The 144,179-nt window shown below is 46.1% G+C and overlaps 2 protein-coding genes across 3 annotated transcripts; one reads left to right on the top strand and one right to left on the bottom strand.

The window, feature by feature from the left end:
• The first annotated feature begins 48,381 nt into the window (after positions 1 to 48,381).
• Positions 48,382 to 74,980, top strand: serinc1 (serine incorporator 1). The gene is made up of 10 exons (XM_038799710.1): positions 48,382 to 48,535; positions 55,567 to 55,728; positions 57,442 to 57,629; positions 61,207 to 61,286; positions 64,011 to 64,148; positions 64,503 to 64,672; positions 67,166 to 67,256; positions 69,904 to 70,045; positions 71,256 to 71,486; positions 73,564 to 74,980. Exons 1-10 carry the CDS (start codon positions 48,497 to 48,499, stop codon positions 73,700 to 73,702), a joined length of 1,380 nt encoding a protein of 459 aa, XP_038655638.1. The 5' UTR covers positions 48,382 to 48,496; the 3' UTR covers positions 73,703 to 74,980.
• Positions 74,981 to 75,525: 545 nt separating this feature from the next.
• On the bottom strand, positions 75,526 to 114,419 carry hsf2 (heat shock transcription factor 2). 2 transcript variants are annotated; one of them, XM_038799708.1, is made up of 12 exons: positions 114,220 to 114,419; positions 113,772 to 113,880; positions 105,301 to 105,428; positions 100,386 to 100,510; positions 98,821 to 98,896; positions 97,264 to 97,325; positions 95,152 to 95,233; positions 94,932 to 95,059; positions 92,491 to 92,739; positions 91,731 to 91,836; positions 85,650 to 85,719; positions 75,526 to 76,182 (listed from the first exon to the last, which is right to left on the bottom strand). In XM_038799708.1, exons 1-12 carry the CDS (start codon positions 114,337 to 114,339, stop codon positions 75,899 to 75,901), a joined length of 1,539 nt encoding a protein of 512 aa, XP_038655636.1. In that variant the 5' UTR covers positions 114,340 to 114,419; the 3' UTR covers positions 75,526 to 75,898. The 2 variants fall into 2 exon arrangements, with proteins under 2 accessions (XP_038655636.1, XP_038655637.1); XM_038799709.1 differs by lacking the exons at positions 98,821 to 98,896; positions 100,386 to 100,510 and having other exon boundaries at positions 75,899 to 76,182.
• Between the last annotated feature and the right edge of the window lie 29,760 nt (positions 114,420 to 144,179).

The following is a 144,179-nucleotide window of genomic DNA, read 5'->3' as shown; positions in this document are numbered from 1 at the left end:
CAAGAAATTGTAAGTTTTGTGTAACAATCAAGTCAGACTAATCATTGACCTATATACCCGTGAAATAAATAGTATTAATGAATCAAGAAACAGTTATATTCTGGGGTTGATTATCCAGGGCTGCTAGTCCCAAGCGAGCATCGCGATAGCTGTTGAATCGGGCATAAGGGCCAAAACGGGATTTCCCACTGGATGTCAAACCCATTATGAGTCTCCCGGCCGGGGGCACTGGCCCGGAACAGATCTCCGCCCAGAGCAGGTGGAAACATACTAACTGCTCATTTACATTAATTGGAATGTAAGTATTGGACAGAACCCTGATTCACTGGCTTCCTCAGATGCTCCCTCTTCCCCCCACCCCAGCTGGGGACCTGGCACCGTGGGCACCAAGGGGGTGGGGGGGGGATCTTTCAAGTGAGTTTGGCGCTGGGGGAGGGGGGGTGGTGTGTGGGGGGGGGGGGGGGGAGGAGGTAATTAGGCTGGGTAGGCTGGGCTGGAGGGGCTCAGATCAGGGTCATGTGACTGATTACTCTCTGTAGGTTTGAAAATCATGAAACTATTTTTCAGTATGTCAAGTTGTAGGTAAAAGCATGGTGTGTTGGAACCCCTTGATGTCTCTCCCAGTATGTCAATGTTGGGGGACATTTTCTGATACTGGAACATGTTATAAATTATAGGTGGCTCTGTAACTATATCTTTGCTCCTATATTACTTTTGAATAGTTCTGATGAGACAAAAGGTACTCATTGGCTTAGATGCCTGTTTAGAAGAGGCAATTTGTAAAAATAGATAGTGTATACACAATGCTTGTTAATATCAGAAAGGACACAAAATGGCTGTTAGCTGTTAAAGCAATACTAAAGACAAAATGGCCGAACTAGCCACTTTCCTGAAGAATAAGTTACAAACTGTGTAAATTACTTCATGAAAACCAAGCGTGGGTACTTCTAGGGAGTATCTCAACAGCTGCTGATAACAGCTTCACAGAATAAGGAATGCAATGTACCCATAATAGATCAAGGCCCCCAGCTGTAGACAGGACATATCCTTGTGTTAGTTTTGAATGACGTCTGTATGAAGTTAGGGGCAGGTAAGACAACACCCACTTTAACCATACATGTGATAACTGGGATGCTAAGAAAATTGATTGACTGCATGTAATGAATTGTGACTCAAATATAGTTGATTGATTGCATGTAAATGAGAATACAACTAATTCCGCCCCTTGAATCTGAATATTAACCCGTGTGAGCCTTAGCTCAAGTGAGAAAGAGTGCTGTCAGAAAGGCTGCGGAGCCACAGGCCTTTCTCCCAGAATTCTGATGTAATAAACTGCTTCTTTACTCATCCTCAGGCCTTTGTGTGAATATTTTCGCCTCTAACAGTCAATATCAATGATCTGTGAGATGAAGGTGAATTTGTTGCATCTGTAACCTTGAAACCCTTTGATGGCTCTCCCAGCGTGTCAAGTTCAAAAATCTGTCACATGAAAGTAAAAGTGTTCACTTCAATATGTTGGAAACCTTTGAAGTTCCTTTTTTGCAGGAATCAATTTGATTCCCCTTCAACCTTTTCTAGCCTCTGAGAATGCTGAGCAAGCTTTGAAATGGATTGTTTAATTCAATTTCAAAGCCAATTACCATTTACAAGTCTGTTGATTGACAGGTCCAAGCTATTTCAATTTGCCTTCCTAATTATCTGCTGCATCTCCAAATCAACTTTTTATGATTCATGCACAAGGGCACCCAGGTCCCTCTGAACAGCAGCGTGCTGCAATTTTTTTAACTATTTAAATAATAGTCCATTTTGCATTATTCCTACCAAAATGGATGACCTCACATTTGCCTACATTATATTCCATCTGCCATGCCCTTGCCCCCTCATTTAAATTTTCAATATCCCTCTGCAACATTCTGTGTCCTCTGCACATTTGGCTCGACCACTCATCTGAGTGTCATCTGTGGACTTTGACACATTAGACAAATCGTGTATGTAAATTATAAACAATGGCGTCCTAAAACTGATCCCTGAGGCACACCACTAGTCGCTGATTGCCAACCAGAAAAATACCCATTTATCCCCACAATTTGCTTTCTGTTAGTTAACCAATCCTCTATCCATGCAAATGCATTGCTCATAACGCTGTGCACCCTTATCTTATGCAACAGCTTTTTGTGTGCACCTTGTCAAATGCCTTCTGGAAATCCAGATACACCACATCCACCAGTTCTCCGTTATCCACCACACTCGTAATGTCCTCAAAGAATTCCAATAAATTAGTTAAACATGACCTGCCTTTTATGAACCCATGCTGTGTCTGCCCAATGGACAATTTCCATCCAGATGTCTCGCTTTTTCTTCCTTGATTAAAGATTCAAGCATTTTCCCCACTACAGAAATTAAGCTAACTGGCTTATAGTTACCCGCCTTTTGTCTACCTCCTTTTTTAAACAGTGGCATCACATTTGCTGTTTTCCAATCTTCCGGAACCGCCCCGGAGCCCAGCGAATTTCAATAAATTACCACATGCGCATTTGCTATTTCCCCCACCACCCCTTTTAGTATCCTGGGATGCATTCCATCAGGGCCAGGAGACTTGACTACCTTAAGCCTCATTAGCTTGCCCAACATTACCTCCTTAGTGATAATGATCATTTTTAGATCCTCACCTGCCATTGCCTCCTTGCCAATTATTGGCATGTCATTTGTGGGCAGCTGGGTCACTGTCTGTGTGGAGTCTGCACGTTCTCCCCGTGTCTGTGTGGGTTTCCTCCGGATGCTCTGGTTTCCTCCCACAGTCCAAAGACGTGCAGGTTAAGTGGTTTGGCCATGTTAAATTGCCCTTAGTATCCAAAACGTTTAGGAGGGGTTATTGGGTTACGGGGATAGGGTGGAAGTGAGGGCTTGAGTGGGTCGGTGCAGACTCGATGGGCCAAATGGCCTCCTTCTGCACTGTATGTTATATGTAATTCTATGTAATTTGTGTCTTCCACTTGAAGGCAGACACAAAATACCTGTTCAATGCCTCGGCCATTTCCTCATTTCCAACTATTAAATCCCACTCCTCATCCTCTAAAGGATCAATAGCCTCTCTTTTTCATTTTATATATTTGTAGAAACCTTTGCTATCTGTTTTTATATTTTGAACTAGTTTACTCTCTTAATAATCTATCTTACTTTTGTTTATAGCTTTTTTGGTGACATTCTGTTGACCTTAAAAAGACTTCCCAATCCTCTAGTTTTCCACCAATCATTGCCACTTTGTATGCATTTACTTTCAGTTTGATACCCTCCTTAATTTCCTTTGATATCCATGGCTGATTATCCCTTTTCTTACAGCCCTTTTTCACTGATATATTTTGCTGAGCAACTGTGAAAAATCGCTTTAAAAACCCTCCACTGTTCCTCAGCTATCCCACCATAAAGTTAGCCAACACCTCCATCATCCTATTGTAGACTCCTTTGTTTAAGCACAAGATACTGCGATTGGATTTTATCTTCTCATCCTCCATCTGTATTTTAAATTGAACCATACTGTGATCGCTCCTTCTGAGAGGGTCCCTAACTACGAGATTATGAATTATTTCTGTCTCATTACACAGGACCAGATCAAAGAGAGCTTGCTCCCTCATAGGTTCCATTACATACTGTTCCAGGAAACTATTGTCGATACATTCTATTAATTCCTCCTCAATGCTGCCTTGGCTGACCTGGTTTGACATCTTCTACAACTCAGCACCTTCAAAAACATTTTACAGCCAATGAAATACTTCTGAAGTGCAGCCACTATTGTCAGAAATATGGCATCCAATTTGTGTCCAGCAAGATCCCACAGACAACAATGTGATAACAACCCGATTATCTGTTTTAGTGATATGATTAAGGGACATGACATTATAGAACATTAGAAGTTACATATATTAATACATAGGGCCATGATTTTTGCAGGCAGAAAGAACATGTCCACACATTGTGCCTGTTTCAACTAACAAAATAGATGACAACCATTGTCTGGTTTATTCCCCCGGGCAATACCTTAACCAATCAGAGTTTGAATTTAGACAATGCTTGGCAGTTAACTATCAGTCATCAATTAAGTGGTGCATTCTTCATGCAATACCTCTACCATCATAGTCCATTTGCCAACCAATGAAGCATAAATTGTTATTCGCATAACATTTGGTATTTTTGCGAATGTCCAGGTGAGCACAATGGTAAAAGCTTCACTACATATCTTTTTTCAGCAATACTCAAGTTTTATAATGGGTCAATAGAATAGAATTATGTTAATGAGTGATACAGATCATGATGTAACAGTGACATTAGCAATCATGTGCTGGTGCGGAGAAGAAACCCCCTGCTCATGTGCAAGAACACGCCGGCGGTTCTGCGCATGCGCAGGACTACGGCGGCCCTTCGTCGCCGGTTGGCATGGCGCCAACCCTTCCGGCGCTGGCCTAGCCCCCAGAAGTGCGGAGGATTCCGCAACTTCCAGGAGGCCCGACGCCGGAGTGGTTTAGCCACTCTTGGCGCCAGCATTGGGCCATCCGACGAGTTGCAGGAGAATCCCGCCCAAACTTACTTGTGACTGCATTACATAGACATAGAACATATAGTGCAGAAGGAGGCCATTTGGCCCATCGAGTCTGCATCGACCCACTTAAGTTCTCACTTCCTATCCCCGTAACCCAATAACACCTCCTAAATTTTTTGGCAGCTAAGGGCAATTTATCATGGCCAATCCACCTAACCTGCACATCTTTTGACTGTGGGAGGAAACCGGAGGACCCGGAGGAAACCCACGCACACACGGGGAGAACGTGCAGAGTCCGCACAGACAGTGATCCAGCAGAAAATCGAGGGGAGCAGGGCATTGTTATTTTTATTTTTTGTGGGATCTGGGCATCGCTGGCTGGGTCAGCATTTTTTGGCCATTTCTGAGGACTTTTGAGAGTCAACCACATTGCTGTGGAGTTACACGTCGGCCAGATCGGGTAAGGATGAAAGGTTTCCTTCCCGAAAGGACATTAGTGAACCAGATGGGTTTGTACAACGATCGATAATGGTTTCATGTTCGCCACTGCTTCCCTCTTGTTGCTGGACAAGAGCCTCTGCTCTTTGATGCAAAACTGAAGATTTATTATAGACTCAAGACAACCTCACACTTGATCAAGCACTTCAATAAGTTAACCAGACTGAAATTAGGAAGCCAAATCGGCCTCTTATCTCTCAACATACTGAGACATTGGAGACATCCATTAATCTCCTGGGCCCAAATGCGGCAGCCCCATCAACTCAAAACCCTGCCAAAATGCCCAAAAGGGCTGGAAACGCTACAATGGCGATCTTGAAGTGATTACATGCAGTGCAAAGAACCAGCACAGACACCAAGCTCGTCCACCTGTGGGCACATGGGAGGACAAAACACTTTAAGCTGTTCTGTAAATTTAAAATTCTCCAAATTGAGCTGTTGATCATGTACCCCGCCCCTTTTCAATCAGAGAATCAAATGAAGGAAAGAGAAAGAACAACAGAACCTAAAGCTAGTCCCATTTTATTTTCCAGGCGCGATAATTGGCACGGAGGGACATCATCTAGCTGATGTTTTAGGATAGCAGCCAAAAAGGTGTCGATAAGCAAAGTGGATAATGGGGATCCTGCAGATATAGAATATCTGGGCTTGTGAAGGACATTTGAAAAGGTGCTGCACAAAAGGTTCATTCAAAAGGTGAGATTAGGGGTAAAACATTAGCCTGGATGGAAGGCTGGCTGACGGACAGAAGACAGAGAGTTGGGATAAACGGGTCTTTTTCTGGATGGCAAGATATAACTTCAGGTTTCGGTTCTTGGGCCCCAGTTATTTACAATCTATATAAATGACTTGGATACAGGGATAGAAGTTTCCATAGCCAAATTTAATAATAATAATAATAATCTTTATTGATGCAAGTAGGTTCATAAGCTGAGAAGACAAAGGAGCAGAATTAGGCCATTTAGCCCATCAGGTCTGCTTTACATTAACACTGCAATGAAATTACTGTGAAAAGCCCCTAGTCGGCACACTCCGGCACCTGTTCGGGTACAGAGGGAGAATTCAGAATGCCCAATTCACCTAACAAGCACGTCTTTCGGGACTTGTAGGAGGAAACCGGAGCACCCAGAGGAAACCCACGCAGCCACAGGGAGAACGTGCAGACTCCACACAGACAGTGACCCAAGCCGGGAATCAAACCTGGGACCCTAGCACTGTGAAGCAACAGTGCTAACCACTGTGCTACCGTGTGGCCCATAATTTGCAGATGACCCAAAATAGGTGGGACAGTAAGTTGCAATGAGCAAATAAGAACCTTACAAATGGATATAGATAGATTAGGGGAGTGGACCAAAATGTGGCAGATGGAGGTTAACATGGATAAGTGTGAGATCATGGGCGCGATTCTCCCATATGGGGAGAAATCGTAAGGCTGGCGTCAAATCCGGGCGGGTTTGACGCCAGCCCCCCCCCCTTCCTGACCGGGAACCGATTCTGGTCCCCGGTCGGGGCTAGCATCCCGACGCCGTAAACTCCAGCATTGCGGGCTTAACGAATTTCGTTAAGCCCGCTTGCCAGAGTTAGCGCCGGCTGACGCGTCATATGACGTCAGCCGCGCATGCGCGGATTGGAAGACTCCAACCCGCGCATACGCGGATGACGTCATCGCGTATTTGCGCGAAACCCGCGCATGCGCGGGCCGGGATGCCCCTCAGCCGCCCCGCGAATGGATACTGCGGGGCGGCGGAAGGACAAATAGTGCGCGGGCAGCGGGCCCGCTGCCCGCGATCGGTGCCCACCGATCGCGGGCCCATGGCACCCTTGGCACGGCTGTGGTACTGCCGTGCCAATCGGTGCCATGGTTATAAAAAGCGAGAGTTTACGGCCGTTTTTACGAACGGCCAGACCAGGTGTGTTTGCCGTTCGTAAAAACAGCCGTAAAGGGCTGGGAACTCGGCCCATCGATCAGCTGAGAATCGCTGCCGGCCGAAAAAAGCGGCGGCAGCGATTCGTATCGGGAGTCGGGCGTGGGGGTGGGGGAGAATAGCGGGAGGGCGTCGGAACAGCGTGGCCGTAAAATTTTACGAGCCACGCTATTCTCCGCACCGTCGGGAGTGCGGAGAATCTCGCCCCATGCATTTTGGTTGGAAAATTGGGAAGGCAACTTATTATCTAAATGGGGAGAGACTTCGGGGTCCTACGTTGCAGAGGGATCTGGGGGTCCTCATTCATGGGTCACAGAAAACGAGCCTGCGTGTACAGCAGATAATACAGAAAGCAAATGGAATGTTGGCACTTATAGCTAAAGGAATAGAGTATAAAGGTAAAGAAGTGTTGTTGCAACTATACAAGACATTTGTGAGATCACACCTAGAGTATTGGGCACAGTTTTGGTTCCCTTATTTGAGGAAAGATGCAATGGTATTTGAGGCAGATCAGAGGAGGCCCACTAGGTTGATTCCAGAGATGAGGGGTTTGTCGTATGAAGAGTGATTGAACAGTTTACTCTCTAGAGTTTAGAAGAATGAAGGGAGATCAAATTGAGGTGTACAAGATGATAAAAGGTATGGATAAAGTAGACGTGGAGCAGATACCTCTTCTTGCGGGGCATTCTAGAATGAGAGGTCTTAGGAAAAGAGGTAGCAATTTTAAAAAGAGTTGAGGAGAAACTATTTCCCCTAAAGGGTTGTGAATCTGTGGAATTCACTACCCCAGAGTGTGATGGATGCTGGGATAATGAGTACATTTAAGGAGGAATTAGACAGATTTTGAATTAATAATGGGTTGAAGGGTTATGGAGAACAGGCAGGATGGTTAAGGCCAGGATAAGATCAGCCATGATCGAATAGCAAAGCAGACTCGATGGGCTAAATGACCTAATTCTGCTCCTATGTCTTTTCAGCTTATGAACTTACGTGCTTCCATTTTCAAGAAATAATTCTCCTCTCACTGTTTCCAAAATTTAGGTGCTTCCTACATCAAAGCTGTACTGGGGAAGCATGTGGTCCTCATAAGTGACATGGATTAAGAAATACAAGTGAATGCAGTACATGTTTGGTACATTCCAGGGATTACAAAATGGGCCCCAAAGTTGTAAGTTCATTAAATCTGCATTAATGTGTGTCTGATCTTGCTGTTGCTTTGAGGCTGAAATTATGTTCAAGATTTGTGCATTCCCCAATGGGCCTGTGCTGAAAGCACAGGAGTCATGTGTTGCACACCAGCACAGATCTCATTAGTGGATTCAAGTTGAGGCTTGTCCTTGCTATCCTGAGAATTGACATTGATGTAAGACACAGGCATGCCAACCCCATCTCATCAGTCATGTGACCAACTTTTAAAAATCAAGATATTTGGTATAAATGTCATGAATGCTATTTTTTTCAAACATAAACCAATATAGATTGAGAGTTGGTTTATGAACCTTCTTAATGGCCTACTTAATCTGTAACTCTTCACAATTTTATTTTACTGGATCTGAAAATGTTTTATAGAACTTTTTTTTAAATTCTACCTGCATGTATTAGAGAAAGAGCTCTCCCACCACAGTCACTATGGGGTGGAACTGTAACCTTCTGATGGAATGAAAGATAACCTAACTGTCCCAGTTTAACACAACATAATACATTTATCTACAGCAGAGTAACTTTCCTCACTTCCAAATTAATCAAAAAATAATAACTGTAGTTAAGTGAATACAACTATATGTCTATATAATTCTAACAGGATTAGACAGGCTAGATTCAGAAAGAATGTTCCCGATGGTAGGGAAGTCCAGAACTAGGAGTCATAGTTTGAGGATAAGGGGTAAACCTTTTAGGACTGGCCACGGATTGGCCATGCTAAATTGCCCTTCGTGTCCAAAATTGCCCTTAGTGTTGGGTGGGGTTACTGGGTTATGGGAATAGGGTGGCTGTGGGGCTTGGATAGGGTGCTCTTTCAAAGAGCCGGTGCAGACTAGATGGGCCGAATGGCCTCCTTCTGCACTGTAAATTCTATGATTATATGATTCTATGACTGGGGTGAGAAGTTTTTTCACTCAAAGAGTGATGAATCTGTGGAATTCACTACCCCAGAAAGTAGTTAAGGCCAAAACGTTGCGCAATTTCAAGAAGGAATTAGATATAACTCTTGGGGCTAAATGGATTAAGGAATATTGGGGAAAGGCAGGATCAGGGTATTGAACTTGATGATCAGCCATGATCATAATGAATGGCAGAGCAGGCTCGAAGGACCGAATGGCCTCCTCCTGCTTCTATTTTCTATGTTTCTATGTTTAAATATAAATAATAACTGACAGGTAAAGATGTTCTGGTCTATTTAGCCTGCGTTACACAATTGTCATAACTCTGGTATCAGATATACACCGCCCATCCATAATATGTAAAGGTTTCAATGATCAGTTCCAATGATAAGCTTCAATCATTATTTTCATTTCTAATGTTACAATCACATGAGGAGAGGAAAGACATCCTCCCTCTTTTCCCACTCCTTGTTTTACCACAACAGTTTTTTTGTAGAGGGTATGCTTACCAATTCAGGGACTGTTTAACTGGTTACATTCTGTGATTAGGGAAGACACACACAGACTGGTTTCCTTGAGTTTTTAAAAAGAGAGTAGTGAGTTTTGACTTTTATCTGGCCTGAGTACTCCTCGATCAAAAACACTGAACGCTTGATCAAGAGACTCAAAATTGAGAAAAGAGGACCTACTGGCCCACGGAGAGCCAGACCTCTGCCTTTGCCTCCAACCCTCCGACACACCTCTGCCTGCAGTTCCCACCCCACGAAACCCTTCCCCTCAACTTTACTTCCCTGTGGGCTGGGTCAGTCTGCAAGCTTGTCGAACCAGAAGCTAATTGATGATGGCAAGGCCAGTGGTGGGCCTTCCCCTGTCTTAAGGGTAAATTTCAAAATCTTCAGTGACCATTGTGGGAGAGCAGACTTTATGCCTTTAGGTTTGAACAGTATTACAGCCAAACTTTCCACGTTCACTGGGGAAACTTGGAAAACCCTTGGAACCACCAATGTACCAGTGACATACAAAGGGCAGGAGGCCAATCTGCCCTTGGTTGTTATGGAAGGACACCCACCCAGCCTGAGGGGAAGGTGTCCTTCGAGATGTCATAAGGAAGTATGAAGACATTTTTCACAAGGAACTGGCGGGATCAAAGGCAAAAAGTCAAAATCTATATCAATTCAGACTCAACGCCCAATCTTTTCAGAGCCAGACCAGTGCCAAATGCCCTACATCAAAAGGTTGCAGCTGAGTTTAAGAGATTAGAAAAGCTGGGCATAATAAAACCGTTTAAATTCACTGAGTAGGCAGCGCCAATAGTCCCCATTCTCAAACCAAATCATTTGAAAAGAATTTGTGGGGGCTACAGCCAAACCATGAATTAGGCTGCCTAGGTTGGTATGTATTCGATTGCCCAGATCGAGGACTTCTCTGCCAAGTTGGCAGATGGCCTTACCTACTAAAAATTGGATCTTAGTCATGCATACCTGCAACTAGAATTGGATGAAGAGTCCCAGATGTTTTCCACAATAAACACCCACAAGAGCCTTCTTCAGTACACAAGACTACCTTTCGGCAACACTTCAGCATGCACTCTTTTCCAGTGTATAATGGAAAATATTCTTCAGGAAATTCCCACGGTGATGTTCTGCCTTGATGACATTCTAGTCACTGGCACCAACCCCAAAGAACACATGGCCAGCCTCGATCAAGTATTGACAAGGTTTTGGGACATTGGGATCTGCCTCAAATGCGAAAAATGTACTTACCGGGCCTCAGAAGTGATGTATCTAGGTTGCATCCCCTGATAGAAAAAGTCATGGTTATACACAAAGTCCCCACACTCAAAAATGTCAGTGAGCTCAAATCCTTCCTCAGTATGGTAAATTATTATAGAAGATTTATTTTGAATTTAGCCACAACATTGGCATCATTATGCTTCCAATAAAGAAGCATCAACAGTGGCAATGGAGAGAGCCCCAAGAGGAAGTTTTTGAGTATTGAAGCAAGCCTTACAGTCCTCGAGCTTCTTGATTCACCTGGACTCTGGAAAACCGATCGTGCTAACGTATGATGCATCCCCTTGCGGCATAGGGGCAATATTATCCCACAAGATGGGAGTTGGTTCTGAGCGTCCTGTTGCCTTTGTCTCAAGGGACCTTTCAGAAGTGGAAGGAAACTATGCCTAGATCGATAAGGAGGGTTAAGCAGTTATATAGGATGTGAAGAAATTCCACCAATATGTATGTGGTGATTTGATATACTTGCCAACCATAAGCCACTAGTGGGACTTTTAAGGGAAGAAAAGCCAATATCACCCATTGCCTCAACTAGGGTGCAATGCTGGTCTTTGCTGCTGGCACCCTACAGTTACGCTTTCCAGCACCGGCCTGGCATGCAGATTGCCAATGCAGGTGCTTTAAGTCGTATCCCCCTGCCAAAGAGTATCCTGCCACTACCAATACCCCAGGACATCGTACTGGCTTTGAACTTCCTACACACCCTGCCAGTGTTGACCAGGCACATTCGTAACTAGACTCAGAGAGATCCCATCTATCAAAAGTGAATAGAATGATACAGACCAGGTGGTGTTACCTTTGGTGCTAAATGAGTGGAGGGAGCATCCACAAATTTTAATATTAGGTCAACTTTCAAAGGTTTCCGTAGTACCCAAGCAGAGAGAGAAGGAGAAAGACATCGCTAACACTCCTGTTCTCTGCGTCACTATCTTCAGCCTTTCCTTTATGGGCTACTATCTCTTTCAAAGTGATGAGAGTTGCTTTGAAGAAGTAGTTAGGACTGAGGGTAATATGAAAAAAATCCGATGGCAGCCTTGGAGGGCTTCAGACCCTGCTCTCTTGTCGGTAGCAGATAAGTAGTCAGCAAACGGGTCTGACCTAGCCATCCTCGAACAAGTGGTTCAATCAGAGCATTCAAGAGGGAATTAGAAGGTTATTTGAAAAGAAACAATCTGCATGGTTGCAGGAGAATGAAGGAGGGTGGCATTCGATGAAATGCTCATTCACAGACACGATGTCCCGAATGGTCTCTGTCTGCACCATAAAATGCTATGATACTGAGTGTCAACAGCAGCAAATCCTGAGATATAACAGCCCTTTCATGAGATTGCGAGTGAGGCTAAAGCTGTGGAAAAACAGACACCTAGCAGTACATCGATAAACTATTTATCCTAACCTTTTGGTGACATTCATCATTGATTTTAAGCCACTTTTGCTATCTTTAGATTGAATCAATTTGTTCATAAGGCTCGTTCATATGACAGCTCATAAGGCTGTCGTAGCAGATGTTTTGCAACTGTTGTTGGTAAAGGAAGCAACAATTTCATTGTATCTTTTACCAAACCCTAAATACTCCCAAGCAACAGATGACCAAAACCAAGGAGATGTTTGTGCAGGAAACTTGGGACTCAATTTCAAATACTCATGGAGGATTGAAGCAGCCCATCACCTCATAGCCTTGTGTAGGTGAAGAAATGGGACCGAAACTCCAAAGATCCCCTCTGCCACTGGTGTTGTGATAGGGTGGATGAACACAGCATACTTTCACCATTTACTCTTCTCCTTTGCTACTATGACAACAAGGTGAAGTAACAAAGTTAAAAATGGTTCCCAAAACCATTTTTCTTGCCTACGCACATTTAAAAAAAAAACTGAAATACTCCAAAAGTGAATAATGATCCTTTCACTCACTCAACTGTCACTGTTTTTGCATCCAAAAACTCATTTTAGAGCTGGGACATATCTGAAGCTTCACAGTTCAGTCTAGTTTCCTAAACCTCAATCTTTATTCTAAATGTTGCAAATCTTGTCACTCACTTCGAGTATGGTCAATAATTGTAGGGATTTAACCTTATTACTTACAATAGGATATGACGTGACAATAAAGTCCAGTTATGGGCCAGCTTTATTAAGAGTGAGGCAGGACAAACGTATACAGAAGTGCTTGAGCTTCATACTTCACATGAAATATCCCTAGATAGAGTGCACTTCTTTTCAAGTAGTTTTCTTTTGTGCTTGCAGCTTCTTCTGTCCTGTTTCTCGCTCTTTTGTCTTCTTTCCTTTGTTCTTGTTATATGTATCAGAGAATGCAGGTGGGATCCTCCGGCCCCCAGCTGCGTGTTTCTTTCCGGCAGGAGGTGGTACACCGTTTGCTGGTGGCTGGATTCTCTGCATCTGCCACTGTCAATGGGATTTCCCATTGAAACCAACCAACGCCACCGGGAAAGCCAAGTGTGGGGTTGTGCTGGCGGTGGGGTCAGAGATTCCTACTGTCAGTGAACAGCCAGAGAATTCCAGCCATACATTCCTGTTGCTTATGTGATGTGTAGTGATGTCAGCAGAGTGTTTGCGCGGGCTTTGGGCAAATCACCATCTTGGTTGTATAAGCATCAACCTTAATAAGCCTCTCATCATGTTTTACAAGAATCCAGAGTGTAGGCACCTCCATACTTTTTCTCTTTGCGGCAACAAAGCAACATAACAGAAAAGAGAACTGGCGATGAGGATTTGAGCCAGAGAGAATTGACAATGAGTATTGAGGCAGGACTATAACTGAAAAAAAGAAGATTTTCATTGATTAACAATGAGATGGCATCGGGAGCAATGGAAGATTTTGGGGACTGGAAACACACATACACGTCGGGGGAAGTACTGCCACCAATGTGCAGGTTTCTCACATTCTTTGACAGCAACGGTGAGTAAGAAGACCGACAGTTGGGGAAGACTTGCTTGTGTTGAAGTGATTGGAGTCTGGGCTGCAAGGACCGCGGTAGTGGCAAAGCTACACGGGTTGCTGGGAAGGGGGATTTTGAAGGATGCTGACTCTGCATGGCTACTATTATTCAGGGGCAAAAGTTAAACTACAGTCAGGAAAAATGGAAAGAATTCCTAGTTGCTTGTAAAAGGGATCATTTGTGCTATATTTCCCATTAAACATCGGAAGGGAGGAAGTTTAGATCTTAGGAGCCAGGATCCAAAAATGGCTGGAAAAATGGGTGCCATGGACACATTCGATGAGGATAATGAGACATGGAATTCACATGAGGAAAGATTCAAATTGTTTCCAATAATAAATGAGATACAGGAGGACCTAAAGGTTGCGGCATTTAGGGCAGCACGGTGGCGTAGTGGCTAGCACCATACTGAGGAAAGATTTAAGCTCGCTGGCAGTTTTGGGTCAGCGTTGCCTCGTATGGCCTTGACCTTTTCTTAAAAGGGGTGCAACCCTCTGAAATCCTAGGTATATAATTTCTGAGGGCTGAAAAGGCAGACCTCTGTATCACATCATCTTTTTAATACTTCCTCAAGGGTGATCATATGTTCTTCTGGGGTAGTGTCAATGACTAGCATGTCATCTGCAGGAGATTTTCCATTGTGTTAGGAAGATAGGACAGGCTGAAGCAATGGCAGTCTAGTATACTGGAAGAGACCTTTGTGAGTATTGATTAAAGCAAACTTCTGAGACTCCTCATCCAACTCTAGTTGCAGATAGACATGGCTGAGGTCCACTTTTGAAAAGGTGAGGCCCTGCCAGCTCAGTGTAGAGGTCCTCAATTTCGAGAATCAGCAGCTTGATTTATGGTCAGCTGAGAGTCTCCACAAATCCTTAGTGATTGATCAGGCTCAAGAACAGGGACAATCGGTGTCACCCACTCTGAAAACTGGACGGCTTGATTATTCCCGGCTCTTCCAAACTCTTTGTCTCTGCTTCAGCTTTCTGATGTAATGCATATGGCACTGGTCTGGCTCTGAAGAACTTGGGCATCGAATCGGGACTAACATATATCTTGGCTTTTGCGCCCTTAATCCAGCCCAATTCCTTGTGGAAAATGTCGTCATCCCTCCTAAAGGCATTTTGGAGAATGCAGTTAGATATTTTGAAGATTTCCAGCTCGTTGAGCCTGCTCTTCTGTAACCAGTCTCTTCCCAACAGACTGGATCTATGCCCATTCATGACAACCAAAAGCAGATTGGCCTCTACCCTCTGTAGGCCATTGGGGTATTGGTTGTTCCAAAGATCTTCAAAATTTCCCCGGTATATATTGAAAGCTTGGCTGTAGTACTCTTCAAACTTAAAGACTGCGTTCCTGCACAAAGATTTAAAAAAATAAATTTAAAGTGCCCAATCTTTTTTTTCCAATTAAGGGGCAATTTAGTGAGGCCAATTCACCTACCCTACAAATCTTTGGGTTATGGGGGTAAGACGCAGGCAGACACGGGGAGAATGTGCAATCTCTGCATGGACAGTGATCCAGGGCCAGGATCGAACCTGGGTCCCCAGCGCCGTCAGGCAGCAGTGCTAACCACTGCGCCACCATGGCGCCTTTCCTACACCAAAGATTTTGGAAAGTCTGCTCACCCACTGCTGTCACCATGCCATGGTGTCAACTTCCATTTTAAGGGGTCTACCATTTATCCTTAAATTCAATTGGAGCCATCTGATTCAGTTGGACTGCATTCAACCAATATATTGCATGCTCTTCATCAGAGCTCTTTTCCACTATGTTGAGTAGTGCTATGGACTGATGTGGATGTTGTTTTTTTTGCATTGCCGCATTTTGCCTCACGCGGCAACGTGCTTGAATGTGCCCCCTTTAATTGCATGGGAAGCACACAAGATCGCTAACATGGCAGGTCTCCTTGGGATGGTTCCACCGCAATAATAAGGGTCCACCTCAAATTTGGGTTGATGCCCCGACTCCTTCCCGCTGCTTGGGTTAAGGTCCTGTCCTGAGGACCATGTCTGGTTTTATACTGTGCCTGTTTATTCTGCCGCAGACCTTGCGGCTATACCACCCATATAGGGTTAATCTCCCCTTCAGACATGCAAAACCTGTGGCAAGTAGGGTCATATTACCAAGGCATTTTGGGTTCAGAAAACGTCTCCTACACTAAAGTGCGAAAAGAACAACGTAAATAAACAATCTAGTTGTTTGATTTGGTTTGATTTGACTTATTGTCACATGCACCAAAGTACAGTGAAAAGTATTTATCTGCGGCCGAGGGAATGTACACAGTACGTACATAGTAGACAAAAAGAATAATTAACAGAGAACATTGACAAACGGTACATTGACAAACGATGATTGGTTACAGTGCGGAACAAGGGGCCAAACAAAGCAAATACATGAGCAAGAGCAGCATAGAGTTTTTTGAATAGTGTTCTTATAGGGAACAGATCAGTCTGAGGGGGAGTCGTTGAGGAGTCTTGTAGCTGTGGGGAAGAAGCTATTCCTATGTCTGGATGTGCGGGTCTTCAGACTTTGGTAGCTTCTGCCTGATGGAAGGGTCTGGAAGAAGGCAATGCCTGGGTGGGAGGGGTCTCTGATAATGCTGTCTGCCTTCCTGAGGCAGCGGGAGGTGTAAACAGAATCAATGTGGAGGTGGCAAGCTTGTGTGATGCGTTGAACTGAGTTCGCCACACTCTGCAGCTTTTTGCGATCGTAGACTGAGCAGTTGCCATACCAAGCAGTGATGCAGCCGGATAGGATGCTCTCTATCGCACTTCTGTAGAAGTTTGAGAGAGTCGATGCAGGCATGCCAAATTTCTTTAGTTTCCATTCGAAGTAAAGACGTTGTTGGGTTTTCTTGACTGTTGCATCAACGTGAGTGGACCAGTACAGACTGTTGGCGATGGTGACCCCCAGAAACTTAAAGCTATCGACCATCTTCACTTCAGAGCCATTGATGCAGACGGGAATGTGTGTCGTGCTGCGCTTCCTGAAGTTGATGATCAGTTCCTTGGTCTTTCTGACATTTAGAGAGAGGTTGTTTACGGTACACCATGCAACCAAGTGATTTATCTCACTCCTATAGTCTGATTTGTCATTGTTTGAGAGACGGCCCACCACAGTCCTATCATCCGCAAACGTATAGATTGAGTTGGAGTTAAATCTTGCCACACAGTCTGGCACACGTCCTTGCGGGGCCCCGGTGTTAAGGACTGTTGTGAAGGAGGTGCTGTTGCCTATCCTGACAGATTGTGGTCTGTTGGTGAGGAAGTCAAGGATCCAGCTGCACAGGGAGGGGTCAAGTCCAAGATTGCAGAGTTTGGTAATTAGCCTTGTTGGGATAGTGGTGTTGAAGGCGGAGCTGTGGTCGATGAACAGCAGTCTTACATAGGTGTCCTTGTTGTCGAGGTGTTCGAGTGTTGATTGTAGAGCCAGGGGGATAGCATCTGCTCTGGACTGGTTGCAGTGATCGGCAAACTGCAGTGGATCGAGACAGTCTGGGAGGCTGGCGGTGATCCGTCTCATGACGAGCCGCTCAAAGCATTTTCTGATAACAGATGTCAGGGCCACCGGTCGGTAGTCGTTGAAGCAGGCTACCTTGTTCTTCTTTGGTACCGGTATTATGGTGGTCTTCTTGGACGGACTTCCGATTCGCGAGCGGAGAGGCCGCAAAAAAAAGGGGCTCCCGCAGGACAACGAAGTTGGGGCTCTTTTCAGGGGGTCTTCGCAACGGGAGGAGGCGGGAAGGGGAAAAAAAATTCTAAGTCCCGCGAAATGGCCCAGACCAAAGCAGGGCTGAGCCTGCAGAGAGGAGGGATCGGAGGAGTGACCAACGACCCAACCACCTCCCCCCCCCCATCCCCCAGCGGGAGAGCGCAGAGTGCAACGAGCGGCGGCCCAGACCAAGTAGCGGGAACAGCAGCGGGGACCGACCCACCGCCCCCCCCCTCCCCAACTGGCAGGGACCACCACGAAGCAAGAACAAAGAGGCCTCTCTCTCTCTCTCTCTCTCTCTCGACCCTGGGTGAGTGAGGGAAAAGGAAGGAAAAAAGAACTTTTGCAAAAACAAAACTCTGAAAAAAAAACTTTTAAAGAGAGGGAAGGGGGAGGGGGAAAATATATTTTATTATTTTTTTTTGCACTTTTTTTTTCTCACCCAAAACAAGCCCACCTGAGAAGAGTTTTATAAAAGAGAAAAAATGAAGTGGTAAAGGAGAGAAGGGAGGAGAGAAGAAAAAGGGAAGAAACAAAAAAAAATAGGGGGCGGAAAAGGGGGGGAAAGAAAAACAAGGGGAGAAGAAAAGAAGAAAGGGAAGGGAAGAAAAAATGCTAGAAGGGAGCCAAAACAGAGGGAGAAGGGGCACCAAAGGCAGATGGGGCAATGGGCGAGCCAGTTCAGACGAGGGAATCAACGCACAAAGCGGCAGAACGGAAGTATCACCGCATCAAAAAGAGCTGGACAGACAGGTGCATTCTCCCCCGGGGCCAGGGGGGAGCTGGAACTGGAAGGCAGCCTTTACCGAGGCACTGAGGGAGCATCAGCAGGTAAACAAGGCAGAGGCGAAGGCAAACATAGAGGCCGCAGTGCAGGCAGCAGTGGCCAAGGCCCTGACAGAGGTGCAGCAGGCCCTGGAAGCACCGACTGACATGAGCGACCGGGTCACGGCCCTGGAGAGGGAGGTGACGAGACTGGGCACAACACAGGTGTTGGAACTAACAATTCTACGGACACGTGCTTGTAGGATTAGAATAGCGGTTTTAATATACTCACAACAGAGCCAGCCGGTTAGCCATTGAACTTTCAGTGAACTGGCCGGCTGACCATGTGGCACTGATCTTTATACAGCAGCTCCAGGGGGAGGAGTCCTGGGCGGAACCAAGGGAGAAGCCCAGTACAATTCTCGAGCATTCCCAGAGCTACTCCCCCTGGTGGTCAGGTAGTGCAACTGCACTTACAATATAGGCACATGTATATATACAGATTATAATCCGGTGTGAATCACATTCACCACAACAGGGGAGCCTGAAGGGCAGAGTAGACGACCAGGAAAACCGCTCGAGAAGGCAAAATATCAGGATAGTGGGCCTGCCAGAGGGGATCGAGGGTAGAAACCCCACAGCATACGTGGCCGAGATGCTGGGCAACTTAGTGGGAGGAAAACCTTTCCCAACCCACCAGAAATGGACAGAGCACACCGGGCGCTGCGCCCGAAGCCCAAGGCAGGAGACCACCCGAGAGCAGTTATAGCTAAACTGCACCGGTACCAGGATAGGGAAACAATCCTGCGCTGGGCCAGGAATAATAGAGCCTGCAAATGGGAACGACACGCCATTAGAATTTATGAGGATATTGGGGCAGATCTAGCCAGGAGACGGGCAGAGTTCAATAGACCGAAAGCAGCTCTTCACAGGAGCAATGTGCGTTTTGGTATGCTGTACCCAGCGAAACTCTGGGTCACATACCAAGAAAGAAACTACTTCTTTACAGCCCCCGCTGAGGCAAACAAGTTTGTCGAGGAACACGGGCTGGAAAACCACCAGCGAGGGTAGGGATGAGGGTCCCCTGCAAGGAGCAACAACACGCCGACGGGGGGGTGGGGAGGGGTGAGGCAATGCCAGGCCCCCCCGCCCCCGCCACGGCAAGAGCACCCTGAACATAGAGCAAACCACTGCCCGAGGGACCGCACCAGGTGGGAGGCCCCAGCACGAGGGAACGAGAGTAGTGGAGAAGGGAGAGCAAGCGAGAGGGGTGCAGAGTAGGATGGGGGAAGAGCGGGCAGAAAACCACAGAGGCCAGGCAGGGGAGAAGCAAGACAGTAACTCCCGAGAGGGGGGGCCACCATACTAGCAGGAAAGCTAGCGCCGGGGGCACGCAACAAAACAGGGCTGCAGTGCGCCCCCAACAGGGGGGAAGGCGCCAGGCAGGGGATGGGGGGGGATCACCCAACAGAGTCGGGAGAGCAAACGGGTCAGGAATAGGGGATAGGGGGGCAAAGGAGGGGTATACGGGGGAGGAGGGAAAAGGGAGAGACTGGGGGGAGGGGGGGGGGGGTACACAGGGAGCGAGAGACCGGGGAGGGGAGATGCAGGGAAGGAAGGACAAATGAGGCTAGAAAAGGAACAGAGCCACAAAGTGCCACAACCAAGGGCTCGAAACAAGGAACCGCTGCAAGCACCCACCCAGTACGGTCTCTGGGCGAAGGGGGCCCCCAGAGTGCAGGGGACTACCCGCGTGGCGGATGCACAGTGGGCGGCCATGGCAGGTGCCCCCGGGACAAGGGGAAACCCCGGAGCGCAGAGACCCGACCGCATGGGGAGAGCAGTGACAGCGACCATCCTGGACGGCCCCCTAACAAAGGGAAACCCCCGGATGGCAGGGGTCCGTCCACCAGGTAAGTATGGTTAATCCCACAGGAGCGAGGGGGAAGAAGCCCCACCAGGATAGTCACCTGCAACGTAAGATGACTCAATGGCCCAGTGAAGAGATCCAGAGTCCTCACCCACCTAAGAAATATGAGGGCCGACATAGTCTTCCTCCAAGAGACACACCTGAGAGAGCAGGACCGACTGCGGGTAAGAAAGGGCTGGGTGGGACAAACCTACCATTCCTGCTATGGGACAAGGGCCAGGGGGGTGGCGATATTGATCGGCAAGAGGACAATGTTTAGGGTGACAAAGACGGTTACGGACCCGGGGGACGGTACGTCATGGTCAGCGGGGCCCTGGATGGTACTAGTCAACGTGTACGCACACAACTGGGACGACACAAGCTTCATCAAGAAGACCATGGCAGAAATCCCCGACATAGCGACGCATCGACTAATCATGGGGGGAGGGGTGGGGAGGGGGACTTCAACTATGAACAGGATCCAAAGACAGACAGATCAAACCCCAAAACGGGGAAAACCTCAAGCATGGCAAGGGAACTCAGTCACTTTATGGAGAAGATGGGAGCGGTGGACCCCTGGAGGTTTGCCCACCCGGGGGAGAAAGAATTCTCCTTCTTCTCCCCAGTACACAACGTATACACCAGAATTGACTTCTTTGTGGTGGGGAAAACGGTGCTTCCAGGGATAGACAAAGTGGAATACTCTGCAATTGTGATATCAGGCCACGCTCCACACTACATGGACGTGCGGCTGGAGACGGGAAGGGCCCAACGCCCCACATTGAGGTTGGATGGTGCCTTACGAGCTGACAAGGCCTTCAACGAAAGGATAGTGCAGGACATAGCAGAGTACACGGAGAACAACCAGAACGGGGAGGTCTCACCCTCCACGTTCTGGGAAGCGCTAAAGGCCCTACTAAGAGGGGAAATCATCACTTTCAAAGCGCGAAGAGACAGGGAGAAAAGGGGGGGGGGGGGGGGGGGGAAAGAAAAACAAAATCCAGGGGGGGACTAGCCCTCCCAAACCGACAATTCTACCACTGGGCAGCGATGGCCGAGCGAGTAAGGGGATGGATCAAGGAGCCAGAGGCCGAGTGGGTGTGCGTAGAGGAGGCCTCCTGCGTAGGGACCTCCCTCCGGGCCTTCGCCACGGCAGCACTCCCAACCCCACCCAAAAAACACTCCAGCAGCCTGCTGGTGATAGCCACCCTCCAATCCTGGAACCAATTGCGGCAGCAATTTGGACAAACCAAAATGTCGGACAAAGCTCCCATCTGCAACAACCATAGGTTCACACCAGCACTGGCTGATGCCACCTTCAAAAGGTGGGGGCAGGACGGAGGGACACTGACAGTCAGGGACCTATACACGGACGGCAGGATCGCAACACTGGACGAACTGACAGATGTGGTGGTATGATTTGCATAGCTGTCTACCATTGGTGCAGAACACCGGCTTACCATTGGCCCTGGTCAGTCATGTGCCTCTCGACCGATTGGTTGAGACCAGTCATGTGACGGTTCTCCGATTGGTCGAGAGGCTGAGTTAACCACGCCTCCATACCGAGGTATAAATAGTCAGAACGCCCGACGGTCGTCCATTTTATTGTTGTCGACCGCAGGGCTAAGTTCTAGCTTATTAAAGCCTAAATTTTGTATAGCAACTCGTCTCTCGTGCAATTGATGGCTCATCAATAGAGAAATTTCAGCTAACCAGGGGGAATGAGCTAAGGTATCTGCAGCTTAAAAACTTCCTACGAAAGGAGACAAGGACGTACCCACAACCGCCACGACAGACACTACTGGAAGAACTACTGGACGCAAGCATGCTAGACAAAGGAAACTGTAGTGACATGTATGACCGACTGATAGAAAGGGCCGACACCGTACTGGATGCAACAAGAAAGAAATGGGAGGATGACCTGGAGATTGAGATAGGGTGGGAACTCTGGAGCGAAGCACTGCACAGGGTCAACTCCACCACCACGTGCGCAAGGCTCAGCCTGACGCAGCTAAAAGTGGTACATAGAGCCCACTTAATAAGAACCCTTATGAGTAGGTTCTTCCCGGAGGTGGAGGATAGATGGGAACGGTGCCAAGTACGCCCGGCCAACCACGCCCACATGTTCTGGTCTTGCCCCAGACTTGTGGAGTACTGGACAGCCTTCTTTGAGGCTATGTCCAAAGTGGTGGGGGTGAGGGTGGAGCCATGCCCGAAGGTGGCGATCTTCGGGGTCTCGGACCAACCAGATCTATTCCTGGGGAGGAGGGCGGATGCCCTTGCCTTTGCCTCCCTGATCGCCCGCCGTAGAATCCTGTTTGGCTGGAGGTCAGCAGCACCGCCCAGAGCTGCAGACTGGCTGTCCGACCTCTCGGAATCTCTCCAAATAGAGAAAATAAAATTCGCCATCCGAGGGTCAGACGACGGCTTCCACAGAACGTGGGAGCCGTTCGCGCAACTGTTCTGGGACCTGTTTGTGGCCAACGAACAAGAGGAAGAATAGTCAGGTAGCCGAGAATCAGGGGAAAGTAGTCAAGAATCAGGGGAAAGTAGCCAAGGCATGAAAGGGAGAGATACATCGGGAGTAAGGGAGGGAGGGAGGGAGGGGGGAGGGGGGGGGGGGAGACAGCTAAATATGAGGAAAGAAAGGTGAACCACGGGGGGAGGGGAGGGAGGGGGGGAGACAGCTAAACCTGAGGAAAGAAAGGCGAACTGTGGAGGCGGGGGGGGGGGGGGGGGGGGGGGGGGACAAGAGAGGAGAACCAGCGAGGTGGGGGGGGGGGGCAGGGAAATGGGAGCCGGAAGGAAGGCATGGGATACCAAAACGAGCATGACATTTCCAGGAGCGGGGAACGAGGAAAAGAAAGACGGAGGGAGGGAGGATCAGCAGAAGCGGAGGCGAGCGCGAGACGGCAGCGAGATCTGTCCGGGAGAAGCAGGCGACAACAAGATGAACCACAGCCAAGTATCGCACACTGTAATTATCTCCCCGGAACCCAAATGTATATTTGCCCCCCCAATCCCCACCCATCCCCCTTCCCCCGCAAACAGTCACCTACTTACGTGTTGTAAATAATTTTGCCCGGTGTACAGAGCTGCCGCTGTCGAGCTGGTGCACAATACCCTATATCGTACCACAATATCATATTTTTTTTTTACTATGTACTATTTTCATGCAGTGATGAGGAACATGATTGACTTGGTCCAAAAAGAAATTCTGCCAAACGTTCATAAGAAAAATCCAGACCTCATTCCTTATATCACATGAAAACATGAGTTGTTTGGGTGTTCCCTTCTCTTCTATGTATGTGTGTATATATATTTTGTAATATATATATGTTTCTCATCCTGTGTACATAACAGTAATTATACCTTGTTCAAAAACCCAATAAAAAAACATTTATAAAAATGGTGGTCTTCTTGAAGGAGGTGGGGACCTCAGAGCGGAGGAGTGAGGTGTTGAAGATATCTGTCAATACACTTGCCAGCTGGTCTGCGCAGGCTCTGAGTGTTCGTCCAGGGACTCAGTCGGAGCCCGTCGCTTTCCGCGGATTCACTTTCAAGAAGGCAGCTCTTGAAACATTGCACCACTGAGGCTGTAATAGTGGGTATGGGTGTATCCAGGGCTGTTGGGGCGGGTGGTACTGATGCATTGGCTGACTGCTCAAAGTGGGCATAGAACTTGTTCGGATCATCGGGTAGGGATGCTCCAGCCCCAGATATTCCACCTTCTGCAATTAGTGAAGGTGGGGGTGAAGGTGGAGCCATGTCCGATAGTGGCGGTCTTCGGGGTTTCAGAACAGCCAGATCTATTCCTGGGGAGGAGGGCGGACGCCCTTGCCTTTGCCTCCCTGATCGCCCGCCGTAGAATCCTGTTTGGCTGGCGGTCAGCAGCACCGTCCAGAGCTGCAGACTGGCTGTCCGACCTCTCGGATTCTCTCCAAATGGAGAAAATCAAATTCGCCATCCGAGGGTCGGACGACGGCTTCCACAGAACGTGGGAGCCATTCATGCAACTGTTCCGGGACCTATTTGTGGCCAACGTACAAGAGGAAGAATAGTCGGGGGAAGGTAGCCGGCGGGGGGGGGGGGGGGGGGGGGGGGGGGGTTACTACGAAGATGCTCACCTGTAAATATATATGTTAATTTTTGCGTGTTCTTTTTTTTTCTCTCTCTAACAATTTGTAATTTGTTCAATATAAAACATGAAAACTGAATAAAAAACATTTATAAAAAAAAATAAAAAATTAGTGGATGAAGTTCAAGATCAATCAAAGAGCAAGAGCTACAGCCAGGTGTTTTATCAATGAAGGCTGGTCCACAATGTTTTGGGGCATATCCAAAATTTGAAGCTCATTAAATTAAAATGGAAGTGAATATGGTCGCAGCAATATTGCTAATAGCTGAGACAATTTATCATCAAAATCTGAAGCTTTATCAGAATTGCCATTACAAGTCAAGAATGACCCAGAGCACATTTTGTCAATATTTTGTGCTTCTCACTCATGGATATTGTACCTGTAATGTTATCTCAAGTTCAAATATATACAAGAACCTATGCAGTGATGAGGAACATGATTGACTTGGTCCAAAAAGAAATTCTGTCAAACATTCATAAGAAAAATCCAGACCTCATTCCTTATACCACATGAAAACATGAGTTGTACTAAGACTTGAGTTGACAGTACAGAATGGAGTTCTATTGTGGCAAATCCGTATGATTATCCCTCAATGCTTATGTAGTAGAGTCCTTGACTCTGTGAGCATGAGGGACATCCTGGTGTGGTAAGAATGAAGGAATTGACATGTAGTTATTTTTGGTGGCCAGGATTAGATGCTCAAATTGAAGTGAAAGTTGGGTAATGGCAATCTTGTTCAAAACTAGAGAACACTCCACTATTACAACCATTACATCCATGGGAATGGCAAACACAGCCATGGCAGAGAATACACATTGATTATGCTGGCCCATTGGAGGTTCACGTATTCTTAGTGATTGTGGACATGCACTCTAAATGGCCAGAAGCTGTAATTGTCACGTGAGAGTACCTTTTAAGAAATGGGTGTTTATTAGAGAGCTATAGTGATGTCAGAGAGTGGGTAGAGCTGGGCTGTCTGTCTGCTTTACTTTTGTTTTCGGCTGTTCGCTACAGGGTGTGGTTAGTTTTGGTTTGAGAGCTGGATAGCTGCAGGCAATCCAACCCATTCGCTGTCGTGGGGCAGGCGGCCCGGCCGTCCTGACGTGTGCCAGAGCCCCCCCACCTCCCCCACTGGATACCCATGGTGCAGGGGGCGATCGATGGAGTGCACATCGTCATGCGGCCCACCTCAGAGGAAAGGGCCATGTGCCTGAACAGGGAGGGTACATATTCAATGAATGTGCAGGTGGTTTGTGACCATAGGCTGATGATCCTGCACGTCTGCGCCAGGTAACCTGGCAGTGTGCGTAACTCCTTTATACTGTCCCAATCGTTCATCCCCGCCATGTTCAAGGGACAATCCCCCCCGCCTGCAGAACTGGTTGCTGGGCGGCAGTGGTTATCCGCTGCGGTCGTGGCTGATGAAGCCTATACGGAGGCCACAGACGGACGCGGAGCGCCGCTACAATGATGCCCATGCAGCGACCAGGAATGTGGTCGAGAGGTGCTTTGGGCTGCTGAAGATGCGCTTCAGATGCCTGGACCGCTCTGGCATTACAGCTCCATTGTAATGCCAGATACATTTAGCATTACCCTCAAAAGAATAAAGGCACAGAGTGAAGGATGGAATGTCAAAGCTTTAAAGGATGTAGACATATGGGTAAAATAGATGTCAATGTATAAAACAGCAAAATACAAAATGGGTAACGTGTACAAAACATTCTGCTTCCAAAAGATTTCATAATTAGCTTGTAGCTTTTAAAAGTGATTGTCAGAAGATTGTGATAGTATGTCTGTAGTATCAAATCAATATTTCTCAAATAAAGCTTTGACAAAGAGTCATTCAGACTTGAAACCCTACCCTCTCCACAGATGCTGTCAGACTTGTTGAGATTGTCCAGTTTTCGTTTCAGATTCCAGCATCTGCAGTAATTAAATTTTGGCTGTAACTTTATGTATGTTGTATTGAATCAATGGCCGTCACTAATATTTCTTAAAATATTCCAAATCTAACTATTGCAAGTAAACACAGTAACAAGAATGCTCTTTTGTTGGCATTCATCAGGCAAATGTTGATGACATGCATAGGGCACCCTCTTGTGGAAATTCGAAAGAATTTTGAAAGAAGCCATGACATATTTATTTTTCAAAGTTATTGGGATTTTTGGACTTGAAAGTATTTTAGATATTTTGTGGCATTGACCTTTATTGGTTGCACACTAAAATCATTGCATTTCATCAATATCTTCTCAGAAATCATTCCTGCCAACAAGCTGATGTTCTCCTCTTATTCAGGAACAATTCCTTGAAATCTGAATGATAGATATTAAATGTGGAGGACCTGAATTCTGTATTTTGCAAATCCAAAATCATATAATTTGTTTATTCCAAATTAACAATATCATAATAAAAGGTCATGTATGTTAGGTTCACATGACAAAATACATCAACAAACAAGAAAGAGAAAATATATATATGCGCTTGCATAACTGCATTTAAGCAGTACAGTCAGGTAAAAGTAATTCTTTCAACAGCATTAAATGAGAAAGCAAAGGTCTGAACAAATCATGAAGATTAATTAAATATCTTCAATGCAACAAGTAAGATGTTGATGATTAGTGAATGATAATTGATTATTGAGCTCACAGCTCTATTGGGAAAAATCACCTGGCAGGTTCAGTCTTCAAATGGTGGATACTTCAATCCTCAAACAGGTGAAACTTTGAGCTGGATTCTCCGTTCCTGCAGCTAAGTGTCAGGTCGAATGGAGAATCCACGGGAGGTTCACGTCAAAACATTCGGCACCAATCCCTGACCGATTCTGGTACTGGTGAGGGACTAGCTGTGGTGAATGTGTAACCACTATAATTCACACTGCACATTACTGTGTCCCTGTGGGCTCCATCTGTGAGCCGTTGCGTGGCTCTGCCCACAGGGGGAGATGAGGAGCATGTTCAGGGCTCCGCCCTCGGCTCCACCCCCTTCAGGAAGTATAAGTTCTGCGGTCCTGCGAGTCCACCCTCAGTTCAGCATAGTCGCAGGCAGGCTCAGTTGTAAGCTGATTAAAGCCACAGCTTACTTCAACTCGTGTCTCTCAATGAATTGATGGTCGCATCAATTTAATCGACTTAAAAACTACTATGGAATCAGCCCTCAAACCTGACCGACTGGAACTCGATCCACAGGCCGCAGAAGCAAAGGAAATTTTTTTGCATTGGCTTCGGTGCTTCAAGGCCTACCTGGCTGCGTCGACTACTTCCTCTGTTACAGAAGAACAGAAACTCAGTCTTCTCCACGCACGGGTGAGCTATCGTATTTCTACTCAACTTAATGTAACTGACTCTTATACTGAGGCCCTCGCGATACTCGACCGTCTGTACGTCCAGACCGTGAATGAAGTTTACGCGCGACACATCTTTACAACTTGCCGCCAGCACCCTGGGGAGTTGCTAGAAGACTATCTGTGCGACCTTAAAGCCCTAGCACGCGAATGTAACTTCCAGTCCGTGACAGCTGCCCAGCACATGGAACTCGCCGTCCGAGACGTGTATGTTGCAGGGGTCCGATCCAGTTATGTGCGGCAGCGTCTTCTCGAGAAAGGGGCCCAGGACCTGGAGGACACGGTAAAACTAAAGCCTAACCGCGTTCCCAGCCGATCACGCGACCCCATCGTGGACCCCCGACCAGAGACTGCCCCAGGCCTGCGCCGCACGACCACCTGCCCACCATGGAGGGCTATCGTGCCACTTTTGCGGCCAGCCCCAACACCCACGGCAGCACTGCCCGGCCCGCAACGCGACCTGCAGCAGCTGCGGGCGGAAAGGGCACTTTGCTGAGATCTGCCTGGCCAGAGCTAAAAACTCGAACTCCAACCCGAACACTCGCTCCTCCGACTCCCAGGCCCGCAGACCCCGCAATACAGCAGCGTGTCTACCGACTCCGCCTCCGCACAACATGTGCGACTCACGGGGGCCGCCATCTTGGCAATCCTCTCCCACGCGGCCGGCCATGTGCGATCCATGGGGGCCACCATCTTGAGCGCCATCTTCCTCGCCGCCCGCCACGTGCGATCAACGGGGGCCGCCATCTTGGCCATCACCCGCTACGCCACTCGAAAACTACGACCTCAGCGGACAGTCATCACGGGGCCGCTCCAGCACCGTCGACCACGCCACCGACTACCCTCAGCTCAGTGCAGTCACTTTGGATCAGTCGCGGCCAAAGCACCTCAAGAGCTCCATGATGTCTGTCCAGATCAACGTATACGAGACACCGTGCCTGTTCGACTCCGGGAGCATTGGGAGCTTCGTTCACCCAGATCTGGTAAGGCGCTGCTCGCTCCCGATATTCCTGACACCGCAAACAATCTCCCTCGCCTCGGGGTCGCACTCCATTCAGATACAGGGGCGCACTACTGCGACGCTAACAATACAGGGCGCCGACTACACCAATTTCCAATTGTGTGTGCTCCCAGACCTCTGCGCCCCCCTCCTCCTAGGATTGGATTGCCAGTGCAACCTCAGGAGCCTAACACTCAGCTTCGGCGGGCCCCTGCCCCCACTCACTATATGTAGTCTAGCAACTCTGAAAATCGACCCCCCTCCACTCTTCGCTAATCTTACCGCCAACTGCAAACCAGTAGCCACTCGCAGCAGGAGGTATAGCCTGCAGGACAGGGTGTTTATCAGATCCGAAGTCCGGCATCTCTTGTGTGAAGGAGTCATAGAGGCCAGTAATAGCCCCTGGAGAGCTCAGGTAGTGGTCGTCAAAACCGGGGAAAAGCTCCGGATGGTGGTTGATTACAGCCAAACCATTAACCGGTTCACGTACCCCCTCCCCCATATTGCAGACATGGTAAATCAGATCGCCCAGTACCGCATATTCTCCACGGTGCATCTGACGTCTGCATACCACCAGCTCCCAATCTGCCTGGAGGACCGCCACTACACGGCGTTCAAGGCAGATGGCCGCCTTTTCCATTTCTTCAGGGTTCCCTTTGGCGTCACAAATGGGGTATAGGTGTTCCAACAAGCAATGGACCGAATGGTGGGCTAGTACGGGCTGCGGGCCACATTTCCGTACTTGGATAACGTCACCATCTGCGGCCATGACCAGCAGGACCACAACGCCAACCTCCACCGATTTCTCCAAACCGCCCAAAAACTCAATCTCACCTATAATAAGGAGAAATGTGTTTTCCGCACAACCAGGCTAGCCATCCTCGGCTACGTCGTGGAAAACGGGGTCCTAGGTCCCGACCCTGACCGTATGCAACTCTTACAACTCCCTCTCCCTCACTGTTCCAGGGCCCTCAAGGGGTGCCTCGGATTTTTTTCATACTACGCCCAGTGGGTCCCCCGGTATGTGGACAAAGCCCGGCCACTATTTAAGGCCACACTCTTCCCACTGTCAGCCGAGGCTCGCCAGGCCTTCAACTGCATCAAGGAGGACATCACCAAAGCCGCCATGCGGACGGTGGATGAATCCGTCCCATTCAAGGTGGAGAGCGACGCCTCAGAAGTCGCTCTCGTTGCCACTCTGAACCAGGCATGCAGGCCAGTAATGTTCTTTTCCCGAACCCTCGCCGCTTCGGAACTTTGACACTCCTCAGTCGAAAAGGAAGCCCAAGCCATTGTGGAAGCCGTACGGCACTGGAGGCACTACCTCGCAGGTAGGAGGTTTACCCTCATCACCGACCAGAGATCGGTTGCCTTTATGTTTGACAACTCGCAGCGGGGCAAAATCAAGAATGATAAAATCTTGCGGTGGAGGATTGAACTCTCCACCTATAATTATGATATCGTATATCATCCTGGGAAGCTCAATGAGCCCCAGATGCCCTGTCCCGCGGCACATGCGCCAGCACGCAAGACGACCGACTACAGGCTATCCACAATGACCTCTGCCACCCGGGGGTCACCCGGCTCGCCCACTACATCAAGTCCCGCAGTCCGCCCTTCTCCACAGAGGAAGGTAAAGCCGTCACCAGGAATTGCCTGATCTGCGCAGAGTGTAAACCGCACTTCTATAGACCAGACAAGGCACATCTGGTAAAGGCATCCCGACCCTTTGAACCCCTGAGTATTGATTTCAAAGGGATCCTTCCTTCGAACAACCGTAACATCTATTTTCTCAATATTATAGATGGGTTCACCCGGTTCCCTTTTGCCATCCCATGCCTCGATGTGACCACCCCCATGGTTATCAGAGCCCTGCACAGTGTCTTCACCCTGTTCAGTTTCCCCAGCTATGTCCACAGTGACAGGGCTTCGCCCTTCATGAGTGCCGAGCTGCGTCAGTACCTGTTCGGCAAGGGCATCGCCTCAAGCAGGACTACCAGCAATAACCCCATGGGGAACGGGCAGGTGGAGAGGGAGAACGCGACGGTCTGGAAGACCGTCCTACTGACCCTCCAGTCCAGGAATCTCCCGACCTCCCACTGGCAGGAGGTCCTCCCCGATGCGCTCCACACTATTAGGTCCCTCCTTTGTACGGCCACAAACCAGACTCCTCATGATCGCTTCTTTGTCTTCCCTAGAGGCACTACCACCGGGGCCTCGCTTCCATCCTGATTGAGGACACCGGGCCCTGTCCTCCTTCGGAAGCACGTCCGGACACGTAAGACAGACCCCCTGGTAGAGAGGGCCCTGCTCCTGCACCCGAACCCCCACTTGTCGAACACCCCGATGGCCAACAGGACACCGTTTCCCTCCGGGACCTGGCAACCGCATGATCTACTACCACTACCGCCGATGTACCTCCCACACGACACCCCACCCGACCTCCCATGCCCTGCGCCCGTGCACCTATTTGCTTCCCGCAAGTCCACAGGAACGAAGCTCAGGAAGAACCACCCCTGGAGTCCACCCTCGGACTCGCACCGAACATCCTTCCACAGCCGTCCGAAATGGCTGCAACACCAGTGCTTCGTCGGTCGCAACGCACGATTCGGGCGCTAGACTGACTGAACTTGTAGACCCGTCACTCCCGCCGGACTTGATTTTTTAACGGGGGTGGATGTGGTAAATGTGTAACCACTATAATTCACACTGTACATTACTGTGTCCCTGTGGGCTCGATCTGTGGGCCGTTGCACGGCTCTGCCCACAGGGGGAGATGAGGAGCATGTACAGGGCTCCGCCCTCGGCTCCACCCCCTTCAGGAAGTATAAGTGCTGCGGTCCTGCGAGTCCGCCCTCAGTTCAGCATAGTCGCAGGCAGGCTCAGTTGTAAGCCGATTAAAGCCACAGTTTACTTCAATTCGCGTCTCTGAATGAATTGATGGTCGCATCACTAGCACCAGCGATGACTGAAACTCCCACCTCCCGTGCCGAAAACGGACGGAGAATGGCCAGGTCTCGAGCCGCGCATGCGCATGGCTGGCGACCTGCACCGGTTGCACTGTACAACATGGCGCCGGCCGAGGTCCCCACCCGCCTTCCACGACCCCACAGCCCACCCCGTGGCCACCCCCTGGCTACACCCCACCAGTCATCCCAGCCCTCGCAGAAACCCTCTCTCGGCCAGCGGCACGGATCCCAGCCGAGTGTGGCGACTCTGGACACACTCCACAGCCGGCACGCTGGGGTCACGATTTGTGGGACCATACATGTCCCGCGCCGTCGGGGACTCAGCCATCAGTGGCAGAGCATCGCAGGTGGGCTGGCCGATGAGGCACCAATGGCATTGTGGCTGCGTGTAGCACGCGTCCCGATGACGCCATTTCGATGAGGTGGAGCAGGACTAACCTGCATCAATCCGGCGCTGGCCTCCGATTTCGGCGTCAGAGCCCATTCTCCGCCCAAATGCTGAATACGATTTCGGTGTCGGGATACGGAGAATCCCGCTCCTTGTCTTTACACTGATGCCTACGTTTATTTATTTAATAATGTTTATTTTAAGCTTTAAAAATTCAGTATGCAGTGAACTCATTACACAATATTTCATTGTGTTTTTCAGTGTTCTGCACTGATAGTATTTTTTGGTTTGAACAGAAATGAACACAACAGATTTAGTCATTATTGAAAATCCACAGCATGTATCTGGTAAGATTGATTCTGGGTGACAAAGAGTAGAGGTTAATTATAGAAAATAAAAGGTATATTCCACAAAACTAATACATTTGAATTTATGATGAAGGGAGAGCAGATTCTTTGTTAGTGTGATGTAGATGTCATTAAAAAACTCATAAGTGCTTATATATTTCATGCTCAATAATTCAGCATCACTTGTATATGGTGCATTTCAATTTGGAGACCACCGACAATAAGTAGGTCTGCCAAAGGATTTTACTGTAATTGGAGAAAATGATCACTGGCATAGACATGGGTGAAATTTTCTGTTGTGCGAATACATATTTAAATATCATAATAATAATCTTTATTGTCACAAGGAGGCTTACATTAAAACTGCAATAAAGTTATTGTGAAAAGCCCCTAGTCACCATATTCCGGCGCCTGTTCGGGTACACGGAGGGAGAATTCAGAATGTTCAATTACCTAAGACAGGGCTATGGCGAGGGACTGAATAGATGGTAAGTTAGCAGCTGATATTGCTTCAACAAACTGGAGAAAAACTCAAAAGTTTTCTTTGCAAAGGAGGAAGTGAAAAATAACCATAAGGCAAACTAAAGAAATTATAATAGAAGTAAAATCCTGGAAAAGCAAAATACTGGAATTCTGAAATAAAAACAGAAAATGCTGGAAGTCCTCAGCAGATCTGGCAGCATCTGTGAAGAGTGAAACAGAGTTAAAATTTTAAGTCTAATATGACTTTTCTTTGAAACCGGTGAGAGGTAGAAATGTGATGGATTTCAAAGAAATGATATCGCTTATAGAGTTGTGTTTCTATCACACTTTGTTGAACAGTTACAGTCACATATTCATGGGTGTGCGCTTTGCTCAAAAGTAGGTGCTTGGCTTATTGTCTGTTGATGTTTCACGCTGAGGTATTTTCGGCACGGGTTTTATCAGCGGAGTTTGCTGTTACCTTCCACTCTCAGGGGAATGAGGAGGCAAGTCTCAAGTTTACCTTAGCCAGAGCAGGAATTGAACCTGTGTTGCTGGCATTATTGTAAACCACACACTAGCTCTCCAGCCAACTGAGCAAATCACCCTCCACCACGTCCCAAGAAAGTTTTATTTCTATAAAGGGAAAGGATAATTTGGCGTCGTACATTTTATTCAATTTACAGTTGACGTCAACAACCTAATTACGGCGAAATCTTACCAAAACGTAACAAAGTGTCAGCCCTGTGAGAAAAACGGTGCAAATCTCAGTATTTTACATGGAATAGAGTCATAGACGTTTACAGCATGAAAACAGGCCCTTCGGCCCAACTTGTCCATCCATCCAGTTTTTACCACTGAGCTAGTCCAAATTACCCACATTTGGCCCCTATCTCTCTCTACCCATCTTTCCCATATTACTGTTTAAATGCTTTCCAAAAGAAAAATTGTACAAGCCTCTACCACTGCTCTGGCAGCTCGTTCCAGAGACTTACCACCCTCTGTGTGAAATAATTTCCCCTCTGGACTCTTTCGTATCTCTCCCCTCTCAGCTTAAACTTATGCCCTCTAGTTTTAGACTTCCCTACCTTTGGGAAAGGATGCTGACTATCTACCTTCTCAATGCCTGTCATTATTTTATAGACCTCTGTAAGGTCACCCCTAAGCCTCCTATGCTCCAGGGAAATAAGTCCCAGCCTATCCAGCCTCTCCTTATAACTCAGACCATCAAGTCCCAGTAGCATCCTAGTAAATCTTTTCCGCACTCTTTCGAGTTTAATAATATCCTTTCTATAATAAGGTGACCAGAACTGAACACAGTATTCCAAGTGTGACCTTGTACAAGTTCAGCAAGACGTCCCAACTCCTGTATTCAATGTTCTAACCAATGAAAGCAAGCATGCCGAATGCCTTCTTCACCAACCTGTCCACCTGTGACTCCACTTTCAAGGAACTGTGAACCTGTACTTCTAGATCTCTTTGTTCCATCAGCACTCTACCATTAACTGAGTAGGTCCTGCCCTGATGGCCAGTTTAGCTCAGTGGGTTAGACAGCTGGTTTGTAATGCACAACAAGGCCAGCAGTGTGTGTTCAATTCCCATATCGGCTTACTCAAACAGGCGCTGGAATGTGGTGACTAGGGGCTTTTCACAATAACTTCATACTTATGACAATAAAAGATTATTATTATTATTCAATCTACCAAAATGCATCACCTCATATAAATTCAATCTGCCATTCATCAGCCCACTGGCCCAATTGATCAAGATCCCATTGCAATCCGAGATAACCATCTTCACTGTCCACTATGCCACCAATCATAGTGTAATCTGCAAACTTACTAACCATGACGCCTAAATGCGCATCCAAATCATTAATATAAATAACAAACAGGGCAGCATGGTGGCACAGTAGTTAGCACGGCTGCCTCAAGGCGCCAAGATCCCAGGTTCAATCCCGGCTCTGGGTCACTGTCAGTGTTGAGTTTGCATATTCTCCCCATGATTGTGTGTGTTTCTCCCCCCACAACCCAGGCTAGGTGGATTGGCCACACTAAATTGCCCCATAATTGGAAAAAATTAATTGGGGACTTGATTACTTGGGTAATCCAATTAATTGGATGATGCACGATCAATTGCACAAAGACGAGAGTTGGATACAACTGAGGCTTTATTGCTCTAAGATATGTGGCCTCCCACAGCAGCTGGCGAAATGGCTGCAGCATGGAGGACACGCACATTTATACTCCGCCTACTGGACAGAGCCAGCAGGCAGGGACTACCGACGTACCTGTAGTACAGGTCCTACCATACATCACCTAATATAGGTGCAACAGTGAATGCAACCACATTCACCCCCTGTCAGAATTGAGTCCTGCGGGGGTGGTGGAGAACTATATACAACAATTAAATTTTACATTTACAATATTTGAGAGGAAAAAAAATGTCTCTTGAAATCCAGTGGACAAGTTAGAGGTTTAACCGGTCCGGGGCCTTGATATGCCGCTGGGAGTGACGCAGTGGTGGCGGCGATGCCGATGCTGGTCTGGTCTTCGGTGACTCCGGGAGCTTGCCGAAATCCTCTTCATCCTCGGGCCTGGGGAGGGGGAGGACGGATGGTTCTGGGGGGGTTGCTGCTGGGAGTGCCGGGGGAGGGCAGGGTGGTGTCAGGCGCCGGGGAGGGGTGCTGTGTGTGTGGAACCTGCTGGTGCCAGGTCCCTGAGGGAGACAGTATCCTGGCGGCCGTTGGGGTACGCCACGTAGGCATACTGGGGGTTTGCATGGAGCAACTGCACGCTCTCCACCAACGGGTCTGCCTTGTAGAGTCAGACGCGCCTACGAAGAAGGACGGGTCCTGGAGCTGCGAGCCAAGTCAGGAGCGACACCCCGGATGTGGACTTCCTGGGGAAGGCAAAAAGACGTTCATGGGGTGTGTTGTTAGTGGCGGTGCACAGTGGTGACCGAATGGAGTGCAGTGCATCAGGGAGGACTTCCTGCTAGCGAGAGGCTGGGAGGTTCCTGGACCGTAAGGCCAGTTGGACGGCCCTCCAAACCGTCCCGTTCTCCCTCTCTACCTGCCCGTTTCCCCGGGGATTATAGCTGGTAGTCCTGCTGGAGGCGATACCCCTGCTGAGCAGGAACTGACGTAGCTCATCACTCATGAATGAGGATCCCTTGTCACTGTGGATGTAGGCGGGGAAACCGAACAGAGCGAAGATTGTGTTGAGGGCTTTGATGATGGTGGCAGACGTCATGTCGGGGCATGGGATGGCGAAGGGGAATCTGGAGTACTCATTGACCACACTGAGAAAATACGTGTTACGGTCGGTGGAGGGGAGGGGCCCTTTGAAATCCACGCTGAGGCGTTCAAAGGAGCAGGAGGCCTTCACCAGGCGCGCGCGGTCCGGCTGGTAGAAGTGCAGTTTGCACTCCGCACAGACCTGGCAGTCCCTGGTGATTGTCCGTACTTCCTCGACGGAGTAGGGCAGATTGCGGGCCTTTACGAAATGGTACAACTGTGTGACTCCCGGGTGACAAAGGCTGTCGTGCAGGGCACGGAGCTGGTCTGCTTGTGCGCTGGCACATGTACCTCGGGATAGGGCGTCTGGGGGCTCGTTGAGCTTGCCGGGGCGATACAAAATCTCGTAATTGTAGGTGGAGAGCTCGATCCTGCACCTCAAGATCTTATCATTTTTGATTTTGCTCCGCTGCGTGTTATTGAACATGAAGGCTACCGATCGTTGGTCAGTGAGGAGAGTGAATCTCCTGCCGGCCAGGTAATGCCTCCAATGCCACAAAGCTTCAACGATAGCTTGGGCCTCTTTTTCGATGGATGAGTGCCGAATTTCTGAGGCATGAAGGGTGCAGGAAAAGAATTCCAGGGGTCTGCCTGCCTGATTGAGGGTGGTGGCTAGGGCAACGTCTGATGTGTCGCTTTCCACTTGAAAGGGCAGCGTCTTGTCTACTGTGTGCATCCCGGCCTTAGCGATATTGGCTCTGATACGGGCGAAGGCCTGTTGAGCCTTGGCCGTTGGGGGAAAATGGGTGGACTGTATGAGTGGGCGGGCCTTGTCCGCATAGTTTGGGACCCACTGGGCGTAGCACGAAAAGAACCCCAGGCAGCGTTTCAGGGCCTTAGGGCAGTGGGGGAAGGGGAACTCCATGAGGGGGCGCATGCGGTCGGGATCAGGCCCCAGAACTCCGTTCTGGACCACGTAGCCGAGGATGGCGAAGCGGTTCCAACTAAACACGCACTTTTCCCTGTTGTAGGTGAGGTTTAGGAGAGTGGCGGTGTGGAGAAATTTGACAAGGTTGGCACCGTGGGCCTGCTGGTCATGGCCGCAGATGGTGATGTTGTCTAGGTACGGGAAGGTGGCCTGCAAACCATACCGGTCGACCATTCGGTCCATCTTCCTTTGGAAGAGCGAGACCCCGTTGGTGACGCCGAAGGGAACCCTGAGGAAGTGATAGAGGCGACCGTCTGCCTCGAAGGCCGTGTATGGACGGTCCGCTTTACAGATGGGGAGCTGGTGGTAGGCGGATTTGAGGTCTACCATTGAGAAGACCCGGTCCTGTGCAATCTGATTGACCATATCAGATAAGCGTGGGAGGGGGTATGCATCGAGCTGCGTATACCGATTGATGATCTGGCTGTAGTCCACGACCATTCTGTGTTTCTCCGCAGTTTTAACTACTACCACTTGGGCTATCCAGGGGCTGTTGCTGGCCTCAATGATGCCTTCCCGAAGCAGCTGCTGGACCTCGGACCTGATGAAGACTGGTCGATCGTCACTGAGGCGATTCGTGGTTGGTCATCGCTGGTGTCGGATGATGGGGTGCCTGGAGGGCACGGGTCCTGGAACGCTGGTGGTGCCCATGTGCCGTGGGGGAGACAAGATGGTGGCGCATGAAGATCTTGGGGAGGACAAAATGGCAGCGCCCATGGGCCGCACATGGCAGGAGTTGAGAAAGATAGCGGCGCCCACTGGCCACGCGTGGTCTGAGGGGGAGAAGATGGTGACGCCCACTGGCCATACGTGGTCTGGGGAGGTGAAGATGGCGGCGCCCATTGTCCGTAAATGGGGGGGGGGGGTGGGACGATAGCGGCGACTGCGCGGGCCTGGCACACTGCGGCGAAGTGCCCCTTCTTACCGCAAGCATTACAAAGGGCAGCACGGGCCGGGCAGCATTGGCGGGGGTGTTTCTGCTGGTTACAAAAGTAACATCGGGGACCCCCGGGGTTCGCTGGCTGGTGCGTGGCCCTGGCGTATTGGCTGGGTAAGGCCCCTGCTGGGGCAGCCATCTGTGGGGTGGGCCACGTGGCTGGGGGTGTAGGTCTGAACATTGCGCTAGGCGACTGTCATAGAGAGGGCTTTGTCTCTGCAAGATCGAGCGTGGCCCCTTCTAACAGTCGCTGGTGTATGAGGTCCGACCCAATCCCTGTTACAAAAGAGTCCCGCATAAGGAGGTTAGAATGTTCAGTGGCCGTAACGTCCTGACAGTTACAGTCCCGGACTAGTGGGATTAGGGCCCGCCAGAAGTCTTCTATGGACTCATCAGGGAGTTGAGAGCGAGTGGCGAGCACGTGCCTGACGAAGAGCATGTTCGTCTTCTGGGCGTAATTTTCTTTAAGTAGCGTCATGGCTTCGGCATAGTTTGCCGCATCCTGGATCAGCGAAAGACGTTGGAGCTCAACCTCGAGTACAGTATCTGTATTTTCTGAGCATCCGGAACAGGGCTGGGCGCCAAGTTGATGTACGCCTCGAAACAAGCTAGCCAGTGCTGAAAGTCCTTTTTGGCGTCGCTTGATTGTGGATCCAGCTGCAGGCGATCTGGCTTGATACGGAGGTTCATCTTCTGAAAATCTTAGAGGAATAAATTGATGCACGAGCAATTGCACAAATACAAGATTTGGATACAACTGGCGCTTTATTGCTCTAAGATGTGTGGCCTATCACAGCAGCTGGCGAAATGCCTGCAGCATGGAGGACACGCACATTTATACTCCGCCTACTGGGCGGAGCCAGCAGGTAGGGACTACCGACGTACCTGTAGTACAGGTCCTACCATACATCACCTAATATAGGTGCAACAGTGGTTTACCACATTGGAAAAAATTAATTGGGAGGCACACCGCTGGTCAAAGGCCTCCAGTTTAAAAAACAACCCTGTATAACCACCCTTTGTCTTCTGTCATCAAGCCAATTTTGTATCCAATTGGCTACCTCATCCTGGATCCCGTGAAATTTAACCTTATGCAACAACCTACCATATGGTACCTTTTCAAGGGCCATGCTAAAGTCCATGTAGACAACGTTAACTATACTGGCCTCATCTATTTTCCTGGTTACCCATTTCAAAAACTCAATCAAATTTGTGAGACATGGGGCTGGATTCTCCGGTTTTCAGGCTATGTCCTGCCGCCAGTGTGGGAACGGTGGTGTTTTACGACCGATAAATCGGCGCAAAACGGCCACCAATTCTCCATCTGGTGGGGGGGTGGGTCTAGCAGGCAGGCAGCATAGAGCACCCGGCTCCAGCTGCCGATACAGCCAGAGAATTGCCGAATCCATGGCCTTGCATGTGCACAGTGGCGGACTGCAGCGGCCGCGCCGTACAACATGGCTTCGACTGTGAGCGGACCCGGCCTGCCAAATAGTGCCCCCCTTTGGCCAGGCTCGCGATCCCTGGACCGGTGCTATGTCTTTTCGTCCGACGTCACTTCGTCCAACGACACTTCGTCCACGTCTTTTGGTCCAACGTCTTTTTGTCCGCCCGTCTTTTGGTCCAACGTCTTTTTGTCCGATAATTTTTTTCGTGAATGACTTTTTGTGACTTGTTACGTTTTTTTGTCGGATGATTTTTTTTGTAAAAGACTTTTGGTAACTTGCTTAGTAGCACTCCACTCCACTCCCCACATTAACTTTTTGTAAATAGAAATCTTCTCTAATGCACAAAGCAAGGTACAATATGCAATAAAGGATTTTTATTACCGGTCTCTTTCCTTTAACGAGCCTCGTTAAAGGATAGTTATTATTGTTCTCTTTCCATTAACGAGTCTCGTTAAAGGATAGATATTACCGTTCTCTTTCTTAATTCGGGAATTTTAAGTAATTAGTAAACTTTTAGATTTTTTAACTGCATTTTTAGATTTTTTAACTACATTTTTCAACTTGCATTTTACTTGCATTTTATCAATTACTTGCATTGTAGCAATTCAATTCACTTGCTGTATTGTACTTGCATTTTATCAATTAAATGGTTTTATACGGAATTAATTTATAATTGGATAATTGGACGAAGTGACATTGGACCAAAAGACGGGCGGACAAAAAGACGTTGGACCAAAAGACGTGGACGAAGTGTCGTTGGACGAAGTGACGTTGGACGAAATGACGCGACACGCCCTGGACCACCCCCCAACAGGGCACTCAGCACCTGTCAAATTCACCCCTGCCTGCGAATCGGCTCTGCTCCGACTGTGACGCCGCTGGACTCAGTCCGCAGCCGCCACGCCGAGTACCCGACATAAAATAGCACGAGAGACCCAATCCATCGGGAACTCAGTTGGTCGGGGGCGGAGCATGGGGGGGAGGGCCTCAGGTAACGTCCTGAAGCCATCAATACCGCGTGCAGTGCACTCCTAGAGTGCCGCGCTTTGGAAAGGCGGAGCATCGCAAAAGCGGCACCTCCCCCGATTCCGTTGCAAAAAGGGATTCTCTGGCCGATTGCCAAATGCGATTTCAGCGTCGGAGACTGCAGATTCCCACTTACTATTTCCCACTCGCAAAGCCATGCTGACACCAATCTTCAGGCACCACTTGTGACTGTCAATGATTCAACTATCTCTGCTAGGGGACCTGCAATTTCATCCCTACCCTTCCACAACATCCTGGGATACATTTCATCAGGTCCCAGGAGTTTATTTACCTGATGCACTTTAAGACTACCAGCACCTCCTTCTCTGTAATATGTATACTCCTCAAGACATCACTATTTATTTCCCCAAGTTTCCTTACATCCCTTACAATAGTAAATACCGATGAGAAATATTCATTTAGGATCTCACCTATCTCTTGTGGATCCGCATATAGAGGCCTTACTCTCTCCCTCGTTACTCTTTTTCCCTTTATGTATTTGTAAAAGCTCTTTGGCTTCTCCTTTGCCTTATCTGCCAAAGCTATCTCATGTCCCCTTTTTTGCCCTCCTGATTTCTCTCTTAACTCTACTCCAACAACCTCTACACTCTTCAAGGGATCCACTTGATCCCAGCTGCCGATGCATGTCATGTGCCTCCTTTTTGGCCAGGGCCTCAATATCCTGAGTCATCCAGGGTTCCTTACTTCTACCAGTCTTGCCCTTCACTCTAAAAGGAATGTGCTTACTCTGAACCCTGGTTAACACACTTTTGAAAGCTTCCCACTCACCAGCCATTCCTTTGCCCGCCAACAGACTCCCCCAATGAAGTTTTGAAAGTTCCAGTCTAATACCATCAAATTTGGCCCTGCCCCAATTTAGAATTTTAACTTTTGAGTCAGACCTATCATTCTCCACAGCTATCTTAAAACTAATGGAATTATGGTCACTGTTCCCAAAGTGATGCCTCACTATCACTTCTGTCACCTGCCCTTCCTTATTTCTAAAGAGGAGGTCTCTCTCTAGTGGGACCATCCACATATTGAATGAGAAATTAATGCACTCAACAAATCTCTCTCCATTCAAGCCACTAATGTTATGGCTGACTCATACAATGTTGGGAAAGTTAAATTCCCTAACAAGTACCATGCTATTTTTCTTGCAGCTATCTGTAATCTCCTTACATATTTGCTCCTCAATTTCCCGTTGACTATTTGGGGACATGTAGTAAAATCCTGTCAAAGTGATCTCTCTGTTCTTATTTTTCAGTTCTACTCATCTAAACTCTGTGGGCAATCCCTCGGATATATTCCCTCTCAATACTGCCAAGATATTCTCCCTAATCAAAAACACAACTCCCCCCCCCCTTCTCTTACCTCCTGCTCAATCTTTCCTATAATATATGTACCCTGGAATATTGAGCTGCCAGTCCAGCCCTCCCTTAGCCATGTTTTGGCAATAGCTATAATATCCTAGTCCTTTGTTCCCATCTATGCCCTGAGTCCATCTGCCTTGCCCAAAAGTCCTCTTGCATTGAAATAAATGCAGTTTAATCTAGACGTCCCTTGCTCTCTGTCCTGCTTTCTCAGACCATCTCTCTGGTCATGTTTTGTACACTATTCCTGTGTTTTATTTCTCTTAGCCTTACTTTACCCATTCACTGAGTTCTGCACTGTCTCAGTACTTTGTGCTGTGACCCTTTTTGATTTTTAACTTTGGTTTCTCTGTCTTTCACTTTTCCCCTTACTGCCTTTTGCTACTGTCCCCACTTTAATTCCCTCTGACTTCCTGCATTGGTTCCCATCCCCCTGCCACATTTGTTTAAACCCTCCCCAACAGCACTAGCGACACTCCCCCTCAGACATTGGTTGCAGTCCTGCCCAGGTACAGACTGTACGGTTTGTACTAGTCCCACCTTCCCCAGAACCGGTTCCAATGTCCCAGGAATTTGAATCCCTCCCTCTTGCACCATCTCTCAAGGCACGTATTCATCTTAACTATTCTAACATTCCTACTCTGACTAGCACGCGGCACTGGTAGCAATCCTGAGAGTATTAATTTTGAGCCTCTTTGCCAAAGGAAAGTGAGTAAGCTTGGTTTGCGCCATGAATATGGCAGGGCAGGGCTTGGCACAGCTGGTAGCTGGCTCCAAACAGGTCAGGACGCCATTTTTAACAGGCACCCCAACCAGCGTTGCAGTCAAACGCCCCCCAGCCAACATCACTAAGGTCCCGAGGGCTCCCTCCCCCGGCATTCATAGCCAGCATCCCCTTTCCCCCCCCTCCCAATATCAGCTCTCCCCCCCCCCCCCCCCCCCCCCACCCACCACATATATTTCCCGCTCCTTCGTGGAGCTCTGACTAGCATTTTCCCCCGGCACTGGTTACCACTGCCAGTTCTGCACTACCACATTGACATTGCATGACCAACCTGACAGTGCTAGCCTCTGCTGGGGCAGTGCCTGGGCACATCCAGACCCCCCCCCCAACTCCCCTGGGGGCTATACTTACAGCTGTGCCCCGGAGGGTTTCTCTTGACTTGCTTGCCAAACCTGTTGTAAAGAACGCCAGTGTGTCGTCCAGCTGGCGCACGATGATTATTCTGGAGAGGGTGCTCACTAATTACATGCCAATGTATTAAAATGAGGTTCCTGGGCTTCCATGGCGTGATTTGCACTACTCCACTGGTGAGAGGGAGTGAAAGTTCCAAAGCCCAATCACGTGATTCTCTCTGGATTTTGAGCCCGTGAGAATTTCTCACAGTGGTAGAGTGCAGGCTCAAAGTTGCACCTTATGAAGTATAGTTCAGAGAAAAAAACTATAAAGTACTCATCAGAGATCTACAATCTTCGCCTTCATCTCTCGAATAATGCCCCTTATTCATTTAAGTTACCTGTGTCTTGGAGTAGTTTCCTTTACTTCGAAGTAGAACATAAATTTGGGAGATCCGAGAAGTCAATCTGGAGCCACTAAATTCTCGGAAAAATTTTCCTAGGAAGGTGGGTTACCTGCTTTTGTTTCCTTGTCCTGTTGAATATTTATCAATATAAAATAACTGTAACTCCCAATCTCATTCCTAACTAAATATTCATGCAGGCGACACATCTAGGAGTGTCATCTTCTAACTTGCAGTTATAGGAATCAGAATCATGTTGTCACCTTCCTTTGTAGCTGCTCCAATGTTATTGTGATATTGTATATGTGATATATGTGTAATGGGAGCAAAGTATCAGCGCTGCATCAAACCTTTTGTAATTTTCTTTTAGTTAAGTAAATGCAAATTTTAAAATTGGCTTCCTATCTTTAAGTTCCGTTTGTCTTTATGTTAAGGCACTGTTTAGTGCCAGAATGGAAATAATTGGATTATTCCCTGTCAGTCACAACTGGTAACTTCACTGCCGTAAATGACTAAGATTGATTATCTGTGTACGTTAGGAATTATCTAACCCTTCTCTATTTACTGCATTTTATTTTTTTAAATCAAGAATCATTGGTGCAGTTTTGGTCATTTGTTCTACAGTTTACAGAGAATCTTTTTAAAAAAGTGATGCTGTAAACTGTTTGCTCCAATGCAGTTCTTAAATAGATTGTTGCTGGGTAAATAGACTCGGCTTGTTTTATGATACTATGCTTGTTGTGAGTTTTACCATCGGTCTCGCTGCTCCACCAATTCATTGATGTCAAAACACTGGAGGCGTCAGGAAAATTCCCAGCTCCACAAACCTAAATCGTTAGAAAGTGATCTTTGTTCTGTGATGGCAGGTGTTAACTGGAGTTGGGCCTGCCACCACAAAAAAGAGTTTTGAGGTAGCCACAGGTACTGCCGAGTGTATAGGCAGACTGTTTGAAAGACACACCTCGGTGCTCCAGCTCTTGCAGCTGTAAAAACTAAACAGAAAATAGTTCTCTGGCCCTCATTCCCTAGACCACCTCACCCCATTCCTTATGTTCCATCTATGCCAACTCATGCCACCTCATTCCCCCAACCATTCCCCTTAGCCTCTCACATCCTTCAGGCTAGGTTATGCCCGACTACCCACCCCCTCATATCCTCCATGCCAAGCCATTTCCCTCTGCCCAAAGCTCTTTATAGTCCCATGCCAACTTAGTGCCAACATATGTCATCCCATACTGCCACAGCCTACAATTAACGACAAGGCAGGTGAGCCAGAAACTCCCAAGAACAAAATGCCAAGACTTTGACATAAATGTTCCGTCAGAGATTCAGGTGGACAGGAATGAGAACAGGAGCAGGAACCTGGCCGATTCAGAGTCTGCATTTTTTTGATAAGTATTTTCTGCAAACAAAAATCTAAGGGTATGGCATTTCTTCTGATATGGAAAAGGACAGACCCCTGAGCCATGACAATAATCTTCTGCAAATCATTTATCAATTGTGGAATACAAGGAATACAAAATTATTCATGCAGGAAGAGCTTTTTATTTTATTTCTAATTATCCTCTGCTTCCAACTGCTGTGCTATATTTCAACAGAGCTAGTTGATTTGCCACCAAAGAATGTAGTTCTTCAAAAGAGAAAATGCTGGAAAATCTCAGCAGGTCTGGTTGCATCTGTAGAAAAGAGCTAACGTTTCGAGTCCAGATGACACTTTGTCAAAGCTTTGACAAAGTGTCATCTGGATTCGAAACGTTAGCTCTTTTCTCTCCATACAGATGCTGCCAGACCTGCTGAGATTTTCCAGCATTTTCTCTTTTGGTTTCAGATTCCAGCATCCGCAGTACTTTGTTTTAATCCGCTAGTTAAAGATGATCTCTTAGCCTGGGTTTTTATGGAGTTGTAGCAGAAATGTGACAGGGAGTTGTTCCGCCAGGCGCTCAGCATCCATTATCACTCCTGGATTTTTAAAATTTTATTTTAAATTTAGAGTACCCAATTCAGTTTTTTCCATTTAAGGGGCAATTTAGCGTGTTCAATCCACCTACCTTGCACATCTTTGGCTTGTGGGGGCGAAACCCACGCAAACACGGGGAGAATATGCAAACTCCACATGGACAGTGACCCAGAGCCGGGATCGAACCTGGGACCTCGGCGCCGTGAGAATGCAGTGCTAACCCACTGCACCACCGTGCTGCCCTCACTCCTGGATTTTTAACTGGACATTGACTATGTCTGCCCATATTTGGGTGAACATTCAATTGATAGGTTAATGGCACAAATACATGCATTTCCAATTTTTAAAGTTTTATCAGCGATGAACAGTTAAGAATTTTGTTGTGCTTCCAAAATCCAGCATTACCAAGGAGATGGAGCTTTAAAAATTAAAAGTTTATCTTTCCTGGTCTAAATTCTTGTGTTTTAAAGGCATATTCACAAATAATTATCCTTCCATGACTATAGTTAAGGTGGTTGCAGAGATTATTCTCACCTCCTCATCGTAGTGACTCAGTAAAGGTAATGGTACTCTTGGGACACCGCCAAAAAATAATTCAATCCGATTGGGTCAATGCTCAGAGCTGAATCAGAAAATACAGCACAATATTTTTAAATCAATGCTGACAACTTACTATGTCCTCTGAGCTCTTGAGATGAATGTTGATAGAATCCAATAAAATGATTTGCAACATCATCCTTAAAGCAAACTAACTTCATTGTGATTTCATGCCCCAGTCCTTTAAAAAAAAATCATAATAATGATTTCAGATATGCCCTCAGATATAGCTGCAAATGCTACAGACCACACTCAAACAGCCTACGCTTACAACATCCATTCAAAATGCCTACTGTTAGCTGTGATTCCGTGATTGGGCAGCACTTGCTGAACAATCCTGAGTGTATTACACTGTTAGCTACACTAACAACTAATTTAAGACAAACAGCTGAGCTTGTAATATGTCTCATTTATACTCGCTAGCTGTGACATACATTATTATGCAGGGATCCGTTGTCTGCGAACAAAAAAATATATGTTCAAGCCTTGCAACTTTTTGAACGAGTAGTTTGGGGAACCTACACTTCCCCATTTCATTCTCCATGCAATGCCTTGGTGAATCAGAGACAATTTGTCTTTTTCGTTGTTGTATAAATTGTTGTGATGATTTGAATTTTGGCATTTGCATTTCTCCTGATCAGTGCAAGACAAAGAGGTTCGGCAATATGTTTCTTTTTAGCAATATCTTTCCATGTCACTTTACCTTCTCTGATGAAAGTTTTAGTTAACCACACTAAATTGCATTTAACTACCCATACTCACTATGCTTTGATTTTCAAAGATCTCTTCAAATATTGCTGCTTGGAATTATGGTAATTTTGGTTAACAAAATGTGGTGAATGTATGATGACAACCATTCACCACTGTATTGCATTGTACTATGTTGTTGCCCTTGTGGGCTCCACCTATGGACCATTGTATTGCATTACACCACTTTGTATCATGTTGGTGCCCTTGTGGGCTCCGCCCCTGTCCCCGCCCCCTTGAGAGGCGGTATATAGAGCTGCTGCCCTGCAGGCGGCTCTCAGTGCAGAGCAGTCACAGGCAGGCACAGTTCTAGCTCATTAAAGCCACAGTTCACTTCAACGCTCCATCTCGTGTGGATTGATGGTTGCATCACAACCCTAATCATTGAGACCCAGGATTTTTGCCACATTCTTCTTTCTTCATAGATATTTCCTTTTAGGTGCTAAATAATCACCTAAAATAGTACATGGAGGCATCAAAGATAGTACTCCGGCATCAAAGATTGTAAACAGAAGGTAGTAACGCACAACAGGGGTATTGGCAGGAATAGAAGAGCGATAACCGAGAATGAAATGGATGGCAATCAAAGAGGAAATAATGGATGCCAGTGGGAAAGGGAAATGAGTAGTAATTGAGGAAACAGGGTACAGGTAGTAACAAAGGGGAATTGGAAGTAATTTAGGGAGAAGAAGGAAACAGCTGGGAATAGCGCACACTGGGGTAGAAAATGAAGGAGAGGGCAGCATTAATTGGATGGCAGAGGACTGAAGAGAGGCTTGAAAAAATTGTTACAACACCAGGTTAAATTCCTCATTCACCTGAGTAAGGAGCTGCGCTCCGAAAGCTCATGATTCAAAACAAACCTGTTGGACTTTAATCTGGTGTTGTAAGACTTCTTACTGCGCTCACCCCAGTCCAACACCGGCATTGCCACATCTTGAAGAAATTGAGTTAAGGAGTTTCAAAAAATGTGGAATAGGTTATCCAAATACAAAAAGATCTGTATAGGTTGGGAAGGTAGACTGACCGATGGCAAATTGTAATTAATGAAATGGACAAATGCAATGTCACAAGACTGGCAAAGGGAAATAAATAATGAGAATGTAACTATTCATCTTCACCCAAATGTAGTGATTAAAGAGATTGTAGAAGAGCTACTGAAGGATTTGTTATGAAATATTTGTTTTCTACCTAAAGGTAGATCTGACTTACAGCATCACGACCTCCACCTCTGGCAGGGCAAGGAGACATGTCCCAAATTCACCTTAGCTGGAACAAGGATTGAATAGTGTGCTGTTGGCACCAGTCTGATACACACTGGCCATCCAGCCCACCACTATCCTTCCCACCCTCCCTCCATTCTAAGCTGTTTGCTCAAGAGGTAGGAATGCTACCCAATGCGTCACCAGACCTTTATTATGGAATGTGGATTTATAAAGGAGGGGATTTGTAATGGCACTGGACACAACAAAGGAGACATATTTGGAGGTACTGGTGAAATGCTTAGTGCAAGTAGCAGAAAATAACATTGAGGAGAATTCATCAATACAAACAGTTCAAATTCACAACTTGCAAGTTCATAATATTGAAATAATGCAACAAAGAAGTAGCTGTCTACATCATGGAGGGGACCATGTATCTGCGAATTTTGGGAACAAAAGATTTTGGAATGTTGTTGCTGAGGCTTGGCCAGCTCCGGAAGGGGCTGTGCTGCTAAATCAGGGCTGGGGATGAGACCGAGAGCGGAAGCGGCGCGGGTGTAAACAAGCTGTCAGTCACTCTGCGGGTTCCACTCATTCCCAGGGCCAGGAGCCGGAGAGGCGGTAGCAGCAATGGGAGCTGTGCTTGGGGTTTGTTCGCTAGCCAGCTGGGTAGGTGTACAGCTTCAGTTCAGCGATCCGCAGATAATTTAGCGAAAGCGTTCGTCCTAAAGCGGTCGCAAATGGATTGCTTGTGCGGGAGAATACGCCGGCTGGCTTCCGTCATCACTTCAAACAGAGCGGATAACAAAGAGGGAAAACTGAAGCCTGTGACCGGACCCTGGCTGCTGGGGGCTTTCCTCTTTGAATTTCTGCTGCGAGCTTTTTTATTGGCGTGGGCGGGGGGAGGGTTGCAGGGTTTTTTTTAAAGGCCTGTTAATGAGTCTGGGGTATGTTTATTTTTAGATGCGCTGACCTGGTGAAGTCACTGACTAGTGATACTGCAGATCTGAGTCATGATGGACTCATGGCCTTCAAATAGCTAACGGCCTCGATCCGATTATGTAAAATTCCAGATAGCTTTCTGTTTAAAAACTGATCGCTGGTGAGGGGAAAATGCATGCGTTGCACCAAATGCCTGGCGAATTCTGCCACTCCCTTCCCCACACAAATACCCTGTCCATAGCCAGGTTGTGGAGGAAGCTGGATTGAGTGCTGAAGGATGACAATTCGACTGGAGACAGCCTTCCTTAGAAACCTCAAACCACTGTTTGCCTGCGTTAAATAAGCGGTGAAGCATTACAGTGAGGGATGATGGGGTGCTGCAAGGCACATATCCATTACAACGAGGAGAAAGGATGATATCGTGCATATTTATGTTTTATGAAAACGGTGTCAAATGAGTTCATTTCAGCAAATGCAGAGTTTTCAGCAACAAATCTCGAGCTGCTAGTTTGATTGGATGCAAATTGCACCGTGTTTTTGGACTGGGCTGCTGTGCAGATCGAGCCTACCTTAAAACATCCTCATTAATCTATTGGTTTCCCTTTAATTACTCCTTTAAATCACTTAAAATATCTGTGCACTTGCCCAAACAGATGGGTGGGGGATGTGGGGTGATGTGCCTTTTTAAAATCTAAGAGTGATTGTATGTAGGTTGAAGTAACAAAGGAACGAATCATGATCTAATGCAACCTTATGCACAACCACTTGTGTAAGTACAACCATATTAAATAAAACAGGTACAAAAAATAACTAATTTCTGTTATGATTCTATACATCCTTCTGATGAGTGCAAGCTCCAACAAGAAGTCGAGCACCACCAAATGTAATGATTATATACTTCTGTTGATGCCAAAATAAGTATATTCGTGGCTTATTCAGCTTTCAGACTATAACTGATCATTAAAGGAGTACACTATACTTCATAAAGCACTAAACGGGTATTCCAGTATTGAACTATATCTTTACTACATGTATTATTCTTGTTGTTGGACATGACAAAAATCATAATTTGGTTCAATGCATGAAGTAATATAAGTTTTTAGTTTGAGTACTTTTCTTCCCCAGAGAGCAGTGGAAACTGGGTCATTGAATATATTCATGACTGAGTTAGGATTTTGATCAACAAGGGAGTCAAAGGTTATGGGGGGGGACAGAAAAGAAAGCCACAATTTGATCAGCCGTAATCTTATTGATCATGGAGCAGGCTTGTCTGGTTAAATGGCCGTCTCCTACTCCCAAATCTTGTGTGTTTTCCAACTAAAGTCATTTAGAATTAACATCTTAAAAACTTATATCTTGGGTAAGCATCCTTCATTGCTTGGCTTCACTATACAACCAATAGACTTCTACAAAGACAAACAAAACCATGAGAGATAGTGCGCACAGTTTAAGTAGCATAAAGGAGTGATAAAGATCCGACTTCAGGGCACAGTATGACCCTCTCCTGGTAAGATGGTCCATTGTCGCAATGGAGTGTTTCATTTTGAATTCATATTTAAGAGAAAAAGCCACCAAGTGATATGTAAGGTTTTTGTTTAATTGTTGGATGTGATTTCTCAGGGAGGGTGTGGTATCATAATATATATTTTGAAAGCTAATTTTAAAAAATTAATTTCATGGGATGTGGACATCGCTGACTGGGCCAGCATTTATTGCCCATCCCTAACTGCGTGGCTTGCTAGGCTATTTCAGAGGACATTTAAGAGTCACATTGCTGTGGATTTGAAGTCTCATGGAGGCCAGACCGGTAAGGATGGCTGATTTCCTTCCCGAAAGGACATTGGTGAACCAAATGTGTTTTTACGACAATCGACAATGGTTTTAAGGTCATCATTAGACTTTTAATTCCAGATGGATAGCTGTGAGATGTAACATCTCTAAACGAGGTTAGCTAAATGTGAAGTATTCACTGGAATATAATATTAAAACAATGTGTTTGCAGCTGGACGTCGTATTTGTCCAAAGGCTGGATGTGATTTAACAGACATGTGTGATTTTTGAATTTGAAATATACAAAAGAATTATGGGAATAGAAAAACTACACCTGGAATATTAATTTAAATTACATTACAATATTGGAGAAAAGAAACATTGGTTCAAAGTTGAAGGCCAGTTTGACAAAAGGAAATTATTCTCTACACAAAGATAAATCAGTATTTAGAATAGGCCTCTGGACAGCAAACAAAACAAAAACTTTGGCATTATTTGAGATAAAAATGTAATTGGCGCCTTTTTCTGGATTGTGTTGAATTTAGTTAACAAATGGCTTTCCTTATCCTGAACTATGACATGAATGTTGCCTGCCCATTGCACAATAGTTTGGTGTAGGTTAACATTTAATCTTTGAAATTAGGTCTTAGAATAGTTCTAATGCAACATTTATTATGGCAGTTGGCATATTGTGCCTCAATTGCATTAAGGAAGAAAATCATTGCTCTGTCATTGTCATGGAATCAAACATTTATGTTGGAATTGGACGGTGTTCATTCCACTTTTAATGTTTTGGAGCAGGTGTTCTAACACTCTATTGAATGTCTGGGCTCCCAGCCAAGCCTGATTATGTAGCCTCATTAAGTTTGTTGAAACAGAGGAAACATTATTTCATAGCTCAGGTTCTCTGATCTCTCCTGTCAATTTCACAAATGTTTGTTTACACAAGATCAAGGGTTTGTTGTTTTTTGATACTTCAGAGGGCAAGTGTGATTGACGATTTTGTTAGCTTGCAATGATGACTTTTTTAAAACATAGGAGCAAGTTATGAATTGACTACTTTTCAAAACTTTTTTAAACACGTATTACTGTACATTATAGGTGTGTATTGTCGCTAGAAATGTATAATGGGCCAAAATACATGGCATAGGGTGTATGAGGAACCATAGGGGATGAATGGAAAGGAAGAACTTGGCAGAAGGGGCATGAGGACGATCTTTTGAACTGTTTAAAAGATTGCCTCGTGCTGACCTCATGCAGACTATGGTTCATGACCCCTCCAAGGGGTCATGCACCTCGGTCCCCTGAGGGCTTGTGAACCTTAGTCCTCTGATGTGGGGGGGGGGGGGGGGGGGGGGGTCATGAACTTCGGCTCTTTTAAAAACTTGGCTTGGCTCCATGAAAATTGCAGAGAGTAGGACATGCCTATCTCAGCACTGGAGCCAGCCAGGTCTGGCGTTCCAGGTATGGGCTTTTGACAGGAACCTGCAGTCTTTGAAGGCACTCCCCTAATCAGACAGCCACGAATGGGGTCAGGAATCCCGGATGTGGGACTCGCCTGCTATTTTTAAAAGCTCCCGAGTCAAACCTGACTTGTTGAAAATCCAGGACTTGATGCCTGTTTCCTATTCCACAGCATGTTACTCTAAATTGACCCACATTACAATCTGCTTTCCTGAGTGGAATTATTTGATTTGCCTAACATTTCAAAATATTATCCGTGCTCTCAGTGCAAGTCAATTGATTATTTAATTCTGGGTCACAAACGAATGTTGTGCTATAAAAGTGCCCCTCCTCCTCCAGTATAATTTGGGTATGATGTGAAAACCAAGAATCCCAAAATAAATCTGTGCTGATGTCTACAGGTTAGTTTCCATAAATGGTACCTAGTTCATGTAATTTCACATCTGGGGCGAAATTCTCTGCGGACCGGCGTGACGCCCATTTCCGGCGGGGAAAAGCGGTGCGGATGACTCCGGCGTCCGGGCCTTCTTTTAAGCCGGTAATCTCCGTTCCCGAAAGGGCCAGCAGCGGACTGACGCGATACGCGTCAGTTTCACCAGCTGCGGAAGTGGCGAGTCCCGGCGTTGTTTGGGGGGGGGGGGGGGGGGAGGAGAGAGAGACCCGGCGTTGTTTGGGGGGGGGAGGAGAGAGAGACCCGCCGTTGTTTGGGGGGGGGGGGGGGAGAGAGAGACCCGGCGTTGTTGGGTGGGGGGGAGGAGGAGAGAGACCCGGCATTGGGGGAGGGGGGGGGGGAAGAAGAGAGAGACCCGGCGTTGTTGGGGGAGGGGGGGGAGAGAGACCCCGGCGTTGTTGGGGGGGGGGGGGGGGGGGGGGAGGAAGAGAGACCCGGCGTGAGGGAGAGGGGGAGAGGGATGGAGGGAGGGAGGGAGGGAGGGAGAGGGGCGGTTGCGGCGTTGAGTTGAGAGGAGTGGAGAGAAGGGGGTTACCTGCGTTGAGAGGAGAGGGGGGGGAGGGGGTTACGGCGTTGAGTTGAGAGGAGGGAGGGAGGGAGGGAGGGGGTTGCGGCGTTGAGTTGAGAGGAGAGGAGGGGGGGGGGTTACCTGCGTTGAGAGGATGGGGGGGAACCGGCGTTGAGAGAGAGGGGGCGGCGTTGGAGGGGGGGTAGGGGGAGGGGGGTAAGGGGGGTAGGGGTGCTTGGAGGGGGTAGGGGGTGGTGAGGGGGTAGGGTGGTGAGGGGGGTAGGGGCGTTGGAGGGGGTAGTGGTGGTGAGGGGGGTTGGGGTAGGGGCAGCGGCGTGCAGGGGGGGGGGGTCGACTGGATGGCCTTGCCAATGCACAGTCGCCCCCTCTGCACGCCGCTGCCCCCAACCCCCCCCTCACCACCCCTACCCCCTCACCACCCCTACCCCCTCCAACGCCCCTCCCCACCGCACCTACCCCCCTCCCCACACCCCCTTACCCCCCTCCCCACCACCCCTACCCCCCTCCAACGCCGCAACCCCCCCCCTCCAATGCCGCAACCCCCCCCTCCAACGCCGCACCCCCCTCCAACGCCGCAACCCCCCCCTCGCAACCCCCCCCCCCTCGTCAACCCCCCCCACTCGCAACCCCCCCCACTCGCAAACCCCCCCCACGCGCAACCCCCCCCACTCGCAACCCCCCCCACTCGCAACCCCCCCCCACTCTCAACCCCCCCCACTCTCAACCCCCCCCACTCTCAACCCCCCCCACTCTCAACCCCCCCCCCACTCTCAACCCCCCCCCCACTCTCAACCCCCCCACTCTCAACCCCCCCCCACTCTCAACCCCCCCCACTCTCAACCCCCCCCCCACTCTCAACCCCCCCCACTCTCAACCCCCCCCCCCTCCCACCCCCCCCCCACTCGCACCCCCCCCCACTCGCACCCCCCCCCACTCGCACCCCCCCCCACTCGCAACCCCCCCCCCACTCGCAACCCCCCCCCCACTCGCAACCCCCCCCACTCGCAACCCCCCCACCCCCCACTCGCAACCCCCCCACCCCCCCACTCGCAACCCCCCCACCCCCACTCGCAACCCCCCCACTCGCCCTCGGACACTGAACGGCGTCAACCATCATCAATGGTTGACGCTGTTTTAAAGCTACTCTGTTTTTTGCCGACGTGACCTGTGGCCACGTCGGCGGGACTTCGGCCCATCCGGGCTGGAGATTTGGTGAAAGAAAAAAAATAATGAAATCCCGCCGGCGCCAGCTGTTTTCAGAGGCTGCCGGCGGGATTTGCACAACACCGGTTTTTGGCCGGTCAGAGATTTAAAAACCCGGCGGGAGCTGGATTAACGCCGCTGCCAGCCGATTCTCCGACCCTGCGTGGGGTCGGAGAATTTCGCCCCTGCTTTCTATTACTGAGACGGTTTTAAATCCAGCTACCAAGTTCACTGAAATTAATTACATTTATTTTATTGTTTTTTTAAAAAGATCTGTTACAGTTGGGATCAGAGGAATGTGTAGTCTGGCTAGCCCCACAGGTCACACCATTAGTTTAATTCACTCACGAAAATGGCCAATTGTTTACCTTCGCAGCTTTTAGAACCAGAATATAGGACTGTAAACAGGCTTCTTTCAGTAAACTCAGAATGATTTTTGTTTCATAATAAATCACTTTTAAGAAAAACAAATTGCAATAGCATACAATTAAATAGCTATCTACCCATTTTAACAATACCCCAGCGCACAAACAAAGGAGAAACAGATACGAGATGGGCTTTGAAGGATAGGCTTTATAAAATAAAGGATAAAGTTTGCAGGTTTGTGCTGGTTAGGTGGATTGGCCATGATAAATTGTCCCTTAATTGGAAAAAAATAATAATTGGCTACTCTAAAAATACTTCTTTAAAAATGTCGACAGGCAGACTTCTCTTTCCCCACCGCAAGATACTATATCAAAGAGCCATAGAGTTTTAAAGCACAGATTTTGATCCAATTCATTTGTACCATGTCTTAGAAAGCCTTGTTCACTTGGCGCCATTTTACTTTTTGTTTCCATATGCCCTTATTTCTTTTTCAAATGAATAAATCTGTTTTTAAACACCTTCACACCTTCTGTTACCTTTACTTTTTTTGTGAGGCTACTTTTTTTGTGAGGCTGTCAGTCTTCCTTCAGCTTTCTGTTCTTCCCCTTTGATTACCTTTAGCTTTCATAATCGTTATTGGTCAAACTTGCAAGGAGAGGAGAGTTTGAGGCATGAATTACTAGGCCATGTTGATATTACCCCCCCCTCCTCTCTGTAACTGTTTCCAAGATTTTAAAAAACGTGTTTGTAGTGCTTTATCCAAATTCATTTCAGCAATGTATGAAAATAATCCCGTGTGTACTCTTAATTAATTAATGAAAGAATAAAAACTATAAAAGTTCTTTCTTATAGGTACAGTGCAGTATTATACATTTCACTTACAGTTACTCCCAATATCAATTGCAAATATTCATGGTTTCATGATTTGCCTTTATAGAGGTAGAGTTTCATTGCTTATTTTTTCTCTCTTTGTAGATACCCTGTTTATGTGGTAGTGCACCATGTCTTCTCTGTGGCTGCTGCCCAAGTGGGAAGAATTCAACAGTGACTCGCTTGATCTTCGCATTCTTTCTGCTGCTTGGAGTGGGAGTGGCTTGTATTATGTTAATGCCAGGAATGGAAGAGCAGCTCAAAAAGGTTGAGTATCTGTTGGCAGTATATTCCACTACAAGTGCAAAGCATACAAACACATCTTAATATTTTAGATGTGGGAAATTTAGAATAAATCTCTTTGCCCGAAGAGTGATGAAAATGTGGAATCTGCTACCACAGGGTATCGTTGAGGTAAATTGTATAAATCATAAGATATAGGAGCAGAATTAGGCCATTTGGCCCATCGAGTGCTCCGCCATTGGATCATGGCTGATCTCATCCAACCTGAACTCCACCATCTTGCCCATTCTCTATAACCCTTTAACCCATTACCAATTAAAAATCTGTCTAACTCCTTAAATTTACTCACCTTTTTATCATCTTTTATATCTCCGTTCAATCTTCCCTCATTCTTCTAAACGCTAGATAGGCCTAAACTGTTCAATCTCTCTTCATACGACAAACCCCATATCGCTGGAATCAATCTATGAACCTCCTCGGAACTGCCTCCAGTGCAACAACACCTTATGAAGTGGGCAGCACGGTAGCATTGTCGATAGCACAATTGCTTCACAGCTCCAGGGTCCCAGGTTCGAATCCGGCTTGGGTCACTGTCTGTGTGGAGTCTGCACATCCTCCCCGTGTGTGCGTGGGGTTCCTCCGGGTGCTCCGGTTTCCTCCCACAGTCCAAAGATATGCAGGTTATGTGGATTGGCCATGATAAATTGCCCTTAGTTTCCAAAATTGCCCTTAGTGTTGGGTGGGGTTACTGGGTTATGGGGATAGGGTGGAGGTGTTGACCTCGGGTAGGGTGCTCTTTCCAAGAGCTGGTGCAGACTCGATGGGCTGAATGGCCTCCTTCTGCACTGTAAATTCTATGAATGAGGATCCCCATATCCGTCTGCAAAGGAGCACCCCGAAATCTCTCCACATTTTCTGACCAAAATGCATGACCTCACACTTATCCACTTATCAACTTAAGAGAAAGTAGATACATGGGAACACCACCACCTGGAGGTTCTCCACCAGCCACTCACCATCCTGAATTGGAAATATATCACTGTTCATTCACTGTTACTGGGTCAAAATCGTGTAACCCCCTTCCCAACTGCACCCTGGGCGTATCTACTATATGGATTAGCCATATAAATACTGTGGCCAAAAGAGCAGATCAGAGGCTAGGAATCCTGCAGTGAGTAACTCACCTGAGTACAAGAAGACAGCACACCACCACCTTCTCAAGGGTAGTTAGCGACGGGCAATAAATGCAGTCCTAGCTAGTGAAGCTCACATCCCAGGAATTACATAGTTGTCCATACCACCCTCTTCCAACTGAGAGGGACTGCACTCACCTGATTCATTCTTATCTATTTAATTTTGGTCAGAGAATTGCCAACATTGACTGCTTTTCCCATTCCTGCACAGTTCCCTCTGGTTTCCCCCAAAGATTTATACTTGGCACCCTCTTGTTTCTCATCTACATGCTGCCCAACTACAACACCATCCAGAAACACAACTTCATGGATGTGATTCAGCCAAAATATTTCTGAAGTGTCATTTTGGGTGAGTTTAGCAGGATGTTTCCCGCTGGCTTTTTGGGCGAGATCCAATCCAGACCTGGATTCACCCACACGTAGTCATTTTCTGGGCCTTGGTTTCTCCCTGGTTTAGCCAACACTTTGTACTAACGTCTATTTGTAAAAAAATAATGATTCCTGAATAGTTTTAATTTCTCCCTATCACCTCTTTCCTGTTCAGATTCCTGGATTTTGTGATGGCGGAATGGACATTCCTGGAGTCCATGGTCAGGTGAACTGTGATGTGCTGGTCGGATATAAGGCTGTGTACCGGGTTTGCTTTGGCATGGCAATGTTCTTCCTCCTTTTTTCCTTGCTGATGATCAAAGTGAAAAGCAGTCAGGACCCAAGAGCAGCAGTTCACAATGGGTAATATGCACCATTTCCATTTTAAAAATAAGGCGTAGGCCGCTAGCTGGGCAAACTTCAGGGACCCTGTTACTAGCAGTTTGGTTTCATACAACAATCGGGTAATCAGCTATGAGCTTTGTAGTTTATTTCGCTATTCGTGTGACGGGAAGTAACATTGTTATGGTTTAGTCTGTGTATCTGCTCTTGAGCCAAGGTTTGTTACCACGTTTTGATTTTTTAGTATGAGGTAGCTGAGTTGACCCCTTATATCATGGCTGCAGCGAAAAGGTAAAATGACCTTCTCCCAGGTTGTGCCAGTGCCACTATGTACCGGCTAAAAGGAGGTTTATAAATGGGCATCAAATGTAATAAATATTCAGTCAAAATATCTGTTAAGATTGGAAATATGATTCAAACTTGTTTTGTAATGAAGTTTTCTTGAGCATTGGAGATTAGTAGATTTTTTAAAAATGCACATGCTTTCCTTCGGCCTCTTGTGAGTTTTCCCCTCCTTCAATTCATCCTTTGTGTTTATGCCTTTAATCACCTTGATCCCAAGTTCTGAAATTATTTTCTTCACTTCTCCATTTTCCTCTTCATAAGATCCTCAGTTTTTGGTCACCCTATCCAACTTTATTCTTTTTCTTACCCTATCCAACGTTATTCTTTTTGCTTTATTTTTCTTTTGTTCTTGACATGTTCATGAAACATTCTGGAACATTTCTACATTTAAGGCACTGCATTTTACAGTTGCAGTTGATTGTCTTGTGTTACTGCAATGATTATCTCCAAGGTGCCTCCTTTCCAGGTTGAAAAGCCCAAGATTCATCAGCTTTTCCTTATAGCTCAAATCTCTGACAATAGGCAGACTCTCCGGGTACGATTTGATCACTGCGTTGCCTCCAGCATGGATCTGTGTGTGCCGGTTATAGTGGGCAAGGCGAAAATTGAGATAGTGCCTGGCCTAAATCAGTTTACCATCTAACCAATCCCAATGGAGAATTCCGGAGCTCTCCCAAATATAGCGAGCATACCATTAACACCAATTTGCATTAACTTCCATCTCATTAGCGAGATTAGGGTTGAATGTAACGGCATCCTCGGAATTAACTGGCTTTCCAGCAAAAAATCACACGGGCGTCATTGAGTACTCCTTTTTTTAAAAAGGCGAAGCTGGTGCTGAGGGGAACTGAGGAGGTGAGTAGCCGTTTCCATTCTCCGATATGCAGCACAAGGGCTCTGGAGCGGCCTCAGTGCTTGGGGAGTGCAGAGGAACCCCTCGGGGGGTGGGGGGGGGGGGGGGTTCAGTTTGGTCAGGGGGCTGAATTGTCCCAGGTCTGGGGTCACCCCTGGGGGAGGGGGAGGATTGGGTGTGAGGGTGTCAGATTTTTGTCTGTGAGAACTTCAAGCCATCTTTAAATATTGTGGATACCCATAACTACCTGTCCTACCAAACACCAGGACAGAGCCATATTCTTGGTTATATGCTGAAGGTCACTTTAACTCCCTTTGACTGTGAGCAGCCTGTAACTTCACAGCTGAAGACTGTTGCTAATAAGGAATTGTTGGTTGTAAGAGCACTTCACAATTCTCAAGTGGATTCTCGTGGGTACACATGCCATGGCTTACCTTAGACGATGATTATTGCATCGCATTTCGATCCAACTTTGAAGCATCAGCATCATAGAGACAGCAGTTAAAAATCACACACTCAAGAGCTGGGCTTCAGCACTGGGGATATCCTGGCAACTAAAGGACGAGTGTGAATCAGGGCAGGGCACTGGTGCGTGGCCTCTCTACTGTTCACGGCAGGGGTCTGGGGTCTAGGGGCTCCTGATGTGGCTGGGGGGGGCGGTGGTGAGTGTGCAGAGCGCGGTCTTCAGCACAACCGGCTCGCTGGATGACACTATGAGAGAAGGCAGGACACTTATAGGTGGGGGGGATTGGAGGATTTGAGGGTCCTGGGGTTGATGTCCTTACTGATTATCGGTCTCTCTTTAGCTTCAATTTCTTACAGGTAATAAAATGGACAGAGTACTGTTGGTCCTGCAGAGGATGCCCTTGTGGTGCTGGTTGCAGCCCTGGCCGCCAGACACCGGACAAGGCGGCAGCAGTGTCGATGCAGGCTGGGAGTGGCACCCCATGTGAAGGGGGCCGCCATACATGGTGAAGACCTGGTCACCTATCAGGCCGAAGAGGAACCCAGAGGGGGCTGCCAGCGATGGGCCAAGGTGTACAGGCGTCAGTGGTCTTTTGAGCAGGCAACAGACAGCATGTGCTGCGGGAGACTCTACGGCCCCTGTGCCATGTTCTCGTGGACTTGGCACCTTGTGGAGGAGGAGGATATCCACTCCCAGTGGCTGTGGAAGTCTCCGCAGCTCTGAGCTCCAATGCTGCTTTTCATTCCAGGGCTCGAGCAGGGATTTGTGCGGCATTTCACAAGATGCAACACGAATGCTCTGTATGCCCGGGCATCTGACTTTTATCAGCTTTGAACTGGACCAGGCTTAGCAAGATGCCCGGGCTGCAGGATTCTCCGCCATCACCGAAATGCCTCAGGTCCAGGGGGTAATTGATGGCACGCATGTTGCCTTGCACCCACTGGGACATCAGGGAGTGCCCTTTATTAACAGGAAGGGGTTCCATTCGGGGGCACTTTACCCCTCTTTCCCCACCCACCCCTCAACAAGTATTGACGGTCACTCTTTTCCACCACTCCCCACACCACAACAGTATTGCAGTCACTCTCCTCGCTTCACATCACCCACCCCCCCCCCCCATCACACATATTGGTCATGTGGGTGTATTAGTGCCCATAACATTTGACATTGTAGAAATCTTCCCTCAAATAAAAGCCCACTATTGATGTCACTTATTTTACACTTGCAGGCAAATAAAATAAGGCACAACTTTTACCTCTCCAATAGTTGGTTGCACCTTTATTGAAATTTACAGGACAAGAAGTATTAACAGCTTGAGATATTAGGTTTAAGGTGCGAGGGGCAAAGTTTAGAGGAGATGTGTGAGGGAAGTTTTTACACAGAGGACAGTGGCTGCCTCAGACTTGCTGCTGGAGGAGGTGGTGGAAGCAGGTAAGATAGTCCCATTTAAGGGGCATCTTGACAAATACATGAATAGGATGGGACTAGAAGGATATGGGCCCCAGAATTGTAGAAAGTTTTAGGTTATATGGGCAGCATGGTCAGCACAGGCTTGGAGGGCCGAAGGGCCTGTTCCTGTGCTGTGCTTTTCTTTGTTCTTTAGAACTGGGTGAGCAGTATAATGAAACTTAAGAGAACAGCAGTGTTTAAACAACTGGATGTGCTGCTAACTTCTGAATGTTTTTCCTGCCCTCTTTCATTACATTGATTCTGTCAAGCTTCTGGCATATAATATATTTGACTATATTAACAATATACGTACAATTGATTGGAATGAAAATATTGATGAGAGATGTGATAAATTGTTCAGACACATTGAAATACTGTATTAAATTTCCCCTTGCTGCTGTAAAATCTCTGCTGCAGTCCTGAGAAGGATGCAAGATTGTCTTCTACTTTAGAGACAGGCTGACCAACTTTTTTTTTTCTTCTAGGTTTTGGTTTTTTAAATTTGCCACAGTGATTGCTATCACAGTGGGTGCTTTCTTCATTCCAGAAGGGCCCTTTACAACAGGTTCGTATAATGCATGTAATGATAACACTACTCTGTTGAGATACTTTAACTTGGACTTAGACGATGCATTTTAGTTGCACGGGTAGAATTTTACCAAGATTGGTCAGTCAGGCTCTGACTGAAAACTGGCGGGCATCTCTCCAGAGACACAGCTGAGTTTTCAGGCCAGATTTTCTGGCACTTACAAACTCTAGGGGCATGGTGTGCGCCATCAGTCTGGCAGGGCGGGGCATTATGGAGCCGATCCATAGACATCTGTATCTAAACTATACTTGCCCCCACCCTTCCCCCCACCACCCCATGGACACGGAGGACCACTTCCATCATGCGAGTATCGGGGGCACTTTACCCCTCTTTCTCCACCCACCCCTCACCACACAAGTATTGAAGGTCACTCTTTCCCCCCCCCCCACCACACACACACCACAGCAGTACTGCAGTCACTCTCCACGCTTCACATCACCCCCCCCACCACACATTATTTTTTCTTTTTTTTAATAAATTTAGAATACCCAATTAATTTTTTCCAATTAAGGGGCAATTTAGCAAGCCCAATCAACCTACCCTGCATATCTTTGGGTTGTGGGGGGTGAGAGTCACGCAAACACGGGGAGAATATGCAATCTCCACTGGACAGTGACCCAGAGTCTGGATCTAACCTGGGACCTCGGAGCCGTGAGGCCGCTGTGCTAACCACTGCGCCGCCGTGCTGCCCCCCCTTCCCCCCCCCCCCCCCCCCCCCCCCAAACCACACATAAGGGGAACCCCCACATTGGGGCTCCACAGAGGGCCTGCCCCTGGCACTGCCAGGATGCCAGAGAGCAGTACCAGGCCACTGGCCAGCCATGGCCCCCACCACCTGGGGGCTATACTTAGCTTTGCACCCCCCAGTCTGGTTATCACCTCTGGTTTTTTGATTTTGAAAACCAGTAGTGATGAGCGCTGGCGTGACGTCACACTGACTGAGCAGGAAGATACTGTGAGGCAGAATTATTAGCGTTGGGCCCGGGAATTATATTAAAATTTATTTTTAAATACATTAATCAGGCTAACGCCCTTCATTGGCGTGAACTGGATCACATCATCGGAATGGGCGGAGAATTCAAAACTGAAACCTGACCGTTTTCCTGCTATTGGCCTCTTGCAAGATTTAGCAGCCAATACGAGATTTGTGCCCACTGTGAATTGGACCATTAGACCGTTAGATTTTTTTATCTTGGTATATCTTATGTGCATGAAATCTGAATAGAATTGCAATACACCACTGTTGCAACATTGTCAAATAAATAACTTTGGGTCTACCAAGTGTCACATGGTCTCAAGTTGAAGACAGGCATCATTTCACATAATGCATAGAAAAGGATCCATGCAAGGCCAACTGGGAGAAGTTGATTTTTTTTTAAACTTTTAATTTACTGAACTGGCATTAACTGAAATTAGGATCAGAGGTGATGTACCTGATCTTGAAGAGCTTAATGCCGACACTGAATACAAAGACATTGATAAACAGTTTTTTTTAATCTCAGGAAAGCCAGTACAGGTTTGTTGGCGAATCTTGTTTAGCCAATTTGATTGAGTCTTTGGTAAGGTAACAGAGAAGATTGATGAGGTAGTGGCATTGGTGATGTCTGTGCAGACTTCCAAAAGTGTTTGATGGAGTGCCACATAATAGGCTTGCCTGCAAAGTTGCTGCCATAGAAGCAAATATATAGTGGCAGTATGGATATGAAATTGGCTGAGCCACAGGAAACAAAAGTGGTGAACAGTTGTATTTTGAACTGGAGGAAGGTATACAATGGGGTCCCTATTAGAAGTTTGTTTTGATCAGTAATGAAGACTTGGACATGAGTATTCAGGACGCAATTTCAAAATTTGGAAATAGCACTAAATATGCAAACTGCGAGGAGAAAAGTGATGGACTTCAAGAGGAGATGGACAGGCTGGTAGAATGAAAAGGTGTGTGGAAGATAACATTTTAGTGCAGAGATGTGATGCATTTTGGTCAGTAGAAAGAGGAGGGACAATGTAAACTAAAGGCTACATTTCTAATGGAGTACAGGAACAGAGAGACCTAGTAGTATAAGAACACAAAATATTGAAGATGGTAGGGTAGGCATGATAGATGTGTGATCCTATGATTTAAACAAGGAAGTTACGATGAATCTTTATAAAACACTAGTTTGGCCCTAACTCCAGTATTGTGGCTCGATTGTGGACATTGTGTTTTAGGACGGATGTGAAGGCTTTAGAGGAGGTGCAGCAAAGAATGGTACACAGATGAGGAACTTCAGTTTGTGGATAGATTGCAAAAGCTAGAGTTGCTTTCAGAGAAGAAAAGTTTTGAGAGCCGATTTTGTAGAGGTGTCCAAAATCATAGGGGGGGGGGGGTGTAGATAGAGATAAATTATTCCCATTGGCACGGAAGGGACTTGAACCCGAGGACCCAGATTTTAATAACTATTGTATTTCAATGTTTGTTTTTTCTTTTGTTTCTATACAAACCTATTGTGAAAAGGTGCCCAATTTTACTTGGAATACTTTATACAACTCTTAGGGCCTTTACTTTTTAATTTTGAAATTGATCTTCACTGTTTTGTGACTTTCGTAATATATTAAAAATACAACTTTTTATGTTTATGTGCAGAAATTATTTTACATAATTTCGTACTTTAAACGTGATGTAAGCTCTACCAATTTCTCAGCCTTACTTTGTGTTACTTGCAGTCTGGTTCTATGTTGGAATGGCTGGTGCGTTTTGTTTCATCTTAATCCAATTGGTCCTACTCATTGACTTTGCCCACTCTTGGAATGAATCGTGGGTTGAAAAAATGGAAGAGGGCAACTCCAGGTGCTGGTATGCAGGTAAGGGAGGCAAACTGAAGAAGGGTAACTCCTGGGCCTGGTGGGATTATGCAGATTTTGCCGGGGCAATGTGGCAACAATTAAAAGTTTGTGTTGAATACCGATGCTGTACTCCTCATTCATTAACTTGTTTGGTTGAAACATTGATTGTTTCTCATTGGGAGCCTGCTGCAATACATTGCCATTCCTACCACCCAGACTACGTGTTCATCCTCTTGCCTCATGCCTCAGTTTATATCTACCGAAAGCAAAACCGTTCTAAATATTGAATTTTTAAAAATATGGTTCGCTGAAATTACTGTTCCAGAATCCCAGAGAACTAATTTCTCACAATTTGCATAATCTTTCAAACAGCACTGCTGTCAGCAACAGGAATGAACTACCTGCTGTCGCTGGTTGCCATAGTTCTCTTCTACTGTTACTACACACGCCCTGAGGGCTGCACGGAGAACAAGGTCTTCATCAGCTTAAATATGCTGTTATGCATAGCTTCCTCTGTCATGTCCATCCTCCCAAAGATACAGGTATAATCCAGAAACTTTAGAACAATTGACCTAAATTGTGGAGGTTGAATGATAAAATCCAGCTCTTTCAGTTTTATTTTGTTTTGCCAAAGTAGGTGCTGTTTCAGTGGTGTGTTGTAAATATATTATCTGCTCTAACAGAACGCCAATAGAAAAAAATATATAAAACAATGCCAAGGAACAGGAATCAAGAAATAAAAAGTTTAAGACTGTTCATTGCAGCTACTTTCAAACATGGGCCTTTGTTATATTTTGGAGTCATAGTGAACTTTTCCGTGACTGATACAGACCAATATTTACAGAAACTGGAGTAGCCCATTCAGCCCCAGAGCCTGTCTACCATTATGTTAAATCATGGTTGTACACATCACCATTTGTCTGCATTTTGTTCATATGAGAAATGAAATGAAATGAAAATCGCATATTGTCACAAGTAGGCTTCAAATGAAGTTACTGTGAACAGCCCCTAGTCGCCACATTCCGGCGCCTGTTCGGGGAGGCTGGTACGGGAATTGAACCATGCTGCTGGCCTGCCTTGGTCTGCTTTCAAAGCCAGCGATTTAGCCCTGTGCAAATTCATTTGACCCATAATTCACAGCATTTTGCAGTGAAGAGAATTCTAGATTTCCATTACCTTTTGTGTGGGGGTAAAATGCTGCCTTATTTCACTCCTAACTATCCTAGCTCTAATTTTAAGATATGGTATCATATGAATTCTCCTCTAACAGGAAGTAACTCTTAAATAAATAAATAATACAAACCATGTTTATATAACTTGCCCTCTTAGCTTCACCTTCAGGCCTTGTTATCTTTCTGGTCAAACTGTGCTATAATAATAATCTTTATTGTCACAAGTCGGCTTACATTAACACTGCAGTGAAGTTACTATGAAAAGACCCTAGTCGCCACATTCCGGCGCAAGTTCGGGTACATAGAGGGAGAATTCAGAATGTCCAATTCACCTCTTTCGGGACTTGTGGGAGTAAACCGGAGCACCCGGAGGTAACCCACGCAGACACGGGGAGAACGTGCAGACTCCGCAAGGCAGTGACCCAAGCTGGGAATCGAACCTGGGACCCTGGTGTTCTGAAGCAATAGTGCTAACCACTGCTACTGTATCGGGGTATATGGTGGCATAGTGGATGAAATACAGAATCCCAGACTATTGTTCTGGGACAAGGGTTTAAATGCCATCATGGCAGCTGGTCAATGGCACCACTGTTGGTTGTCATTAAAAACCCATATAGTTGACGAATGTCCTTTAGTGAAGGAAATCTGTCATTCTTATTTGGTCTGGCCTACATGTGACTCCAGATCCACAGAAATGTGGTTCACAGCCCTCTGAAAAGGTGTGGCAAGTCACTCGATTCAAGGGCAATTAGGGATGGGCAATGACTCCCATGAAATAATTAAAAATAAATCTCTCTAAGGCCACTATGACCTCAGAGATGCGGTGCCTAGAACTGAACACATTATTCCAGATTGTGTATGACAAAATCACTCTGCAAATAAAGGATCATTTCCTCACTTTTGAATTCAAATTTACTTGAGATAAAGATCAACAATTGTACCTGTGCACTAGCAATTATTGTATATTGGCAAGCAAAAACAACTCAGATGGAAATATTCCTGTGACTTTCTTGGATCCAAAGTGATTGGCTTAACACCCTCCCAACTTACTTAATCTCTATGCCCTGTGGAACTTCCTTCTCCCATTCACGCAACTTACATGTCCTAACTTAGAGTTGTCTCTAAATTTGTATTTGCAATTCTATTCCTTCATCCAGTTTATTTTAATGCTGAATAGCTGAGGCCTGAGCACCAGCCAATGCAAATCAATGGGTGTTCCCTTTATCCCTGCTCCTGTCTCTCACCTTCCAATTAATTATTAGTCCATGCCGCAAGGTCATCTCAAATTCTATGCATCATTTATGATACTCTTGTGCAAACCCTATCAAATACCTTCTGGCAGTTGGTCTAGAAAATATCTATAGACATTCTCTTATCTACCCTGCCAGCGATCTTTCTCAAAAATCAACTAGATTAGTCAGACATGGTCCACTTTTCACAAATGTGCAAGTCAAATGTGTTTTGTGAAATATATATAGACCTGAGGAAGACAAAGCTCTGACAGGTGACCGACAAATGACAAATTAGATATCGAATCAGATAACAAGTGTATGCTATCTGTGTAAATGGAGTGTAATAATAATAATAATAATTATTAGTATCACAAATATGCTTACATTAACACTGCAATGAAGATACTGTGCAAACGCCTAGTCACCACATTCCGGCACCTGTTCGGGTACACTGAGGGAGAATTCAGAATGTCCAATTCATCTAATCTGCACGTCTTGCATATAAAAACTGTTGCATGTGTGCATATACAAATAAGTGTGCATATAAAAAGACTGTTGAAACTAAATAAATCTTTTTGAAATGCATGTTATAAATATATTAAAGAAATTGTTGATGCTTTCGTTTTTGTAGGAGTCCCAACCTCGATCTGGTTTGCTGCAATCTTCTATCATCACATTGTATACTATGTATCTAACATGGTCTGCTATGACTAATGAACCAGGTAATTTGTTCATTTTTAGTTATTGCGTTTTAGTTCCTACATTCCACTGTCCATGAATAATGTCATACAGGAGATAGATTATTTTTGAGCGCATTATGAATAATCCCCCATGATATAGACTAATCCAATTTGGGGAGTAAAAATGACCTCTAAAGTCCAATAGTCCTCCAGCAGCGAATAGCAACTGTTTCATTTTGTACAATGACACTGTGGTACTCCAGGATGCTGCTAGATTGCCTTTTTATTTTTATCTGATTGTGATTACAGAATTGCTAAAATGTCATTGAAAATTGCATTGATTTAACTTTCTCAACATGCTTTGGTTTATATTTCCTGTTTGGCAAATAGGCTTTATAGAAGCAGTGGGTTATATTTTCTCTTTCTTTTAAAATGTACATTTATTAATTCCTCCAGCTGGTACCTTTTTAAAAAAAAATATTTGCATCTAGTTGTTTCTCAGAAATCTGCACTCAGACTTGTCAAGGTTCATGCGTTGCTTAGAGAAATTATGCCAGACCAAAAACAAATGGTAAAATTGTAACTGGTGCTGCCTTGGCCTACCGGTACTGAAAATGGTGCTTGTTGAAGTAACGCAGTTCTATTCAATTTGAAGAGATGCTTTCTTTGGCAAGTGGGGCGGATATGATCACAATGTTACTAACAGCAATCACAAATTAAAATCTAGTTGCCCCAGTAATTAAATCAGTTATTTGGCTGCTGAGAGCAGGTTAATTTTACGTTAATCAAGGGCAGCACGGTGGTGCAGTGGTTAGCACTGCTGCCTCACGATGCCGAGGTCCCAGGTTCGATCCCGGCCCTGGGTCACTGTCCGTGTGGAGTTTTCACATTCTCCCCGTGTTGACGTGGATTTTGCCCCCACAACCCAAAGCTGTGCAGGTTAGGTGGATTGGGCATGGTAAATTGCCCCTTAATTGGAAAAAATGAATTGTGTACTCTAAATTTATTTAAACTTTTTTTCGTTAATCTGCTTCTGCATGTACCTATTAATAAAACCACAGTCTGGCTGCTGGGGTTGGAAACCATGTGCAACCCCTCAGGTTGCATGCTTTTCATGCAATATAACACATGCATCGCAGTTGTTTGAGGCAGCTCAGAGTCAACATGCTCTGTGGAGGAAAGTTCAACTTTATTATAATAATCTTTATTAGTGTCACAAGAAGGCTTACATTAACACTGCAATGAAGTTACTGTGAAAATTCCCTCGTCACCACATTCCGGCACCTGTTCGGGTACACTGAGGGAAATTCAGAATGTCCAGTTCACCTAACAAGCATATCTTTCGGGACTTGTGGGAGGAAACCGGAACGCCCGGAGGAAACCCAGTCATGGGGACAATGTGCAGACTCTTCTACAGATGTGCCATAGAGAGCATCCTATCTGGCTGCATCACAGCTTGGTATGACAACTGCTGGGCCCAAGATTGCAAGAAACTACAGTGTTGTGAACTCAGCCCAACACATCACACTTGCTACCCTCCCATTCATTCTGTCTACACCTTCTGCTGTTTCAGGAAGGCAGACAGCATTGATAGAGACCCCTCCCACCCAGGCTTTGCCCTCTTCCAGAACCTTCCATCAGGCAGAAGATACAGAAGTCTGAAGACTCGCACATCCAGACTTAGGAACAGCTTCTTCCCCACAGCTACGAGACTCCTCAATGACTCTCCCTTCGACTGATCTGTTCCCTGGAAGAACACTATCCACGGCGCCCTATACTGCTCTTGCTCATATCGTATTTGCTTTGTTTGGCCCTTGATCCGTGCTGTAACCAGTTACTTATTTGTCAATGTACCTTTTCGCATTCACTGTAACTATCACCTATTCTTTTTTGTCCACTGTGTACGTTTCTTTGGTCGCAGAAAATTAGTTTTCACTGTACTTGGGTACATGCGACAATAAAAATCAAATCAACCAATCAAATCAGCCAGGGACCCGGGAATCGAAACCGGGTTCCTGGCGCTGTGAAACAACAGTGCTAACCACTGTGCTACCATGCCGCCCATTGCACCTTTCGCAATGTCCAATTTGAAATGTTTTGCAAAGGTATTTTTTGTTTCCAAATATTGTGAATAAAATATATTTTTGGGAGAAGAATGATCCCACGAGTTTGTGATACTTCAGTCGAGTGAAAATTCTTAAATCATTCAGTAAAATGAACTGAAGTGATGGCTGCATTTTACTGTGATGTAAAGCTGAATGTGTTTTGCATATTGTAATTGGATAGAAAATGTGACTCAGACAACATCAAGTCAGATTGAAGCACTTTTCAAAATTAGGTTACAACTATTTGCCTATGCTGAGTGAGTAAAGCACAGATGCCCTTCAGGCTTCATGGATCAGCGCGTCCAAAACCTTCTGCGTTCTACCTTCAATTAAATTAGCAAACTTCACGAATAATTTATTTTTCATGGTGGATTAAAAACAGTGGCATCAGGAGAATGCTTTGCCTTGTTCAAAATTTAGTCAAGTCAAATCTTTAAATCACATTTCTTTCAAGGTAATGGGTCTTTAAAAGAGAATATTATGTAGTTCACTATCTTGATTTCGTAAGAATTTGAAGTATAGACAATAAGTTGAAATTAATCACATCAAGGGGAATTTACTTTTGCATGTTTAATTGCTTACAGACCGAAAATGCAATCCTAGCTTGCTGAGCATGATCGGCTACAACAGCACAGGAACCCATGTCCCTGGTCAGGTCATCCAGTGGTGGGATGCACAAGGAATTGTAGGACTGGTTCTATTTTTGCTTTGCGTTCTTTATTCAAGGTAACCATCAGATCTGTACTTCTGTTAATAGCTGTCTTTTTTCCCAATGATGTCACTTTGATTAGGGGGCACTTTTGAAACAAAAATCCGTTTGTCAGAAGGGTAACAACAGAGCAAACGGGAGCTAAAGTGACTTGCGTGAATTGTACTTGTACTATGTAAAATAATGAGGGGTGGGTGGGCTCTCAGTTTACTTGTAATTTACATACTCAATTGCTACTATATATGATTTGGGTTGTCATTCCCTCAAAGTAATCAAGCAATATATAGAATCATAGAATTTACAGTGCAGAAGGAGGCCATTCGGCTCATCGAGTCTGCACCGGCTCTTGGAAAGAGCACCCTACCCAAGTCCACACCATCCTATCCCCATAACCCAGTAACCCCACTCAACCAACACTAAGGGAAATTTTGGACACTAAGGGCAATTTAGCATGGCCAATCCACCTAACCTGCACATCTTTGGACTGTGGGAGGAAACAGGAGCACCCGGAGGAAACCCACACACACACGGGGAGAACGTGCAGACTCCACACAGACAGTGACCCAGATTCATAAACACCTGCTTCCACGCTGTTGCCAGACTCCTAACCGACCCTCTTATGGACTGATCTCACATCTTTTCTACCAAGTAGTACTACACCTGATACCTCTATGTATTTACATTGTGTATTTTATGTTTGCCGTATTATGTATTTTCTTTTCATGTACAGAATGATCTGATCGAGCTGCACGCAGAACAATACTTTTCACTGTACTTGGTACATGTGACAATAAACAAATCCAATCCAAAATGGTGGCCCAATACCAGGATTCCAATGGAATCCAGCGAGTTCTCCCCGTGCATAAATTAGCAGAGACGATTGGCAATTCTCCACAGGTAGGGGCATTTAGTCTCCAGAACGGAGAATCCTGGCCGATAGGTGACATATTTTCCATAAAACGTTCCATGTCATCATGACGAACACCAAGATGAGTGCTCCAACCCTCAACAATAAATTTTAAAACAAATTATTTTTCTTTGCCAGTTAATATTTCCCTATTTTGAGTAAAATAAGAGTTAAGTAACTTTTAACAAGAGAAAACAGAGGGTAATGTGCCCACGCAGACAACTTACAATTCAGTAACTGTTCAATTGCAATAATTGACCTTTTATGTTGATTTTAAATGATCTCTTAATGTGATGTAAAACTTTTTAATTTTCTCACAGTATCCGGACATCAAATAATAGCCAGGTTAACAAACTGACACTAACTAATGATGAATCTACACTGATAGACGAAGGAGAAGGTCGAAATGATGGTTCCCTGGCTGATCGTGACAATGAACATCGTGCCGAGGACAATGAGAAAGATGGTGTTACATACAGCTACTCCTTCTTTCATTTCATGCTGTTTCTTGCTTCTCTTTATATCATGATGACATTAACCAACTGGTATAGGTACGTATGCATTTTAAGTCAAAAATCCTTACTGCTGATAAGCTATCAAAAAAGTTACTGGTTCAGTACTCTGCTTGGTTTTCGAGCAAACATTATGAGCAATGTCTATAACCTAACCCTAATGTCTAACAAACAAAGAGAAATATAAAAGTGGAATTCTAACACCAAGGAATTATAGACTGTAGGCTAATACTAAAAATATGAACCATTTTTGTGACATGAGGTAGTTTAAAATGAAATAGGCATCGTAGCTTTAATGAAATGTGATAAATTTCATATTTGTATATTTTGTTGACATAGAACCATAGAATTCCTACAGTGCAGTCCATTTGGCCCACCGAGTCTGCACCAACCCTCTGAAAGAGCACACTACCTCGGCCCACTCCCCCCATAACCCCACTCAACCGTCACATCTTTGGACACTAAGGAGCAATTTAGCATGGCCAATCCACCAAACCTGAACATCATTGAGCTATGGGAGGAAACTGGAGCACCCAGAGGAAACCAAAGCAAACACGAGGAGAAAGTGCAAACTCCAGTCACCCGAGGCCAGAATTGAACCTGGGTTCCTGCCGCTGTGAGACAGCAGTGCTAACCACTGTGCCATGCTGCCCTACTGATCCAAAAATAAATCTCTGGCTCCTTAATGGCTTAGTTAAATTAGCTATTAATTGTGGAATTAAGCCATAAAGATGAATGCATTCTCAGATTTGATCTGTTTGTGCAAAATACTTCATCTTGGGAATATATCAAATAGGAGCTATTTGGCCTGTTGAGCATGCTCCATTACTCAAGTAGATCATCTACCTCTTATGCTATTTTTCCCCACAATTCTTGATGTCATTAGTAATCAGAAAACTATTGATTTCAGTCTTGAACATTCTCCATGGCTGAGTTTCCACAGCTCTTTGGGAAAGATAATTTCATAAATTCAGCACCCCGAGTGAAGAAACTGCTCACCCCAGTCTTAAGTGGCGTGTCCCTTCTTCTGAGACTGTGTCCCCTGGTCCCACCATCCAGGGGAAACATCCTATCCACATCTGCCCTGTAAGAATTTGTAAATTTCAATTCGATTATTTCTCATTCTACGAAACTCCAGAGAACAGACCCAGTTTCCTCAATCTCATCAACAATCCCATCACCCCAGTAATTAGTCTGGTGAACCTCCATTGCACTCTCTCTGGAAAATCGAGGTAAGGAGACCGCTACTCCAGATGCAATCTTGGAGTTGCTGTCTTTTGTCTCAATGGCCCAAATTGGCTATGGTTCCTGTTGTTGATTACTGTTCAGCTAAAGAATGCACATACATAGAATTTACAGTGCAGAAGGAGGCCATTCGGCCCATCAAGTCTGCACCGGCTCTTGGAAAGAGCACCCTACCCAAGGTCAACACCTCCACCCTATCCCCCTAACTCAGTAACCCCACCCAACACTAAGGGCAATTTTGGACACACGGCAATTTATCATGGCCAATCCACCTAGCCTGCACATCCTTGGACTGTGGGAGGAAACCGGAGCACCCGGAGGAAACCCACGCACTCACGGGGAGGATGTGCAGACTCCGCACAGACAGTGACCCAAGCCGGAATCGAACCTGGGACCCTGGAGCTGTGAAGCGATTGCGCTATCCACAATGCTACCGTAAACCATGTGGGTTTTGGGTGAGAATTGAATTTATGACGACTCTTGGTTCATAAACATCATAATGCTCGGCATTTGAATTTACCTGAAAGTATAACTTGCTGACCTTGCACTCCTGGTGGGAAACTTTATCTGCTGAGGTCGCATATCAGAAATTCCAGTATGTTCTGTACAATCTTCTGAATATCACTACTTGAAAAACCTGACTGAGAATTTGAAATATGTGCTCTCCTGGAGAAAGGGAAGTTAGAAAAATGCTCCAATGACTAGCCACTTTGGCAAAGTGGTGGACGGTGCTTTCACCTGTTGCCAAATCCATTGAGTAGCTAAAATTATATTTTGAAGGACGCTTAACTTTCAAGTCTGGCATAGTGTAAATTAGCAACTTAATGCAAAAACATAATTCAAGTTGCTTCTTTTTTTCCTTCCTGCTCAGCCCTGATTCCTCATATGAAACAATGACAAGTAAATGGCCATCCGTTTGGGTGAAGATTTCGTCTAGCTGGATCTGCATCATGCTCTATGGCTGGACCCTGATTGCTCCACTTGTTTTGACAACTCGTGATTTTGATTGAAGAGTACATTTAAGTAGCATATGATTTTCTGTTGCAATGCTTAGGTGTGTCTTGGCGATTAAAAATCAAATTAAATGTAGTATTTGAAAATGACAATTATAAATATGGATGTTCTACCATATGGTAGAATCTATTTTCCCCTCCATTTAATTGCATAACTGGAATAACTTAAATATTTAATAAGACTTTTGTTCAATGCCACCTGCTGACGACTGAAATACGAACATGGATCATCAAATCTTTTACATCGGTATAGAGGTTATAAAGTGTGACTGAATCTCCAAATAGTGAATTGTGCACATATTTGGAAAATATATCTTTACAAAAGGGTAAATTAAATTGGTTTGTTTTAAAAGTACTTAAGTCTTGAGAAATATGTAACTGGTCTTTAGAAGTTTTCAGCTTGGTTTAGGGGTGTTTAAGAAAAGGCTCATGAGCATTATGTACAATAGGCCACACTGCAAAATAAATTTGTCTAGTGCTATGCTGTTACAAATGCAACACTGTTTTAAGTATTGTAGGAATTGTTTTACTGGCTTTTTGGGTGCACTTACTAAACCTGAGTTTAGTCAGCTTGTGCTGCTGATAATTAAATTAACTCGCCTTGCTTTCATCTAACCTACCTGAACTTAATACACCTATTTTGCTGTGTGAATTTGGTTGTGGAGTTTAATGTAAACAGTATTAAAATGAGTGAATGAGTTCACAATATCTACTGATTATTTGACAACAAAGCTTGCTGGCTACAGTATAAATTTGCAATCTATCAGTTGATGTATTGTGAAATCTGCAGACATAGGAACCCACTGTAGCTTCAGTCTAATTGTCTTTCTGCTTCAAAAGTATTGTCTTAGCTACATGCATTTTGGTAATTCAGACATCCTTCATGATCACATACAATAGTAACTAAATACATGTTCATGAGTGATTACAATTATAGTTTTAAAGACTAATCTCAAAGTTTTGATGTTTGAGGACTTTGTATTGTTTTCAAAGTATTTTTCCACTTTTAAAATTCACCATTACTGTTCCACTTGGCCTATTTTGGTGATCACTTAGTGAAGAGGATGTCTCTTAGCTCAGTCTTGTTTCTAATTACTGCTGTTTAAGTTACCACAATGTCACTTTGATCAATGATCAGAGTAATTAAATTAGACAACACCTGCAAGTATTAGCCACTTTGAAAAGGGGGATTGAGATTTAATTATGTATTGTTGAGAATTTGTTTATTTATGTGAACTGTGTTGTAACTGTTTCAAATAAATCATGACAAACAAAGTGAGTTTTCATTTTGCAAAAACTGGTTAGTCTAAACGGATTCAGATTTGGGAACTATGGTGCAGCTCTACAAAGCACAAATTTAGCTTAGAGTAATTGCTCACGAGTACAACTGCTGCTGTTGGAATAGATCACAGACTTTACTCCCAGTTTATATTATATTTGCATGTGCTGGACCTCAATGCATAGTTCTTACTGATGGAATAGTACTGCTCATAACCACTAAGCACAGCATTGGACCAAGTGTACACTTGTCATGGCTCAACCTCAGCTGACTACCAAGACATAACCAAAATAATATTTTAGAGATTTCATGGATGTATGACTATAGCATCTTGGGATATAGGAGAATGTTATTTTCTTTAAACTTTTGAGCATTCTTTATCTACTCTTAATTTCCTCAAAATAAAAGACCAACAGCCTTAAGGAAATGCAAGGCATAGCCTGTTGGTGTGATGTAATTTTTCTACACTTCAGAACTGATTGCTACAGCAAAGAATCTGGTTACATCAGCTGTAGCACAAGTCACAGAACCCATGCCCAAGTTTGATCCAAAACAGGATAGTAAAGGTTTTTTTTTAATGGTCATGGAATGTGACATTTTGCACAATACAAAATTGCAAGATATAGATTTCAATTTCACACACTGTGCCATTCGGAACAAAATAAAACAATGCTGTGGCGATGGTACAAAAGAAAAGCACACTTGACATACTTACATAAAGTTGCATTTCTGCTGGAATTTTTAGAATACATGGAACTTTGTATATATTAGCAAAAACTTGAATACAACATATTTACATGAAACATAATACAGGACATGAACTACATAAACCATTCTTACAGTATAAATTAAATGTTTCAAGTTTTAAGTTAGTCATTAGATAGATGTATGGATAAGGACCTTTAACTTATTGGCTAACTGTCCAGTAAAGAATTTTCACCATCTAGAGAATCTGAGGGAGCCAATTCACACAAGTAAAATAATGTTTCTTCACTTGCTTCTTCTTCTGTGAGAGGTTCCAATTTAAAAAGTTGACTGGTCTTTTTTTTCTCATCTTCCCCATCTATCTCATTTCTCTGTAGATTGTCCTCGTATGTACACTTGAGACCTGTAGTGTGTTCCTTTTCTAATATAGATGATGCATTTCCATCCAAGAAAGTTAGCACAGGGTACATATTGTATTGCATCAGCTGCTTTCCTGCAAACCAAAAACGAAAGGTTTTTTTTTAAAAAAGAGGACAGAAAACTAAACACAGCAATCTTTCCACAGAACTCTTGGATAAAAGCATTAAACATTTATTAAACAAACTAGCTTAAGCATTTTTTCTCTGAACAGACAATTAATTGTTTTACAAACTTCCCAGAAGGCGGAAGGAACAATATCATTGTGTTTACGTTACTGTTCTTATAATTGATAGTCATTAAAAACTCACTAGGGAACAGGCAATTCTGGATTTGGTGATGTGCGATGAAGCAGACTTGATTAGGGAACTTAAGGTGAAGGAACCCTCAGGGAGCAGTGACCACAATATGATGATGTGGAGATGCCGGCGTTGGACTGGGGTGAGCACAGTAAGAAGTCTTACAACACCAGGTTAAAGTCCAACAGGTTTGTTTCAAACACGAGCTTTCGGAGCACGATTCACCTGAAGAAGGAGCCGTGCTCCGAAAGCTCGTGTTTGAAACAAACCTGTTGGACTTTAACCTGGTGTTGTAAGACTTCTTACTGTGCACAATATGATAGAATTTACCCTGCAGTTTGAGAGGGAGAAGCTGAAATCAGATGTAATGGTATTACAATTAAATAAGGGTAACTGCAAAGACACGAGGGAGGAGCTGGCCAGATTTGATTGGAAAAGGAGCCTAGCAGGGGAGATAGTGGAACAGCAATGGTAGGAGTTTTTGGGGTTATTCAGGAGTCACAACAGAAATGAAATAAAAATCGCTTATTGTCACGAGTAGGCTTCAATGACGTTACTGTGAAAATCCCCTAGTCGCCACATTCCGGCACCTGTCCGGGGAGGCTGGTATGGGAATCAAACCGTGCTGCTGGCCTGCTTGGTCTGCTTTAAAAGCCAGCAATTTAGCCCAGTGAGCTAAATTCATGCCAAGGAGGAGGAAACATGCTAAGGGGAGGACAAGGCATCTATGGCTAACAAGGGAAGTCAAGGAAAGCATAAAAGAAAAAGCATACAAAGTGGCAAGGATTAGTGGGAAGCCAGAGCATTGGGAAGCCTTTAAAAGTGAGCAGAGGACAACTGAAAAAGCAATAAGGGTGAAGAAGATGAAACGAGTGCAAGCTAGCTAGTAATTTAAAAGAAGATGGGAAAGAGTTTTTTTCAATACATAGAAAGGTAAGAGAGTGACAAAACTAGACATTGGCTTGATGTCGATGTGGCTGGAGAAGTAATAATAGGAAAAAAAGAAATGGCAGAGAAACTGATTAGTTACTTTGCATCAGTCTTCATGGAAGTGGGATGCCAGAGCTCCCAGATAATCAGGGGGCAGAGGTGAGTGCAGTGGCTATCACTAAGGAACAGGTTCTGGGGAAACAGAATGTCTCAAGGTGGATAAATCACCTGGACCAGATGGACTACACCCCAGGGTTCTAAAAGAGATAGCTGTGGAGGCATTGGTGGTAATCTTTCAGGAATCACTGGAGGCAGGAAGGGTCCCAGAGGACTGAAAACTGGCTAATGTAACACAACTGTTTAAGAAGTGAGGGAGGCAGAAATTATAAGCTGGTTAGCCTGTCTTCGGTCATTAGTAAGGTTTTAAAGCCCATTATTAAAGATGAGATCGCAGAGTACTTGGAAGTGCATGGTAAAATAGGACTGGGTCAGCATGGCTTCATCAAGGGGAGGTCATATCTGACAAACCTGTTGGAGTTCTTTGAGGAGGTAACAAGGAAGTTAGACAAAGGAGAACCAGTGGACGTGATTTATTTAGATTTCCAGAAGGCTTTGACAAGGTGTCACATGGAAGACTGTTAAATAAATTAAGATCCCAGTAAGATCCTGGTATGGAGAGAGGATTGGCTGACTGGCAGAAGGCAGAGCGGGGATAAAGGGATCTTTTTCAGGATGGCAGCCGGTGACTAGTGGTGTGACTCAGGTGTCAGTGCTGGGACCATAACTTTTCACAATATACATTAATGATCTGGAAGGAGGAACTGAAGGCACTGTTGCTCAGTTTGCAGATGATACCAAGGTTTGTAGAGACAGGTAGTATTCAGGAGCAAGGAGACAGCAGAAGGATTTGGACAGGCAAGGAGAGTGGACAATGAAGTGACAGCTGAAATATAATGTGGGAAAGTGTGAGATTATGCACATCGGAAGGAGGAATTTGGGCATAGATTAATTTCTAAATGGGGAAATGCTGAGGAAATCAGGAGCGCAAAGGGATTTGGGAGTCCTTGTTCACAATTCTCTTAAGGCTGGTTTAGCTAGGGGCTGGTTTAGCTCACCAGGCTAAATCGTTGGTTTTAAAGCAGGCCAGCAGCACGGTTCGATTCCCGTACCAGCCTCCCCGGGCAGGCGCCGGAATGTGGCGACTAGGGGCTTTTCACAGTAACTTCATTGAAGCCTACTCGTGACAATAAGCGATTTTCATTTCATTTTCATTTCGTGTTAACATACAGGTTCAGTCGGCAGTTAGGAAGACAAGTGCAATGTTAGCATTCATGTCGAGACGGCTAGAATACAAGACCAGGGCTGTATGTCTGAGGCTGTATAAGGCTCTGGTCAGTCCCCATTTGGAGTATTGTGAGCAGTTTTGGGCCCGGTATGTAAGGAAAGATGTGTTGGCCTTAGAATAAGGTCCAGAGAAGGTTCACAAGAATGATCCCTGGAATGAAGAGCTTGTCATACGAGGAACGTTTGAGGACTCTGGGTCTGTACGCGTTGAAGTTTAGAAGGATGAGGGGGGGATCTTATTGAAACTTAGAGGGTACTGCGAGGCCTGGATAGAGTGGACTTGGAGAGGATGTTTCCACTTATAGGAAAAACCAAAACCAGAGGACACAATCGCAGATTAAAGGGAAGATCCTTTAAAACAGAGATGAGGAGGAATTTGTTCAGCCAGTGGGGGGTGAATCTGTGAAACTCTTTACTGCAGAAGGCTGCGGAGGCCAGATCACAGTATCTTTACGACAGAGATAGATAAGTTTGTGATTTATAAGGGGGAAATCAGGGGTTGTGGGAAGAAGGCAGGAGAATGGGGATGAGAAAAATATCAGCCATGATTGAATGGCGGAGCAGACTCGATGGGCCGAGGGCCTAATTCTGCTCCTATGTCTTATAGTTCACCAATGCCCTTTAGAGAAGGAAATCTATTGTCCATATGAGGTCTGGCCTGTGTGTGATTCCAGACCAACAACAACTCTTCACTAGTCCTGGAAGACCCCCAAATACTGGAAGGGGATTGGAAGAGCAAATACTAAGCAAATTTCTGAGTGCAAAAACAATAGGGCAGTAATAATTGGGGACTTCAACTGTAATCTATAGTTGGCCTATAATCAATTGGGATACTAATAGTGTGAAGGGCACAAAATTCTTGAACTGTATTCGAGAACTTTTTTAGCCAGCAAAGAGCAAGCACAAAGAGGGCACAATTCTAGATTTAGTCCGAGGAAATGAAGCTGGGCAAGAGTATGAAGTAGCAGTGGAGGCCCGATCAGTGACACTGACCATAATAGTTAGATTTAGCATAATTATGGAAAAAAGACAAAGGTAGAACAAGAGTACAAGTTGCCCAGATGCAGCTACTAGAAGGAAAAAAAATAGCGCCAAATGAGTAGGAGGAATTCAAATAGGCACCTTGTAGACATGTCCCCACAAAGAAAAAGTGTGGTACCGCCAAATCTAGAGCACCTGCTCTCCAGAAACATACAAGCCAAGGTAAAGCAGAAAAAGAAAAAGTTTGAGTCACAAAAGTAAAAAAGGAAATGAGAAAAGCAAAAGAGAATATGAAAGAAAATCAAAGAAAACCAAATGTTTTATCAATACATTAAGAGCATGAGAATAACTAGGGAAAGGGTATGATCTCAGAGATACACATATGCAGACGATGCAGACAGGGTTCTCAATGAGTACTTTGTTTTGATCTTCATCAATGAGACATTCTAGTTAAAGACGAGTGTGAAATATTAGATAAAACAAGCACTGAAGGGAAGTGCTAGGGACACTGACATCCTTGAAGGTGGATAAGTCGCCAGGGCCAGATGGATTGCATCTCAGACTTGTGAAGGAAATAAAGGAGGTAAGAGCAGAGGCCTGGAGGATTATTTTCCAATCCTCACACGATACAGGTGAAGTATCGGTGAGGTATATCTGTCAACATCGCATCATTATTCAAAAAGGATGAGAGGGATATGCCAGAAAATTATAAGCTGGTCAGTCTGACTTCGGTGATGGGTAAATTACTGGAATTAGTTCTAACACACAGAATCAATTGCCACTTAAAAAGGCACTGATGGATCAGGGATGGTCAGTATTTTGGGGGGAAATTGTTCAACTTAATTGAATTTTTTGAGGAAGCAAAGAGGATCGGTGAGGGTACTGTAGTGGATATTGTCTACATGGATTTTACTGAGGTGCTTTATAAGATCCCACATACATGCCAGTCTAGCCAGAAAGATGAAATCTCATGGGATGCAGACGAAAGTGACGAGCTGGATCCTAGACAGCATGGCGACACAGTGGTTAACACTGCTGCTTCACAGCTCCAGGAACTCTGGTTCAATTCTGGCCTCAGATGACTGTGGAGTTTGCACTTTCTCTCCGTGTTTGCGTGGGTTTCCTCTGGGTGCTCTGGTTTCCTCCCACAGTCCAAAGGTGTGCGTGCAGGTTAGATGGATTGTCCATGCTAAATTGCCCCTTGGTGTACAAAAGGTTAGGTGGGGTTACTGGGTTGCAGGAATAGGGAGGCGGCGTTGGCTTAGGTAGGGTGCTCTTTCTGAGGGTCGGTGCAGACGGGATGGGCCAAATGGCTGCCTTCTGCACTGTAAATTCTATGATTCTATGAAAATTGGCTTAGCAAGAGAAAAGAAAGGGTAATGATCGACGGATGATTTTGCAAATGGTAAGCGGTTTCCAGTGGCGTTCCACAGGGTTCAGCGTTGGGTTCTTTGCTGTTTGTTGCATACATTAATGATTTGGACTTAAATATGGGAGGCATGATTGGGATATTTGCAGATAACACATTGGCTATGTAGTTTATAGTCTCCAGAATGGTATTAATGGCTTGATTGAGTGGGCGGAGAAGTGACAATTGGAATTCAATCTGGAGAAGTGAGGTATTGCACCTGGAGAGGGCAAATAAAGCTAGGTAACAGTACACAGGAGGATATTGAGGGGTAGAGGAAGTGAGACACCTTGGAATCCATAGGTCTCTGAAAGTGGTAGGACAGGTGGACAATGTGGTCAAGAAAGCAAATGAATGCTTTCCTTTATTGAGCGAGGTATTGAATAAAAAAAACAATGGATGTAATGCTGGAACTATATAAAATGCAGGTTAGGTCACAGCTGGAATTTTGTTGACAATGCTGGTCACCGCATTACATAAAGGACATAATTGCTCTGGAGAGTTTGGAGGAGATAAGAACAGAGAGCACGGGAGAGATGTCACAAAGGGATATGTAAATACTTTAGAACAGGTTGTTATTACAAGGGAGAAAGTGTTAGGTGTGTTAAAAAGCATTAAGGTAGACAAATCCCCAGGGCCAGATGGCATTTATCCTAGGTCACAGAGGGATGAAATCGCTGGGCCTCTAACGGAAATCTTTGTTTCCTCGTTGGGAATTGGAGGATAGCCAATGCTGTCCCGTTATTTATGGAGGGTAGCAAGGATAACCTGGGTAATTATAGGCCAGTGAGCTTGACGTCTGTGATAGTGAAATTGTTGGAAACAAATTCTCGGGGATGGGATCTATACACATTTGGAAGTGAATGGTCTGGAATTTGACTGAGTTTTTTGAAGAGGTGACAAAAATGATTGACGAGGGAAGGGCTGTGGATGTTCTCGACATGAACTTCCGTAAAGCATTTGACAAGGTTAATCATGGCAAGCTGGTGCAAAAGATTAAATCAAACGGGGTCAGGGGTGAACTAGTTAGAATCGGACTGGCTTGGCCATAGAAGTCAAAGAGTAGCAGTGGAAGGGTGATTTTCCGATGGAGGTCTATAACTAGTGTTCCGCAGGGATGGATATATATATATATAAATAAATAAAATGACTTGGAAGAAAACATAGCTGGACTGATTAGCAATTTTGGGGATGATATTAAGATTGCAGGAGTTGCAGATAGTGATGAAGATGTCAGAGAATACAGCAAGATATAGATAGGCTGCAAAATTGGGCAGAGAAATGACAGATGGAATTTAACCCAGATAAATTATAGGCGAGGCATTTTTTAGATCCATATCAGGTGGGAGCTATAAAATAAATGGCAGAACCATTAGGAACATAGTCACACACATCTAGATGTGCAGGTCCACAGTTCCTTAAAAGTGGTAGCACAGGTGGAAATGGTGGTAAAGAAAGCATATGGCATGCTTGCCTTCATCAGACGGAGTTACACGTATAAACCTCACAAATTATGTTATGTAGAACGTTGGTTAGACCACATTTGAAATACTGGGTCCAATTCTGGTCACCACACTACCAGAAGGACGAGGGGGCTTTGGAGAGAGTACCAGGATGTTGCCTAGTATGGAGGGTATTAGCTGCAAGGAGAGATTGAATAAACTGGGATTGTTCTCCCTAGAGAGATGGAGGATGAGGGGCAACCTGATAGAAGTTTATAAAATGATGAGGGCTATAGATAGGCTGAACAGTTGGAAGCTTTTTTCCAGGGCAGAAATGATAATTACGTACAAGTCCAAGGTGAGGGGTAATAGGTTCAGTGGAGATGTTCAGGGGAAGATTTTTAGAGGGTGGTGGTATCCTGGAATGCACTGCCAAGTGAGGTGGTTGAGGCAGATTATGTTAGCTACCTTTAAGGCTTATATGGATAGACACATAAACAGACGGGGTACAGAAGGATAGGCGGTTGGTCTAGATAGGACACGTGATCAGTGCATGCTTGGAGGGCCAAAGGACCTGTTCCTCTGCTGTACTGTTCTTTGGGAATAGGGAAATATAACTTGCTGCAAGTTTAGGCACGGACAGTGGGAGTATTGGATGACCTGAAGTTTACAACGGGTTAGTGATCGGCAGAATAGTTGACTCCAGAGGCAATGAAAGCATCAATAAAGTGGCTCAGTAGCTCTCCTGCTTCTGAGCTAGGAGGCCCTGGGTTCAAAGCAAGTTGCGAAATAGCCTGAAAAATCCTTCCAAACACCACACCGTCCTCCAAGGGCAAAAAAAAGTTCAGGAGAACCAACTGCTTCATCATGACCTTTCCTCCATCAAGGCAAGAGGCAGGATGCTAACATGATGACTTCACTGTTCAGTTCTCAAGGGCGATCAGGAACAGGCAATAAATGTTGACCTAGCCCGTTAAAAGTTCTACTCACAACTCCCTACTTAATAAAGCAGTCTTTTCCTACATGCAGCAATACTTGGGGGAAACATTCAGGTTTGGGCTGATATGTGGCAAGAAGGATCTGCACCACACTCGAGCCAGGCATTGACAATCCCCTACCAGAGATTCTCACAATTTTCCCCATCATATTCAAAGGAATTACTACCAGTGAACCCACCAACATCCTGGGCGGGTCAACATTGGCTCAGAAACATGACTTGGATCAGCCAGATAAATCATTTTCTTAGGCAGTCCCTCCGCATCACAGATGACTTTCTTCCACTCTGATTCAATGGGTTGAGGTCTGCAGCCTCCAAACATGCAGGATAGCTTGTGCTTGGAGGACGAATTATTGAGAGGTTTACACACTCTCTCAAGACACCTTGACTTGGCTCCTGCATGTTCTCAATAAAAGTCTATCGATGCCTTCCCAAATGAGTTCTTTTCATTTCTGTTAACCACAGGTCAGAGTCCCATGAATCAGCAGAGATATTTGACCTCTTCAGAGATGCTTTGAGGGCATTCTTAAAGCATTTCTAGTGATCTCCTGGGAGTTTCTTGCCACGACTGAGTTCCAAATAGAGCAGATGCTTCAGGAATCTGGTGAAAGGTCTACAAATGGGCTGCACGGTAGCACAGTTGCTTCACATTGTCAGGGTCCCAGGTTCAATTCCCGGTTTGGTTCACTGTCTGTTTGGAGTCTGCACGTTCTCCGTGGGTTTCCTCTGGGTGCTCCGGTTTCCTCTCAAGTCCTGAAAGACGTGCTGTTAGGTAATTTGGACATTCTGAATTCTCCCTGTGTACCCGAACAGGCGCCGGTCTGTGGCGACCAGGGGCTTTTCATAGTAACTTCATTGCAGTGTTAATGTAAGCCTACTTGGGACAATAAAGATTATTAAATGTCATGCCCAGCCGCTCTGGTTTGAGTGATTAGCGTGTGGCATATTGGCCTGGGAGAGGTCGCTGCTTTTGGATAGCCTCGCTTGCCACCAGATTTGGAGGGTCATGCAAAGGCACCACTGCTGATAACTCTCCAGTGCTTTGAGGTGCCTGTTGTAGGTTGACCAAGTAAACTCTGTAGACGAGACCAGGTCAGAGGCAGAGTATTCTGTAGCAAGTTATTCGCCCCCAACCCCAGATCCTTTCCAACATCCAGCCGAGTCAGGAACTGTAATGGGATATTCTTCACTTGCCTGGATGTGTGCTTGCCAACAACACTTGAAGCTTAGCTTTAGACCAATCACAGCAAAGCAGCTAACAGAGTCCATTACCTGCAGGATGCACCATGCTAACTTGCCAAGTCTTCTTTGACAGCCCCCAACCCAAATTCATGACCTCGACTGCCAAAAAGGGCAAAGGCAGCAGGCATGTGGGTGGAGACACCATCAACTTCATGTTCCACTCCAAGTCACACAACACGACTTGGAAATACATCACTTTTCCCCCTCATTTTTGCAAGGATAAAAACCTACACCACTGGGCTGCACCACACAGACAGTAGCAGTTCATGGGGCCCACCAACATCTCAAAAGGAATTGGGAGTTGGCTAGCCATTTATTCACTGTTTCATGAAAGAAATTAAACATTTCAAGGAATCTCAAGGCCGCTCAAGGTGATGCATTTTGCCAAGAGATGTTTGTCCATGGTATAATGCTTTAGGTCCATATCCTTTCAGGGTCTTTTGGATCAGGACCAAGAGTCAGAAGTACAGAATTAGAAGCGCATCTCCTCCAAGACGCAGGACTGAATCTTACTTAAAGTTGCGCTGACACAGGTGAGAGAACAAGTTAGCATTGCGGTTGGTGCCCCGCAAATTTCAAGGTAAGGGAGGACCAAAAAGACATACTTTTCTAGTCCAGCTTTACCATAGATTTTAAGAATCTGGAGATGGGACTATGGTCAGAATATGAAGGGGCCTCACTAATGATCTCATCCACAAAGTTCTGTCTATTCAGAACTGCATATAGACATGCTGTTCTTGTCCAGCACTTGGCAAATTAAGTGCGGCAGGGAGGAGGAGTACTTGGCGAATTAAGTGCAGCGATTAGGAGGAATAAGAAATTTCACCTCCAATCTCATTACAACTGCTCCAGATGCACTCTTACGGCAATTAATATACCACAAATCCTGCAACCACTAACCAGTATCAGAAGGCTTGTTTTCATCCACTTTAGATTCTGTTCCATTATGGTTTTCTTTAGCTCCCGATACCTGCCATTAAAGAAATTGACACCTGAACATTATATAAAACTTAAATGATTGTATGATTTTGCAAACTATATAAGCTTTAGACCAATCACAGCAAAACAGCTAACAGAGTGTGTTACCTGCAGGATGCACCACGCTAACTTGTCAAGTCTTCTTTGACAGCCCCCAACCCAAATTCATGACCTCGATTGCCAAAAAGGGCAAAGGCAGCAGGCATGTGGGTGGAGACACCATCAACTTCATGTTCCACTCCAAGTCACACAACACGACTTGGAAAGACACCACTTTTCCCCCTCATTTATAATATATATATATATATATATATATAAAATTCTCTAGCAATTTGCAGTTTATCTCGCTCACATTACTAAAAGTGAAGACAAATTTCAGAATTATCATTTCATGACTTCTTAATAATATAACACAGGACGTTCAGTTGCTAGTCTGTGAACAGCATAAATCTTTAAATAATCAAGAAAGATAACGATCAACAATGTTTACAGGTAGTTTCATGCAAAATATATAGGAAATCAAGAAGCTATTCTGTAAATAGGCAGACATCAGGGCCGGGATTCTCCCTTCTGGGGACCAAGTCCCCACACTGGCGGGAGAACCGGCGCCAACAGCCCCCGAAGGTGCGGAATTCTCTGCACTTTTGCGGGCTAGGTCAATGCCGGAGGGGTTGCCGCCACTCCAGCCGGCGCCGAAGGGACAGCACAAGTTTGCGCATGCGCCGAAGGGCCGGCATGGTTCCATGCATGCGCAGACCGGCTGGCTTGGGCAGGATGGCGGAGCCCTACAGGGCCGGCGCGGAAGGAAGAAGTGCCCCCACGAAACAGGCCCACCTGCGGCCCCCGACCAGCGTGGCGTGAATCCTACCCTGGCCGAAAAATGGCACCGAAGAATACGGCAGCCGGCGTCGGGATTCACTCCTCCCCTCCCCGGGGATTCTGTAAACCGGCGGGCGGTCGGAGAATCCCGCCCCAGATGCATAATTTGGAGACTTGAGCATGAACATCACACTCCAGGATATTTCCTTTGGGATTCTATTTTCGGAACTCAAAACACCATGGCCAAAATTACAAGTAGCTTTGCATCTGTTGATGAGGTGTGATGGGTGATATTTTCCGGCTTGTTGGTGGCCGATGAGATGCCTTGCTGCGCTCGAAAAATTATCTCCTGAATGATTGGAACTAACCAAAATAATATTTTTATGGCGAGCCCCAGGTGAGGTTTTCCAAAAGTTGTTGACCCAGGCAAAACCCCTCAATCAGTCACCCGCTGCCTGGGATATCCCCAAATTGTTACAAAGCCAGGTGAGGCGGGGGGCGGGGGGGGGAGATGACTGGCTCCCAGTCTTTATTCAATACACCCTCTGGATGTTTAATCCCTTTCCCATGGGTACCTTTTCTAAACCAAATACATATGTTTAAAAGGAGCCAATTTAAGCAGGGTTTGAGTGTTTTTAAATAATAATCTTTATTAGTGTCACAAGCAGCCTACATTAACACTGCAATGAAGTTACATTTATTAACCTCCAAAAAGCTAAGGATGTACATTCATATAGATTAGAAGTATAAATTGAGTCCAATAGTGAGTAAATATAAGATAAAAGGTGATATGGAATATGGAAGTGTGTGGCTGTTAAGAATTGATTCCAGGATAGCTGACTTCTACAGGCAAATAGTTGATTCTTAGATTTCAGTTCCCTGTGGTTTGGCTGAGAAATTCCTGCACTATTTTTCAGCTGCAATCCTTTTCCTGCTTGGGCAGACTTCCCCAGACAGAGAGAGTTCTTGGATATTCTGACAAAAGATGGCTTTTTTTCAGGGTGCTACTTCTGTTACAGTATCACACAACTTCAGTGTGGAACATCATGGAAATAGGATCTTCAGAACTTCGTGATGATTCGTGTGCTTTCTCCATCATTGTGATACTTCCCTTCCTCGCGGAACGAAATAAGATTCATTCTCATTTAATCACAAAAGGGAGTAAAACAGATAAAACAAAACACTCGCACACATTCATTCTCTTAGCAATTGGTCAATACCTAGCTGATCCTAAACTGTTTATATCCGACCTAATCTAGATAATCTGCTTCCATTTTGTCCTAAGCAGTTGGTTACATTCATTTAGAGAGCAGCTTTGTATCAAAGTTTCAGTGTTCTTTATCTTATCGAGAATGGAACCCAACAGCAAGTAAATCGAAAATAAAATGTTGCATGCAACAGTCCTTGACTTGCGAGGACTAGATGTCAGTGTGCAGCCATTACGAATTGATCCCAGGAGAGTTGACTTCTGTAGTGGTTACAATTCCAGTTGGTGTTATAACTGTTAACTCCAGACTTCTTGGAAACCTCTCCATTTCTTTAGCTTCGTAACTAACTAGAATTTGGGTTTCTGGCATTGATTTTCTTAACCATTACACCGTAGTATGGATTTCCTTCTCGCAAGGCGGAGAAAGATGTTCCCACTTTAGCCTTCTAAAACCATCTGCTTCTAGCAGAGCTGTGAGAGCAGTCTTCTCTCTCATTACCTATATCTAACTGTAATCAAAACAGCTAAGCTAAAATTGAACAGCTTCTCTACTTAACGAAAGTGATTGCTGAGCAATCACTGCTGTTTTATTTACACTTGCACAGTAGTCCTCTCGAAGCACAATAAAATCACAGTTGGAATTAAAACCAACCCCCACATATGCAAACAGATTAAAACTAATCTCTACACATACAAACACATTTGTCCAGCATGAATCTAACTATATGTTTTATCTTTCCAGGCACAGAAACATTAAGATAAATCCACTTATGAGTACACATTATTTCTAATATTCCCCTTACAAATATATCCCTTAAAACTTCCTTTATTTTTCTAACACATGAATAATTGATTCTTCGATTTCAGTTTCCTGGGGTTTGGTGGAGTAATTCCAGTCCTTTTTTCAGCTGCAATCCTTTTGTTTCTTGGATTGACTCTACCCAGTCAGAGTTTTTAGATATTCCTAAAGGATAGCTTTTTGCAGGAGCACCTCTGTTACGGTATCACACACTGAAAAACTTCCAGCTGCTTATCCTCACAGGCAGCCACTGGGACAGCTCCTTCATAAATTCCTTCTTTGTATATTCCAGGTGGAAAGCAGGATACACTAGTCCGTCTAGGCAATTGCATCTAGTGTCTTTGAGATGAGGTGGCCATTACTTTCCTTTTCTCTTTATCAGAAATGTTCATTGATCTTTGGATACTTTACAAGTACCCTGTCTGGAAACGGAGTGGTCCCATTGTCCCTTAAGAGAAACACCCTACAGCCAGTCCGGTCAGCCACTAATTATACATTCTCAGCCACCTTCAGGGTTTAAGTCCATTTTAAATATAGAACTCAGGTCTTTTTAAAATCCAATATTTCACATGTATAATTCAAGGTTTTTTTTGCCAACATCGTGATGTATATTTAGTAAATTATAACCTGGTGCCATAAGGAAAAAAATTGCTATTAAATGTTTTCAATAGCTGCATGAATGCCAAACCTACTGTATGTAGAAGAATGTCCAATTTGTTAAGAGGAATGCAGTCAACTGGATTTTACCATTTATAACTGTCAAGGTTTTCAACAAGAAATATTCATGGTTGCATGTATTTGTGTGTAATGGGCAAACTCCATCCCTCAGCTACTTACCACAAATAAACCATCTTGCATTTAAAACAAAAAATGTGCTCCTTTGGTAAACTTGACTTAAATATTTTGTTTGTATTTCTGAACAAGAGAAAGTTGGATATATGGTAAAGAAAAAGGCCACTCAGCCTAACCAGTCCACACTACGACCAAGAAAGCACAACAGCGTCTATACTTCCTCAGGAAACTAAGGAAATTCGGCATGTCCACATTGACTCTTACCAATTTTTACAGATGCACCAAAGAAATCTGGCTGCAACACAGCCTTGTACAACAGCTGACAAAGACATAAGAAACTACAGCGAGTTGTGAACACAGCCCAGTCTATCACATAACTTTCCTCCCGACCTCTGACTGTCTACACCTCCCGCTGCCTTGGGAAAGCGGGCAGCATAATTAAAGACCCCTCCCACTCGGGTTATTCTCTCTTCCAACTTCTTCCATCGGGCAGGAGATACAAGTCTATGAACATGCACCAACAGGTTTGAAAAAATCTTCGTCCGTGGTATTACCAGACTCCTAAACGAGTCTCTCATGGACTGAACCGATCTCTTAACACATCTCTACTGAGTGGTATTACACTCAGTATACTCACCCGATGCCTGTGCCTATGTATTTACATTGTGTATTTAGGTATGACCTACGTTTTTTCATGTATGGAACAATCTTTCTGGACTGGATGAAGAATAATACTTTTCACTGTACCTTGGTACACACGACAAATCAAATCAAATCCATCTTCATGCCCATATGCAGCCAGCTGGGCTTTAAGATAAGACACCACAAATTCATCTGCGTACTGCAACTCTACCATGTTATTGGGTCTTATGAAAAAATAAAGCCCTATCTTATCAATCTCACTGACACATGGGAACACCACAACATCCAAATCGCCCTGCAAGACACTCACCGTCCTGATTTGGAAATATATCACCTGCTCTTCTAGGAAGAAAGGCAACTCTATAAAGTTCTCCTGAACAGGGCCAATCATTGGCTTTTTTTGTAGGTACAGTTCCAGTTCATTAAAGTAAACTCACCACTAGGTAACATGAACTTTGATAGAAAATCAAAAAGCAGCCCTCTCCACTGTAGCCACCTGGGGTGGCCACGTCCCGATTACAAAATGGACACTGCAAAGAATGCAGGGAAAATGGACAATGCTGAGAAAGCAAGCAGGTGCAAGGTTTGTCTGTTGATTGGAGCTGTAGCTCCCAGACGAGACCAATACTGCAAAGCCATTACCATACTAATGAGCCATCTCCAGGGACAAAAGAGTAACATTTAGGTAAACGATACTGAGGCAGACACCCCGACGCCAGAGGAGACTAGAACAAAGCAGGCCAACGGCCACCTAGGACTTGCCCAGCAATCAGGGCACCCACCCCTTTATTGAAGGATTTTGATACCGATGATCAAGATACGATCCAATTAATTGGGACCAAGTTCAAGGCCCGCCCAAAAGCGCGTGAAGCCCCCTTTGGGTATAAGAAGCCCCAAGAGAGAATCACTCTCTTGGCCTTGGCTCTCAACGAGGAGACCTGCCTAGCAGCTGCACCAGAACAAGTAAGTCCAAAGTCAACATACGCTACGAGATAGACGCTCCTATCTACTATTCCTTACCAGCTCAACCGCAGCAGCCTCAGAACCGGACAACGGCCATTGTTCCTCTGACTGAGTGGGTGCCCGAAGCGAAGTATAGGCTTTAGTAGTAGTGATAGTTTAGTTGGTAGAGTTTGTGCATGAGTATATTTGACTGTGTGTGTAAATAAATGAGCATTGATTTCGAACTTACTAACTGGTGTATCGAGTCTTTGATCAGTATTCGGTTTTGAACCTTGTGGCGGTATCGAAAGATACCTGGCGACTCTTGAGCAAACATAATTAGAATTAAGGAAGGCGACTATATTAACCGCCATAAACAGAGCCAATTAAAGAAGGAACACAACGAGCAACACCACCTAGTATTGAAGATAAATAGATGAAGGGAATAATAAAAATGTACCTACAAATTTCTATGTCAGACCCAATAAGCAATAAGTTGGTTGACAGCACAGCAAGGAGTTATGAAATAGGATTACTGCATCTTATGAGTGCAATGCATGGCAAAATTCCTTTCTTCCTCGTAGCATGTTTCTGTGTTCTAAATAAGGCCCATCAGCTTCTATACAGTGACGGCATTTTTGAATAACAGGCAGAAAGAGATAAATACCGTCATTTAAAGTACACAAGCCATCATTTAGGATGCAGTTTTAGCTCATGTGCCAAGTAACAACTACTACCGAATTATAGACTTGGAAATAAATCAAAGACTGAACTAAGACCTAATCAAATGATGGGTACTTACATCTGATAGAACATCTGAATCCACATTGAACTGCTTTCCTGATAATGTTGCCTGAAAATCTTCTAAACTACAGTCAATGCTGTCCAAATAATCCATAAGTTCTATCCTGTAAGACCAGAGATCGTTTAAATATTCATTAATTAAATAGCAAATTTAAATACTCATAAATAATTCTTGTACAAGAATCACAAGGCAGTTTTCAAACAAAATCTGATTCACTGGCTATTTAATAAGAACTGTGGTCAGAATGACTGTTACCATTAAATAAACAACAAGGTGCCACAATTTATAAATACATGCATCAACTACAGAAAAACTATACTTTATCAATTTGGAGTCAGTTCAGAATCAGGTAATTCACAATGATCTTCTGAATAAGCTCAAATTCAAATGGACTTTAGCATTTTACATTAAGATAAAATGAACAATAACAAATTAACCCTCAGGTGATGATTGATAGCCATTGGTCTCAAGATGAACATACTTTTAGACTACATCCAGACTCTTAAACATGGTGATGAAAGTGGATAGAACGCTGTACAAAAAAACTAGAATGTGCCTTCTAATTTAGGAACCCTTATAACCAATGGATTAGTGCAATCACTTAAGCAGGCAAAGAAAGTAACTGATTTTCACACAGCAAGATTAATGGATGACTAAATAATTTATTTTCAATGATGTTGCCTGAACGGCAAAAGCTGGCCAGGACATCAGGGCAACTCAATACAAATACATCATAATATTCCTCACATTTACTCACTTGCCAAGAAGGTTTATGTTCTGGGAAATGACTGCATTCTCATTCAAAATGGAGTCCATCATGGAAATAGGATCTTCAGAACTGATTGATGATTCAGTGTTTGTTGTTTCAATACTATGATTCATCATAGTGTCCATAACATGGTCAGTACTGCATACATCCATTATCTCAGATGATGCAAGCTGTTCCTGACTTTTAGCAGTCTCTTCAGACAAAGAATTTTCCTGTTCTACAACTCTGGACATGTCACTGAAAATACACAAAACGTTGAATTTAAAAGATGATATAGGGAACGTTTCTTTTTAATACTGTATGAAAAATGATATACTAAAACTTGAACAAAATAAACTATGAATAAGAAATCTCTTTTTGCATCAAGATAGCCAAAGAACAATATCCGTAACCTATCAAGAACTTTATCTTCTAACAAAGGGTACCCAAATGCTATTGGGGTGGCACAGTGGTTAGCACTGCTGCCTCACAGCGCCAGGGAGCTGCGTTCAATTCCAGCCTGTGTGTGGCTTTTGTATGTTCTCCCCACAGGTCTGCGTGGGTTTCCTCCAGGTGCTCCGGTTTCCTCCCACAGTCCAAAGATGTGCAGGTTAGGTGGACTGGCCATGTTAAATTGCATCTTAATTTGCAGGTTAGGTTCTGGGTTACGGAGATAGGGCGACGTGGACAGGGGACTGTAAACAGATAAGGTGCTCTTTTGAGGGGTCGGTGCACTCGATGTGCCAAATGGCCTCCTTCTGCACAATAGGGATTCTCAAGTTAGTCAATTTAAATGTAATTTCCTGTATCTCTCAATGATTTTTCTCCCCATTGGTCCTTGGATTTGCAGAGCCTTTCTGCAAATCGCTGAATAATTTTCTTCCCACACAACATTACTAGCACCATTAGGCTTTTTCCCTTTGCATTTTTGACAGAAGAGGATCACTCAAGATGATGCTTAATAATATGAGGAATATTCTGTGTCCACTGCAGAACAGCATCTGCAGACACAGATGAACATATCGCACTTTGGGAGACAATTAATGCAGACAGAGGCACCTAATGAAAAAGTGAAATAGCAGACTCAGTGGTATGAGATATGGAAATGTTTGGCTGTATTTTTAGAAACACCCTGGTGACAGTAGGTTACATTTTCAATTACATACTGCAAAGTGGCATATCAGCATAATGATTGCCCACAGTCACTAAGAGTGAACCAACCAGTTCGGTTTCCCAGTACATCCCATTAATGACTGGGAGAAACAATCTTACAGTCTAAGTCAGGCAACCATCTGCAAAGCATTAACACTGGCCATAAAGATAGCTGCAACGACCATGCTGTGTAAGGCATAACACGCAACAGCTGTGACCCAAATGTTGAGAGATTATGTTGACATCAAGGTATAAACATGCACTTTTATAAGGACATTATACCATGCAAAACAATATTGGATGCATTCAACATTTCTGTGCTATCCTACATTTTTCCACTTATTCAATTTGAAGGACTAAAAATAATAAGTTGGTGAATGCAGAAGCAGGAAACACCAGTTTGGGTGCTTTGATGTAATGGTGCCCTTTTAAGAAATCACAAGCAATTTGGGCACTTATGCAGGCACACTGAAGCTTATTTATATACCACAAATTGTAAATAGATGGCGAGGTAAATGTCATTTGGAGGTGCTATCATAGGAGTAATGCTGACTGAAACACATTTTAAAACTGTTAGACATGCAAGCTCCCTATCATAGAATTTACAGTGCAGAAGGTAGTCATTCGGACCATCAAGTCTGCACCGGCTTTTTAAAAAGTTTATAAACTTTTTACATCCACATATGGATATGGATGGATGTGGCCCCCAAGTTAATAACGCATTTGAAAGACGGTATGTTCTACACAACCTTCCTCAGTACTGCATAGAATATCAGCCTAGATTGCGTTCAACCATAGCACAGATTTCAAATTCACGATCTTCTAACTTGCATTTCTTCGGAGGGTATGAACCCTTACAACATAGAGACAAAATTATTACCAAATCATACCGAAGCTTTGATTACATTATGTTGGTAACCAATCATGCAACTCCATAAAAGGCAAAATTACCAATATAAAAAGAAAGCTGGATCCAGGGCAGAGATTCAAATTTAGGACTTGTTCTAAATCCATTGAGTCAGGTCTATTGTACAGAACCCCAAAATAAAAATATATTTAAAAACTTTTTGGAATTAAACATAAATAGTATAAAGATAATTTATTGGAAAGTTAGACAATGGTATTAATCGGAGAATGGGATACTAATAGCAGCCATTACTTTCTTACCACAACTTTCTACTATCAAAATTGTAGTGCAAGACCATTTGTAATCTAGAACTTATTTCTATAATTGAGTGCTGTAATTTGATGCCTCAAGTGTAAAAGAAAGATCAAGCCATTAGGAACTGAATTCATACTCATTAACAGTAAATGTAGATACTTCTTCTTCAGAATTTTCTGTTTTTGTGTCTGTTATGTCACAAATAACGATGTCATCTACTGTTCTGACACATTGCTTCACACCATTTGGTCCATGCACAGGTACCTACCAGGAAAAAAGGTATGTATAGTAAATTATTTTTCAGTTCATATCGCCTTTTTAAAAAAACCACAGAAATACAAAAGCTTTTTATTTACATGGGTTGTATCATCTGGCTCCTTTACGATATGATGAAAATATTTTGGCTTAGAAGGTCCAGTGGTATTAATCATTATTGGCCTACGAACAAAAAGCAAAATTATGTTTAACCCCTTAATGAACATAGCAAGCACATATAGCACGCTAAAGTCATATCTCAAACAGTATGTTAAATTACTCTTTCCTCATGATAATTTAATTGGGCGGCATGGTGGCACAGTGGTTAGCACTGCTGCCTCGCAGCACCAGGGACCCGGGTTCAATACCGGCCTTGGGTGACTGTCTATATGGAGTTTACATGTTCTCTCATATCTGTGTGGGTTTCCTCTGGGTGCTCCAGTTTCCTCCTACAGTCCAAAGATATGCAGGTTTGGTCGATTGGCCATGTTTAATTGTCCCTTAGCGTTCAAAGATGAGTAGGTTAGGTGGGGTTACGGGGATAATGTAGGGGTTTAGGCTAGGTAGATTGCTCTTTCAGAATCAATGAGCCAAATGGCCTCCTTCTGGACTATCGGGATTCTATGATAGTCTTTCTAGGAATATGCATATGGGAGAAAATACAAACTACAAGGATAAGTGCACTGGTCTGCACTGACCGTTAGAACATTATCAATTCATGTTCCTCAACTACAGAATACATCTACTCGTTCATTTCATATATAATTTAACTGCAGCTGACACACATGTTTTATAGTACCCAAATAATCCATTAGACATCCTGGAAACTATAAATTTGCTTGTGAGCTTCTAATTTATCAGATGGTACATACCCCCCACCTAATTCCTTGTAACAATTACCATGTAAACATTCAAAGCTGTTGGTCCACATCTAACCCAATGGAATTCCAAGCATTGTACTGTACTTTACAGATTCCAGCCCAAGGTGGCAATCTGCAGTGCAATGGCAACGCAAGACTAAGCCCTACAAATATCATTAACATTTTAGAAAAATCAGTAATAAATTTGCAATCAGAAGTAATGTATGACAAACTCGTTATTGTGTGATATTCAAAATTCAGGTTTAAAGTAACTGATTGTGAACAGTTGTATACTAAGGTCTAATGTAACTCATTAACAGCAACAGGGAATAAATGATATTTCTAAAAATATCGTTCAAATTTATAACCTATTAGAATCAATATCAGATTTTTAAATAACGGAGCTTATAAAATACTGTTAAAGATTAAACTTGTGATATGTATCCAATTTTATTAAACTTCTTTTGCATTTACAACACTCGAAAAATCTGAATTAATTTATAAATGTGTCTGCTTTACACAGATATTTTATATAGCAAACTCCATAGACTTGTTTCATAGAATTTACAGTGCAGAAGGAGGCCATTCGGCCCATCGAGTCTGCACCGGCTCCTGGAAAGAGCACCCTACCCAAGGTTAACACCTCCACCCTATCCCCATAACCCAGTAACCCCACCCAACACTAAGGGCAATTTTGGACACTAAGGGCAATTTATCATGTCCAATCCACCTAACGTTGGAGATGACCGATTTTTATTGTCAAATAATAAAATTGATCATTCAGAATTCTGAGTTTAACAAACATTTACTCTAGATAAACTGTAGGATAGGCAATTAAATCATTTCAGTTAGAAGGTGGAACATGGAAGAAATCGTAAGAAATTGTGACTGGTGTATTTTTAATAATATAATTGTTTGATTGTTTAAAAATGACATATCTGCAATTGCCTTGAAGAATAATGTTTAACTTTTTAATGTAAAAATGGTTGTAAACATGTATTCAGATACTGTATGAATTTTATGAACAAACCTTGAACAGTGCCACAATCTACCAAATCACATTCAGAATACTTGCTGCACAAATAATTCATACATTGGAGAAAATATCATAAATTAACACTTCACCATCTCAGGAATTTGACCGATGAAGCAAATACTTAATGTATCCAGATGAATTAAAAGTCACCATTCTAAAAATCACCTGCAATCTGAGAAGCTCTACTTTCAAAGTTAACATTATATTTACACAAATTAAAATAATTACATCAGTTAAGTGGAAACTTAGAATATTTGCAAACAGCTAAGAAAATGAGGCTGTTGAATTATTAAACATTATAAAATAGACATGCATACCTTTTCCGCTTCAAGGTAACAATTTGGTTATTCTGGACCAAACTAACGATAAATTTAATAATCTGAAAAATATGCAGTAAAACCATTTATAATTAAAAACCCAAAATGAAGTCTGTAATGAAATCAACATTTTTGACCTAATAAAAAAATCATAAAATAGGTCAATCAAGTCAAACCCTACTGAAAATTATAATAAAAAATTAATATATTTTACCAAGATCAATCCATTTTTTCTTTTAATTTCTTATTGTTAAAGTTAAGCAGGTCTCAAAGATACAAGAACTGTAGACAACTGGCATTCACATCCCAACTTTATAAAACATTCCAACTGCAACATAATCAGACAAAAGCAGGACACCAAGCCAACGGCTTAGTCAAATCGACATTACAAGGTCTTACAGGATTACATTGCTTCGGGCCTAAATGGCAAAAAATACAGCTGCCAAAGGAAGGGCAAACGGTGTGGGGTGCATTCTACACCGGATAGGGAGGAACACAGAGATTCGAGGGTTATAAAGTTGGAGGGGATGACTGATTCTGAAGCTGAGGGGGAGACGTGGGGGATTTGAACATTAAAATGTGAATTTTAAAATTGAGGTGGCCCAGGAGTAAATGTAGCTTAGCATCATGCTGTATGGGTCCTAGCATGGGCATGAGTTTTGGGATCAGCTCAAGTTTCTGGAGAATGGAAAATGGAGGGCCAGCCAACAGGACATTGGAATAGCAGAGTCAGATAGTAATAATATTTGAGGCCGGGATTGATGTTAGAAGGAGAACTTGTGGTTGGGAGGATAGCGGGTTGAATTTTCAGCTGAGGGTCAAGAAAGATGCTACGGTCTAACAGTCCAATTTAAATTAAGGATGGCAAAGGAGGGGATGGAATCAGTCATTTGGAAACTAAAGTTTAAATGGAAAATATTGCAGTCCATTCAGAACTAGATATCAGACAAAGTGGCTTTACAGATCAGCGAGATAGAACTGTACGTTGCCAGCATACATGTAGAAATCATCATTAAAACCTTACAGCCTTAGATTCTGGTGCAACTGCAAAACCATTTTTGGTTCGCAAACTCAACCTCCCGATCAGTGAGCCTTCTGGTCGCACTATACCAGGGCAAAGCAATTAAGTGTCTTCCCCGGAGCCTGTTGACATTTTACTATAGGCAGAGCAGGGGTGGGCCAGGTTGTCACCTGACTGCACAAAATTAATTTTGAGGACTTTTTTCTCCAGATGTCAAAATTGAAGGTGAACATAGAACATACAGTGCAGAAGGAGGCCATTCGGCCCATCGGGTCTGCACAGACCCACTTAAGCCCTCACTTCCACCACATCCCCCGTAACCCAATAACCCCCCCTAACCTTTTTGGTCACTAAGGGCAATTTATCAAGGCTAACCCACCTAATCTGCACGTCTTTGGACTGTGGGAGGAAACCGGAGCACCCAGAGGAAACCCACGCAGACATGGGGAGAATGTGCAGACTCCCCACAGACAGTTACCCAGCGGGGAATCGAACCTGGCACCCTGGAACTTTCAGTATGTGAGTAAAAGCTTTACCTGTCGGATTACTTGCTGTTGCTGTGCATGTTTCTGTCTAAGATCTGCGATCTCTCTCCAAAGTGTTTCATTTTCCCTGTTGCGCACAGAAAAAAAAGCCTCTTGTAAATATCACTGATGATAATTTAATAGTTCTGAAGTGAAATAGAGATGATCAAATAATCATGGAATTCCAGTTTGCTAAAGCTCACAGAAGTGGGCGGGGGGTGGGGGAGAGCACAAGTGGAAGAGAGAGGGAAGGTAATATTGATTGATGCTACATACAATTTGGACATTCTAAATTCTCCCTCGGAGTACCCAAACAGGCGCTGGAATGTGGCGACTAGGGGCTTTTCACAGTATCTTCATTGCAGTGTTAATGTAAGCCTAATTGTGACAATAAAGATTAGTATTATTACAACACTGAATTATCACAATCAAACACAATGAAAATTCTACCATGTGCGTTGGGCTCTTATATAGGATTTTAGTACTTTTTACATAACGTTGTTATTCGATTCAAAACTTCCATTTCATAAATTTATACTTTAACTTCTGGTCTCACTAGCCTGATTCATTTTGAAGTAATGTTTTGCTGCTCAAAGGTGTTACATTCCAAGTACTAGTCACCCTTCACATCATCCAAGCGATCATTCTTTTGCGAACCTTGACAATGAGTGTTGGCAGTCTGTTTTACCACAGCGGGTATTCAACTTACGTCATCTACGTGCACATATCTTTGAGATATCACTTGAAAGCAAGGTTGGAGAGTTTGCCCAACAATTGATCCAGAAGCACTATTTGAAATTTAGGTTCGATACACTGAGAATGCCTAACTGAGCAAAAACTAAGAATCAAGCTTGAGACACTCTGCTATTGATTTACAATAATAACCTTTATTAGTGTCACAAGTAGGCTTACATTAACACTGCAATGAAGTTACTGTGAAAATCCACCAGTCGCCACACTCCGCCGGCGCCTGTTCAGGACACAGAAATTCAGAATGTCCAATTCACCTAACAAACACGTCTTTCCACGCAGGCATAGGGAGAACGTGCAGGCTCCGCACAGGTAGTGACCCAAGTTGGGAATCGTACCTGGTTCGCTGGTGCTGTGAAGCAACAGTGCTAACCACTGTGCTACCAAGCTGCCCATAATTAATTCAGAAATGCATTAATTCATTGAGCTGTCATCTTAAGAGACTGGGAAACAGAGATACACAACAAATAGATCCTCTTGTGAAACTAGATTGTAAACTGTAGGATTATGAAGTAAATCTTACAGAATATATCAAGTTGAGTGCCTGCTTATTGGAAATTGGCTCGATATTACAAAACACTTTTTAAACTGCAAAATTCAGGCAAAATAAATATATGGTGCCCAATGGCAAGAAAAGGCACCCGGAAAAAACTTTCACACTTTTAGGGGATTAAAATTCTCAACTTCTCATTTCATTCTTGTATTTGCTCCACTCAAGTGATCCAAGTAAAAGGAGCAGAAAATCTTGTCCCTACTTGGTTGTCTAGCTAACAAGCTGTTTTTTTTAATTAAAAATGTAAATATAAAAGAACAGAACTTAGCAATACCATTTCAAGGAAGTCAATCTTGAATCAAGGTTTTCTTGTTTTCCTTGAATTTCCTGAACACTAGATAAAATTGCATTCAAGCCTTCTTGCTGGATTTTAGCTTCTTCTGGCTTAATCGAGGATACCTAAGATAATGTAGGCATATTAAGTAAGTTGAGTTTGCACAACCAAAAACACAAACCACTGACAGCTACATTTCCATTGGCTGATCTTTCTCTACTACCCACTGAGATCCAAATTCAATTGGAAAATGATGTTAGAAGAATTATAGCATCACAATAATGCAATGGAACATAATTTCTGAGTTAGGCATAACACCAGCTCATGTAGTGTTCATTGTGCCTGAAACGCACAATATAAAAGTCCTTCTTAAAAAAAACCCACTACATTCAAATACATGCAAAAACCCAAATAAATGTTCACATATGCCAATATCTCTCAAGGAAGCATCAAGAGAAAGCAAGGCAGAGACGCTCAGGGAGGGAATTCCAGAGCTCAGAGCAAAAGTCATGGCCACCAATGACAGACTGATTAAAATTATAGATGCTCAAGAGAAGAAACACATATCTCAGAGGGTTGCAGGGCAATGACATGACAGAGAAAGGTTGGAGTGAGACCACACAACAAATTGGAAACAAGGATGAACATTTTAAAGACAAACACTGCTTAACTGGGGGCTATTGTAAGTAAACAAGTATAGGTGTGACTGGTGAACCAGATCTGGTGCATTGTGAACATGGCAGCAGAATTCCATATGACCTAAAGTTTACAGAGGGCAGAAATGGGAAGACTGTCCAGAGGTGCATTGAAGTAGTCACATTTAGAAGTTTAAAAAATGCAAAGATGATGATTTCATTGCTGTTACGGAGTTAGGAAGTCTGAGGCAGTGAGCTGGGTGCTTGTCCATGCACATGTGAAAACTGAAGCATGTAAGAATAGCCTAGGATAGATCCTTTGGAGACACTACAGGTAATAGTGCAGAAGTGGGAAGGGACACTTTTGCAGATAATTCTCTGGTTACAACTGGATAGGTAATAGGCTGCAGCCCCACCCAACCCAGCTGGATGAAAGCAGAGGTTTTGGAGTATGGTGTGGTCAATCATGTTAAAGGCACATTGGTTATAGAACATAGAACATACAGTACAGAAGGAGGCCATTCGGCCTATCGAGTCTGCACCGACCCACTTAAGCCCTCTCTTCCACCTATCCCCGTAACCCAATAACCCCTCCAAACCTTTTTGGACACTAAGGGCAATTTAGCATAGCCAATCCACCTAACCTGCACATCTTTGGATTGTGGGAGGAAACCGGAGCACCCAGAGGAAACCCACGCAGACACGGGGAGATCGTGCAGACTCCGCACAGACAGTGACCCATCGGGGAATTGAATCTGGAACCCTGGCGCTGTGAAGCCACAGTGCTATCCACTTGTGCTACCATGCTGCCCACGGTATAGCAACTCGGATAGTGTGAACACGGTAATGGTGTTTAACAATGCAGTTAACTCACCTCTACAGTGCAAAACAAATTAAGACCATCTCAGAATTAGTCCCAGTGTGTAATCTAGCCCAAAGATAAATTTTCTTAGATATTTCACAATAAAGAAACATAATTCAGGAATTTACAAAATGTAACCAGATTCAGTTTAATCAGGCTGTAGGTATAGAACATAACAGCGCAGTACAGGCCCTTCGGCCCTCGATGTTGCGCCGTCCTGTGAAACCCCTCTAAAGTCCCTCTACACTATTCCCTTATCGTCCATATGCCTATACAATGACCATTTGAATGCGTTTAGTGTTGGCGAGTCCACTACAGTTGCAGGCAGGGCATTCCACGCCCTTAATACAAAGAACCTACCTCTGACATCTGTCCTATATCTATCTCTCCTCAGTTTAAAGCTATGTCCCCTCGTGCTGGACATCACCATCCGAGGAAAAAGGCTCTCAATGTCCACCCTATCTAATCCTCTGATCATCTTGTATGCCTCAATTAAGTCACCTCTTAACCTTCTTCTCTCGAATGAAAACAGCCTAAAGTCCTTCAGCCTTTCCTCATATGATCTTCCTCCATACCAGGCAACATCCTTGTAAATCTCTCCTGTACCCTTTCCAATGCTTCCACATCCTTCCTATAATGTGGCGACCAGAACTGCACGCAATACTCCAAATGCGGCCGTACCAGAGTTTTGTACAACTGCAACATGACCTCATGGCTCCGAAACTCAATTCCTCTACCAATAAAAGCTAACACACCATATGCCTTCTTAACAACCCTCTCAACCTGGGTGGCAACTTTCAGGGATCTATGGACATGGACACCGAGATCTCTCTGCTCGTCCACACTACCAAGAATCTTGCCATTAGCCCAGTACTCTGGCTTCCTGTCATTCCTTCCAAAATGAATCACCTCACACTTTTCTGCATTAAACTCCATTTGCCACGTCTCAGCCCAGCTCTGCAGCTTATCTATGTCCCTCTGTAATTTGTAACATCCTTCTACACTGTCCACAACTCCACCGACTTTAGTGTCATCTGCAAATTTACTCACCCATCCTTCTACGACCTCCTCCAGGTCATTTATAAAAATGACAAACAGCAGCGGCCCCAAAACAGATCCTTGTGGTACACTACTAGTAACTGGACACCAGTCAGAACATTTCCCATCTACCACCACCCTTTGTCTTCTATCAGCTAGCCAACTTCTGATCCAAACTGCTAAATCACCCTTAATCGCATGCCTCTGTATTTTCTGCAATAGCCTACGCTTTACTGAAATCCATATACACCACATCAACTGCTTTACCCTCATCCACCTGTTTGGTCACCTTCTCGAAGAACTCAATGAGGTTTGAGGCATGACCTACCCTTCACAAAACCATGTTGACTATCTCTAATCAAATTATTCCTTTCCAGATGATTATACATCCTATCTCTTATAAACCTTTCTAAAACTTTTCCCACAACAGAAGTAAGGCTCACTGGTCTATAGTTACCGGGGTTATCTCTACTCCCCTTCTTGAACAAGGGGACACCATTTGCTATCCTCCAGTCCTCTGGCACTATTCCTGTAGACAAAGATGACTTAAAGATCAAAGCCAAAGGCTCAGCAATCTCCTCCCTAGCTTCCCAGAGAATCCTAGGATAAATCCCATCCGGCACAGGGGACTTATCTATTTTCACACTTTCCAGAATCGCTAACACCTCCTCCTTATGAACCTCAAGCCCTTCTAGTCTAGTAGCCTAGATCTCAGTATTCTCCTCGACAACTTTGTCTTTTTCCTGTGTGAATACAGACAAAAAATATTCATTTAGCACCTCTCCTATCTCCTCGGACTCCACGCACAACTTCCCACTACTGTCCTTGACTGGCCCTACTCTTACCTTAGTCATTCTTTTATTCCTGACATACCTATAGAAAGCTTTAGGGTTATCCCTGATCCTACCTGCCAAAGACTTCTCATGTCCTTGCTTGGCTCTTCTTAGCTCTCTCTTTAGAGCCTTCCTAGCTAACTTGTAACTCTCAAGCGACCCAACTGAACCATCACGTCACATCTTCACATAAGCCTCCTTCTTCCTCTTGACAAGTGTTTCAACTGCTTTAGTAACCCATGGTTCCCTCGCTCGATGACTTCCTCCCTGCCTAACAGGTACATACTTATCAAGGACACACAGTAGCTGTTCCTTGAACATGCTCCACATTTCCATTGTGTCTATCCCCAGCAGTTTTCCTCTCCAGCTGGTGCATCCTAAGTCTTGCCTCATCGCATCATAATTGCCTTTCCCCCAGCTATAACTCTTGCCCTGCAGTGTATACCTATCCCTTTCCATCGCTAAAGTAAACGTAATCGAATTGTGGTCATTATCACCAAAGTGTTCACCTACCTCCAAATCTAACACCTGTCCTGGTTCATTACCCAGTACCAAATCCAATACGGCCTCGCCTCTTGTTGGCCTGTTCATTACCCAGTACCAAATCCAATACGGCCTCGCCTCGTTGGCCTATCTACATACTGCATCAGGGAACCCTCCTGCACACATTGGACAAAAACGGACCCATCTAAAGTACTCGAACTATAGTGTTTCCAGTCAATATTTGGAAAGTTGAAGTCCCCCTTAACAACTATCCTGTTATTTTTGCTCCTATCCGGAATCATCTTTGCAATCCTTTCCTCTACATCTCTGGAACTTTTCGGAGGCCTATAGAAAAGCCCTAACAGGGTGACCTCTCCTTTCCTGTTTCTTAACTCAGCCCATACTACCTCAGTATTCGAGTCTCATCAAATGTCCTCTCAGCCACCGTAATACTGTCCTTGACTAACAATGCCACCCCTTCCCCTCTCTTACCACCTTCCCCGAGCTTACTGAAATATCTAAACCCCGGCACCTGCAACAACCATTCCTCGCCCTGCTCTATCCATGTCTCTGAAATGGTATAAATATGAACTCAAGGTTTAAGTTTACAAACACCTTTAGCTCCTTCAAGTCTTTACATTTTCAACTGTCAGCATAAAAGAATAACCCTCATCAGTATCCAAAAAAATACAGTATACTTTCAGATAAGTTTTTTTGGCAAAAGCACACAAGGTAGCTGGACTGATCATAAGACAAACTCTCAATTTGAGATCAGATACTATAGCACAAGTTCACATTAGATACTATACCCCTTTAGCCTCAGCTATCACTTCCTTCTATTTCCATCCCTAACCTTCCACTGTCAACCACTTGTGATATTGAATAGTTTAAGAAACAAGTTGCTGAAAGGAAGAGAAAATGGAACAGTGCTCAGTCAGCATTAAAAAGGTTAACCATGCAACAAATTAACTGAAAAAAAGTGAAAAAGGACAAGGCACAAAAGAAAACTAAAAATAAAGTAAAACCATTTTTTTCTGCAGTACATTGAAAGTTTGGGAACTCACCTTTCTTTTTATGTTTTCCAATAATTCATCTTCTCCTTGCTTGAAATAAGGATGCTGAAATTCTACAGGTCCATCACGCTCTTGTTTAACTATGCCTGCATCAACATTCAGTACTTTACGAAAGCCATCTGCAATGCAATTATAGGTTATTTCATCTTTAGGTAGGATCCTCAAAGTACTTTATTCAAACTTTATACAAAGTTACTTCATTTCAGATAGAGGCTCAGTGCAACAAGAGGCAATAGGAAAGATAAAATATTGATGTCCAAAATTCACATTCAGACACAAAGTTAAAGCCATTTTTCCACCATCATTGCTACAACTGAAACAGGTCTAATAATATATTAAAATTAGACCAGAATCATTGGTTCAAATAAACTGACTTAGTGCTTGAGTAATCACAAAATTAAAAGGCTATTCACTTCAAAGACTATGTCCCAATTTTCTGCCAATTAAAAGCCCAAGACTAAGCATCAATCTCATGGTATGTCTCTAGCATGACATTCTTTTCCATGAGGGAACCAAAACTATTCAGTATCCTAGAAGCAGATATACCAGAGCTTTATAGAAAGGACAATCATACGGGCAGTGCGGTGGCGCAGTGGTTAGCGCTGCTGCCTCACGGCACCGAGGTCAGTTTCGATCCCGCTTCGAGACCTCAGCTACTCCTCATATGACAAGCTCTTCATTCCATGGATGATTGAATGGCGGAGTAGACTCGATGGGTCGAATGGCCTAATTCTGGTTTTATTTCCCAAGACCAAAACTCTCTCCGTCATAGCCTTAAAATATTTAACAATGGGGAGACAGTGGCACGGTGGTATTATTTGTGATCCAGAGACCCAGGGTAATACTTTGGGGCCGCAGGTTCAAATCCCCCCCCAATTGAAATCGAATTCAACAAATATCGAATTAAAAGTTTAATGATAACCATAAAACCATCGTCGAACGAAACCTAGCTGATTCACTGCTACAGATGCATCTGTCCATTTTTTTTCAATTTAGAGTACCCAATTCATATTTTCCAATTAAGGGGCAATTTAGTGTGGCCAATCCACCTACACATCTTTGGGTTGTTGGGAGTGAAACCAACGCAAACACGGGGAGGATTTGCCAACTCCACACGGACAGCGACCCAGAGCAGGGATCGAACCTGGGACCTCGGCGCCATGAGGCAGCAGGACTAACCCACTGCGCCACTGTGTTGCCCGATGCATCTGTCCATAACAGTATCGGCAGGAATGGCCATCGCACAGTCCTTGTGGAAACAAGTCAAGTCCTGTTTTCACATTGAGGATACCCTCCATCATGTTGTGTGGCACTACCATCGTGCTAAATGGGATAGATTCAGAACAGATCTAGCAACTCAAGACAGGAGGTCCATGAGGCGCAATGGGCCATCAGCAGCAGCAGAATTGTACTCAGCCACAATCTGTAACCTTGAGGTCTGGCATTTCCCCACTCTATCATTACCACCAAGCCAGGGGATCAATCAGGAACAGCATTAGGTATATCAAAAAATGAGTCAACCTGGTGAAGCTACAACACTTGTGTGCCAAACAACATAAGCAGCAAGACAGTGCTAAGCCACAAGCAAGGATAAGATCTAAATTCTACAGTCCTGTCACATCCAGCTGTGAATGGTGGTGGACAATTAAACAACTCATTGGGGGAGACTCCACAAATGTCCCCATCCTGAATGATGGAGGAGCCCAGCACATCTGTGCAAAAGACAAGGCTGAGTCATTTGCAATAATCTTCAGCTACAAGTGCCAAATGGATGATTTATCTTGGTCTCCTCCAAAGGTCCCCAGCATCACAGATGTCAGTCTTCAGCCAATTTAATTCACCCCACACGATATCAAGAAACAGCTGAAGGCATGGGATACTGGAAAGGCTTTGGTCCCTGAAAATAGTACTGAAGACTTGTGGTCCAGAACTTGCCACACCCCTAGCCAAAACTGTTCCAATACAGCTATGACACTGGCAACAAACCTGGAATGTGGAAAATTGCCCAGATATGTCCTGTACACAAAAAGCAAGAAAAATCCAACCCAACCAATTACCACCCTATCAGTCTACTCTCACCAGTAAAGTGATGGAAGGGGTCATCAAAGGTCCCACCCAACAGCACGCACTTAGCAATATCCTGCTCACTGACACTAAATTCAGTTGGGTTCCACCAGGGTCACTCAGCTCCTGATCTCCTTACAGCCGATTTAAACATGGACAAAAGAGCTGAATGCCAGAGGCGAGGTGAGTGGCTGCCCTTGACATCAATCCAGCATTGGTAGTATTTGATAGCCTGGCACCAAGAAGCTCGAGCAAAACTGGAGAATGCCTCTGAACATCCCAGCTAAACATTTGCATGCTAACTGCCCAGAAGCGTCAACTTCCCCAGGACAATTGTGCTGTGAACCATCTGAAAAAGCAATTTGAATCACTGACTTCAGGCTCCATCGGGTTTACATGAATAGTTACTCAGAAAACCTTAAAAGAAATAAAACCTCTTCAAACCTATGCGTAACTATTTCAAACACCCAGACATACCTCTACATGGGATTCCTCCCTACACTCCTAATACCCCTTCCCACAGACTTACAAACCCCCAAAAGATCCCCCTACCACAGATTCTGATCAAGGACCACCATACCCAGGTCCCCTCCCCCACCCAAACAGAACACACACATCCACACACAGGTCTGCAAGGGAGCAGCGGGTAGTAGGCAAGTTGTTTTCTCCATTTTAAAACTATTTAGGGGAAGGTGAGAGCTCTAGCTTTAAATAAAACTTCTACTGGGCATAAAAGTAAGGTAAGAATTATTAACTAAAGTTGTGACAGGGAAGCTCAATCCTGTGTGTTGTACCACCTGCAGCATTTGGGAAGTCGAAGACGGTCCTCGGCAGTCTGGATGATCACATGTGCGGGACGTGCCACCGATTTGATAAACTGGAGCTCCGGAGGTGCATCCGCAATGTCGAGGTACACTAATAGCAAGTTTTAGGCGTGGTCACCCCATAACCTAAGGAAGTACAGTCAGAGAGGGAACGGGTGACCACCAGGGGCCGGTTTAGCTTAGTTGGCTGGACAGCAAGGCCAACAGCATGGGTTCATTTCTTGTACTGGCTGAGTTAGTCATGAAGGCCCCAACTTCTCAATCTTGCCCCTCGCCTGAGGCGTGCCCATCAGGTTAAATCCCAAGTCATCTCTCAATGTGTGTGTGGAGCTGGAAGATGTAGGAGAGGTTTTAAATGAGTACTTTGCAACTGTGTTCACTATGGAGAAAGATGATGGAGGCATAGAAATCAGTGTGATACACGTGAACAAACTAACATTGAGAGGGAGGAGGTATTAACAGTTTTAGTAGGCTTAAATGTGGATAAACCCCAGGCCCAGATGAGATGTATTATGCTGCTGTGGGAGGCAAGGGAGGAGACAGCAGAGGCACTGATAATTTTTAAATCTTCTCAGGTGAGGTGCCGGAGGACAGCTAGTGTGGTACCACTATTCGAATTGAATTGAATTGAAATTGCTTATTGTCACGAGTAGGCTTCAATGAAGTTACTGTGAAAAGTCCCTAGTCACCACATTCCGGCGCCTGTCTGGGGAGGCTGGTACGGGAATCGAACCGTGCTGCTGGCCTGCTTTAAAAGCCAGCGATTTAGCTGAGTGAGCTAAACCAGCCCCTGGGAAGTAGGGAAAAACTAGGAAATTACAAGCCAGTGAGTCTAACTTCAGTGGTAGGGAAACATTCGGCGGGATAGAATTAATCTCCACTTGGGGAGGCAAGGATTGGTCAAGGATGGTCAGCACGCCTTTGTCATGATTGAATTCTTCAAGGTGATTAGGTGTGTAGATGAGGCTACTGCAGTTGATGTAGTCTACATGAACTTCAATAAGGTTTTTGACAAGGTCTTAAATGGTCAAGATAAGAGCCCATGGAATCCAAAATAGGCAGAGGGTGATGGTCAATGCCCGAGTCCAGTAGTGTTCCACAGGGATCAATGTTGGGTCCCTTGCTGTTTGTAGTGTACATTAATCATCTGGATGTGAATGTAGGATGTATGATCAGTAAGTTGCAGCTAACACAAAAATTGGTGTGGCAAACAGTGAAGCTTTCGATTACAGGACAATATAAATGTGGTGGTTTATGGACAGAACAGTGACAAATATAATTTAACCCAGAAAAGTGAGAGGTAATGCATTTTGGGAGGACAAACAAGACAGGGTAATATACAATGAATGGTAGGACCCCAGGAAATACAGAGGATCAGCGGAACCTTGGTGTACATATCCAGAGCTAGGAAGACAGCAGGACAGGTAACCACAGAATATCTACAGTGCAGGAGGCCATTTGGCCCATCGGGTCTGTACCAACCCTCCAAAAGAGCATCCTACCCAGGCATACAACACTGCCGTATCCCTGTAACCCCATCTAACCTGTACATCTTTGGATACTAAGGGGGAATTTAGTATGACCAATCCACCTAAACTGGACTGTGGGAGGAAACTGGAGCGCCCAGAGGAAACCCACGCAGGCACGGTGAGAATGTGCAAACTCCACACGGACAGTTGCCTAAGGCAGGAATTGAACCCACCATGTTGGCCTATATAAAGGTGGTTGAGAGGACATATGAGATACATATTTATTCACCGATGCATAGAATATAAGAGCAGGGAGCTGTATAAAACACTGGTTAAGCCACAGCAGAAGCACTGTGTGCAGTTCAGGTCATCACACTATAGGAAGCAAGTGATTGAACAAGAGAGGGTACATAAAGAGTGTATAGAGTAGATTCACCAGGACCTTGCCTGGGCTGGAGTGTTTCAGCTTCAGACTGAATAGGCCGGGGTAGAGAAGCCTGGGGAAGGGGGTGGGGCAGACCTGATTGAGGTGTATTAAATTACATGGAACATAGATAGGGTGAATGGAGAGGAACTTTTCCCCTTAGCGGAGGGGTCAATCACCAGGGCATAGATTTTTTAAAATATAAATTTAGAGTACCCAAATATTGTTTTTTCCAATTAAGGGGCGATTTAGCATGGATAATCCACCTAACCTGCACATCTTTGGGTTGTGGAGGTGAAACCCACGCAGACATGGGGAGAATGTGCAAACTCCACACAGACAGTGAGGCAGGGCTTGGATTCAAACACGGTTCCTCAGCGCCGCAGTCCCAGTGCTAACCACTGCACAATATGCCACCCTCCCAGGGCATAGATTTAAGGTAATGGGCAGGATGATTAAGGAGATGCGAGGAAAATCTTTTTCACCAAGAGGCTGGTGGAAATCTGGAGCTCTTTGCCTGAAAAGGAGAGAGATGGGAAACACACAGAACATTTTAGTATTTAGATGTGCACTTGGAAATGCCATCGCATACAAAGAACAAAGAAAAATTACAGCACAGAAACAGGCCCTTCGGCCCTCCAAGCCTGCACCGATCCAGATCCTCATTCTAAAATTGTTGTCTATTTTCTAAGAATCTGTATCCCTCTGCTCCCTGCCCATTCATGTACCTGTCTAGATACATCTTAAATGACGCCATCGTGCCCGCCTCTACCACCTCCGCCGGCAATGCGTTCCAGGCACCCACCACCCTCTGCGTAAAGAACTTTCCACACATATCTCTCTTAAACTTTTCCCCTCCCACCTTGAACTAGTGACCACTAGTAATTGAGTCCCCCACTGGGGGGAAAAGCTTCTTGCTATCCACCCTGTCTATACCTCTCATGATTTTGTAGATCTCAATGAGGTCCCCCCTCAACCTCCGTCTTTCTAATGAAAATAATCCTAATCTACTCAACCTCTCTTCATAGCTAGCACCCTCCGTGCCAGGCAACATCCTGGTGAACCACCTCTGCACCCTCTCCAAAGCATCCACATCCTTTTGGCAATGTGGCGACCAGAACTGTACGCTGTATTCCAAATGTGGCCTACCAAAGTCTTATACAACTGTAACATGACCTGCAACTCTTGTACTCAATACCCCTTCCGATGAAGGAAAGCATGCCGTATGCCTTCTTGACCATTCTATCGACCTGCGCAGTCACCTTCAGGGTACAATGGACCTGAACACCCAGGACTCTCTGTACATCAATTTTCACCAGGGCTTTTTCATTTACCGTATAGTTCGCTCTTGAATTGGATCTTCCAAAATCCATCACCTCACATTTGCCCGGATTGAACTCCATCTGCCATTTCTCTGCCCAACTCTCCAATCTATCTATATTCTGCTGTATTCTCTGACAGTCCCCTTCACTATCTGCTACTCCACCAATCTTAGTCCCACCTGCAAACTTGCTAATCAGACCACCTATACCTTCCTCCAGATCATTTATGTATATCACAAACAACAGTGGTCCCAGCACGGATCCCTGTGGAACACCACTGGTCACAGTTCTCCATTTTGAGAAACTCCCTTCCACTACTACTCTCTATCTCCTGTTGCCCACCCAGTTCTTTATCCATCTAGCTAGTACACCCTGGACCCCATGAGACTTCACTTTCTCCATCAGCCTACCATGGGGAACTTTATCAAATGCCTTACTGAAGTCCATGTATAAGACATCTACAGCCCTTCCCTCATCAATCAACTTTGTCACTTCCTCAAATAATTCTATTAAGTTGGTAAGACATGACCTTCCCTGCACAAAACCATGTTGCCTATCACTGATAAGCCCATTTTCTTCCAAATGGGAACAGATCCTATCCCTCAGTATCTTCTCCAGCAGCTTCCCTACCACTGATGTCAGGCTCACCGGTCCATAATTATCTGAATTATCCCTGCTACCCTTCTTAAACAAGGGAACAACATTAGCAATTCTCCAGTCCTCCGGTACCTTATCCGTGTTCAAGGATGCTGCAAAGATATCTGTTAAGGCCCCAGCTATTTCCTCTCACTTCCCTCAGTAACCTGGGATAGATCCCATCCGGACCTGGGGACTTGTCACCTTAATGCCTATGCTATGGCTACCAATCAAGCGCTGGAAAATGGGAGTAAATAAGTGCTCGATGGCAGGCAGCACGGTGGCACAGTGGTTAGCACTACTGCCTCACAGGGATCCAGGTACAATTCTGGCTTCGGGTCACTGCCTGCGTGGAGTTTGCACGTTCTCCTCGTATCTGCCTGCGTTTCCTCCAGGTGCTCGAGTTTCCTCCACCAAAGATGTGGGGGTTAGGTGAATTAGCCACGCTAAATTGTCCTTTAGATTCCAGGGATGTGCAGGCTATGTCATAGGGCAGATGAGTGGACATGGGTAGAGTGTAGTTTCGAAAAGTTGGTACAGATTTGATGGGCCAAATGGCTTCCTCTGCACTGTCGGAATTCTATGACGGCCTACGTGGATATGATCGGTAAAGGACCTATTTCCGTGCAGTAAAGACTTTATGCCTCCATGACTTGATCCCGACAGGACCACACAGAACCCACCATCACTGACCTGCCAGACAGCCTCCACCTCGACTCATCCAAATCCACCCCTCCCCAGGCCTCTGCTCCCACCAACCCCTTCCGACTCAGCTAGATCCCCTCTCCTGACATCCCACCAGACTCAGCTAGACCACCTCCCCCACCAGACTCAGCTAGACCACCTCCCCCACCAGACTCAGCTAGACCACCTCCCCCACCAGACTCAGCTAGACCACCTCCCCCACCAGACTCAGCTAGACCACCTCCCCCACCAGACTCAGCTAGACCACCTCCCCCACCAGACTCAGCTAGACCACCTCCCCCACCAGACACAGCTAGACCACCTCCCCCACCAGACACAGCTAGACCACCTCCCCCACCAGACTCAGCTAGACCACCTCCCCCACCAGACTCAGCTAGACCACCTCCCCCACCAGACACAGCTAGACCACCTCCCCCACCAGACACAGCTAGAACCCCCCCCCCCCCCCCCACACCCACTCCTGCTGACACCCCACCACTCAGCTAGATCCCCTCATCCCCCCATTCAGCTGGATCCCCATACCCCAGTCCTGCCCCGGCCCCAAACCAGGTTGGATCACCTCCCCCACAAACACCTCGAACCAGCTGGAAATCCCTCAACCCTCATCTATTTATCTTCTCCCTGGCCCATAATTTTCAATCAGATCTTTAAACTTATCTGCTCTATGGCAAATAGTTCTGTAAAAAAGTGGGCACATCTCCATCACCCCCAGACTTCAACACTGGGCCCCAGGGACAGCTGAATTGCCTGGATCGCACTCAGCCCATGTCGCAAGGTCAGACATCGAAGACATTTGGGCACAAGCAAGTGGATATGAAGTGGCAATCTGACACTGACTGCTTCCGAAAAAGTTACAGCCTCTCATCCCACGGTCCACTGTGTTGAACCTTTGCTGTACTGCCTCCAATAAATATCCTTTCTTAAATATGGCGAGCAAAACTCAGCAAAGTCCTGCACAATTGGAGCAAGACTCCTTATTCTTGTACTTCAATCCCCACGCAAATGCATTTTTACTTACACATATTGAGCTGCCGCACAAAGCTAGCCATGTTGTTGTGTTTGAAATACTTGGGCAGAATCTCTTTGGCGAATCGCTGCTCATCCAGAACCAGGAATCCGTGGCCATTCTAGTGAGGAGAAGGGGAACCACAAAGAAAATTAATCGGGGAGCTCGGACCCACTCCACAGTGAAACTTCTCAAACTCCTGCTGACATCTGACACGACCTCCCCGCCCGACCGCAGGCTGGCCGCCCGGTGAGAGGCTCCAGGCCGCCCGACCACAGGCTCCCGCCGCCCAGCTGCAGGCCGCTATCTCTCCCACTCCCGGCCGCAGGCTTCCCCGGCCCGCATCGCCTTTGTTTTCCTGCCGGGCCCACGACCGGTTATCAGGCCATGGAGTCGCAATTATCTTTCGTGGGATCCCCGGTAACTGCGGAGATAAGGTGAATCCGCTGCCGGCGGTTACCTGATTCCAGCAGATGAACTCGTTGGTGTGCGGGTCCTCCACCAGGGCCCACAGTTTGGTGAGGAAAGCCGGCACGGGAACCGCCTGCTTCATCCCCGCGGCGAGCCGAGCGTCCCACATGACCCGCGAACAACAACAGACAAACTGCCGGACTGACGTCACAACGCACCCGGCGCGCGCAACCTTCTCAGAGGAACGAGGGAACGAGAGGGGGGAGGGGCAGGGGAGAGGGGGGAGGGGCAGGCGGAGGGGGGGAGGGGCAGGCGGAGGGGGGGGGCAGGCGGAGGGGGGGCAGGGGGGGCAGGCGGGAGAGGGGGGGCAGGGGGGAGGGGGGGCAGGGGGGAGGGAGGGGCAGGCGGAGGGGGAGGGGGAGGGGCAGGCGGAGAGGGGGAGGGGCAGGCGGAGAGGGGGAGGGGCAGGCGGAGAGGGGGAGGGGCAGGCGGAGAGGGGGAAGGGCAGGCGGAGAGGGGGAGGGGCAGGCGGAGGGGGGGAGGGGCTGGCGGAGGGGAGAGGGGAGGGGCTGGCGGAGGGGAGGGGCAGGTGGAGGGGAGGGGCAGGTGGAGGGGAGGGGAGAGGGGAGAGGGGAGGGGCAGGCGGAGGGGAGGGGAGAGGGAAGGGACAGGCGGAGGGGAGAGGGGAGGGGCAGGCGGAGGGGAGAGGGGAGGGGCAGGCGGAGGGGAGGGGAGGGCGGGAGAGGGGAGGGGCAGGCGGGAGGAGAGGGGGAGGAGAGGGGGGAGAGGAGGGAGGGTTGGGGAGGGGGTGGGAGGGAGGGGGAGGGGTGGGTGGGTGGGGGAGGGAGGAGCGGGGGAGGGGCGGGGGGGAGGGGTGGGGGCAGGGGGTGGGGGAGGGAGGCAGGGGCAGGGGAGGGGCAGTGAGAAGGGGAGGGGCAGGGTAAGGGGGTGGGAGGGAGGTGGATGGGCAGGAGGGGGAGGAGAAGTAGAGGTGCAGGGGAGAGGGGCTGCATAATTATAATAATCTTTACTGTCACAAGTAGGCTTGGAATGAAGTTACATTCATAGCGCTTTTAATATTTCCCCTCAAGCAGCCTTGTAGCTGAACAGGGTCACTTCAGGAGAATGATCGGCCAGTTGAGCGGGCAAACATCGCAGTGTATAGTGTTAACTTTTGAACAAAGCTCTGCGGTTTGGTTGAACCTCCAAGGTCTGCAGACTCCATCTTGAATCCATCACATAAAAACTGGCGACGAGGCAGTGGCAGGAAGCAAGGTGGTGGTGAAAATTTGTGGCACATTGTGCACACCCAGGTCCTTCCGTAGAGAGAAATTGCGGTAGTTTTTTGGCAATGTGGGATGAGAATACAGAGCAATGCATCTTGAGTATAAAATAATTCAATTATTTTGTTCAAGCTAACAAGATAGCAGCAGGTATAAAAGATTCCTGAGGATAATACGGGGGGGGGGGGGGGGCAAGGGGGGGGGGGGGGTGCGGTGATATTTAGCCTCCTTAGAAATCTGGTACAGCCAGAAAAAACATACAAAGAACTAGTTGAAATTTTTCCTGGGCCACCATTGACCAAAACCCTTAGTCATTGCAGAAAGGTTTAGGTTTCATAAGTACAACCAGGAAAAAAGGTTAATTGATTCCACAGTTTGTAGGTACGCTGAAAGACTGGTTGAACACCATGAATTAGGGGATGTGTTAAACAGAGATAAATGTAGTGATGTACCATCAATTGAACGCGAGACGAGTTGCTAAACAAAAGTATGGCTTTAATCTGCTAGATGTTAGCCCTGCGGTTGATTACAGTAGAAGGACAACCGCCGGGAGTGCTGGGTATTTATACCCCGCCCGGGAGGCGGGGTTAACTCAGCTTCTCGACAAATCGGGGAGCCGTCACATGACTGGTCTCAACCAACCGGTCGAGAGGCACATGACCGACCAGGGCCAATGGTAAGCCGGTGTTCTGCACCAATGGCAGGCAGCTATGCTAATCATACCGCCACATTCACCCCTTGCGGAGAAAGAAGCCGGGGGGGGGAGAACTGGCGGTATGAGTAGTAAGGAGAGAAGGAAAAAAATGCATCCTTGGCTTCCCACTGGCCCAGACATTTAGCAACAGTACATAGTGACCATACAAGGTCCATGGTGGTGTTGAAGTCAAATGGATTCGATCAGCCTTTTCGTTGCCCGTGACGTCCTGGCAGACCGCCGCAGTGGAGTTGGTGACGTTGGTTCAGCCGATGGTGTGGGTTCAGCTGATGTCCTGGACTCCGGGAGCGATGGTCCTTGAACTGTCTCCGTACCCCGGGCTGGTGGGGGAGACGCCATGGATGGGGGAGGGGTGGCCTGGGTGGGGCGCTGGGGGAAAAAGGACAGGGGGGGGGTCTGTGGTGAAGGGGGGGAGGGCCGCACGCTGGCGGGTGCCAGGTCCCGGAGGGAGACCGTGTCCTGCCGACCGTCGGGGTACTCCACGTACGCATACTGCGGGTTAGCGTGGAGTAACTGGACTTGTTCCACCAACGGGTCGGACTTGTGCACCCGCACATGCTTCCGGAGCAAAATGGGTCCGGGGGCGGCCAGCCACGTCGGGAGAGGGGATCCGGAGGACGACTTCCTGGGGAACACAAGAAGGCGTTCATGAAGTGTCTGATTAGTTGTGGTACAGAGGAGGGAGCGGATAGAATGTAGGGCATCGGGGATAACCTCTTTCCATCAGGAAATAGGGAGATCTCTGGACCGGAGGGCCAGTAGTATGGTCTTCCAGAAGGTACCATTCTCCCGCTCGACCTGTCCGTTACCGCGGGGGTTATAGCTGGTTGTCCTGCTAGAGGCAATGCCCCTGCTGAGCAGGAATTGACGCAGCACATCGCTCATAAAGGAGGACCCCCGATCGCTGTGTATGTACGCGGGGTAGCCGAACAGGGAGAAGATGGAGAGGAGGGCCTTAATGACGGTCGATGTGGTCATGTCGGGGCAGGGAATGGCGAAGGGGAAGCGGGAGTATTCATCGATCACCGTCAGGAAGTAAATGTTGCGGCTGCTAGAGGGAAGGGGCCCCTTGAAGTCTATGCTGAGACGTTCGAAGGGGCGGGATGCTTTGATCAGATGCGCACGCTCGGGGCGGTAGACTTCCTCGATGGAGAAGGGCAGGCTGCGGGTCTTTATGAAATGATAGAAACGGGTCACCCCTGGATGGCAGAGGTCCGCGTGGAAGGAACGGAGGCGGTCTATCTGCATGCTGGCGCAGGTACCGCAGGACAGGGCATCAGGAGGCTCATTGAGCTTCCCAGGATGATACAAGATATCGTAATTGTACATGGACAACTCGATCTGCCATTGTAAGATCTTGTCGTTCTTAATCTTGCCCCTCTGTGCATTATCGAACATGAAGGATACTGACCGTTGGTCTGTGAGAAAGGTAAACTTCCTGCCGGCCAAATAGTGCCTCCAATGTCGCACAGCTTCGACTATGGCCTGGGCTTCCTTTTCCACTGAGGCGTGGCGAAGTTCGGAAGCCTGGAGGGTTCTGGAGAAGAAGGCCACAGGTCTGCCCGCTTGGTTCAGGGTGGCCACCAGAGCTACTTCTGATGCGTCGCTCTCGACCTGGAAGGCGAGGGACTCATCGATGGCGCGCATCGTGGCCTTTGCGATGTCCTCTTTGATGCGGCTAAAGGCCTGGTAGGCCTCTGACGACGGCGGGAAGGTCGTGGACTGAATGAGGGGACGGGCCTTGTCGGCGTAATTGGGAACCCATTGGGCGTAGTAAGCGAAGAAACCCAGGCAGCGTTTAAGGGATTGGAGGGTATTGGGGAGAGGGAGTTCCATCAGGGGGCGCATGCGTTCGGGGTTGGGGCCTATCACTCCGTTACGCACTACGTAGCCGAGGATGGCTAGACGGTCGGTGCTAAACACGCACTTATCCTTATTGTAAGTTAGGTTAAGGAGTTTTGTGGTTTGGAGGAATTTTCGGAGGTTGGTGTCATGGTCCTGCTGGTCGTGGCCGCAGATGGTGACGTTATCGAGATACGGGAAGGTAGCCCGTGATCCGTACTTGTCGACCATTCGGTCCATCTCCCGTTGGAAGACCGAGACCCCATTTGTGACACCGAATGGAACCCTGAGGAAGTGGTAGGGGCGCCCATCTGCCTCAAACGCGGTGTACTTGCGGTCACTCGCGCGGATGGGGAGCTGGTGATAAGCGGACTTGAGGTCCACCATGGAGAAGACTTTGTATTTTGCAATCTCGTTTACCATGGTGGAAATACCGGGGAGAGGATACGCATCCAGTTGCGTAAACCGGTTGATGGTCTGGCTGTAGTCGATGACCATCTGGTTTTTCTCCCCAGTCCGGACCACCAGCACTTGGGCTCGCCAGGGACTGTTGCTGGCCTCGATGACCCCTTCCTTCAGCAACCTATGGACCTCGGACCTGATGAAGGTCCGGTCCTGGGCGCTGTACCGTCTGCTCCGGGTCGCGACGGGTTTGCAATTGGGGGTGAGATTAGCAAACAAGGAGGGGGGTCCACTTTGAGGGACGCGAGACTGCAGACAGTGAGGGGTAGTATAGGGCCGCCGAATTGGAAGGTCAAGCTCTGCAGGTTGCACAGGAAGTCCAGTCCTAGGAGTGCCGGTGCGCAAAGGTCGGGGAGGATAAGGAGTTTATAATTTAAAAAAACCTTCCCCTGGACCGTGAGATCCGCGATGCAGCACCCGGTGATGTGGAAGGAGTGCGAACCTGAGGCTAACCCTATTTTGTGTTTTACAGGGTGGACAGGGAGCCCACAGCGTCTTACCGTGTCAGGGTGTACGAAGCTTTCCGTGCTCCCGGAGACCCGCAGGCAGCCCGTCTCGTGCCCGTTGAGGTGTATTTGCATCGTCGTCTTCGCGAGCGTGCGTGGACATGACTGGTCGAGCTGAATGGCCGCGAGCCGTGGAGAAGATCCGTAGTCGTCGTCGTCGGCAGCCGAGTGGGTGCTGGCAGGACCTGGTGTGCCAGTCCAGGATGGCGGCGCCCAGGACCCGCACGTGGAGTCGGGGCCCCAAGATGGCGGCGCCCAAGACCCGCACGTGGAGCCGGGGCCCCAAGATGGCGGCGCCCGCAGGGCCCTCGTGGTTGCTAGGGGCGGGGTTAGCGGTGCCGGCGGGCCGATCGTACCGGCTGAGAGCGGGGGCAGAGAGGCGCGCAGAGGCCCGGGGGCGGGGGGGGGGGGGGGGGGGGGGAGATTGGTGCGGTGCGCTGGAAGGGCCCGGAAGGGCCCGGAGGAGGAGATCCCCGGTCGCTGCGCGGCACAGCAGCGACCGATTTGACCTGGCAGACGGACGTAAAATGGCCCTTCTTCCCGCAGCTCTTACAAAGGGCGGAACGGGCCTGGCAGCGCGGGCGGGGGTGTTTGGCGAACCCACAGAAATAGCAGCGGGGCCCCGCGGACTTGTCGGGGCGTCCCGCGGCGCAGGCCTGAGGGGGGTCGGGAGCGGCGGATGGCGGTGGGGAAGCGTGCCAGGAGGCCCAGTGCGGCTGGGGACATAGGCGCGGGCGGTTAAGTCGGTGACCTCCAGGGAGGTGGCGGACTGCATCCCAGCCACGTAAGCATCTCTGATCAAAAGTTCCATGTGCTCAGTGGCTGAAACTTCGAGGCAGGCGCAATTCCTCCCCAGGACAGCGAGGGCCCGGTAAAAATCGTCTAAGGACTCACCGGGGAGCTGTTGTCTGGTAGCCAGCAGATGTCGGGCGAACACTCGGTTTACCGGCTTAATAAATTGTCCTTTTAGCTTGTCCATGGCCACGTCGTATTCTTTTTCTTTCCCTATCATCGCATAGGCCGCCATGCCCACGCTGGAATGGAGAATATGAAGCTTCTGTGCCATGGTGGGGGGGCTGCTTGCGGTCGCCAGATAGCTATCGAAACACGCCAGCCAATGCTTGAAGATTTCCGATTCGTTCGGAGTTTGCGGGCTGATGCGGAGGCATTCAGGCTTGATCCGGAGCTCCATCTTCAAATTTCTAGCAGATTAAATTGATGTACCATCAATTGAACGCGAGACGAGTTGCTGAACAAAAGTATGGCTTTAATCTGCTAGATGTTAGCCCTGCGGTCGATTACAGTAGAAGGACGACTGCCGGGAGTGCTGGGTATTTATACCCCGCCCTGGAGGCGAGGTTAACTCAGGCTCTCGACCAATCGGGGAGCCGTCACATGACTGGTCTCAACCAACCGGTCGAGAGGCACATGAACGACCAGGTCCAATGGTAAGCCGGTGTTCTGCACCAATGGCAGGCAGCTGTGCTAATCATACCACCACATGTAGTTTAAGGAGCGATTCTATTCAAAAATGGTTGTAAACCGACAGCAACCTGACCTTAAAGAAAGCTTTGGCAGTTACTGTATCCATGGAATTAGCCGCCAAATAAGTGCAAAAGTTGTGTTCAATAATTCACAAAATGTCAGCTGAAACCCGAAGACAAACGAACACTTTCAATTGGCGTGCAAAAACTGGCACTCAGTGGCAGATTGTTGATGTGAAGACACCATGCACAGAAATTTTGGCAGAAAGGGTTTGTTGGAAAAAGAAGCAAGCTTCAGGCAAAAGTTGCAGGAAGGAAGAACCAAATAAAACAAATAGCCAGCTGAATCAAGGAAAATTCACATGGAGCAAAAATGATGTGAGAAGAAACTTGATTCAAAGTCCATAGATAAATTGCCATTAAATGTACACGTTATTGCTGGAGCAACAATCCAATATTGGGCCACTCCATTAGTGGATGGTCAGCCGTTGAAGATGGAGGTAGACACTGGGGCAGCTGTCTTGCTGGTGTCAGAGATTATCTAAAAAAGTTCCGACATATCACTCTGCAACGGTTGACAATCGTGTTAAAAACCTGCACTGGCAAAGTGGTACCGTTTAGAGGTACATTGATGTAACAGTGAAATTAAATGGACTGACAGCATATTTGTATTTGCATATAGTCAAAGGAAATTATCTGGCACTAATGGGAACGACTTGGCTGGAAAAGATCAGATTACATTGGGCCGAGGTAAACCTCATGACAGATTTTTCAATCAGGTCTACCCAAAATCTTGAAGAAACATGCCATTGTCTTCAATGGTGAGCTGGGAAGCATGAAGGATATCTCAGTAAAGCTGAAGATCAAGGAAGAAAGTCAGGCAAGATGCTTAAAGGCTAGGTCAGTGCTTTATGCAATCAGACCTAAGGTAGAGGGAGAAATAGAATGGTTGGTGAGAACTGGAGTCCTTAAACCCGTTAACATTTTTTTTTATAAATGTTTTTATTCAGTTTTCATATTTTATATTGAACAAATTACAAATTGTTAGGAGAGAGAAACAAAAAAAAACAAACACGCAAAAATTAACATACATATTTACAGGTAAGCATCTTCGTAGTAGTAACTGCGCCCCCCCCCCCCCCCCTCAACATGTTTATTTAGCTTGGTTTTGGGCCTTAGCTAGCCATCGAACCCCCGTAACAAACCTGTAGCCCCCCCCCTCCCGCTACCTTCCCCCGACTATTCTTCCTCTTGTACATTGGCCACAAATAGGTCCCGGAACAGTTGCATGAATGGCTCCCACGTTCTGTGGAAGCCGTCGTCCGACCCTCGGATGGCAAATTTGATTTTCTCCATTTGGAGAGATTCCGAGAGGTCGGACAGCCAGTCCGCAGCTCTGGGCGGTGCTGCTGACCGCCAGCCAAACAGGATTCTACGGCGGGCGATCAGGGAGGCAAAGGCAAGGGCGTCCGCCCTCCTCCCCAGGAATAGATCTGGCTGTTCTGAAACCCCGAAGACCGCCACTATCGGGCATGGCTCCACCCTCACTCCCACCACTTTGGACATAACCTCGAAGAAGGCTGTCCAGTACTCCACGAGTCTGGGGCAAGACCAGAACATGTGGGCGTGGTTGGCCGGGCCTCTTTGGCACCGTTCACATCTGTCTTCCACCTCCGGGAAGAACCTACTCATACGGGTTCTTGTTAAGTGGGCTCTATGTACCACTTTTAGTTGCGTCAGGCTGAGCCTTGCGCACGTGGAGGTGGAGTTAACCCTATGCAGTGCTTCGCTCCAGAGTCCCCACCCTATCTCCATCCCCAGGTCGTCCTCCCATTTCCTCCTTGTTGCGTCCGGTACGGTGTCGTCCCTATCTACCAGTCGGTCATACATGTCACTACAGTTCCCTTTCTCTAGGATACTTGCGTCCAGTAGGTCTTCCAGTAGTGTCTGTCGTGGCGGTTGTGGGTACGTCCTTGTCTCCTTTCGTAGGAAGTTTTTGAGCTGCAGGTACCGTAGCTCGTTCCCCCCAGCTAGCTGAAATTTCTCTGTCAGTTCGTCCAGTGTTGCGATCCTGTCGTCCGTGTATAGGTCCCTGACTGTCAGTGTTCCCCCGTCCTGCCTCCACCTTTTGAAGGTGGCGTCGGTCAGTGCTGGTTTGAACCTATGGTTGTTGCAGATGGGAGCCCTGTTCGACATTTTGGTCAGGCCAAGTTGCTGCCGCAGTTGGTTCCAGGATTGGAGGGTGGCTGTCACCACTGGGCTGCTGGAGTGTTTTTTGGGTGGGGATGGGAGTGCTGCCGTGGCGAGGGCCCGGAGGGAGGTTCCCATGCAGGAGGCCTCCTCCGCACGCACCCACTCAGCTTCTGGCTCCTGGATCCATCCCCTTACTCGCTCGGCTGTTGCTGCCCAGTGGTAGAATTGTAGATTCGGGAGGGCTAACCCTCCCCTGGTTTTTGTTTTTTGTAAGACCTTCTTTGGGATCCTAGCATTTTTACCCCCCCATACGAACGCCATGATGAGTTTGTCCAGCGCTTTGAAAAAGGCCTTGGGGATGTAGATCGGAATGGATCTAAACAGGAAGAGGAACCTGGGCAGTACGTTCATTTTGATCGTCTGAACTCTCCCCGCGAGGGAGAGCGGGAGTGTGTTCCATCTTTGCAGGTCCTTTTTAACTTTCTCCGTCAGGCTGGTGAGGTTCCATTTGTGGATCCCTTTCCAGTCATGGGCTATTTGGATCCCCAGGTAGCGGAATTTATGTCGGGCTTGTTTGAACGGCAGCCCCTTTAGTGCTGCCCCCCCCCCCCCCCCCCCTTGCGGGTGTAATGGGAAGATCTCACTTTTGCTCATGTTGAGTTTGTAGCCCGAGAAGGCTCCAAACTCTTTCAGGAGCGCGATGATTCCGTCCATGCTGCTTTGTGGGTCCGAGATATAGAGGAGCAGATCATCCGCATAGAGTGAGACTCTGTGCTCTCTACCTCCCCTTCGGATCCCCCTCCAATTTTTTGCTGCCCTGAGCGCGATTGCTAGCGGTTCAATTGCTAGTGCGAACAGCAGCGGGGACAGTGGGCATCCTTGTCTGGTGCCCCTGTGCAGCTGGAAGTATTGGGAGTTGGTATTGTTGGTCTGTACACTCGCCATGGGAGCGTTGTACAGGAGCTTTACCCAAGCGGTGAACCCTGTTCCAAGCCCGAACCGCTCCAGTACCTCTATGAGGTATTTCCACTCGACTCTGTCGAAGGCCTTTTCTGCGTCCAGGGAGACGATCACCTCTTGTGTTCTCTCCCCGGAGGGGGTCATTATCACGTTCAGCAGGCGCCTGATGTTCGCGGTCAGCTGTCTACCTTTGACAAAGCCCGTCTGGTCCTCTGTGACCACCTCAGGTACACAGTCTTCTAGCCTTTTGGCTAGGATTTTGGCCAGTATTTTGGCGTCTGCATTCAGCAGAGATATGGGTCTGTATGACCCACATTCCGTTGGGTCTTTGTCTTTCTTAGGTATCAGCGAGATTGAGGCCTGTGCTAACGTGGGTGGCAACGTGCCCCTAGCTAGCGAGTCTGTGAACATCTCCCGCAGGTGCGGGGCCAGCGCTGTCGCAAATATTTTGTAGAAGTCCGCCGGGAATCCGTCCGGTCCCGGCGCCTTCCCCGCCTGCATGGAGCTAATGCTCTCCATGATCTCTCCCAGTGCTAGTGGTGCTTCCAGATCCCGTTTTCTGCCCTCTCCCACAACTGGTATGTTCAGTCCGTCAAGAAACCGGTTCATCCCAGCCTTCCCCGTTGGGGGCTCTGAGGTGTACAGCTCTTGGTAGAAGGCCTTGAAGGTTTTGTTAATCCTCTCTGGTTCTGTTTCCAACGTGCCTCTGGTATCTCTGATTTGCGCAATTTCTCTGCTGGCTGCCTGCTTTCTCAGCTGGTGGGCCAACAGGCGGCTGGCTTTGTCTCCGTGTTCGTATAGGGCCCCGCGTGCCTGGCGGAGTTGGTGTACTGCTTTCCTGGTGGAGAGCAGGTCAAAGTTCCTTTGTAATTCTTTTCTCTCCGCCAGGAGTTCTACAGTCGGGGCCTCGGAGTATTTATGGTCTACCTCCAGTATGGAGTCGACCAGCTTCTGCCTAGCCACCCTTTCCTCCCTATCTCTTTGCGCTTTGTAGGCTATGATTTCCCCTCTTAGTACGGCCTTAAGCGCTTCCCAGAACGTGGAGGGTGAGACCTCCCCGTTTTGGTTGATCTCAGTGTACTCCGCTATGGCCTGCGCTATCCTTTCGCTGAAGGCCTTGTCAGCTAGTAAGGCACCGTCCAACCTCCATTTGGGGCGCTGGGCCCTTCCCGTCTCTAGCCGCACATCCATGTAGTGTGGAGCGTGGTCTGATATCACAATTGCGGAGTATTCCACCTTGTCTATCTCTGGAAGCACCGTTTTCCCCACCACAAAGAAGTCAATTCTGGTGAACACGTTGTGTACTGGGGAGAAGAAAGAGAATTCTTTCTCCCCCGGGTGGGCAAATCTCCAGGGGTCTACTGCTCCCATCTGCTCCATATAGTGGCTGAGTTCCCTTGCCATGTTTGAGGTTTTCCCCGTTCTGGGGTTTGATCTGTCCGTCGTTGGGTCCTGTACACAGTTGAAGTCCCCCCCCATGATTAGTCGGTGCGTCGCTATGTCCGGGATTTCTGCCATGGTCTTTTGGATGAAGCTCGTGTCGTCCCAGTTGGGCGCGTACACGTTAACTAGAACTACCGGCGCCCCATCCAGGGCCCCGCTGACCATGACATACCGTCCCCCTGGGTCCGTAACCGTCTTTGTCGCCCTAAACATTGTCCTCTTGCCAATCAGGATCGCCACCCCCCTGGCCCTTGCCCCATAACAGGAATGATAGGTTTGTCCCACCCAGCCCTTTCTTACCCGCAGTTGGTCCTGCTCCCTCAAGTGCGTCTCTTGGAGGAAGACTATGTCGGCCCTCATGTTTCTAAGGTGGGTGAGGACTCTAGATCTCTTCACTGGGCCGTTAAGTCCCCTTACGTTCCAGGTGACTATTCTGGTGGGGGGCTTCTGCCCCCTTGCTCCTGTGGGGTTAACCATATTTGTCCGGTGGACGCGCCCCTGCCCTCTGGGGTTTCCCTTTGTTAGGGGGCCGTCCAGGATGTCCACTATCACTGCTCTCCCCATGCGGTCGGGTCCCTGCGCTCCGGGGTTCCCCCTTGTCCCGGGGACACCCGCCATGGCCGTCCACTGTGTGTCCGCCACGCGGGTAGTCCCCTGCACTCCGGGGGGCCCCTTCACCCACAGACCGTACTGGGTGGGTGCTTGCAGCAGTTCCCTGTTTCGAGCCCTTGTCTGTGGCACTTTGTGGCCCTATTCCCTTACTGGCCTCTTTTGTCCCTTTTAAACCCGTTAACATGAGGGATTGGGCTATACCGATCATACCCATGATGGATCAATACGGATCTGCATGCATTTGTGGGGATTTTAAAGTCACTATTAATCCTGAACTGTGTGCAGAGCAGCACTCTGTACCCCGATTGATGACATATTCGCTGGATTGGCTGGAGACCAACACTAAAGTAAAATCAATATCAGTCAAGCCTATCTTCAAATGAATGTGGATTAGGATTCACAAAAGTTCTTGATGATTGTGACACACAAACGGTTGTTTCTGTACAAAAGATTACTATTTCCATTCACTTCAACACCAGCGTTGTTCAAATGAGTTATGAACCAAATCTTAAAAGGATTAGATGGAGTCCAGTGTTACCTGAGTGTCATCTTGGTTACTGGGAAGAATGAGGACGAACATCTCAGCAACCAGATGCCACATTCCAGAGATTAGAAGATTATGGATTGTGTCAGAAAAGACGTGAATTTTTCCAATCTTCAATTGAATATCTGGGTCATGTCATCAATGTTAAGGGACTGCATAAGTCTTCTTCGAAAGTCAAAGCCATTACCGAGGCACGAACTCCTCAAAATATTAACCAACTTTGATCTTTCATAGGCTTACTAAATTATTCTAAAACTCGTGGAAAATGTACTGTCAAAAGAAAAAGTGGAAGTGGGGGGATCAATGTGAGAGAGCATTCGTGCAAGCCAAAGAGGCACTTCTCAAGTCAGAAGTCCTGACTTTTTGATCCAAATTTACCCTTGCAACTGGCATATGACGCATCAATTTATTGTCAACGTCCATACATTTGAGAGATTGGGTGAAATGTTCAGCAGATTTGGTTACCCTGAACAATGGTGAGTGATAATGGACTGCAGCTCATATCTCAAAAGGGACATAGATAAGCTGCAGAGCTGGGCTGACAGGTGGCAAATGGAGTTTAATGCAGAAAAGTGTGAGGTGACTCATTTTGGAAGGAATAACAGGAAGACAGAGTACTGGGCTAATGGTAAGATTCTTCGTAGTGTGGACGAGCAGAGAGATCTCGGTGTCCATGTCCATAGATCCCTGCAAGTTGCCATCCAGTTTGAGAGGGTTGTTAAGAAGGCGTACAGTGTATTAGCTTTTATTGGTAGAGGAATTGAGTTTCAGAGCCATGAGGTCATGTTGCAGTTGTACAAAACTGGTGCGGCCGCATTTGGAGTATTGCGTGCAGTTCTGGTCGCCACATTATAGGAAGGATGTGGAAGCATTGGAAAGGGTACAGAGGAGATTTACAAGGATGTTGCCTGGTATGGAGGGAAGATCTTATGAGGAAAGGCTGAAGGACTTGAGGCTGTTTTCGTTATAGAGAAAAAGGTTAAGAGGTGACTTAATTGAGGCATACAAGATGATCAGAGGATTAGATAGGGTGGACATTGAGAGCCTTTTTCCTCGGATGCTGATGTCCAGCACGAGGGGACATAGTTTTAAATTGAGCGGAGATAGATATAGGACAGATGTTAGAGGTAGGTTCTTTACTCAGAGAGTATTAAGGGCGTGGAATGCCCTGCCTGCAACTGTAGTGGACTCGCCAACACTAAACGCATTCAAATAGTCATTGGATAGGCATATGGACGATAAGGGAGTAGTGTAGAGGGACTTTAGAGGGGTTTCACAGGACGGCGCAACATTGAGGGCCGAAGGGCCTGTACTGTGCTGTAATGTTCTATGTTCTTAAAATACTTGAAAGAGAAGAAAATTCAACACATCAGATATGTTCCTTACTACCTGTCACAAATAGGCTGGCAGAAGGTTTTGTACAGACGATGAAACATTCATTAAAGGTAACCAGTGAACAAGTTTCATTGTCCAAACATTTGAGTCAATTCCTGCTTACGTACAGGAACCTTCTTCCACGATCACTTCCTAACCAGTTCTATGAGTTCTTGCATGGCTGACGAGCTCGATCCTCGAGTCAATTGCACACTTGGCAGGTGTTTCCAGGAGGTGGAATCAGTCTGAAGAATCTAGATGGCAGAATTCCTTTCTCAATCTTCTTTTCCAGGCCTCCTCTTGCCGTTGGGTATCCTCCAAGAACTGTGTCCCTTCAATCAGGAGGATTCCTCCAAGTAGGTCTCTTCTGAGCAATAGTCTCCCAGGCGTTGATATCTGTATTGCATTTCTTGAGGTAAGCCTTCAAGGTATCCTTGAAGCACCTCCCTGGTCCTTCTCTTGTTCAGATGCCTTCCTTGTGCTTGGCAAAGAAACTTTGCTTTGGCAGTTGGGACTCTGAAACCCTAAGCACATGGCCGGCTCAACGAAGTTGGATTCATGTGATCATGGCCTCAGTACTGGTGCTCTTGACTCCCTCAAGCCCACTAATATTAGTACACCTGTCTTCCCACCTGATGCGGAGAATCTGTCTCCATCAGTGTTAATGGTCATTCAGGGCATTTGAGTTCCATCTCTATGGCGACCACGTTACTGAGCTGTATAGAAAAGTTGGGAGGACCTTGGTGTCACCAGGGACGTCGCTATCGTCAACGCTCGCATCCTTAGGCGTCAGAATGAGGCGATCGCGGATTGGATATGATGTTGGATCTCTGAATTGATGTCAGCCCTAGAGGAGAAGGAGTTCCCCAAGTATGGGAAATGTTCCCCATTTGGTAGGATTTCTCCGTTGATCTTGATGGAGAAACCGAATCTTGCCCCAGGGTGGGTTGGGAAAGGACTTGAGTCTTCTTGAGGTTGAGGCTGAGGCCAAATCTTTGGTATGCTTCTGCGAAGGTATTAAGTATGGCTTGGAGACTATCTTCTGAAAGAGTGGAGATGGCGATGTCATCTGTACTTTGAAGCTCCACGAGCAATGTCAGTTTCGTTTTCTTCTTGGATTCCAACCAGTTGAGGTTGAAAAGTTTTCCATCCATCCTGTAGACGATGTCTACTTCACTTGGATGCTTGCTCTTGACAAGGTGAAGGATGGTAGCGATGAAGATGGAGAAAAGGGCGGGCGCAGTGGCACATCCCTACTTGACTCCAGTCCTGACCTCAAAGGTTTCGGTCTTACTTCCGCCGGTGAGGACTGACGTTGACATCTTGTCATAGAGAAGTTGGAGGATGTTGATGAATGTCTCTGGCTAGCCAGTCTTTGACAGGGTCTTCCATCGCACTTCCCAATTGACTGAGTCAAAAGCCTTGGTCAGATCAATGAAGTCCATGTAGAGTGGTTGATGTTGCTCCTGGCATTTCTCTTAAAGTAACTGAGCAGTGAAATTATGTCCATGTTCATGGTTTGGTCGGATGCCCACACTGGCTTTCTGGAAGGATTTCTTCAGAGATTGGGGGAAGGTGGCTAGCGACGATTCAGGAGAAGACCTTCCCAGTGTGGACAGTAGGGAGATTTCTCGGTAATTCCCACAGTCTACTTTGTCTCTTTTATAGAATTTACAGTGCAGAAGGAGGCCATTCGGCCCATTGAGTCTGCACCGACCCTTGGAAAAAGCACCCTACCCAAGCCCACACCTCAACCCTATTCCCGTAACCTAGTAACCCTTCGTCACCTTTTCGACACTATGGGCACTTTAGCATGGCCAATCCACCTAACTGCACATCTTTGGACTGTGGGAGGAAACAGGAGCACCCTGAGGAAACCCATGCAGTCACAGGGAGAACATGCAGACGCCGCACAGACAGTGACCCAAGCCGGGAATCAAACCTGGGACCCAGAAGCTGTGAAGCAACTGTAAACCACTATGCTACCATGCTGCCCTGTTATCGCCACCATCTTTTCATGAAGATGCTGGCAATAACAGCATCCTTGACGTGAACAGGAATTTCTTTCCTGCCCAGATTTCCAGCAACAGTTGATGGAGATGATCTCTTCTCCTCCAAGTTGGACAATTTCACTGGGATCCTGTCTACTCACGCGGCTTTTGTATTCTAGATGTATTCTTTTTTAAATTTAGAGCAGCCAATTATTTTTTTCCAATTAAGGAGGAATTTAGCGTGGCCAACCCATCTAACCTGCAGATTTTATTTTGGGTTCTGGGGTGAAACCCACGCAGTCACAGGGAGAATGTACAAACTCCACACAATTTTTGATGTATTTAATGTCCACGCTTGGTGGGAGTCCAAAATCATCTTTGACAGGGAGTTGGGGGATTTGCTGAAACATGACCTCATCTTTGGTTGTATCTCAGTTTAGGAGTTCTTTGAAGTGTTCTCTCCATCGAAGACCGATGTTTTCTCTGTCTGTCAAGGGGGTTCCATCCTTACTCTGCACCAGTTTGAGGCCTGGGGTATTGGGTCCATATCCCGTCTTCGTGGCACTGAAGAAGCCCCGGGTGTCATCCTTGTCAGTGAAGAGTTGCTGATCCTTACCTTTCTCAGTCCACAATTCTTCTTTGTACCTCCGCCTTGAATAATTGATGAACTCTCCTCTTTGCCCTGCAGGTTATGTCTTTTTACCAAGTGTGATGAAATTTCCACTTCTTGTCCATGAGGTCTTGATGGTACATTCATTCTCATCCAGTCTTGGTCTTGGAGCCAATGGTTTCTTCACAGCTTGAGATGATGGCTGTCTTCAGCTCTTTCCAGTTTTCCTCCACGCCTTTAAAATGGTCACTCTGGAGATTTTGGAGAGGACATTGTTGGAAGTTCATGCTTGGCTTTGAAGCTGCTCAACCTTGATCGTTTTTCTGAGATGTTTCTTCACCTTCCTCAGCTTCAGGTGGAGTTTGATGATCCTCGAGGAGCAGATGAGCCAGTGATATATCCAGCAACAATCTACTGATCATCGCTTTGGTAATGAGGACATCCTTTTGGTTTCAGGATCGGACGATGACAAAGTCGATCAAGTGCCAATGCTTTGATCAAGGATGTCTCCAGGAAGTCTTGAACTTGTCGTTTTGGAAAAACAGTGTGTTCATGATGACAAGCTGGTGTTCCGTGCATTTGGCATTCCGGAGAACCCCGTTGGAATTGCAATTCCCAACTCCTTACTTTCCGATGGTTCCTTTCCAGATTTGGGAGTCCTTCCCAACCCTAGCGTTGAAGTCCCAAGAAGAATGTTGGAGAGTATGATGTCCAGGGTGGAGTAGAAGCCTTTTTTGACTCATAATTGGCATCAAGGATTGGGACACAGGCACTCAACCGTTGCCTGCTGGTCTTGGCAAGTTCTAGACGCAGGGTCATGAGGCGCTTGTTGATGCTAACAGGGAACTTCGAGGGTCAGTTGACAAGTTTCTTCTTGATCGCGAAACCCATTCTATGCATCCTGGCTGATCCTTGGGTTTTCCACTCCAGAAGAAGATGTAACCAATGCCTTCTTCCCTCAGTTACCCTTCACCTGCATTTCAGGTCTCTTATAGAATTTACAGTGCAGAAGGAGGCCATTCGGCCCATCGAGTCTGCACCGGCTCTTGGAAAGAGCACCCTACCCAAGGTCAACACCTCCACCCTATCCCATAACCCAGTAACCCCACCCAACACTAAGGGCAATTTTGTACACTAAGGGCAATTTATCATGGCCAATCCACCTAACCTGCACATCTTTGGACTGTGGGAGGAAACCGGAGCACCCGGAGGAAACCCAAGCACACACAGAGAGGATGTGCAGACTCCGCACAGACGGTGACCCAAGTAGGAATCGAACCTGGGACCCTGGAGCTGTGAAGCAATTGTGCTATCCACAATGCTATAGTGCTGCCCGTTGCATGGCAGCGACGTGAATGTTGATGTCCCTGAGTTCATGGCAACAAGGACTGTTCTGGTCGACTGTTTTTCTCATTATCCATGAGGGTTTGTATACTCCAGGTACCCAAATTTAGTTTAACTTTCTTAGCAAGGTTGAGGAGCCTGCTTTTAGCGGTTTTCCAGCCAGACTGGGGACAGAACAGATGATTTTTAGGGCTCCTTTTCCAGCTGTTTTTCGTGTGGTGTGAGCTGCTCAGTCATGAAAAAAATTGGCGAAACGCTGTCCTGTTCCTATTCCAAGAGCAAGACAACTGACTCAAACTCCACTGCCTACTTGCCGGTCCGAAGCTAGGGGCTTCCAGATCTCACGGTCCTGTCTCCATCACCTCTCGCTGATCGCTGCAGAGCTTGTCTGTAAGTGGGGAAGGCGGGGATGTGGGTTTCCTCTAGGCAGACGACTGGTGCGGAACACCTTTTAACTTGGGTATGCCATTGCACATCAGCAGGCACGCAGTCCATGACAGAGGGTTGGTCCAGTTCCAATGGCATGGGAACCTCGACAACTGGGGATCTCCCAACTGCTGCAGCCTTCATCCATCATCGCAGACGTTGATATCATACGAGGATCTTCTGCCTGATCTGCCGTTGAGAATTTGTTTTGGATTACGCTTTGTCTGGTTCCTCTCTAACCTTACCATAATGGGTGACCCTGCCAGAAGCTTAAGACTGCTGATAACATTGCTCTTGGGATCAATAGAACTTTCAAGCCTCTCCACCATGACAAGGTGGCAATCCAAGGAAAGGCATGTACAGAAATGCTGCTCACTCAACAACCCAGGTTTCTCCGGCGGTGTTAATGGTTAAACGTCAGCTACACACAGCATTTGATTTGCTAAAACCACCTTAGACAATATAAATTGTCAAGAAAAAGCAGCAGGACCAGGTCATAAGGTCGAGGAACAAGGCAAGACTTTGTGTTTTTTCACCAGATCCAAGAAGCCGTGGCAAGAAATTATAGAACAAGTGAAAAGTGGATTCCTGCCACCATCCTAGCACAGATAGGAACATCCTCCTCACCCTACAGACCTGAGACAATGAAATGTGGAGAAAACTGCGGATTAACTTTTAGTGACAAGAACCAATCCACCAGGATGTGGAGATGCCGGCGTTGGACTGGGGTGAGCACAGTAAGAAGTCTTACAACACCAGGTTAAAGTCCAACAGGTTTGTTTCAAACACGAGCTTTCGGAGCACGGCTCCTTCTTCAGGTGAATGGAAAGGCTTGTTCCAGAAATGTTTATATAGACACAGTCAGAGATGCCCCGGAATGCGAGCACCTGCAGGCAATCAAATCATCAAAGATGCAGAGAGAGAGGTAACTCCAGGTTAAAGAGGTGTGAATTGTCCCAAGCCAGTTCAGTCGGTAGGCCTCTGCAAGTCCAGGCTTGTTGGTGGGGGCCGAATGTAATGCGACATGAATCCCAGATCCCGGTTGAGTCCGCATTCATGCGTGCGGAACTTAGCTATAAGTTTTTGCTCAGCAATTTTGCGTTGTCGCGTCTCCTGAAGGCCTCCTTGTAGAATGCTGACCCGGAGATCAGAGGCTGAATGTCCTTGACTGCTGAAGTGTTCCCCAACTGGAAGGGAACAGTCCTGCCTGTTGATAGTCGCACGATGCCCGTTTATTCGTTGTCGCAGTGTCTGCATGGTCTCGCCAATGTACCACGCTTCGGGACATCCTTTCCTGCAGCGTATGAGGTAGACTACATTGGTCGAGTCGCACGAGTATGCGCCGCGTACCTGGTGGGTGGTGTTTCCACGTGTAATGGTGGTGTCCATGTCGATGATCTGGCATGTCTTGCAGAGATTACCCTGGCAGGGTTTTGTGGTGTTGTGGTTGCTGTTCTGAAGGCTCACCAGAGGCAGAGTGAAGAATCCACCAGAGGCAGAACCGACATTATCTAAATCCAGCTATGCCGAGATGACTTGGACTTTCCTGAGAACCTGACACAAACCAAACCAATTGGGGAAATGAGCACCTCAATTGCCAATGAAGCACTGAGTCAAACTTGGATCACTACATCAACTCCCGTTAAGATTATCATTGACAACACTCACACCAAGCCAAATACACTAGAGTTTGCGGCAGATAGTAAAAAACAGGCATCTGAGGTGTGCCGACAACCACACAGAAAATGACAACCTCCGGAACGTCTAATATATGACTGTTGCTGTTGAGTGGTTATTCGTGTTGCTAATAGATTGTTAATGTTATATTGTGTCAGAGGTAAGATTTCTGCTGATGTTACCTGCAAGAGTATCTCAAAACCCCAAAGGATAACTTCAAACACTGGTTCTTAGTGGTGTATATTTGTTTGGAATTATGTTGATTGATTGATTAAGTTGATTTATTGTCACATGTACTGAGGTACAGTGAAAAGTATTGGGCGCGATTCTCCGCCCCCCACGCCGGGTGGGAGAATAGCGGGAAGGCCTCCCGACAGTTTTCACGCCCTCCCGCTATTCCCCCCCCACGCCCGACCCACGCCACGAAAACGGAGAGCGGCGATTCTCCAAGGCCGATGGGCCGAGCGGCCGGCCCTTCACGCCCGTTTCAACATGGCAGGAAACACACCTGCTCGCTGCCGTCGTGAAACGGGCGGCAGATGCCCGTTTGGGGCATCTAGAGGCCCGATTGGCACGGGAGCACCACGACGGTGCTCGGGAGGGGACAGGCCCGTGATCGGTGCCCACCGATCGTCAGGCCAGCGTCCAAAACGGACACACCCTTTCCCCTCCGCCGCCCGGCAAGATCAAGCCGTCACATCTTGCCGGGCGGCTGAGGAGAAAGACGCCAACTGCGCATGCGCGGGTTGGCGTTGTCCAACCTGCGCATGCGCAGCTGACGTCATCGGCCGCATCAGCCGCTGTGACACTTGACGTGCAGCCTTGATGACCGTCATGAAGGCCCCGCCGCCGTGACGCACGGGGCTGCGCTCCTAGCCCCGCCCGGGGGGGAGAATCGGCCCCGGAAGTGGCCGTGAAGGCTGCTGTGGGTCACAGCCTGTCCCACGGCAGCCTTTACGATTCTCCGCATTTGCGGAGAATCGCGCCCATTGTTCTGCATACAGTCCAGACAGATCATTACATACATGAAAATCTTAGGACATATGATAAATGCACAATGTAAATACATCGGCACAGATATCGGGTGAAGCATAGAGTGTAGTACTACTCAGTAGAGAAGATGCATGGCGAGATCAGTTCAGTCAATAAGAGGGTCATTTAGGAGTCTGGTAACAGCGGGAAAGAAATTGTTTTTGAACCTTTTAGTGCGTGTTCTCAGACTTTTCTAATTCCTGTCTTATGAAAGAGGTTGGAAGAGAGAATAATCGGAGTGGAATGGGTCTTTGATTATGCTGCCTGCTTTCCGAAGGCAGCGGGAGGTAAGGAGCAATGTGAGGAACCAGTGGGGAGCCAGTCCAGTTTGTTGTGTAAACAATTAATAAAGAATGTTTATTAAAGTAAAAGAAAAGAAACAAACACCTAACAAAAGATGAATATACACTATAACACTCAAGTATTTGATAACTAAACATACCGGGCGGAATTCTCCGCTCCCGGGAAAAATCGGGAGGGCCGTCGTGAACTCCGTCGAGTTTCACGACGGCCTCGGAGGCCGCTCCTCGCCCCCTATTCTCCCCTCCCGGCGGGGCTAGGAGCGGCGCTCCGTAAATCTCGGCCGCGGGGGCGTCGTGCCGCGAATGACGCTGCCGGCGCGCCTAATGACGTCAGCCGCGCATGCGCAGGTTGGCCGGCTCCAACCCCCGCATGCGCGGCTGACGTCACAACGCTTATAGCTCGAACCCGCACATGTGCGGTGGCCGTCTTTCCCATCAGCCGCCCCGCAAGACGTGGCGGCTTGATCTTGCGGGGCGGCGGATGGGAAATAGTGCGTCCAATTGAGACGCCGGCCCGACGATTGGTGGGCACCGATCGCGGGCCTGTCCCCTCCCGAGCACAGTCGTGGTGCTCTTTCCCCTGTACTCCCCCCACATGCCCCAAACGGGCATATCTCACCTGTTTCACGACGGCAGCGACCAGGTGTGGTTGCCGCCGTCATGAAACGGTCTCGAACGGCAGGCCGCACAGCCCATCCGGGTTGGAGAATCGCCGTTCGCCATGAAAAACGGCGAGCGGCGATTCTTCCAAGCGGGGGGGGGGGGGGGGGGGGGGGGAGGAATCGCGGGGGGCACCAGAGGGGAGTGAATTTTGTCAGGGGGCCCTCCCGCGATTCTCCCACGCCGCGTGGGGAGCAGAGAATCGCGCCCACCACTTCTTCTGAAGACACTTTTATTCCCAAAATATAATCGCTTTCCTTGCACTCACTGAAACACCCCTTTTCCCAAGCAACAGCCAATTTTTGTAACTATATAGGTGAAAACGAACTCATAATTACCCTACAAAACCAAGTCTGGGAGAACGTCTCTTTCTGGTTCAGCGAAGGCACAAAACTGTGTCTTTTAGAGGAGAATATCTGCAATCGCCATGGTTCTAAATGATGGATGGAATAGGCCTTCGTGACTCGATTAGAGATGGAATGGGCCTCTCTGACTGTTGGATGGAGAACGAGCCTCCTTCCCCAATGAGGGTGCTAAAAGTTATACTGTTCAGTCTGTTTTATATCCCACCCTGTGGACTTGGTTGTCTACATCTCTCAAATGCCTTGCCTTTTAAAGTTATCATTTGTATAGCCCCACTGATCTCTGGTAAACAATTTTTCTGTTATGCCATTGGCAACTGTATCTACATGCCTGCTAATCTTATTGGGCGTATTACATCTCATTATTCCTTGAGACAGCTGTTCATCTTGTTGCTAGTCTATTATATTGTTTTAATCTCAAGTCCACTATTGACCTCAATTTCCCAAATTCCTAGCAGTCTGGATCTTTGACTTTAAGGGGGGAGGAAATGTTGTGTATTCACAGTATTTTTATGTGTCCTCACAAGCAGCCTTGTAGCTGAGCAGGGACACTTTAAGAGAACGATTGAAGAGAGGGGGTTAGAGGGGGGTGGGAGTGGTAAGGGGTGGGAAAGGGGAAGGGGTAGAACGGGGTAGGGGAGAGGTGGGCGGAGGGAGGGCGAGGGGAGGAATGAGGTCAAGGGAGGTGGGGAAAAGGGGTGGGCATATGGGAGGGGGAAATGGGGAAGGAGGGGAAGGGAGGAGGGAAGAGGTGGTGGGATGGGGGAGGTGGTGGGCAGGGGGCAAGGGGATGGAGGGGTGGAAAAGTGATTGAGGGGAAAAGGAAGGGTTGGTGGCATGATGGCAATTGAGGAAGAGGAGGTTGAAATGGATGGTTGAGGAAGGGGGTGTTTGTGCAAGTGAGGTTTGAGGAAGGGAGAGTGGGGTTTAAGGTAGGGGTTTGGAAGGAGTGAGGGGTTTTGAGGGTGTGGGTTTGGGGGAACAATGGTGATTTGAGAGACATGTTCAAACTTGACAAGGCATGTAGAAATAAAAAAATGGAGGGGTGGTCGAGGAGTGGGGGTTAGTCAGGTGGCCAGGGAGTGGGGGGGTTTGTCAGGGATGAGGAATTTGGGCAATTAATTGGGTGGTTGGCAGGGAGTCAATGGGGTAGAGAGGTTAATCGGGTGGCCAGGAGGGACCGTTGGGGAGGGAGGGAGTTCATTGAAGGGTGGGGTTTTGGTCAATGGTGAAATGATGGGTGGGGGGTGGTTCTGGGTGGTCGGAGATTAGAGGGTTAACCTGGGGGGTCGGGGTGATAATCGGTAGGGTAATGGGGTAGTTGGGGATGGGGTGGTTTGTCCAGAGATCAGGAGTGTCATGTTAGCCCGGGGGAAGGTGGTGCATGATTAGGGTTAATCAAAGGGTAGGGACATTCAATTGGGTGTCGGTTACTCTGGCGGTTTGAGGTTTCAGTAGTATAGTTACCCAGGAGCTGGAACTTGTTTTAATTCTTCAAATATTTCCTGGTTTGCTACTCTGCTAAGAGTCGGAACCTCCCCACGTCTCCGACTTTAAATTGGAGTTTCGGCGGGTTCCAGGCACAGGGTAATTGCCCAACAGAAGTTTAAATTTTATAGGGCAATTCCTATGAGAATTTACAAAGGGTTTCCAGTGCATTATTCCGGGTATCCCCAGGGACTCCCCCAGGAATGGAAGCACTGCTCCACAGTATGGTTTAAAAATATTTTGAATCAATCTGCTATTCTGGGCTCTGGACACTGGGTGACACTGCGCTGTAAACATTCTTCTGCCTACGTGCTCTATCTTGATTTGACTATAGCTTCTGACACTGATCCACTTTCCCAGTTAGTCCCATTCTCTACAATTGCAAAATATTGCAGATACTGGAAATCTGAATAAAAACAAAATGATGGAAACATTCAGCAGGTATAGCATCACCTTGACAGGGAAAAAAACGTGTGATACCGTTAATTCACTGTGAGACTGTGAGAACGAGTGAACATTAGGCTTTAATATCCATGAACTCGCCTGCCAGAGTCGGCTGTACAAATGGGTGCCACCCACAGGTGGCCGGACTATATATGGGCGGAGCCCATACCGTTACTTCCAGGTCATGGGTCACATTATTATACAGGCGGTACAGACAGCTCATACATTAGGTGAAGTACATTCACCACACAATGTAAACATTTTAGGTCGATGAAAGGTGCCAATGAAATGGGTCTCTTCAGTGGAAGTTGAAGATATTTAAATTTGGGGATAGTTTTAACTCTCACTTGTTCAATTATACATTGTGTAGCACAAATACACAAATCTCAAAGTTACAGAACATAATATGCTCATCAAACATGGGTTTAAAGGTCGCGTTACCCTGCATTTGTGGTGGTATTGATTCATGGCAGTGATTGCTGGTCAATGTCACTCAGGAACCCGTTTCAGAGATTTTTTAATTTAATGTTCAAACATAATAACAGAAGAAGCAGAGATTAAGTGTCTGAAAATGAATTTATTTCATTAAGTATGTGAAGTTGCCTGCAATTTTTTGCCTGATGATAAAATGTACCCTAAAAAGATGGTATTTTTTATTTTTTTTAAATATATCTTCAGTGCGGCAAACTATATGATATGAATTTGGGAGTTCAGGTTCACAAAAATTAAAAGAATTCCAGGATTTTGACCCAGTTACAGTGAAGGAATGGCAATATATTTCCAAGTCAGTATGGTGAGTGACTTGGAGGGAAACTTCCAGGTGGTGGGGTTCCCAGGTATCTGCTGCCCTTGTTCTTCTAGATGGAAGTGGTCATGGATTTGGAAGGTACTGTTTAAGGACCCTTGGTGAGTTCCTGCAGTGCATCTTGTAGATGGTACCACATGACTTTAAAAAAAATAAATTTATTCATTTTTTCCAATTAAGGGGCAATTTAGTGTGGCCAATCCACCTAACCTGCTCATCATTGGGTTGTGGGAGCGAAACCCACGCAAATGCGGGCAGAATGTGCAAACTCCACACGTACAGTGACCCAGAGCCGGGATCTAACGTGGGACCTCGGCGCTGTGAGGCGGCAGTGCTAACCACTGTGCCACCATGCTGCCCTTGATGGTACACATGACTGCCAATGTTCGTCAGTGGTGGAGGGATTGAATGTATGTGGAAAGAAGAGCAATCAAACGTACTGCTTTGTCCTCGATGGTGTTGAGCTTCTTGAGTGCTATTGAAATGAAAAATGAAAATCGCTTATTGTCACGAGTAGGCTTCAAATGAAGTTACTGTGAAAAGCCCCTAGTCGCCACATTCCGGCGCCTGTTCGGGGAGGCTGTTACGGGAATCGAACCGTGCTGCTGGCTTGCCTTGGTCTGCTTTCAAAGCCAGCGATTAGCCTTGTGAGCTAAACAGCCCGGGAGCTGCACTATTGGAGCTGCACTCATCCAGGCAAATGGACAGAATTCCATCACTCTCTTGATTTGTGTCTTGTAGTTGGTGGATTGGCTTTGTGGAAGTTAGGAGCCGCAGTATTCCTAACTTTTGACCTACTCTAGTAGTCACAGCATTTATAAAATCATGGAATCCCCATAGTACAGATTGAGGCCATCCTGCTCATCGGTTGAGCACCGCTCCTTTGGAAGGACTTTACCCATATCCACTCCCCAATCCACCCCGCCCTATCCCCGTAACCCCATAACATAATCTGCGCAATGCTGGTTTTAAGGGGCAATTTAGTACAGCCAATCCACCTAACCCACACACCTTTGGACTGCAATGGCTACTCCAATTCAGTTTCTGGTCAATGGTACAACCCAGGATGTTAATGGTGGGAGGTTCAGCGATGGCAATGCCATTGAATGTCAAGTAGCCATGGTAAGATCCTCTCTTGTTGTAGATGGTTATTGCCTGGATGAGGTGGCGTGGCGTGATTGTTTCTTATCACTTGTCAGCCCAAGCCTGAATATTGTCCAAGTCTTGCTGCATTTGGACATGAACTGGTTCTCTATATGTAGAGTCATGAATGGTGCTGAACAGCCCCATTTCTGACCTTATTATGGAAGGGTGGTCACTGATGAAGCAGCTGAAGATGGTTGGGCCTAGGACACTACCCTGAGGAACACCTGCAGTAATATCCTGAAGCTGAGATGATTGATGTCCAACCACCAAAACCATCTTCCTTTGTGCGAGGTATGACTCCAACCAGCGGACAGTTTTCCCCTGATTCCCATTGAGCCCAGTTTCATTAGGAATCTTTGATGTCATACTCTGTCAAATCCTGCCTTGATGTCAAGGACAGTCACTTTTACATCAACTCACCTCTGAGTTAAGCTCTTTTGTCCATGTTTAAGAAAGGCTGTAATGAGGTCATGGTATATTTCTTTGTTGCCGCAAAGGGAAAAGGTATGGAGGTGCCACACTCTGAATTCTTGTAAAACACAATGAGAGGTTTATAAAGGGTGTTCCGCATAGAATCAAGATGGTGATCTGCTCAAAGCCCACGCAAACACTCTGCTGACTTCATTGCATATGCTACAGAACCAGCAAGAATGCATTCCCAGATACATAACACCCTTCCCTCTTTATTAGTGCAACAACAACAATAGACATTTATACAATGGTTCCCCTGATATGTTATTTCTATACAGATATACTATTCAATAAGACATTCTCTGTGGTGGACGTCTAATCCTTTTTGGTAAACTTTGGCATTCTTGAACGTGGCTACTTGTGACCTCAGAAGTATCCTCATTTCTTTCTGTAGATGGTACTTCTTGAGTAGTTATTTCAGTATCTGAGACTAAAGGCATTGAAAAGTTCTCAGATACAAAATCTGAACTCGTCACTGTCTCTGGTCTCTGTTCCAAAGCATAGCTCTCTAGATCTTCCAAAGGTAGAGTCCCTTGACAAGTTTCTGCAAACTCACTTTGTACAGCAAGTAACTGATCAGCATGATGTCACCAAACTCTTTTATCATCCATCTGTACAGTGTATGATATTGGACCTGTTTTGCTAGGATAGGTGATACCCATTTCTTGTTGGTGGTGTAACTCCTAGCTCGCACTCTGTCTCCCTGATTGAATGTGTCATGCCTGTTTGTCACACAGCAAAGTATGTAAATACTTCAACCATGTTGCAAAATTCAGCACATATTTACCATAATAATTGATTAATCCTAAAAACGAATTAGTTTTGAGCACCTAGTGCTTCTAAGATTGCTGACATTTTCTTTGGTTATTTGTGTGAACTGTCTTTGTTGGTGATATGACCAAGACAGTTTATGGATGACTTGAAAAAAATCAAACTTTTCCTTCTTAACTCTCAAGTTGTGGCTCTGTAGCCGCTTCTGGGTAGCTTCCAAATTCCCCAAGTGTTCCTGTTCACTTGAACCGGTGATGGGTCATCTAAATAACATTGCACTCCATTCAACCCACTTAGAATTTGATGCATGGATCTTTGAAAAAGAGGAGGCACAAATGTTATTCCAAAAGGTAGTAATGAAACAGGCCCTTGTGAGTAAGGCTGTGATTCAGCAGCCACATTCATCTGCAGAATCTTCAAGAAGACCACCATAATACCAGTAGTAAAGAAGAACAAGGTAGCCTGCCTCAACGACTACCGACCGGTGGCCGTAACATCCGTTATCATGAAATGCTTTGAGTGGCTAGTCATGAGACGGATCACTGCCAGCCTCCCAGACTGTCTCGATCCACTGCAGTTTGCCGATCACCGTAACTGGTCCACAGCAGATAGTATCTCCCTGGCTCTACAATCAACGCTCGAACACCTCGAAAACAACAAGGACACATATGTAAGACTGCTGTTCATAGACTCCAGCTCTGCCTTCAACACCATTATCCCGACAAGACTAATAACCAAACTCTGCAATCTTGGACTTCACCCCTCCATGTGCAGCTGGATCCTTAACTTCCTCACCAACAGACCACAATCTGTCAGGATAGGTAGTGATACCTCCTCCACATTAGTCCTCAACACCGGGGCTCCGCAAGGATGTGTGCTCAGTCCTCTACTGTGCTCCCTATACACACATGACTGTGTGGCAAGATTTAACTCCAACTCAATCTATAAGTTTACGGATGATACGACTTTGGTGGGCCATATCTCAAACAATGACGAATCAGACTACAGGAAGGAGATAAATCACTTGATTGCATGGTATTCCGAAAACAACCTCACTCTAAATGTTGGAAAGACCAAGGAACTGATCATTGACTTCAGGCAGCATAGCAAGACACACACTCCCATCTGCATCAATGGCTCTGAAGTGGAGATAGTCGATAGCTTTAAGTTCCTGGGGGTCACCATCACCAACAGTCTGTCCTGGTCCACTCAAGTTGATGCAAGAGTCAAGAAAGCCGAACAACGTCTCTACTTCCTGCGGAAGCTAAAGAAATTTGGCATGTCTGCATCGACTCTCACAAACTTCTACAGATGTACGATAAAGAGTACCCTATCCAGGTGCACCACAGCCTGGTATGGCAACTGCTTGGTCCAAGATTGCAAGAAACTGCAGAGTGTGGTGAACGCAGCCCAATGCATCACACAAGCTTGCCACCCCCACATTGATTCTGTTTACACCTCCCTCTGCCTCAGGAAGGCAGACAGTATTATCAGAGACGCCACCCACCCAGGCATTGTATTCTTCCAGACCCTTCCGTCAGGCAGAAGGTACAGAAGTCTGAAGACCCGCACATCCAGACATAGGAACAGCTTCTTCCCCACAGCTACAAGACTCCTCAACGACTCCCCCTCGGACTATCTGTTCCCTGTAAAAACACTATTCATGATGTCCTATACTGTTCTTGCTCATGTACTTGCTTTGTTTGACCCCTTGTTCTGCACTGTAACCGATCATATTTGTCGATGTATCATTTGTCAATGTACTTTATTGATTATTCTTTTTGTCTACTATGTGCGTACTGCGTACGTTCCCTCGGCCGCAGAAAAATACTTTTCACTGTACTTTGGTACATGTCACAATAAATCAATCAAATCAAATCAAATCAAGATATGCCAGTGATGAATAATTTTACTGAATTCCTATCCTCCAGAAGGTCCAGCAAACAAGTCTTCAATCAGCAGCAATGAATAAGGATGTACGCACAAAGCTGGGTGAATAGTAGATATAAAATCTCCACAAATTCTCACTGAGCCATCCAGTTTTAATACAGGAATGGTTGGTGTCGCCCGATCATTTATAGCGACAGGTTCAATAACTGAAATGAAATGAAATGAAAATTGCTTATTGTCACGAGTAGGCTTCAATGAAGTTACTGTGAAAAGCCCCTGCTGCCCTTAGAGAACTTTTTAGTTCTCCTTCAGATTAGGCTTGATACTGTATGCTACGGTTCTAGCTTTGAGACATTTGGGCATGCTGTTTGGCTTGATTTTTGGGTGTAGTCATAGTCCAGTCATAAAGCCTAGTGAATCTTTAAACACCGATTCATACTTCTGCAAAAGTTGTTGCACGTTGGTCTTTGAATCCACTAATTGACTGACTATTTCCCAGTTAAACATAATCTTAGCCAATCATGCTCTTCCAAATATAGCAGGAATGTTTCAATGGACGTGAAGAGAAACCTCACCCTCTGCCTATTTGCTTCTACTTTCAGCATAATGCACCCTTTTAATGGTACAACCTATTCAGGGTGTATCCTTAGGATCCTATTTGATGTTTTAAATGCAGGTGCCTCAGCTTTTGATGATAAATTGTCTCAGGTATTATTGATACGGCTGAGCCTGTATCCACTTCCATTTCCATTTCATAACCTTCAAGGTTCAGACATGCCCCAAAAACGTTGCTACTCGCCTGCATTGACAAAACACCTAGCTCTAGCTCTTACAGTAGCTCGTTTTCTTGATTTTGAGCTTCATCCACTAATTTGTAGACATGACTAGATTGTTTACTTGTGTTATTCTTCTTGCACCTTTTTGCTGTAGGAGTGGTTTTCTGAGCCCAACACGCCTCAGCAATATGGTCCTTCTTATCACATTTCTTGCATGTATTCGATTTACTCCAGCATTCCCCTGCTGGGTTTACAATCTGTATACAATAGTGACATGATTGCTCCTTTGCAGCCCTGTTCCTTGAGGTATTCATTTTGTGGATCTTCGCTCCAGCCCGTATCTGCAAAGCCTCTGTGCTGTACTGTTCTATGTTCTATGTTCTCTCTCATTGTAAG

This window comes from Scyliorhinus canicula, chromosome 6, assembly GCF_902713615.1.
Source record: "Scyliorhinus canicula chromosome 6, sScyCan1.1, whole genome shotgun sequence".
NCBI classification, from domain to species: domain Eukaryota; kingdom Metazoa; phylum Chordata; class Chondrichthyes; order Carcharhiniformes; family Scyliorhinidae; genus Scyliorhinus; species Scyliorhinus canicula.
Note: the sequence above shows the minus strand (reverse complement) of the source record. Positions and strands in the feature narration are given on the sequence as shown.

Excerpts from the sequence above, each read along its gene's own strand:
- serinc1 (XM_038799710.1), top strand. The coding sequence starts at position 48,497 with ATGGGAGCTGTGCTTGGGGTTTGTTCGCTAGCCAGCTGG. Across the intron at positions 48,536-55,566 it reads TTTGTTCGCTAGCCAGCTGG|ATACCCTGTTTATGTGGTAG; the intron begins GTAGGTGTACAG and ends CTCTCTTTGTAG. Across the intron at positions 61,287-64,010 it reads AGAAGGGCCCTTTACAACAG|TCTGGTTCTATGTTGGAATG; the intron begins GTTCGTATAATG and ends TGTTACTTGCAG.
- hsf2 (XM_038799708.1), bottom strand. The coding sequence starts at position 114,339 with ATGTGGGACGCTCGGCTCGCCGCGGGGATGAAGCAGGCGGTTCCCGTG. Across the intron at positions 97,326-98,820 it reads AACAGCAAGTAATCCGACAG|ATTATTAAATTTATCGTTAG; the intron begins GTAAAGCTTTTA and ends CATATTTTTCAG. Across the intron at positions 85,720-91,730 it reads ATTCAGATGTTCTATCAGAT|GTATCGGGAGCTAAAGAAAA; the intron begins GTAAGTACCCAT and ends CTTTAATGGCAG.